The sequence below is a fragment of the Pseudopodoces humilis genome, chromosome 3, assembly GCF_049639895.1.
Source record: "Pseudopodoces humilis isolate 2021_Gansu_Grassland_sample_001 chromosome 3, ASM4963989v1, whole genome shotgun sequence".
Lineage (NCBI taxonomy): Eukaryota > Metazoa > Chordata > Aves > Passeriformes > Paridae > Pseudopodoces > Pseudopodoces humilis.
In genome coordinates, this window is record NC_142202.1 from 100,063,899 (window position 1) to 100,194,749 (window position 130,851).

At 38.3% G+C, this 130,851-nt stretch overlaps 2 protein-coding genes across 6 annotated transcripts; one reads left to right on the forward strand and one right to left on the reverse strand.

Moving 5' to 3' along the window:
• The first annotated feature begins 4,577 nt into the window (after positions 1–4,577).
• Positions 4,578–13,748, forward strand: SLC66A3 (solute carrier family 66 member 3). Its single transcript, XM_005521929.3, has 7 exons — positions 4,578–5,679; positions 7,840–7,922; positions 8,369–8,438; positions 9,108–9,165; positions 10,328–10,448; positions 11,577–11,618; positions 13,503–13,748. The coding sequence occupies exons 1-7, from the start codon at positions 5,537–5,539 to the stop codon at positions 13,589–13,591; spliced, it is 606 nt and encodes a 201-aa protein (XP_005521986.1). The 5' UTR covers positions 4,578–5,536; the 3' UTR covers positions 13,592–13,748.
• Positions 13,749–23,858: 10,110 nt separating this feature from the next.
• Positions 23,859–117,922, reverse strand: ROCK2 (Rho associated coiled-coil containing protein kinase 2). Of its 5 annotated transcripts, XM_014251441.2 has the most exons (35): positions 117,751–117,922; positions 77,331–77,412; positions 66,902–67,002; positions 60,542–60,679; positions 57,773–58,033; positions 52,195–52,339; positions 49,658–49,796; positions 47,886–47,977; positions 46,907–47,066; positions 46,263–46,326; positions 44,810–44,875; positions 44,434–44,513; positions 43,993–44,041; positions 43,114–43,249; positions 42,894–42,985; positions 42,398–42,644; positions 41,985–42,091; positions 41,163–41,322; positions 40,334–40,494; positions 39,714–39,898; positions 38,467–38,536; positions 37,088–37,191; positions 36,780–36,966; positions 36,360–36,453; positions 36,125–36,219; positions 35,284–35,463; positions 34,897–35,065; positions 34,341–34,517; positions 31,798–31,868; positions 30,720–30,808; positions 29,884–29,962; positions 29,421–29,682; positions 28,582–28,795; positions 25,180–25,295; positions 23,859–23,967 (listed from the first exon to the last, which is right to left on the reverse strand). In XM_014251441.2, exons 1-34 carry the CDS (start codon positions 117,898–117,900, stop codon positions 25,193–25,195), a joined length of 4,509 nt encoding a protein of 1,502 aa, XP_014106916.1. In that variant the 5' UTR covers positions 117,901–117,922; the 3' UTR covers positions 23,859–23,967; positions 25,180–25,192. The 5 variants fall into 5 exon arrangements, with proteins under 5 accessions (XP_014106916.1, XP_014106917.1, XP_014106919.1 ...); XM_014251442.2 differs by lacking the exon at positions 44,810–44,875; XM_014251444.2 differs by lacking the exon at positions 34,341–34,517.
• Positions 117,923–130,851: the final 12,929 nt, after the last annotated feature.

Below are 130,851 nucleotides of genomic sequence, written 5' to 3' on the forward strand. Positions count from 1 at the left end.
GCAAATTTCTATTACCAGTCTCTTAACCCAGAGGAAAGTCTCAGCTGGCATATAATGATTGATAAATTGCATTAAGAGGTAATGTGCAAATATACTGGCACAATAAATATAAAAATGCTGACATTTGGGTTCACTCTATGACCTGATCTCTTAAAACTGTGGGTTCACTTTTCCCAGTTACTGATAACCAAATATCATCACTGGACATATTTTATATGATCTGTGAATTAACAAATTTATTCATGCAGTAACTCTTACGTTAACTGCAGGTGCTGCTGAGAACAAGAAACAAACCAAAGATGTAGTCTAGAACCACCTGCAGCTATCACAGTGCTTATTTAGCAGTTACACTGTTATCTTTAAAGCCAAATACACTGAAAACACAATGTTTACATCAACTCTCCACCACAAAACTTAATGGAATGCCAACACATCTTTAGCATTGTATTACCATGGAGATACATAAAAAACCCTATAGAGGCCAGAGTGAAACCCACACCTGGCTGTTTCAGACCTTAGCAAGGACTGCTTCCCTTATGTACTCACACTCTTAACTCTTGCTGGAGCCTCCTCTTTGGGTAAGTTACATCTAAGTATGGATCTAGAACAACACCAGTTCCAGATGCAAAAGCTGCAGCTTAATCTCCTCTCTGGTCTACAAGCTCAACACAGATTTTCTAAAAGGGACACAAATTAGTATATTTTCCTTCTCTTCTGCTCCTCCCAGATCATAACTTTGTTAGGCTTTTGGAATAGGTTTTAAAATCCGTGTTTGGCATTCTAGGCTCTTTCAGTACTACTTTTTTAGATAGCAATATTATTTAAGATAAATGTCATTACCCAGAATGGCCTAAAGGCCTTCTGTTAACTCAAAAAACCATTCCACAGACCAAACACTGAGTTAAGAGGGTTTGGATCTTTGTTTTGCTTATAGTACTTTCATTCAATTTGTTATGCTTCTGTTCAGCCTAACACCAAGTAAACCTTATTTATGTAAAGTCATGTTTTCAGTTGCCACAAATATATACAACACACTGCAGACAGAACCAACTATACACAACCTCCACTGTTTCTTTTATACTTGTGTCATGCACATATGTACAACCTAATTTCAAACATGAAGCACACAGGGATCCACTGGACTTCTTTAGTAAGATTTAGTAAGGATATTCAGAGTTGAAGCAGTGTCATTGTGCCATCGAGGAGCCTCAGCACAGAGATAACCTCCTCCTCAAGGTGAGCTTTTGTGACAACTCTGCATTGGTCTGCTACTCAACAGTAAAGCTCACAGCCCTTGAGCACTACAAGTGCTCAGCAAAGACAACTAAATGCAAAGAGTACCTAAAATCATAGCCATCTTTTTTCAATTTTGTTTTAAAATCTTGATAATTTTTACCTTGTCTTAATCTTGATGTCTCTGGTGGCAGAATGGAGCCTCAAATACGCAGCTTACATAAGGGCTGAAGTACAAATCACAGTCATGTGGCCAGAAGGGACCTCTGGAGGCCTCTAGACCAAGCCCCTGCCCAAAGCAAGACCAACGCTGATGTTACACCAGATTACTCAGGACCTGGTCCTGCTCAGTTGCGAAAATCTCCACAGATGGGAGATGCCAGAGCCTCTCTGGGTCACTGCTCCAGTGGTCAACTCCATTCCCTCATGCCTGGGTAGCTCATACCTGGGAAGCTCATTTTCCCAACCCTCCCTTTTTATTAGTGTTTGAGTTCAGAGAAGCACTGCTGGATCAGCCAAGCTCTGCCTACTCAAGTTCCAGCTCACCAGATGAGACAGTTTTTGTTCTGTGAGCATGTTCTCTTCAAGTTTCAATGCACCCTCCTGATTTCCATTGTCCCCATCGCATGTTCCTGAGACATCCTGACAAACCAATTTCCCAAACAAGAAAAATTCTCTTCTTTTGAAGCCCAGAATCTTTATTCAACAATTTGTCTTACTTCTCCTGGAGTCTGAATTCCAAGTGCCTGGAGTCACTGATGCCAAGGCTGCCCTTTACCTGCACATTACCTATTTTTGATTCCTTCTTTCTTTGTTTTTGAGCAACAAATCCAGCATCTGGGTCAAAAAAGAATGTTCTTGATGACCCACAAAAATTGTTTGGACTGCTTTTACCCAACTGGGTGCTCCTCCAGATAGCAGAGCAATTTTGTATTCCATACATATGCATACATTCCCGTGCCTACAATTGTGAGCTCCTTGTAGTTATTTAGGGCTTCATCTCCTTCTTCTTCCTGATCAGACAATTTATAAAAGGTGCCTGTACAATGCTCCCCATGCCAGTGTCCCCACCAATTTTGACCCCTCAGCTCTCAGCTAGCTCAGTACTTATTCCAACAAGCAGGGGATAGCCCCAGGCAACACTCCAGGCAACTTCCACTCATCTCCCTGTCTGATTTTCCAAAAAAACCTTGAACCCTCCCACTCGTAATGTGCTGTGCCATCCTGTCCCTGTGATCCCTAAGAGGTCACAGCCCTGCTGCTGTGCAGGTATGTTTAATTCCTCCGGCTTCTCTCCTGAGCTCTATGGGTTGACACACTGTGCTCACATTCCCTTCCTCAGGCAAACAATGGAGCCTCCTGTAACCTGTTGTCCCAGGCAACTCTGTCCACTCCCAGCCTTCCTTCACATGTCTCTCAGGGATTGTCACCATCCACACAGGTTCCTCAATGGTGCAATCTCCTTTACTGTAACCTAGAGCTTAAAACATCAATTATCTATAAAATGAACTTCTCCCTGTTAGCACAGCAGGTTGTGGAAATAACCAGCAAGAATGCACTCTCCACATTCCTTGCAAACCCACAAAATTTCAGGCATCATTCTGTTCAAAAACTCAACTGTGATAATCCAACATCATTTTGGGGAAAAAAAATGTTTTGGCTTTTTGTCTTTGGTTACTATAGGAAGATTATTTTCCTTCTCTGCGTTATTTTCAATAGGAATCAACATGTGCATTCCCATTTGAGGTGCAGCAGTGTAAAACCACTGCCCATCTGCTGTAGAACTAGCAAGCTGTACTGGAGACTCAGATGTTTTGAATTCATTTCCTGAACTGTAATTTGAAGGAGTCTTGCATTCTGCTGCAACTTGCCAAAACTGAAACTTGATGTAGAACTAAATAATTTAAACAGACTAGGAAGAACTCATACTGCTCACAGATTAATTTTTTTTCATGACCTTGGATGGGACTGCCCAGCCCTGTGATGTCTGTTTCTTCCCTAAGCTGCTGCTCACGTGGGCAGTGAACAGATGCAGAGAGACAGGGCAGGGGATGGAAATCATCCTGTTTATCTGACTGCTTGCAATGCAAAGCAGGACTTATTTTTAAACAGGTAAAATGCTGACTAAAGCTAAATACTAAATGTCTTTTTAAATGTAAAAACAATTGAATAAAATGGGATCACAGACCTGCTTAACAGTTTCTAGTTAGTTCAGCTTCTTGATTACTCTAGAAAGGTACAAGGCAGTACACATTACTGACAATTTTATAGTTTTTTTGGATCAGCATCCACACAGTAGTACAGATATACAACTCCTACCTTAGATCTTTCTCTGTTATTCTCAGATTATCTGAAATGACTGACACATCTACACCTCAGACCTAATTTTAAATAACTTCATCTTGAATAATGATTTCTCAACTTTTTTCAAGCACATAATGCTGCCACAAAGTCAACAACTCAGTTTATTAAGAAAATCTTGGAACAGTTATTATTTAATTATTTATTATTATTACCTGCATTTTCTTTTCTTCTTTTAACTTATTGTCTTTGAAAAACTTATTTTGAGTTGTATTAACAGAAATACAGTTTCTACATCAGAATTTTGTATTGAGGGCTATTTATTTCTGAGTTTTGAGATTTTATGTACTTCTTCTACATAACAGCTTCATGTTATGACTGAATTACCAAAGGGCAACATGATTTACAAATTAAGAATGAGTAACACTGTTTTAAAATACCCCCAAGGGTATGTGGAGTTAATGCAATACACCTGTTTCAAGCCATTTTAAGAACTATTAATCATAGCAAAATACAATTTTCATTAAAAATTAAAATGAAGAAATGCTATGCCTGCAAATAACCCCTCGTGTTAAAGCAATTATGTTCTAGGTAAAACTCTGAATTCATGGTGTGGATTTGACAGTCTGAGCTGTCTTGGCCATATGCAGGCACAAAGGAGCCAAGATTCTGTCCATGTGTAATCAGTACACTTGTATTCCTTGGGTAACATTATTTAGTTCTCACAAGATGAGAAGTACAAAAGTTTCCCTGTTTTTGTATATAACTGCGTATGGTGGGTAGATATACGTTCTGGAGAAGCTCCATCTCCAATAATCTGTGACAAGTAACTTAAAGAATAAAAATTTTCAGCTCCCCTGAAGTTGCTGAAAGGCTAACTGGAATATAAGATAAAAGAATGTAAAGGTATGCACGCAGGATGATAAACACAGCTGGAACCAGTGAAGAAACGGATAAGAAGGCCTACAGTGGGTTTTTAGCATATTTTATATAACAAGAAACAACAGCACATACACAAAGAAAAACTTCAAGGAAATGTCACCTTTAATATTGAAGCATTCAGTGAATACAATCACCAGACAGCCCTCTTAATAAACCTCCGGAACCATAAACTTCCAGTAGGCAGTGAATGCATGTAAACTAGTTCCAGGAAAATGATGTTTATATATTAAATAAGAAACATGTTTTAATGAATGCGTATAGTTATAACGAATAAAAACTCTGTTGTAAAGTCCCACTCCAGACACAGAATAAATAAAGATCTGCTGTGTCCTGCACAAGTAAAGAATGCCTGCTTTCTAATACTTCAAATTGTGTTAGAAAGTTTATTCGAGCCAATTTCGGTATCATCTGACAAGTCCAGCATTTATCAACTTTAAATTTTGCTGCACATTTTTCTTGTAAACATTACGTGCTGCTGTCAGACCCGTGCGATCCCTACTGCAGAATTAGATGCACAGCAATCCAGAGAGAGTGACCTGAAAACCACGGGCGCTGAAGCACTCGGGACTCCACTTTGGGGCAGAAAACCGAGCTCCAGCCTACAGCTCCAAAGCCGGAGCTGACCTGCTCTGCTCTGGGTGAACAAGGCCCCCGGCCGGCACAGCGTCACATCATCCCTGATCTGGGGACGCTGTTTATGGTAACGGAGTCATTCCAGAACCAACACTCCGAACCTGGAGCGGAGCGGTTCTCGGCCCGGTCACCGAGAGAGTCAGAGGTCCTCTGTCAGAGACTGGTTGGGAGGCCTCAACCAGCGGCCCGGGGCCGGTGCGGGTGTCCTCTCAGTCACCGGTGTGTCGGGCACCACGGCTCGGGGGTGACCGTGGTACTGCCCCTCCCGACGGGGCCGCGGATGCTCCGCCGGGCCCGGCTCTCCCCACCTCGTGCCCCGGGCAGTGCGGGCGCCCCAAGCGCTCCGTGAGGGCCGAGCCGGCGCCATCGTCCCACCACACCCCAACCGCCGCTCCGCGGACTCCCCGTCCCGGGCCGCCGCAGTGGGATGGCGTCGGTGCTGCTGGACCTGGTGCACTTGACAACCTGGGCCGTGTGTGCCGTGATCAAGCTGCCGCAGCTGGTGGCGGTGCTGAGGGCCGGCTCGGCGTCGGGACTCAGCCTGAGCAGCCTCCTCATGGAGCTGGCCGGGTAAGGCGGGGGCACACGGGGACAGCGACGGGGACAGCGACGGGGACAGCGACGGGGACAGCGACGGGGACAGCGACGGGGACAGCGGCGGGAGCAGCGGCTGGAGCCGCGGATCCCCTCAGCCGGGGGTGCGGGGCTCGGGGCTGCTGCGGCAGCCAGGGATTAATTCCTTCCTCCGCGGCTCAGGTCAGGCGTGAGGGTGCGCTGAGGGGCGGCCTGGGGGGCGGCGAGCACACCCCGCGCCCTCGGATTCTCACCACCCCCTTCGGAGCTCAGGACCAGCCCCGCCAGCTGAGCCCACAGAGCCTTTCGGCAAGGAACTTCCTGTTTTAGTGATTCCGCGCTGTCATTTAAAGGGAAACTCGGCTTTTTTAATTTAGCCCAAACCATCCCGGACCGCGCATGTCCCAGGCATACAGCAGCCGCAGAGGGTGTACGCCTGTGTTTAGGTTATTCAGTGGCCCGTGTGCCCTGTCGGGTAGGAGCTGTACTCGTCAGGCAGGCTTCCCTCACCGGAATCAGTAAGACTTAAGTAATTCCTTAAGAAAATTACAAGCCGTGTCAAACTCCAAAGACTTGTGAGCCTGTAATGAGCTTACATGGTCTAGGCTTATTAAATCTTGCCTAAAGAGGATTGTATGAAACGACAAATAAATAAACGCGGTGTGGGTACAAGTAAGAGAAGATACCTTGAGGAGCCCTGCGTTGTCCGAACCGAGGCGTGGAGGTGGGCAGAACATCCAGCCGGATGGCTGCCAACTCCCCGCGCCGAGCTAGGAAAGGGGGTTTTATTCAGAAAAATCCCTTCACAAAAACGGCGTGGTGTTTCTGAAGGCGCCTGTGCCGTGTCTCTCGGCAGGGCCACAGCTCAGGTTCACAGAAATCTCTCCGAGCAGAATCTGTGCAGAGCTGTGCAGAATCCCTCAGGTTGCACTGTGGCCGCTCCCCGCCCGCCTCTTCAACACTGAGCCTGTTTTTGTGCTGTTCATCCTTAACACACCTCAGAGTAAATGAAGCAAATTGGAGTTCCAGCAGAGATTACTGACCCCACAGCCTCAGCCAAAAAGCGGTGACAGCATTTTAATCATTCGTGTGCGTTGGTGAGCATTAAAAATGCCTTGTAAGTAACGTTTGAGATGAGCATAGAGAAGCTGGAAATGTCTCTTCAGCACTTGTGTGAAAACCACGATACCCACACAACTACAGGTTCTGGTTGTCTTTGAAACATTTATTGTGACTGTATATTCTGTAGACTATTTATCCTTCTACCTTTAAATTTTGAATTTGGTTGCAGGAAGCTGTGTGACTACCAGTACAAGCTGGGCTGGTTCTGTGAAATCAACATAGAGTGATCAGGCAGAGGAGTGACACAGAAACATGGTGCTGGTGGCTAGGAGTCTCATTTGACTCTCTATCAAATAGTCCTTCTAGGAAGTTTGGATATTTTAATTCTGAATACTGTAAAAGACAATTTCTTACAAGTCAGGCTGTTCCTTCTGCCATTTTTTACACCAGCAACCGTATTTTTTTTCTTAGGTAAAACTTCCCTGAGTCCTTTCTCTTTTCTATACAGCTTTGAATTTTCTGTCCAACCCTGTGGACTTGCAGGAGAGTTGGAAGTACAGAATACGTTATAAAAGTTCAGTTCCTTTTAGGTACTGTATTCTGGAATGGCAGGATGGAAAATTGCCGTTGTTTGGTGAACTTAGACTCTTAGTCTGACCAGTATAGCTACACTGGGCCATCTCATAACAGTATAGTCTAGACAGCTTGGAAGACATTTCGAACCCCTATAAAACTTGCTTAATGTATAGATTGAACTACAGACATAAATAAAGAAATCAGAGTTATCCTAGAGATGCCAGGGCTCTTGCAGAGAGAAGGTATCTCCTAGGTCTGGAGGCCTTTCTTTCTCACCAATTGTAATTAATAAAATTATGCCTTATATGAAGACCTCAATGAGAAGTGTGGGCAGCGAGGGTAACAGATTACAGAATGATCAGGCTTGCTCTGTGTGCGTGCCTGTGTTTGTTTGATCAGGTTGACAGCAAGGGCTACATTTACCTGGAGCCTTTTGGCATGACCAAAACAGTATAAAAGTTGTGAAGGCATTTTCATGTCCTTTTGTGCAGTCATGTTGTTTTGTATCTCTCTGTTCAGCCACATTGTGTTTCTGAGGTACCAGATCTACTATGGTTACCCTCTGAAGACATACCTGGAGTATCCCATCATCATTACACAAGGTAATTTTTTTAAGCCATGTTGTGGAAATGAAATGGGGCTCATTCAGCACTCCAAGTCTCTGCATGTAAGTACAGTGCTCCACTGCAGTGATGCTGGAGTTGGGGGGGAAGAGGGAATAAACATCTCATCTAAAACTGAATTCTTTTAAATGTCATTGAAAGAGATGGTCAGGTAGAGGAGAAAAACCTAATTATTACACAGAGTCACAGTGTAAACTCATCCTTTTGTCCAGTGCCTCCACATGGGAGAGAAACATACAAAACACTTCAAACTCTAAGAAAAGCTTAGTTTTGGAGGTCGCAATGTTTTGGTTATCAATCACATTTGAGAGACAAAAGCTGTAAGAAAGGAGTTTCCATAGATCTCATGCCCAATGAAACTGTCTAGGATCGTGTTTGGACCCCTTCAGTCCTTTCTGTGATGAGCCATCTTTTGTTTATTGCAGATGTCATTCTCATTTACTGTATTATGCATTTCAGTGGAAATGCGAAACGCGCTTTGGTCTATGCACTCATGTATCCTTTGAAATAGGAGGTTTGGAGGTTTGGTTTGTGTGGCTTGTTTGGTAGTTCTTGGCATAGCAGCAATGTCATCATTTCTTGTGTGCTACTACTGTAAATCCTTCTCAGGCACCCCTCAATATGTATTCCACATTCACCTTCTGACTTCTGGGTTCGCAGTAAAACCTCTACAAGGAGTAAGCATTATATGTTTGCTCTGCTTTAAAAGACTCCCAACTCAAAAAGAGTAAACAAAATTCTTAATTTACATCTTTGCTACAGGGATCCAGAGAAGAATCGACAGATTATATATATATAAATATATATAATATGTATTTTTTTTATTTTTATTTTTTTATTCCTACACATGCAGGTTGTACTTACTACAATGAAGACAGCAGTGTCTGGGTTTTTTCTGAATAGGACTTGGGTTTAAATCTCAAATCTTGTGCTTTGGAACAGAGTTTGAGAAACTCCAGACACTATTTGACCAAAGACAATGTGAAAAATAGGAACACTTAGTGTTTCAACTAGTTCTTAATATGTTTTATCTGGATTGTACAGTCTGTTAAAAAGTTTCAATAAGATTATTTCCAGATGTTTAAAAAAATCCTATTCTTCAAGCAGTTTTGAGAATTTGGTATCCTATAATTTTTAGTGCTATGACACTTAACATAGTATAAGATATTGGGGGGGCTGGTACATTCTAACACTGGAGAAGTGGATAATAGACCTGGCTATGGTAAGTGCTACATGATTATCTGAAATTAGATCTTCAAATGAAATTACTTTTTTTGTGGAAGTATTTATTAGTGGACTCTCTCCTACATTTATGTCCTTGGAAGAATTTGTCGTTTAGGTTAGCTGCCAGAATAACCAACCAGTTTGCAGATACAGGTTCTTCTGTGAGTAGCTGGAAAACAGCACTGAAAATAGAGACTCTATGGGGGGGGAAAAGGGTTCTGAGATAAATTGTTACTTGGTGCCTTAAATAAAACCAGCAAATACTTAAAATGTTGAAATTCTACTGCCACTTTAGTCCTAATGTTGTAATCCCAACCAATAAACCTTTAACACAAGAGGAAGAGAATAGAGCATCAAATCATCTGAAACAGGGATTGTGACGTATTTATTTTTTTCCCCTTTAATCAAACAATTTTGCAAGGAAAAAGCCATCTGATAATGCCTGCGAAAGTTAAAGATGGTCTTTATTTAGCAGGAAGGAGAAAGTAAAAACGTAGTTGAGATGAACTGCTAATGCAAAAGATGCTACAAATGGGGAGAAAAGCTCCCAAGCCCTACCCTGATCATCCTTACTTGCAGCAGAAATCCAGGCATGGCACAAAGGCCTCTGTGGAATCCTCTCTACCTGCTGCCTTTGCAAAATCCCCTTTAAAAGGGGGACTGAGTGAATAGTGCATTCCTGTTACTATTTTTTCCCTCCAACTGGGCTAATTTTCCACACATTGTTGTCAGTTTTCTCATTCCTTTATGGTTTGGTTTGCCAGACATAATGGTAACAGATGGTCTGAATCAACCTTGCTGTTTAGACTGTGTCAGTCTCATTTTAGCTGACTTTCATAAACAGCTTTATGGAACAGATTGCGAAGCTTTTTTTTGTTTCTTTGCTTCTTATTATATTTTCCTCTTTCAAGCATTTGTCAACAACAGTAGCAACTGTGGTCTTTGAGCCTCTTGCTGTGAAGTACCTCAGAAAGGAGTGCCTTGTTTCTGGCAACTTCCAGATTTTGCTTCAGTGTTCCTTACTTAAAAGCCAAAGTGCTTGGGTTGCCAAATACTGGAAAAGTGTCAATTTTTTTTTATTCTAAATGAAAAAGCTACCTCTATTCAGATAATTCCATGGCAGAGGCAGAGGTTCTCTCTCTTTTTCACCTGCTTTTCAGAATGTGTGCACGTTCATCAGTGCAGCTAGTAAGCTGGTTCAGCTGCAGCATCTCTGGCAGACCAAAGATTCCGGACAAATGAGCACCCTGACCTGGGGAATGTCTGTATACACTTCTTCAGGTAAGCTAGAGACAACTTGGTGTGAAGTACTGAGTTCTCCTAATGCTTCTTTTCATAGGTCTTTACTCAATCATAGTAGGTAAAGATCTCTTGCCTTAGTTTCCCTCAGTGCTGATGCCTGAGACTCAGATACCACACAGACTCTTGAAAACAAGTTTTATCTTTGACACCTGTGATAAAAACCAATGACTTAAAGTGTGAATATGGCCAAGGAAACCTGAATTGAAATAACTGAAAGGCTGTCTTTATGAGGAAAATTTTTCCATATTACACAATTTAATAAAGTTGATAGTGATCCAGCATGAAAGGTGCTAAAATTTCAGGTATACAGTCAGATAATGCTAATTTTGAAAAGCTGTCTACAAATAAATACACACTTAATGCTAAATACTTTTAATTCTATGGCTACTTGTATTTACATTTCTTGACAGAATTTATTAACAGTCATTTGTGGAGTTCCTGTGGTCTGCATGAACTATTCTACAGTTGTTTGTCAGAAGTGCCTTTCTCATCTTCACAAAACTTAAAATATTCTTAAAATATTCTCACTATGAAACTCACCATCCAGTGATGCTGGATCTATTTCTACATGAAAAAAAGTCAGTAATTAGAAGTTGTGATGTGTTTGGTGAACAATGACAGTAAACTTCATAAATGCTTTTACTCTGCTGCAAGTGTGAAATAATTAACATTTAGGTTCCTTGTGGGAACGGAAGCTGAATTCCTTGTATTTGCAAAGCCTGAAGGCACACAGGAGAACATTCCCAATGGTTAAGTCATTCTAGCCCATCTGTGGGTGTAGCTCACTGTCAGCTACTGAAGGAGGGGCTGAACAGGAAGAAAAGCAGTAAACACACCACATCCAATCTAGCATGACAGATATAAAAATTCTAATTATATCTGTGACATTCTCATTACAAAAGACCCTTAATACATTGTCAGTCAGCTTTGAGAGCTTGATCTCTGAAGCTAAAATAGTGAAGGATGGACACACTAAAAGTGGGAATGTGTACAGAATGTATTTTCATACAAGATTATCTTCTGTTGAAAAATAGATATTTCATACTTTTTTTATAAGTATAAATGTGTCCTATGTGTTCCACTAATCAGAATTCATTCAATTTACAGCAAGAATTATTACAACTGTAATGACTACAAATGATCTTGCAGGTGAGTGAAGTGTGGAATTCTCTGTCTTTCCAAGGGAACAGCTGCCACAGTAGTTTTTAGTTTTTCTGTAAAACACCTAGAAGGTCTCACAAGAACAAACCATGAACGTGATAGGTTAGCATGGTGAGGGCAGGAGTTACACAGGATTACAAATCAGACAAAGACATCAAGAAAAGAAAAAGCCAGAAAACTGCTTACACTTGTCATGTGGTGAAACTGGTCCAAAAGAGTTTTGTTTTTTTAAAAAAGGCAAAAACACTACAAAATTAATCCTTGAAATAGAATAGTAATGTATTAAAAATAATTGCTATTTTAATAAATAAAAAACCATACGAAAATACAACTAAAAAGAACTGCAGTAATTGAATGAGATTTTAAGTAATAAGTATTTCACTTTCTTACTGAAAAAATTTTAATTTGTGAATTAAAAAATTCTTCTAGAAAAGTAAAATTCAGCTTAGTATGTGAACAGTTTCAGGTCCAACATGCAGAAAGTTTATGGCAGGCTGAAAATTAAATGGTAGGCTGATAAGAAACTCAAAAAACTGACTTAAAATACATAATTTGCAGCAAATTATAAAGCAGATTTATTTAACAGCTTCTTACCATTCTGAGAAAACTGCAAGAGCTAGCGAGTGTCACAGATTTTTCAGTAAATTGTTCAAAATCAAGACTTGGTAGATGCAAGAACATTAACAATCCCTTTGTACTTCGTCTGGTGGTTCCTTGTTCTTGTTCAAAACTATTTCATCAGAAACATCATTTGAATGGATTTTGTAATTTTCAAGCAGCCTTTGCAGCTCAATAAAGCTGTAGCTTTGCAAGCATTTCAAGTGGGTATTCACTGGGAAAGGAAGTCCCATTTTTGGTCCACATTTCCACCCCCATGCTTGCTGCTTTTTCTTTGCCATAGTAAGGAGTTTGTGGGGCTGTGCAGTTAACTGGATCACGAAGGATTTGGCAAAATGCTTATGAAGGGATTTAGTCAAGGTCAGGTACTGAGTCCACGTCAGTCACAGCTACACATTTACACTGAGGGCGAGGGAGAGGTTCACTGTGGGGAAAGAGGAAACGCCAAGAAAGCAAAGCTGGTGCTGGGTAAAGCTGCTGTTTAAAATACAGCACCATCTACTTTGGAACATGGAAGGGTCAGCAGCAAACATTGATGCTGTGCTGCTCTAATAGAAAATGTGTCCAGTTAAGTTGCAACACTGAATGCATCCACTGGTATGAAATAGTCAGATATCACATAGTTCTGAAACAAAGTTTTGTGTATGTTTCTGTGAATATTCTGCCTACCAAATGGACATCAAACATACCTATACTTTAAATACCTTTTCATAGGTAGAGGTACTATGCTGTTACGGTTTTTAAAGCTGAGTTAACCCAGGTACTGAGAAACTGATTTTTTTGTCAGCTGTTAGATTTTCTGTCACTAAAATCTGACAGATACAAGTATTTCCTGTCTTCTCAAAGTCTAAACTTAAGAGATGGCAGTAGAGAGTAGTTCCTTTATTATAAATAACACATGTAACTATAAAGGACATCTGAGCTGTGACTCTGAAGTTAACTTTTGGTGTACATATAGATTTATATAAGGCCTCTCATGTTTGTACTATTCTCCTGGTTACAAAAGAATTAAAAGTACTGTAGTGTGTAATTTTGAGCTATCTCTGTAAGTGATCCAAGTACTAAATGCCTTTTTCTCTTGGATTCCTGCTCAGAATGTGTGGGTTCCTGAACATGGTAATTGAAACTAATTGGCTGGAAACAGTTTCAGAATGTGAACCAGCCTGTCTGAACACCAGCAAAAGTTTACAAACCAGTGTTGTAACAGCAGTTGATTTTTTTTATTTATGCTTACAATATTTTTTTCCCTTTTAGTTCTCATCCGTTTCATAATCATGCTCATTCTCAATATTTGGGTCACAGCTACAATCCTGCACTACAGGAAGACTAAAAAGACTGGTTAGAAGACACTCATCAGTACATATATCATTACCATGAAAAAAATATATAATTAAGCCTAAAGAATTTAAGAATTCCTCAAAGACTGAGGAAGCTGTCTTTCTCTAATATTTGCCCTTTAGCATATTTCTAAGTATTTACAGTACTTACAGACTTACAATGTAGTACATTCATGATTATTTTCTCTTAGAAATAATTCTGATAAGATATTTAATTTAAGCAGCATATTTTTATTGGTCATTTCAGACAAGTTTCACTGATACCACATTTTCTCTGGATTCTTTTTACTACAAGGTATTTCATAATTAGATGTATATATACTCTGGTTTCACTTCATTACTTTCTGGTTACATATAAGCAATTTTCTTCATATACATGATCAATTTTGCACCAACATACTGACTCGTCCTTCTGCTGCAAGACTGAAAAACCACAACAGATGTTTGTCTTCTTCTTGCAAGCAACTCAAGTTAGTTCAGCATTAACTGTCTGTATTTTAGGATGAAGAAAATCTGAGTCAAGGCCCAATCCAGAACAAGATTCTAAATGTCTTTTACTATGTCACAAATCCAGTTGGGATTGTAGCACTTACATGCAACACTTAAATAGTACAATTTATACAGCTGATACAGGATACCCACAGTCACTTTCCTCAGTATACCCAGTATATATCGGCTAAGAGCAAAAACTCAACTATGAATTCTTTTTCAACCTGAGCTCACATTCACTGAACATACTGTTTTGGGAACAGTAGGGACTAGAATGTATGGGAATTAATGAAACTGTAACCAACAGTTAAAAATGCTGTTCAAGCAGAAGTTCCTGGAACCATATCCAGAATTCCCAAACACCATCCTTACTGACAGTGATGTGCACCTTCATGCATCTCAGCAGACTGATCTCCCATCTTGTCAGGTTTTGGTGATACTGCTCTGTGGTTCATGAGGTTTTGGCCTGTCAGTGCTAAGTGTGTTGAAGAACACAGACTTAAACTTTTACTTCAGAAATTCTAATCAATTTGTTGTACTTGAGTAAAAAGGGGGAAAGGATATTCTTGACAACAGGGGATTTTGGAAGTACTGCCTTCACAACCAAAAGTTACATTAGTATTCATATCGCTTGCCTTCATTTCTCATTACATTCCCCAAAATTAAAAGATACATTTCAAAAGAGTTCTTACAGTATTCTGTTGATTCCATGTAAAAAACCAAGGCACCCTTGATCCCAACACCCTTGAAAAATATGGGAAGACTGCATTGACTACATTTGAGGCAGGTTTTCTTCAGAACATTCTAAATTGTGTGACTGCTGTGGAGCAAAGGGATCTGCAAAAGCAGATGGTTCTTCCAGTGTGCACGCAGCAGTTGGAGCAGGGCCTTCTCCATCAGAAAACAGCTGCTTCATACTCTGAATTTTAGTGGGAAGGGCTGGGAAGAGACGTGTCTGTGGTCATTGCTTTCATGTATCCCACATTATTGAGAGCAAGTCAAAGATAAGCTTTTTTTTTTACTGCTCCAATAAAATACATCAATCCTTCTGTGTTGGTTAAAAGATTAATTGTAAACATTCTGATTTTATTAAAGCTGTGTAAAGTATCTGAAGTGGTGTAAATGGTGGCAAGTGTCATATGTTACATTTTCAGGTGATATTAATAAATGCTATTCTTAAAAATTGATAGTGTCATTCTTACAGTTAATTTTCATTGCATTTGAGTTTTTATTGTTGCCATATATGAAGAGAAAATGAAATATTCATTACAAGTCATAAATGGGCAGCTTTCACCTTAACATTTGAAGCATCAGGCTGAATATTGACCTGCCAAATGCTAACAAGCTCCAGCATCTTAAAATGAAAAAAACACACCTGCTTTTTAATTAAAGCCTTTTCTTGATAGAGAAGGATTTGTGTGGAATCCAAACCCTCTCTGTTATTGACATATTTCATTTTCCTGAGGGATGCTGTAGCAAAACGAAGCTGCTCCATTTTTGGTTTGAGAATCAGCACCTCAAGTTGTTTTTTTATCATAAAATACAGAAAATGCATTTAGGAACAGTTCTTAATAGGTTACTTAATGCATTTTGAATAAATCACCTTAGAAACCTGTGGGAAAAAAAGACCGAGGAAAACAAACAAAGCTGGGTACTTAATGAACTTAAGGTAAAGTAATTTTGTGGACTTGGAAAGCTGGACCATGAGTTCTCATTCAAACTGCAAGAGATATGGAACAAATCATAAAGTAGCAGTAAATAATTTTAAACACTTTTCCCCTTCTCAGTAACTTCTTTCACTTTCATAAACAGAGGCACATTCAAGTTCCAGGCAAGCCCCACAAAAGTGCAGACCCTGTGTTTTTCAGGAGGTAAAGAATAATCTTCTCAGTGGCTGGATTAAAGGCAACAGCTTTAGACAAATACATAGACAGGATAAACCTTGTTAAACTCATCATTCACCAGTACCAGGGTGGACACAAGGAGCTTGTTTGATGTGTAATGCAGCAGCGGGGCAAAAGCAAGAGGGGAAAGCATCTTGGATTTATGGCAGAAGGTATAAGCAAATAAGCAGCTCTTACCCACAGGGCTGGAGGTAATCCAACTCCATTCACAGATGCTGTACAAGTGTGGAATTAGACACTCGGTGTCTAATTGTACCAGTTCACAACATGCTCACAAGGTAACGCAGTCTGGCTGACAAAGTGTGGGTCTTGTTGGGGCTTTCAAAAACTGTGAGTGTCCTTGTCTGTGAAAAGACAAGATCTGAATTCGAGTAGAGTCCACTGAATAACCCCAAATACACCTCCAGCAGTGGATATGATGAACTGTGACTGGATTTGGCAACAGGTAAGCTAGAAGCTCACTACAGCTATATGAGAGAAAAAAATATTTACCATGAGATTTACTATTGAAAGAATGAGGATGTGAGTCCAGAGACAGCAGACTGCAGGACAGTGAAGATGTGGACACTGGAAGATGTGTATAGTTTATTTTTTCTGGCCTGTCCTCAGTGAACAGAATATTGATCACAAATGCAAAACCATCCTCTCCCCACGCTATGGGTCTCCCTAACACTGGGCTTTCTGTGCAAAGTGGACTCAGATGTCTTTCCTCATGCTGCTCCAATCCAGCAAGGGATGCTATTGCTTGGACTACTCAGGAGTCCCTGTCCCTGCCTGACTCCTGAGCCTCTGTCAGCCTTACACTGTGCACATGGCTGCTGTGGATGCTAGCTCTGCTCTGATCTACTGCAACAGGAGAGAAAGGAGTGGGGTGGGGAGGCAGCGACACCCCCCAACCGCTCCAGATCTAGAGCTGGATTTTAGTACAGTTTGACCCTGGAGAAAGTAATTCAGGATTAGCTGAATGGCCCCAGTTTTATAGAACACCTTCACTCACTTCTTTAAATGAGGTAAAATTACTCTTCCTCCACCAATCATTATCCATTTAGTCACATATGTAATAGGGGGAAAATAAAAAAAAAAGGAAGTAACAGCTGAGTTCACTCAAGGAACTATTATAAATTAAAAGCTCCACAGATGTGGAGATAACTAAAATGAGGTAGTTTCCCAGTCATGCATTTTTCCTGATGATGAATAATGACTTCCCTACAAATTCTCTTCAGGCTGTTTTTTTCACTCTCTTCCAAATTCTTCCATACTTGAAATTCATATTTATGTATGAAGCAGAACATCAAATGTCACCTTCATCACTAATAATGGTTCAAGGATGTCTCATTTTTTCAAGGTGAAGAAGATGAAAAAAATCTTAAAATAGGATGTTATAAAATTCTTGGTTTGTACTGAATTTAACTGCTTAATTTTGAGCCAGTGTTCTCCAGGACACTTCAGAGTTCTCCATGATGACAGCTGTTGAAGTCAAACAGATGCCTGGGAGCTACAGTGATCATCACTGTAAGAATCTGATAGATCATCACTTGTGATGGATCCAATTGCAAGACCTTGCCAGCCCCGCAGACCTGAGTCCCAATGGACCTCAGGTGTTTCCTGCCTAATGGCAAGACAGATATACAGACATTTTAAATTTAAAGGTGTCAGCTATTCCATTTTACATTGGCAGTAGTTTGGGGCAAACATCTCTGTCTTGGAAAAAAATCCAATCTTTGGGCCGGGGTAAAATAAGAGACTTTTTACATCATAGTTTTGATGAAATTTAATTTGGGATACCTGAAGGACAGTTTAAGTAATTGTCACAATTTTGTTCACACCCTGTTTTGTTTCCTTATTTCATCTTAGCACTGTCTTAAATTGTCAGAAGCCTAAACAGGTACTTCAGTGCATTATATGGTATCGCTGACTCACATGGAGGGAGCTTTAAGAGGCCAGACACTTTGTTTTATCTGTCAAGTATTCTGGAAAATGATGTAAAGGACAGAACCTGCACCAGCCTAAAATGTGACAAGTTAAATTGGCTAATGATGATTCTGATTCAAACTGAGTAGTAACATGGCTCTATGCTGAAAATCAATTCTATTTACCACTTTATGATAATTACAAGTTATTTGTGCACACACCTGCTCTGGAATGTACAAGATTTCTGCTTTGGAATGTGCAGGCTTTGGCCAGCAGTACCAAGATTCATACTATATGAAAATCATAAATGGAAGAACACACATCCTATGCCTCAGTGTTGCCTCTGTTATGTAAATCATGACTCTTTAACGAAGCACTGAGTTTCTGTAAAGCATATTTTAAATAATTACTGGTGAGAAATTATTTCACATTCAAACAGCTGACTATATACAGATTATGTATACAGAGTAGTCTGACTTTCAAGAGTCTGATTTGTGAGATTTTAATTTATTTTTCCATGAAATGCACTGTCAGAACAACTCATGGACTCTCTGAGCTCAAAGGTATTTTCCTCTCTCAGCATTGCTAGTTTAAGTTAGCACAAATGCCCACCTTCCAGCAATACAAGTTGCCTTGCTGTAGCTCAGAGCAGGCAGGGGAGCCTCCCCGCCATGGCTCCTGACTGGACTAAAGGCTACACAGGTCCTACTGAATCTCAGTGGTCCCCAGGACACAGGGATTGTAATATGCTGGAAAACATCACACAGACACGAGACCATGGAATCCAGCAAGCAGATTCAAGTCCTGAAGTTGCAGCCTGACCTGCACCCAGCTGCAAGACCTGCTCCAAGAGCCCACTGGGAAATGGAACAGTTGAGGTCAGAGACAGCGCAAAGTGAGCTAATATAAAACAGGGCTCAGATGGTGGGGTACCCAGCTCCTTCAGTCTTACAAAGATTAAGGGATTTCGTATTTCAGGTAACTCCAAAAAAAGTTTCTACCAGTTCACTTATTAATAAAAAGTCACACATATTGAAGGCAATTCAGTGGCCAAAGTCTAAGCAGTTGGCGATCCAAAGGAAAAGAGGACTGGCCATGATCTCACAAGCCTGGTGTACTTCTCCCTGGATAGCCATGCTTACTAAGTGGTGCAAGAGCGTCCTGGGCAAAAAACACCCCAAACAGCAATGCCAAATTCCCAGAACTACATGACATGAGGCCCACATCTCTGAACAAACACTGAAAGCCTAGACCTTAAAATAGGGTGGTAGGACCGAAGCATTCCATGCAGTTGTCTTGGCTGTGAAAGCATTTCTGTGCAGCTCCTCCAACAACTAAAGGTTGCAGGGACATGACATTACTGGACTCTGCCCTTTCTTTTCAGGGTGATGATGTGTCTTTCCAGAGTTCTTTTAAGAGATCAGGACTACATACACTTATAACTGAAATTTTGTGACCTTTCATCATGACTTTCATCTTGAAAGATCACTTTAATCTTGCAGCTTCTACAAGATCATTGGAGCAAAAGCAGCTGCAGTCAAATGCTTCACCTTTGCAATACCAAGTAGAAGAGTGGCTTCCTTACCTTCATAAAGCACTGCTTCCTGCCTACAAAGTGGCAAATATTCTGAACACAAATTTTCATTTATAAGAACTGGTAATTAGAATAATTATTTTCTCTACATCCCCACTTTGTGGAGCTATGTTTCTACAGTTACAGCTTTTCCATTCATTGCAGTAGTTTCTGGGGAGAACTGGGCTGGATGTATTTTGAGTGTTCTCTGCCACACACATTTCAGTAGACTTGTCTAATTTTTCAGATGAGAATGTCTGAGTATGTACATACACCTGTCCACTTTTTAGGCAACTACAACATGGAACACAAATTGTAGTTTCAGAACCACTCCATCAACATTCTTTATTGAGATTGAAAAGAAGACTCCTCCCCACCCTCATGAGGGGTACTTCAAAGCAGCAGGCAAACCCTATGATCCTTGGGATTCTGATAGAACCTTAAATGATTCAGAAGATAATCTTAAAAAATAAGAAATAATGTTTTCAATGTAAAGTATATTATGTGCAGAGATAATAATTTGTAAAAAACTGTAATGCACTGAAAAAAGCACCAAGCCTGTCAGAGGTCAAGGAGTGTCAAGATCACACTTTCAGTCATATGGTTTAGTTTTAGGTAGTTCTGTGAGGAGCAGACAGTTGGACTTGATCCTTAAAAGTACCTTCCAACTTGATATATTCTATTACATGAAAAAATAAATTAATCATTATTTTAACATGAATGTCAAAGCAAACTATCCAGGAATGTGGAAGAGACTGAAATACTCCACTGAACTGGACCTTGTACAGTTTGTTCTTCTGCCTCAAAAACAGAGTAAGGAGGTGATTAAGGGTTTGTAAGAGCAATGCAGGTAAGAAGTTTGCTTTCATGTAAGTTCTCCCTTTTCACAGCAGCATCCCAAATATAACCTCACAAGCACAGGATGGGTAAAGGCACTTGGGACCAAAACATATAGACCTCTTCCAAGGATGAATTTCTCAAAGCTAGATGGGAAAATAATACATTGTAAGATTACAAACAGAAATGCTCAAATTCCTAATGACCATTAGAAACCAAAAAGAAACTAAAGAGAAAAAGCACTTAATTTCAATGGCAGCTTCCGTGGCCTTGATGCCTTCAGAGAGCCACTGAATGCCTGGCAAAATTTAGGAGGTTCAGTGTTTTCAAGAGGCACTAAGAGATTTAGACACTTGCAGTGAAATTTCAGTGTTTTTTTAAATTTAGCCCCTGTCACTAATAAGATCCTTGAGCCTCTTGCATGTTTCCAAGTCCTACATCATGCTGTGAGTCTATGTCATGTGTTTGGTTACAGCATCGGCTGTGCTCAGAAGCACAAGAACCACCATAGCTTTCCTCTAGTTAAAAGCAGACGTGGTGCTGGATTGCTGGCAGTGCTGGGAGGGGCTGCACTTCCGCAGGGACCACAAGAGGTCCCTCGGGAATTGCAGCACACAGCTAGGACAGAAGTGGATGTCTCACTGCAGAAAGGTGCAGAAAGGTCTGGCACCTGACAAGATAATTCCAATGGGGTCTGCCTTTCCTGTTCAGGTGAGCTCTTGGATTTGAAACTTATGAGGAAGTTGCCTTGAGCTTCTGGCTCCAAGTTTGTCCCCTGGTTTTTCCAGATTAATCTGCTGGCTATGCCATTTGTTTACTCTTGGTAAGACAAAAGGACTTGCAATAAGAGAATTTTCTATAGGTAAGTCGTTCAGGCCATAAAAATGTCCTGTTTGCTTAGGACAAGCCTGTACAAAAAGTGTTAAAAGGTCACCACTAGACAATAAGGAAACAACACAATCTCCAGGAACTAACATTAAAGAGGTGTTTGCATTTCACAGCTGGATAAGGGAGAAGAAGAGAACAGCAGTTTTGCCTTTTGTGTCCTGGGTATAAAGTGAGGTTTGTGCACCTCAGACCACTGGCCTTGAGGCACCTGTGCTAAGTTTGCTCTGCTCTGAGGCAGAGGGCAGAGCACAGGACCCCCTGTGCTCCCCCTCAGCCCGTGTTGCTCCACGACACCATCTCAGTACAGCCTGCTGTATGTACAGCTAATGACCATTTGTACAAGCACGGAATTTATAAACTGTGGCTAGCAAATACTCTAACATAGTACATTTCCTAAAATGTCAGGCTTAGCAGGGCCCTGTGGATTCACAGAAAATGAGGGCAAGCCAGGGAGAGAAAGTGCAAAGGATCCAGCCCCAGCAGTGGAGGAGCTGCAAAACGGCTCCCTTGGAGTCTGCGCTTCCTCTGCACACAGGCTTTGCTGGGCTGCCTTTGGAGCAGCCCTTGCCTTTCCCATATCTGCTGCAGTAGTTATCTTTTTATTTAAATATTTCCATTTAAAACCAGCTTCTCAAGTTCAGGAACTATTTTACCTTACTCAAATAGTTTATTTAAAAATATATATATATATATATAATATTCTCCAATTCAGAAAAGGATAGAACTTCCCGCAATGTAACATTTTTTTTTATATATATATAAAATATTTATGCATTCAGTGAATGGAAACAGTTTTACTGTATACATTTTTAATGTTGTACTCTATGCAAATCTGCATTATCTAAAAATATACCGTACTTCTGTAAATCAAAACAAGCAAGGAAAAACCACTGTAGCTGTGCTCTGGGTTATAATACCTAAGAGAAATTATATGAAAGTTTTAGTTTTGAATTTAAGAACTCACAAACAACATTTTACTTTGTGAGTGCATAAATAGAAGACTGAATACATTCTTGCTTTGTTAAGCTGAACTGTAGCAGAGGTTACAAAATGTAAATATATTTATTAATTTTCAGTATTTCAGTGTTTCCAAGTCCACCTTTCATGATAGTGTTAAATAAAACATGGTCCTATCCTTCCAAACATTTCAACACTCTTTAAAAAACAAAAACAAACAAACAAAATTTTAAAGTGAAATGTCCTCCTTCATTGAAGTGTTAGATCATATTTTAAATTACTGCACTCCCACACAATATTTTATATATATATATATTCTAAATATATATATATATTTATATATATATAAAGAGACCAAATAGGAGACTACATTTTTTACTGTCAATATGTTTAACAACACATACTGTAGTTGTATAAAACATGCATTTTCTGGGATAATTATGAACACATCATGAATGAGCCCACATAAATTATATTTTTTGTACAACTCCAAGTTAAAAAAAAGGTCAGATTAAGTGCCTCTGAGGCCCTTTCTTCCCAGCTATCAGTTCTCAAAACACACTACTGAAATATTTATCTATGCCTACAGATATGTGCTAGAGAACCCAATTAAAACTTTAAAATACATCTACAGTATATTTTACTTTTCTTAAAGTTTGTGACAGTCCTCGGATATTGTGTTGTGAAATGTAAAAATAGTCACAGATTCTTTTATTTTCCAGAAATAAAATTAAAAAAAAATCAAAAACACATCTAAGAGAGTATGCAAAAACAAGGCAAAATGAAGTTTCATAGCACTTAATGAGGGTTAATATAAGTCAATAACTAGTATTGAGGTTTGTAAAAAGGGCTGGATGAGCAGTTACATGTACAAGCAAATGGTCTGGTAAATCTCATGCTCTCAGACATTGTTCCTGTAACCAGCACTTCTCCACCCTTAGAACCAGTCAATATACATTCAAAATAGGTTGACACTGATATACTTACGAGGTGTAAAAATAGTGCACTATTTTTTCTGCCACAAAGCAAAACTGCATCCTAAGAGCTGGTAAACTTTCCTTAAATAGAAAGAATGGGCAAAAAAAAGAAACTTGGAAAAAATTTAAATTAAGGCAATTAGACAGGTAAAAGTGGACTGCCCTTGATGACGTAGCTGAAACTAGTATATACTTCAAACCTATACTAGCTGCTGAACACTGACATGCAGCTTCTGATAGATGTGTATGAATGATATAAACTTCAACATTATGGCTTTATACAAGTGCATAGTTGCAACTGCAATAAGTAACGGTATCTGATTAATAAGCATAAAAAAATAAAGTGGAAAGATTTTTAAAACCCTCTTGCAGTATTACAGTACAATATATATACACAGTATAATGGTCACTTCTTACAGATGCAGTCTATATCACTATGGTGGATCTTCCTCCAGTTCACTTGCAGACGTGCTGGTGGCATCTTTACGAAAGCTGAAAAGTCAGTTTCTTCCATTTCAATACTCATTCCTCTCGATCCTTTCATGAAATGTAGTGTATGTGTCTTGCCAAGAAAACTTTTGTGGAACAGAGTTTAAAAGGTTACCTAACACATCATTTGACTATTTACCAACCATTCCTCAACTCATCAGTCACTCGGGAGAATACAGAAAAACCCTCAGAGATTAGTAATTTATATTGCAGCAAAAATGTAAACCTCTGATATATATAGCACAATCTCTCAGGAAAATATATATTTTTAATATATTTTGGGATATGTTTCAGTCTTGCTGTAATGGGAAGAAAATTATCACCTTGACTGTGTCTGCATTCACGGAAAGCAGTTAGCTGAAAAAGAAGCAGGAAGTTTGGTCAGTAAATGCAACAAATGTAAATCTGACAGAAATATGCTTCTTCAAAGTCTTCATTTAATATGGGTTCATCATTGTACTTGTGAGAAGCACCTTTCCCCTGCATCCAACAGCAACATTACTTTGGTATAGCACATCCTTACACACTGTAATCCCAAATCAAAGCCCCTTGCAATACATGAGGGTAAAGTACAATATGCACTGTGTAATAGTTACTTCTAAAGGATTAGTGATCAGTAAGCTTTTAATACACAAAGATGCAATATATTTAATTAACATAATGCTCATTACTGTGAACACTAAGCCAGTTAAGTTCTGCAGGAGCTGGTTCCTCAGTTCCCTGAGCACAGAGCTGAGGAGCAGCCCCAGCACCACCCAGCTGTTATACAGCTGAGACACATCTCACACACTGTTTAAAACAATTATTGGGCATTTAACATTTAGGAGTTTTTTTTCTGTATAAATGTAAGATTGCATCAATGTGTGAAATGATCAGATACTGAGGTCTATAAACTAGGTAAAGCTATTTGCAGTATATCCAGAATTAAGCCACAGGACAAATCAGATCACTGCAATGGCTGGATCTTTCTAAAGCGGTCAAGGAAACCACATCACAGAAGCTGCAGACCCGTTTGTTTACAGTTTTCAAACGCGTGGTTAGGTACCCAGAAAGCACAGCACTGCAAAGGAATGCCAAGTCAAATTCACTTCAGAACAGAGGCAAAAAAGCAAAGTGCGGAACTCCAGTGATTTCATGTCTGCTAGCCATAATGTCCAAAGCTTAAAAATGAAAAGTGTTTGTAAATACCAAGTCTATTTAATCTAAACATCCAACTGCTGCCATCTCCCTTTTATTCTTCAAATATTCTCTGCTGAGGTTAGCAGTATTAGCATTAGAGAGGAGCAACAACCCTGGAAAAAGCAGTTTTGGGTTTTTTTTTCAGGCAGGCAGACATGAATTTTGAAAAAGAAATCTAAAATTAGAAAAATAAAAACACTGACAAAGGCAACAACTTTGTTTTAATGAAAATGACTCCTCTAAAAGTTCAATATGAGGAACAGAATCTCATTTTTCTGTTTAAAATATTAAAATGAGATCTTTATATTTTCTCTGCTTTGAGAAGCAAAATCCAACATAGCATGCTGTATTCAAAGGCAAACAAATCCATTCCTCTCTATTTAGATTTACCCCTTATACTTCTTCAGAAATCAAAAACATCGTCATCATCATCATCATCATCACCATCAATATCATCAACATCATCAAAGGACCAATCCCAATCCTTAAATGCCAGATCAAGTAATCTGCAACAGGAGGGTTTGATGTTTAATGAGTGTCACTCTTATATAAAAGACTTGAAAATTCCTTTTGGTATCACTAAACCTTTTTAACTGAAAGACTGTTTAAGGCAGGTGGGTTTGTCCCTTTGCCTGTCATGGGTATGAAGATTCACTTAGTGTTCATGTAACTTAAGAATATTGCATTCATTGCAAATTTGTCTCAAAAATCACTCCATTCAATATAGAACACGTACCACATTGATTTTTTTCGCCTAGAATTTCAGTAGGAAAGACCAAAATGAAGTGGTTTTATGCTCTCCTGCTATCTCCTTCCAGACAACAATGCAAGCTTAACAATTTTTCCAATAAAATCAAGATTTTGAGTGCTGAAAAGAACATTGAATAAGATAGCTTCATCTGAATGTACAAACAAATAAAGCAGGATTTTACTTTATCCCAAACACAGGGTAGTTACACCATACAGCTATTCTGTAGCTCATTATTTAAAGTTAAGCAATGCCAAAAAAGAGGATATATCAAATTGTTGTCTAGGCCTCCCTGTCTGTGCTCCTTGTATGGTCACTATAGAACAAAGAAGGCAAGCAAGGCAAACCCTGTCAGCAAATGAGTCATTTTACTTATCTGAGGCATTTATTTTGGGATGGGGTGAATCATTGTCTAGAAGCACTCATCTCTGTCTGTTGTAATACCTTAAGTACTGACTTTTCAACTGCTATAGCTACAATAAATGAAAGCCAGCCTAGTCTTCTGTCCAGTGAGCTGGAAGGATCCTAATTAGCACTGTATGCCCAAGCATAGGATGCAGGCATGGAAACCTTACCCTAAGAGACCATCAATATAAACATGTTACATTGTTTAGTAAAGTCAATCACATGTTTTAAATAAAATGTGTTTCAGGGGAATTTGGATTTTCAGGCTTTAAACTATTTAAACCTTTAAATGTGACAGAGCCCTGAAAAGGCTCAATATTCATTTGTTAATGAACTATGGCTATTACACTTTAAACAATTTATCAGGAAGTAAAATACATTAAAGTTGGCTTTTTTCCAACTTGGAATTATCCATCTGGCATGATCCAGCCAAATGGCTAAGCAGAAATTATATGGTCTGTATGAAAAACTGGTTTGCCCTTAAATCCTCATGAAGAAAAACAGCCATGAAAGCATTGAAGAAACCATCATTGTGTGAAATTCCTAGCAGGGACAGCATTTTTAGGAGCAGGCAGCTTGGAAGAGACCTCAGGAGGTTTCTAGCCCAACCTCCTGCTCAAAGCAGGGGCAGATGCAAAGCCACTGAAGGAAGCTCAAGGCTTTGTCAGGTGTTGAGAGCCTCCAGGGATGAAGACTGTCCAGCCTCTTTGGCCTCCCTCTCTGCACTGACTTTACCCTGCATCCAGACCAGGAGCGTCTCCTGGTTCAAGGGAGCCCCTTGTTTCTCACCCTGCCACCATGCAGCACTGCCGAACCTGGCTCTGTCTCCTGGCCACCCTCCCCACAGGCTGGGGCAGGCTGCTGTGGGAGCCCCTGGACATGTCCATCGTCTGGGCTCAACAAGCCCAGCTCCCTCAGGCGTCTGCTCTGACCATCCTGGTGGCCTCTGCTTGGTCCTTCCCCAGGGTGTTCATGTCTGGCTGGAACTTGGGGGCTCAAAGGTGGAGGCAGTATGGTGCTGCAGACTATGGAGTGAACAGAGGGGTATAATCTCTTCCCTGCCATCCAGCTCCGCTCCTCTTGGTGCAGTCCCAGAGCCTACCTGGCTGCCAGGGCCCACTGCTCAGTCCCTAGATTGAACTGGCAATTACATCTTCATTCTTAATAAAGTTCGTAAAAGAAAATTATTTCATATGGTAAGCTCTTGCACAAAAGCCTCATAGAATCAACACTGACCTATAAATTTACCGTAGCAATTACAGCTATTTATGAGTATGTGGCTTCTAATTAAAGGTGTTTAAATCCATACAAATTTCCAGGTCAGTTTGACCGACCTGCATTAATCTGGTAATAAGCGACATGACCTCACAGAAGTACACTTTTCATCTGTTAGGTACATTTGCAAGGCTAACTTGGAAGCTTAAACTGAAGAATTACATGCTTTACACACAAAAATATTTCTCCTCGTTTTTCCACCAGTGTAGAATGGCAAATACTGTACTATGAAAGCATTTTGTACAAAAGCTCAAGACTGAAAAAAGGGCACTGGAAGGAGAAGAATTATTTCCAGAACACCTAAGAATAGCCATTGAAAAAAAATCAGAATTTATAATATGCGTTTACATGTTAACAGCAAGAAACAGAGTACCACCACTAAGACTGCAAACAGTATGCAGAAGAAAAGTAATCTACCTGTCCCCCAAATTGTCACGAATGTTTTCTTGATTCATGTTTTCATTCCTATCACTGATGTTTTGGTTATTTTTGCACTAAGAAACTCTTCAATAGTTGTTCCCTAAAAAGTGATTTTAAAGCTTTTTTCCTTCATGATTATAATAAATCTATTAATTTAAATTCCAGATTATGATTTGGATCAAATCTGATTCTCTTTTAAATATGTAAATTAAATCACCAAAAATTAGACTGTTTGAAGGCTGAGAGGGAAGTGCAATTAAATTACTCTAGGTCCTTCCACTATGCATTTCCACCATTAAAATCCCAGCATCTGTTGGATATTTAACTCTTCATAGCATAAGGATGTTTCGTGGTAATAGCAACATCAGAGCAAGAGTGTGCTTCCCTGCATTCCCCACTGTAACTCTGGACACTCACCCAGCCCAGGTCTCACCAAGCCAGCTGAGATACTGGTGCCAATCTGGTCACAGAAAAAAGGACAGCAATCCTGTCTAGGCACTGCCTAATTACCTCTCTGGGGAAAAATGTTAAGCCTTTGCTAAACTGGAATACTGCAAGGAACAAAGTAAGTCAGACAAACCTTTTCACAGGCTGCCAGCACTGGGAACTGACAGAAGCAAACATAACCTAGTACTGCAGGTAATGAAAAAAGCAAATGGGAAAAAAAGCAGAAACTCTGCACTGCACAATCATATAAATGCTACCCGCAGAATGCTATCAACTTCCACAGCACAACACATAGGATTCTGCTCCTTAGAAGTGATCCAGTCATAAATGAACAATTTTTGTATGGACAATTTTTAGCAAATCAGAAGAATCTGGTATGACTATTCTTTCAGGAATCCTGAGACATTAGCATGAGTCCTTCTACCCCAAATAAGGAACTGAAACCAATTGTAGTAAAACATGTAAAACAATAAATTAAACAGCAGCTCTTGTGTCACCTTGGTTTGTTTGGAGGAAGCTGTCGACTTGGTCGTCTGATGGACTGGTTTGGCTGTACCTTCATGGAAGTTCTAGGAGAAGATCGAGCAAAGGGGTCTGGTGCTGGAGGCTTCTTGGGTATTTTTTTCACCAGTCGGCTCACCCATTTTTGCTGTTCTTCTGTAGAATTAGCTAACAGTAGCAGATTCTTCGCAGTAGAAATATCATAGTACACTGTAATAAGATTTAAAAAATAAAAATTATTATTCTTATTATTCTAAACATGGCCTCACATCAAAAATTAGCTGCCAGATTAGCATATTCTCGTAGTTGGTGCAGAGAAATCAGCAGGGAGGTCAAAAGCAAAAGGAACCAGTAGGTTTCCTGGCTGCTCACAGTACCTCCTCCTTATATTTAGAGAGTAACAGCTTAGTACTGTGGAAGATACACATTCACATGGGAGAAAACACGGGTAATACAAAGAGGTGTGACTGAGACTAAGAAATGATATACCACTGTGTCACAAGGAGCAACCTTCACCAAATGTAACCCCTTCCACAGCACTGTTGTTTCCCACAGCAAAGCAAAGCACACAGTGTGAGCACTTTACAGCCACCACGCTCCGCTGCAGGTGGATGACTACACAAAAGGTACACGCACATCACAGCCCCGCGCCATGAGCTCAAAGCAGAGTGACCCGCATGGAGACACCCTCGGGTCTGATGGGGCTGATGGCCATGTAATAAAAGACAAACCAACCTTTATATTTAGTTGGGGTTAGATCATTACTAGAATCCTCTGATATTAGGATGCCACTTGACTCCAGCACTATCTGCATATTCAAATACTTGCTATTTACCTTTGCAAGGCGCTATAATCTCTTCTTTTTTATCCATGTGATCTTTGTGACATTTGATATGGCAGCGGCGACATTCCAGAGCAGGAGGAGGTTTAAACATGTGCCACAAGGGCTTCATACAAGCTTCACAATTGGTTGGAAAGTGGTAAAGAGTAGGTATAAACTCATGTCCTTTGTGACAAATGTAATTTGACTTCTCTCCCATGGGCTCCACAGGAAATTCCTGTTCCTTTTTGCTCTCTCCTTCATTAGCATATAGGATCTAGAATGAATGCAAAATAATCTCAGTACTCCTAGATGACAAATAAAAATTCAGAGTCATTATCTTAGTACAAAGACTGAAGTAGTACACTAGGAACGATTTTTCAATGATCTTTAGTAAATATTTCATTAGACAATATTTTTGACAATGTCTGAAATGCCATGTCTGTTATACTAGAAACATTAATTTAATAATGAATACCTGGAATATCCTAGGAATTTCCTTGGAATCTGCTCTGTACACATCAGTCTGAGTGACTGGTCGGACATGGAAGAGTTTGCTATAGGAAATTGTTTCAATAAGGACAAAAATTATTGTTACCACAATGATAAATGTGACAGGTCAAGTTAGGATACAACATACCACATTAAGACTTAGAGTCATTAAAGATTTGTCAAATTTGTACAGATTTCTAATCACTTGATAAAGCCCTGTCTTTCAACCCTGCACATGAACTCCCAAAAACCTTTAATAAAAAGAAATACATATATATATATATATACAGATACATTTGCAGAAGCACTGAGAAACCATCATTATCATGTGACTTTAATGGCTGCTGGCACCTTTCTAACACAATCCTGTCCCCATGCTCTGAATAGCCACATTCTGCTATTTATTAAGAAAATAAATTAACTATATAACCCATCTGTAAGGCCACGTTGTAAGAGAAAATATATGAACACTGAAAATGATATCTGCTGTTACAGTTTTCTTTGCGTGCTTTGCTCCCAAGTGTGTGTGAGGAAGGTCTGTCTGAGCTAGTGGGTGCAGTTCAGTTAGACCAGGGCTCAGTGCAGCTCCCTAGATCAGTCTGAGCACCACACTGCTCCTCCGGCACCAGTGCCTACAGCAAACCCCACTCATCACCACAGTGGGTACCCAAGGGTCCAACTCTATAGTTGAGATTAAAAGAAGTCACGTCCCATGTGATGTTGTGCACCCAGACTGGACCTCAAAAGGCCCTTTGGTCAGAGATCTTTCCAACAGAGTTCACCTACAAATCAGAAGAAGGAAACACACGTGGCAATACTTACTCTATATCCAATACCATATGGGGATTAGACTGTTCTTTATCTTGTTCGCTGTCATAGAACAGGATCTTCTTGCTGCTTACAATAACATACTGTTAGGAGACAAAAGGATAAAGCATGTTTTAATCCAGCTTATCAGAGATGTCAAATATGTCACAGCAATTATCTATCACATTATCTATCATATGTTGTAGCAATATTTTTCTACAATTTGATTAAATGGTACCTAAGTGGACAATGGTAGTACTGTATACTAAGTCCATGCCAAGGAATTAATTGCATAACAAATAAAATTCTGATTACTGACAAATCAAGTTATATTATCAGATTACTGATTTTTAAACATACATTAGTATCTATGAAGAAACAAAAATAAAAGTCAGGAAGAAAATAGGATATAAGCTTTTCCTTCCTATTTTATTGATTTAATTTTCACTTTTGAAAGTGAAAGGACTGGTAGAGAGAGTAACAGTCATCCTCTGCCTATTTCATGTGTGCAGGTCATACCTAATAGGGATCATACTTAAAGAGATCACTATTATACTTACCAGAATAGCTATCAATGTTCACTAAAAAGCTAATTACCTAAAAGATGTCCTACTTCAAGAATTTTGCCTAGAATTAACTGTATGACAGCAGTAAGGAAATTTGCATGTAAATATGTATTGTTACATTTTGGACAAATACTCATGAAAGAGGTTACTGAGAAGCAGTAAACGAAGGCTGCACAAGGCAGGAGGAGTAGGTTTTAGTCTTATCTCGTAAATAAAGAAATTGTCAAGAGCACCTGTTTCCAGACTCTGCCTAATTCCAGCTATGTCAAACTGCTGGGAATGCTTATAGCATGTATAAACATTTGTAGATCATGAATGAATGTTCTCACTTCTGGCTATACAAAGAGGTGTCTTAAGCTACTGTAGTTGTCTTAAGCTGCTTCTCTCAGATGTAGCTATACTAGCTAACATATTTTATGTGTTTAAGTAATGAGAATCATGTATCAAAGAAAAACTGAAGTGCTGAAAACTTACATTAAGCTTAAAGTTGAACCTATGCATCAAAAACATAAATCTGGTTTTCTTACCTTTTTAACCCATCCAAATTTTTTTGTGTTATTTCTAACAGGCATTGATAGCCAGCCTTCCAATCTTGATTCTGAAAAAAGAGATAAGTATTAAAGAACAGACAAAACATTATTTTTGGGACTACTGTGCATTTCAAAAGTTATTGAACATCAATAATAAAGCAGGAGAGCAAACATGGGAAGATGAACTATTTACCAGTATGAGATCTTGCCAAGTTTACCATGGTAAATGCTCAGGAATACATTAAATAATGTACCCCTGAGTATAGCCAATAACCAGCAATGCAATCACAAAAAAGTAGTAGACAGAAGGAGGAAGGGGAAGAACAAACTTGCAAATATAGCACACGCATTCCCTTTAGTATTTTTTTCAAGTCTTGAAAGCCTTATATCTATTAACCTTTACCTTTTACAACAGCACCTGAAGATATTAGTACAAACCACACATCCAATCCAAGACCAAAAAAAAGACAAATTACCACCACAAATAACCTATATACCCTATATGCTGGGGAAAATGTCAGTTTAGTATACCAATTCATACTTTTTGGTCTGTATATTTTTCTTTTCTCTAATTCTGCCTGCATCTCCAAGGCTTTCCAATCCAAAATAAGTAATTTCTGGTTAACCCTTAGGCCTTGCCTGAATACATCTGCCCTTTCACACACTTGCAGTATTTTATATAACACTGGCACATTTGTCAGATTTGATTTATCAAGAGTATTTAGAGCTCAGCTGTTGTTTGGCACACACATTTCAGTAGTCACCAGGAGGATCACACTTTCCCAGTGCTTGGTAATACATGGGATCGCATACCCTTTGACCCTATTTTTGTAGCTGCACTTAACACAAGTGTTTCTTCCCCCCATGTGTTATTAAGGGGAACTATTTAATTGCAGTAATATTTTCCTAATAAATTTCCTACACTAGCAGATAACCTCTACTGCTGCTGAGGGACCTCCAACTCAGAAATAGTGAAGTGTTAAGCATTAACAAACACAAAACCATGGAAAAAGCAGAAACATACTCCAAAATTACAAAAACTATTTTCCTTCTCATCAGAGGGCATTTGCAGGTTCCTGCCTATGTTTAACACAGTGTAACAAATAATTACTAGATATTCATAGAATTCTTTTAGGGTCTAGAGAGACTTAAAGCAAGATACACAGATACACAGTGTCTTCAACATTTATGGCCCTACCAGCAATGCTGTTGGTGACCTACTTTAATATACACATCAAGTACATTATGTACTTTTTGTACACATTTGTACATTTTGTAATGTGTTTTGCCTCATAGCTGCCACCTTATATTGTTCCTCTCAACTACACCTCATGGAAAGTGTAGGAAGCACAATGTTACTGCAAAAAAATAGTCTATGCCATATCCAGGAAGCACATGTAAGGCACAAAATATGCATGTTTCTCCTATTTCCTAATATATGATTTTCCTATTTTTCTCTGTAACCTGTAATAGAGATTAAATTGGACAAAATGAGAGCTTCTGATTATACTTTTTCACTTCTGGTGTCCATTCAATACTAACAGATCAGAAAAAGGACAGAATATTCCAAACTTCTCACAATACATGTTTATAAACACTAGGAGGGGAAAAACAATGGAAGACACTATCCTACCTCAAATCTTTTAAAATTATGTCAGAAAAAAATCCCAGCTTAGCTATGATTTTTACTTTAGAACAAAGCAAATCCATGCACATACCAGAACAGCAGCTAGCAAGGAAAAAAATATGTATGTATGTATGTATGTATGTATGTATGTATGTAGACTTTATTTCACTGGAAGCTTCAGAACAAAAACCAGAGGATGAGGAAAATAGAGGAAATGCATTATTCTTTACTCTAGAGTTTGATGAAATAATGTCAAAATGCCAAAAGAGGTTGTACATTCAGAGGAAAGGTATTTACACTTGAAAGGAACCTCGTGAAATAGAGTAAGTGGAATGCAATAAAAAAACCCACCTCTAACATTAACATGAAACAGAAACTTTGTTAAAAGGGTGTATGTATAGTCATATCAAATGAACACAGAATTAGTAAAACAGGGCCTTATCACTCATAATATACTTTTAAGGCAAAACATTGTAATTCTCAGGACTGTAGAATGAATTTCTACAAGAAAATCACATATGTTTAGATGTGAGGAGTAAGATGTTTCCACACTTCACTTAAACACAAAGATTTGATTTCTTGCTATCCAGCACCTTAGGGTCATACAGAGAGCTGCAGATACTGTGTAGGGGCTATCTTGAAAACAAGCCATAAGGCTCATTTATTCAATGTCTCAATAAAAATGGTGGGTTTATAACTGTCAGCAAGCATTTGCAAGCATTTAGAGAAAACAGGCCAGTTACTTGTTCATGCAAACTTTCTCATGTATTTGACAGTAATATTTACTGCTGCTGCAGTGTGTAATCTGCCAGATTTGGTTTATGCTTCTTTAATTATGCATTAATAGTGTTAGTTTTGAAACAGAGAAAACGACACAAGAAGAACAAAACCAAATGGTTCTTAGGGATGTCACCTGCGCTATCAACTTCTGTAGGGCTGTGGGAACAAGACAAAGGTTCTTCCTCTGAGTCAGAATCGGAATCAAGAAGCATGCGAGAACTGGAAGGCTTAGTGGCAATACTGACAGAGGTAGAAGAGTGCTGATAGGTAAAGGACATGGATTCCATAGTGTGAGACTGAGTGATACGGACTAAACATAAAGCATAAAGGAGGAAAAGTAGAAAAGAAGTCAAAACAGAATCTCTAAGAGATTATTAGTTTTACATTTCATCAGATACACACAGTAATTGTAAAGTAGCCTCTAAAATATAGTGAAAAATATTTAGTTCTAATGGAGCAAAATAGAATTAAAAAAAAATCTTTAAATAAATGTAAGGTGAAGTATTACAACAGACAGATCTAACTAGCATGTAAACAAGTGATCACTATCAATGGATCGATAAGATGGTAGAAATAGATGAAGATGTAAATCACAGAATCATCAGACCATCAATTTAATACTCCAGTTTCTATGGAAAAACACTGGTATAAACCCAGTTAATGAAGAAATACTGATAAAATTTACATACCAGGGAATCCATCATCTGCCTCAGCTTCTCCAGGTCCACTGCCTATGCTACTGCTGTCCAGCCCAATGTGCAGTGACTGCAGCTGGGAACGAAGCTGTTCAATGTCACTGTCTTTGCTGTCCAGAGTCATCTGCAGTTCAATCCGTATCTGACTCTCTTCTGCTATTTGCTGCAGGGATAAATTGCAAGATTTCCTATTATCACAATATTTGGTTACTCAGAGAAAATTATGCAGAATTCATAGCCAATCTCATTATACATTCTGTGTATTTCTTTTGGTTGGGGAAAATTCAGAAATGGAGACTGGATACTCTACCTTAAAGTTTGCATCAATAGTGTGATTTTACAGGAAATACTGCAATGTTTATATTTACAAAAGGATCTTACTGCCTGCATTTCATTTATTTCCTTCTGATATTTGATCATCATCTGGGTTAACTTTTCTCGTTCAGACTTCAGTTCCATATGCAGCTTCCTATTTTCCTTTTCCTTCCGCCGTACATCAGTGTCAGCTCCACGTTTGACTGGACCCTTGCGATTCATGATTTCAGCCAATTTATTCACAGCCTTCCCATAGGAAGAAAGAAGTGACAAGACCAACACTAATAAATACACAGTTATGTTGTGAAGAAATAAAGTCTTCTCTCTGTCTATAACCAGGCACTTCTAACTATAAACTAAGACCTCTGCAATCCAGTACTAGAAGCTTGCTTTAATCCAACGTATTACACAAAATATAAAAGAAGGTAATGATGCCATTTTTACTTGAAGCAAGCATTAGCTGTGTGAGCACTTTCACTCATTTAAATAATCCCTTCAATTTTCATTAGCTAGACCCAAAATATGTCTTTGTTTTAAAATGACACTTGTTCTAAAAAACAATCTAGATTAAAATCAGAAATTTACTTCTTTATACAGAGGAAAAGACTGAGTAGAGGAAAGCCTGAAACCAGTAATATATCAAATAATTTGACAGAAATGAAGGCTTTTGCTAGTGGAATACATCTGGATTAGAAGTTCCTCTATTACAAATCATAAGGATCCATTTTCACTACACTGTAAGCCTACTTAGAAGAAGGAAGAAAAAAACCCATATATTTTCTTTCAGAGCAAAAAGAAATAAAGCCTTACTAGTACATATCTATAGTTTATAATGGAAAGTATTATATTAAAAAATTATTTGATTCATGAACACTGTGTCTACATGTATTTGAATATATTTGCTTACCTGGGTTTTTAATGTTCTTTCATTCAACAGCTGTTTCTCAAATTGTGCTTTAATATTTCCTACATTTGCTTCTTCTTCTTTCAGCTTTGTAATTTCTGTAGCAAGGTAATTGAAAGAAAATCTATGAAAACTCATTACAAACAAATATAGTACTATAAAAGAACAATTAAGGGTTCTAAGGTTTCAATTTAAGGGTTCTAGTTTCAATTTAAATCACATTTCAGAGATTACGTACGTTCTTGTGCTTCCTTCAGTTTATTGTTTAGCTCCTCTTTCTCATTAGCAAGATTAGCCACATCACTAGTTAGTGTCCTATTTGCTTCCTCCAACTAAAAAAAAAAGACATGTGACCATGTAACAAAACTCACGTGGCAAATGAAAAAGCATTAAAGGACAGAAGGAAGTGCTGCAGAGTGAGACCAGGATAAGAGGACTTGCTGTAAGAGGGGTAGGGGCACAGAAGAAAGAATGGTCAGAGAAACGCATGGAAGAAACACAATAAGAGATTCTTGAATTTCAATCATAAGAAATAAATATTTTTAAAACATTAGATATACTCATCTATCTTTAAAGCTGCTAAAGATCAATGGATAACTCAAACTGCAAATAAAGCTCATGTACAACTACTACCAAAATTACAGGTCATGTAACTCACCGAGGCTATGGTGGCATCTTTCTCAGTAAGTTCCTGTTTATGCCTCGCCATCATCTCTTTAATCTCCAACTCTTTCATAATCTTCTCTTTTTCCAAATCAGAGTACTGCTCCTCAGCAATGGAACGGGCAAGTTGTTCTGAATCTGCTTTTGTCAAAGTGATCTCTAGCTGAGCAGCCAAGGAATCTCTGCAAATTATTGATATATACTTTTAACTTCAAAATGGGTAGGTTAGGGAGGGGAGGAAAGAAAACAGCAAAAAACCATCCTGATCTTTTATGTATTAGTAGCCCAACTAGCAAAACCTACCTCTCATCCTGTAACTCTTGTATCTTTTGCTGCATTTCTTTACAAATTTTGGTCTTTTCCTCACATTCTTCTTTAAGTTCTCGAACTTGTGTCTTATAGAGAGTCTAGAATTTAAAGTTGGAAAGAAAATTATGTGATTTCTATACTATTGAAGGTCCACAAAAATTATACAAGTTGACATGGTATGCAGTTCCTTAATCACATTAATTGGAGTATAATTGTGCAATGCCTTCTCTATATTTATCTAAATGTCATCATCCTCACTCACAAATGTGCTTTGGTTATTTTACTTTGTTGTTGTTCCTTTTTTAACTTGTATATTTGTGGATGGTAGATGTACGATATACATTTTCTATGTTGGTATACATACTGTTGAAGATACTCCAAATGTGAAAATCACTATTTCATACAAAATCAGAAGTATCAGAAGCAGAGAAAATAATTTCTTTATCTATTGTAAATGCATGTGGAGTTTAGATTCTAGTAATATAAATCCATGAAACCAACATGACAGTTAACTAAAAGAAATACAGGAATAAGAGAAAAACCAATTAGAAAATAATTTGAAATTCAAAATTTCATGGAATCAATATAAATCTAAAACTCTGAAGGAAATTAAAATGACTGACTACAAGTCAAGTGACAGACAACTCTAAGTGTACTTACAGCAGGGATTTCAGGACAGATTGTCTCTCTCTGGCCCATCTACAGCAGTAAACTGACCTCAATTCTCCCTTTCTTTCCTATAATGTGTATAACATTTTCATCTATAAAACTTTAGGTAGGCCTTCTCCTCACAGACCTAAATCCACAAGGAAATCTTAATTTTCCATTAATACTGAAACAAACCTTTTGGCATCTCCTGCAGTGCAACTGGCTGTGCACTGTTAATAAAAATTAACCTCCACATGCCAGTGATTATTTTTAAGTATTTATTCTGGTTCACCATACAACAATAAATGAAAAGCTCCCAACAGACACTACCAAGTTTGGTCGTAATGCAAAATTTCCTTCTGAGCTGTAGATGCACATGTTTTGTCACATCATGTGAGAATACAGCTCTTCTCTACCAGACAGCATGGAAGAGATGCTGAATGCCAAAGGCTTGAAACATGCAGAGATTATTCACAGGGTGGGAAAATGAGCTGCCTGACTCCTCCCTCTGAACTTCCCTACAAAGCTGGGACATTTCTCAACATGAGCTTTTTGTGCTGCCCAGTGATCAAGATCAAGGCAGCAGACAACACTGGAGACAGCCACAAGAAAAACAAGTAGCTTTGGGTTAGACATGTGAAACATCTGATGGCTCAGGGGGAAGAAGAAAAGCTAACATACTCAGTAAACAGATTAATATTAAAATAAAGCAGCATAAAACATACTGAAAAATATTGTTCAGCTTCGAGCTGGTCTTGAAGCTCTTTCATTTGTCCATCTGCATCTTGACGTTCCCTAGAAAGGAAAAAAATGATTTAGAGATATGAAGATATTCCAAAGCAGTAAACAGAAAAGACAGCATTCACACCCTTGACATTTCCAGCAATTTATTGACCTAAGTATCATCAGCTATTAAACCTGAAGCTTCCTCTGGGTATCAGCTCTCTTTTTCACTTGTACAGCTGAGAATACTGCAGTAATAAGTCAGTTTAATACTGCTAACACACTAACTACAACAGTGTCACAAAGTTTAACCAGTAAGAAACACTGATAAAGTAAACAGCACCAACAGAATCTTATTTCCATGTAAAATGTCACTGATCTGACTGGTTGTTTTGGGTCTCTTGTTTGCTAGTTCACAGTCTGTGAATGGCTGTATTCCTTGACATGCATATTTTCTTGAATTCACCTGTTATTTAAACAACAGTCAGCTCCTTAACAACAGAAATGTAGCAGAAAGTACTTCTGTCAGTGTTCCACATTATGGCTACCTTCTACATGACTAAATACATCTTGCTGACAGAAAAGCAAAGCACAGGGAGACAAAGTCATAAAGGAGCTAGGATTGAGATTCATCTGATACTAATGGTAATCTGGTCTTTTTATTCACAAGGAAGTTCTTTATGTAAAAAAAAAAAAAAGTTTCTTTCCTTACTTACTATCAGGTGCAAATACTGTTTCTGCTTGTAAGACCTTGAAGAGCTCCTATCTAGCTAGACTCCTACCTAAAGGTCCTACAGAAGTGTTTAAAGATCTGTACTACTAGATATTTCCAAATGGTTATGCTTCGTAGCTCTGTAGCAGTATTAATTTCCAACTCTGATAAACTCCCATAGACTAATAATTCCAGTAACTTTCCTCTTCATTGAAGTCCTACATCATTAAAAAAAGTACCTAGACCTTCAGTTAAATAAGTGTTTCTTTGAAGTTTTCAGACTTATATTCAAGCTGTGTTTTCTAAGATTTTCAGAATAACAAACATCTTTTAATACAAACCTATACATTGCTGAATTACTAGGGCAAGTCTCAATTAGAGTCACTGTAAATTATTTTAAAGAACAATTAAGTTTTGCACTGTAGAATAGCATATTCTTTGCAGCAATTATTTAAAATTAATTTTACTCCCAACTTTTGTTCCAAAAATATTTCAAAATCAGTAACATGACTAAAACACATAGAACAACTTGCATACTTGCGGAGTTCATTGTTTTGTTTTTCCAGACTTAATTTGATTTCCTGAAGGTGGTTATTCTCCTGTTTTAACTGCTTCTCTGACATTTTCAAAGTGTTGACCTGCTGTGTTTGCATCTTGAGGTCATTTTGAGTGAGACAGCGTTTTTGTGTTTCTTGCTCTATTTTTAATGTCAAGTTTTTTACCTGAAAAAGAAGCAGAAACCTGTGAATTTTACAGATCTACATAGGAAAACAACATTTAAACAGTCTCTAATTGACTTCCTTTACATCTTTTGGTAACTCAAAGCTGCTTCCTGAATAAAGGCATTAGCACACATTAAATTACCTAGCTTTTCCATGTCAATCTCACAGCATTTTCCACTGTAGAGGACAAACCTTTTAACACGAATAATGCTGAAATATTTCAGACAAACGAATATTTGTCTGAAATATTTCAGACAAATTTTCAGACAATACCACATTCGATGAAGTAGACTTTTTAAGGTTTCAAAGGCAGAGAAGAAAAACTTTGTTGCAATTTTCATTCACTAATATTTCTAAATACAGCTATAACAGGAAAACTACTAGGACATTGGAAACGAAGTTTGACTCAAGACTCCTTCTGTCAGTGTTCCTTACATCTTCACTCAGTATATCCTTTTGCCGAAGGAGCTCATTTATTTTCTGTTGCGATTGTTTGAGATCACAGTCCAACATGGAGCGCTGCTTCTCAGCTTCCAACAGCCGATTTTCTACTTTCTGCTTTAGAGCTCTCTCTTCCAAAAGTTTCTTTTCCATTTCTGTGAAGTAAAAGATGTAAGACATCAGTGAAGTGTAAAACAGGAGATTTTGAAGGCCAAAGGGAAGAGGATGTCTACCCTGTACTAACGATAAGCCACATGTTTCTCCTTTTAAAACTGAAGAGAAAGACTACTTAAAAGTGATTAATTAAAATTTTCACAGTAGATACACAGAGGATGCTTTTTCAAGCATTTCTGACAGAGCTATTTCCTACTTTTGAGCTTCTAGATAACTTCCAGTTTATCTGCAACACCTCTGAGATTAAGAAAACAGGTGGAATTTAAAAAATAAAACATTTAAATCTACTGTCCTCTGTGATAATATAAAATCAAAGAGTTGAAGCTATTTGGGAACCTGATATGCCAAGTGACTCAGCCATTATTACTGAGTCATTTTTGCTTCTTTTGAAGATCTGCAATCTCAAAATTTTTGTGAATGCTCTGCAATTGGAAGGACAGGATCTGTAGGTAGCTTTTTAATTAACTGAAATAAACATAAGCCATTTAATTGAAAAGTAAGAGCCATCTTCTGGATTTTTTTGGTAATTATCCCTCTCTTCAAGATATTTCAGTTGTAATGAGATGTACCAGAATATGCACAGTGAGAGATTCTATTATCTACTTTGCATAATTCACACCTAAGTCCAACTGTGATGCCAAATATATACCTTTCATGGCTTCAGATTTTGCTTCCTCTATAGACTCATAGATTTTATTTTTGTCTGCTAATCGTGCTTTTGTGGCTTTATGTTCAGCTTCTTCTTGTTCAAGGTTCTGCTGCATAACTTTGAATTTATATGTCATATCTATTTCCATGTTGCTCTTTTCCTATTAAATAAAAAATAACATTGAAATAAAACATTAAATACATCAGGTTAGTGGCAGAATTTTGAACAACAGTAACATGCTGCTTGAAAGGATGCTTGGAGCAGAAGAGAGAGCTCATGCTAAGGAACTAACTGAGAACTCATTTCCATGTTTTTTTTGTGAATGCCAAAGCGCTCTAAAAATGTACAGTGACATCCCCAGTTGCAAACAATTACAGAATTACTGCGTTATCAACCAACACTCTGCAGTAAGAGCAGCTCAAAGATTAAGTTTATTGAAGAAATTTTTCAAGCCTTTTGTTTCAATAACATATTTGTTAAAAAAATCCTATTAGCAGAGGCTCTTTTATTTTTGTCAATAATGAGAGTGTAAAAATACTCCCCACATGAAATGAAACGTAACTACTCTACTGTTAAGGTACACACCGGAGTACATAATTAGGTACACTTAAGTACTTCAGAAGTAAAATGTATCATGATTTTTTGGGAAATTATGTCTTTTTTGTCCCATTTATCAAATTGGAAAAAAATTATTTAAAAAAAAAATCTGAAAACAAGGCTTATTTTTTGTATAGGTTTGGTTGCAATGTCTCAAGTAATAAAAGTACAAATCAAAAATTCCTTAAGAATGTAACACTGATGTTCATTTAGCAGTGCTGTTACCTTTTCTAAATCTGTGAGCTTTTCCTGCAGTTGTCTCTTCTCCATTTCCAGTTTAGCTAATGCGCTCTTTCCATTTTTTACTTCTTCTTCGAGGCTAGATATTCGACCTAAAAATTACCAAAATATCAATGAGGTTGGTCAATGTGTGAAAATAAGACTGTATTTTATCTATTTTGAGATTTTTGAAATATAACAGTTTCTAATTCTGACTATTAAGAATGCCTCCTTTGGGGTGATTCCACAAGTTATCAATAATGTTTTATAAATGTTACCACACATTTTTTCTAAAATGCTATTCACAATTATGTAACATATTATAAAACAGCACACTTATCTAGTCACAGTCTGAAACTCAACACCACCCAAACTAGAAACAAGAAGCAATCTTAACTTCAGAAGATTTGCAGAAATACCTTGTAAATCACTGATAATCTCTGATCCATGACTTCGATCTCTCCTTTCTGATTCTAGAGCTGACTGAAGATTGAGATACTCCTTCTCCAGTTTGAGTTTTGCATTCTCTAGCAGGCAGTTCTTATCTTGTAGCTCTCTGTTATTAATTTCCAGCTGCTGGATTTGCTTTGTGCTTTCTGTCTGGTTCTTCCTTAACCTGGCTGCAGTATCAGACTCTGACCGCAGCAAAGAATTGGCTTCATCCAACTAAGAGTGATAAAAACATACTTCAGAAATAATTAAAATATAAACCCCACTATTTCTACTACAGAATACTAAATTTTACGGATTAAAGAAGCAAGGAGTATATTTTAAGATTACTTTTGAACACCAAAACCTAAAGAGAAAGAACAGCTTTTAAAATCCAATTACACATTTCAAATTCCCCCACTGTTACCAAAATATGTACTGTAATCAGTCATTATTTTAAAATATGTGTATATAAAGTTGGCATACTTGTCTTTGTAGTTGATTGATTTTTTCATTGGATATTTGAGAGTTTTGATTCCTCTTTTTTAAATCTTCAAGTTGGTCTTTCAAACTGTTAACTGCAACAAAAACAATTCAACATTGTTAATCACTGCCATGAAAATGCTTCAGTTGGAACTATAATTAATTTATTTTAAGTATTAAAAACCCACATCAAAATGGAACCTTTAAGCATGGTTCAACATACCCTCATTTTCCAAATTGCGTTTCTTATCTGCTTCATGTTCTGCTTTCCTCTGGTATTCTGTATTCTTATGCTGAAGAAGAGCTTTCTCTCTCTCTAACTGTCTGACTGCAGACTCTACATTCTTCCTTGAAGTTATCTGGATATGTTTAAAAAAATACACTGCTAATTACACACACAGGAGTAGTATTCTTATACGATAAAAACACAGCTCATGCACTCAGTTTCGTCTGTAATGGAGGAAGCCAGTCCTGCTGCAAATACAACGTACCAGAACACGTGGTCAAACCCAGCCCAGGATGTCTGTGGCCAGGAGCTTTGCAATTTAAATACTGTTTGATCATTTGGGTTTGACAAACCTGGTGGACCTGCCTAAGCAGTCACTCGGGGAGCAGAGAAACATACATGTAAAGGTACAGTCTTGACGTGCACCTGCATGAACTACACATTAAGTTGTACACAGCCACATCCAGATTTGTAGAAGCAGTAAGGTGCAAAGCTGGGCAAGAAACAGGGTCCCATTACTAACAAAACATGTTACAAAATCATTTAACAAAAGCATGGCCTTTCTCCTCTGGAAATACTACTCTCATACCTTCAGTTTTTAAAATCTGTATGGGATATTTGTGTCATGCTGTCTGCCAACTTAAAAATATGGTAAAAAACTAGTTCTGGAAAGAAATGTGCAGTTATGGTACAGAAATCATAATGAGAATATTTTAGCAATGACAACAATTTTATGCTTGTGAATACCAAGAAATCAGATGGTGTTATTTGTTATAAAATATACAGCTACTCAAAAGCAATTTTCTGTTATTGAGGGAAGAAAATCCATGCACAAATGTTAAAGCTCTAATTCCAGTGAGAAATCTATGGCCTTACCTCTTCTTCGAGCTCTTTCGTTATCTTCTCTAAACGAACACTTGTAGACCTGAACAAAATTGAAAAACCATTTAAAACCCTGCTGATAATACAGAAATAAGAATGTTTGGATGTGTTTCAGTAATTTTATGTAAGGTGTTTTTGTCTCATTAATTTTATGCAAGATATTCTATTTTAAGCAACAATATGAAACCTCAAGGACTGGTGAAATCACTAAACAGTGAGATTCTTATAAGTAGTTAAAGCAAAAAAAAACCTCAACAAATCCCAAAAAAAACACTAGTCACAGGAGTAGAAAGAATTAAGCCAGCAACTTACAGTAAAGTCTGCTTGCAGGGTTGGGAATCCCCAAAGTGGATTAAAATGCTTTTAAGCATTCAAAAACAAAAGGTCTAATAAAACATCCTTATAAACATACCAAATATGTTGAAACATTCTCACCTGTACTTCTGTTCTAGTTCATCTTTGGCTTGTAATTCATTACTGAGCTGTTCCTCTAGCTTGCTTAATTTTTTCTGAAACTGTGTAAAATGTCAAAAAAAGCATGGCCCACATATTAAAATGCTTTCACAGAAAACAAATGCAATTCAATTAAATAACAAAATAAGGGAAAGCGAGGAAAATTAATTCAATCTTCCAGTATATTATTTTAAAACCATCACTAAAATGTTAAATCTTTACAAGGTATTAATTCTGATAATTTTAAATATATGAATTTATAGCAACAAAATTTGCTGCATGCTGAATTGAACTGTTGCAGAATTATGTGCCACAGATTGTGAGTCATTAAATTTATATGGGCAAAAAGCATTGTTACCGGCCCTTTGCTGTGCTCTGTAGCCAGAGACTTTCCACTGGAGCAGATGTTTTTGGATAGCATTTTCTAAATGAAATGAAAAAATAGAAAAGGGGTGTACATGACCAAATTGGACAATATTCAGATAATATGGCTACACATGTTCAGTGACCTCACATAAAGAAGAATTTCTTAAGTCTTACACCTTGGGAGCTAATGAACACTTTGAAAATGCTTTGATTTGCTTACTCAAATATTTTAAAAAAATAATTGTGACTCCAGTACCCAAATAGTCATGAAATAAATTTTAAATAATAAATTTTGGATTTATCTCATTACTTCAGGCTTTCAAATGCATTTATTTTCCTCCCTTCCTCTTCCTCCTCTACCCTCCAAACACAAAATGTAAAATGTGGTTTTCCAAAACATTTATGATTGTTACAATTAGAAAATTTCCACAACTGGAACACTGAAAAGGACATCAAAACCAGAGATTTGTTGCTTGAGAAAATACAAATAAAATAAGTTGTCAGAAGTGAAATGCAAAATTTTACCATCTACACTTACTAACACAACATAAAGCAAACATCATGAATGTGACCATATGTATTTCAAACAGCAGTACATTTCTATTTAAAAGCTGAAGTTTAAACTATTCATCAATTCATCAATGACAGGAAGGAAGTCTAATAAACATCTGCATTTAAATTTATCTGATCAATACATAATGCATTTCCTTAATGTATTTTTTAAAGTTTGAAAAAGAATTGTAAGTTTTAAGAAATGTTAACAATATATTATATACACTCAGATAATACAAATGTTTAAGTAATATAATGAGTAAGTAAGTATATGAAAATACCATCACTTTTCCTGTCATGCAAATTTAAATTCTTTTGTCAGTCTTCAAAAGCTGGATAAACATGCTCCATATACTCCAACTGAGTATGATTTAAACATTCCCTTATCCCTGCAGGTGACAATTTACTTTTTCAAATCCTGAATAAACCAGTCATGAATCATTAATGCAAGTGTGAGACCTTCACAGGAGTATTGCTGTCTGTAGGAAACAGAGCTTCACACATTGGCTTTCCAAACAAATTCTGGATGCAAAAAGAATTTGAGAAAAATCTGTATTCATTTATCTTTATACTATAGCACCTTAACACTTGAGTACAACTGTTTCAAAATACAACTGATTTACTGCTAACAATTTGGTGAATAAACATTTAAGATACTTCACACCCACATAAAATTATGTAGGAATTTTTCTATTCCTTTCCTAATTCAGATACTATACTTACCTCCTTGTTGTCCTGCAAATAGAAAATACCATTTTTTTTACTCAGGATCATTAAAAGACAAAAAGCCCCCACAAAACTTTTTTAACACTTATTTTAGACTGTTTCTTTTCTTAACAGACTTAACAAAATTAGTTAATCATCCCATTATTACTAACAAAAAAGGCACTAACCTCATTTTTACTAGATTGCACAGATTCGTTCTCTCTACAAGACTGAGAGGAGTCACTTAGCAACCTGTCAAAAACAAAAACAAATCCCTCCAGCTCTTACTCAAGTTTTTAACAACTCTGGCAGCCTTGCCATTTTAATAAGTTCTCTCAAGTCTCAAGTTGTCCTACGCTGCTCTCAGAATGACGCTTATTTTATTTTGGTGCTAGTGCATCTTTCTGATTTGAACCTTTCCTTAACAGAATGTTTTCAAAACTACAGCAGCTTGTAATTTTTTAATTAATACAATTATTTCCTGATTATTAGGATAAATTCTAAAAAGTTATTATGCGGTGTAAGCTTTCTTCTAAAATAACTAGTAAAAAGCCATTTTAGAAAAATAATTAGAAATCTATCAGAACTTTAACTGATTTTTTAAGATATTGTATACTTTTGTGCATATAAAGATACACTGTATAATCAGAGTTATTGAAATAATTGAAAGAGTAACAAATTATTTTACTCAAACTTTGCATTTTGGATCTTCACAAGTGGACATAAATTAATATAATGCAAGGAATAAATTATGTATTTAGACTGAAAAAAAAAGAATATAAGAAAAATGTGCAGGCATGCTTTTAAAAATGCATATTCAAGTATCACATACAAATTGTCTCTGTAGTAGGTGAATCCTATGAAAGGCAGCTGGTTTCCCACAAAGGCTTTGGGGATTGGAAAGGTTTCCACGTCTCCCTTGTCGTCCTCAATGTCATCAAAATTACTGCTATCTATATCACTGCTAAGCTCAGGAACAACAGGAGCAGCAGCTATAAAAAGAGGAAAAAAGATGCATTTCACTCCAAGATTCAGTCACTTGCTAGATACTGGTAATCTCTCTAGTGTTAAAAGACTTTCTAGTGTTAAAAGACTGTATTATAAGTTGTTCTTAAATAACTTGGAGTTAAATATGTATCAACCAGACAGCAGATCTGGAAATATTACTGTGAACAATTTTTTCTAGAGTAATCTTATTTTTGTATTGTTGCCTAATGCATAGACCATCTAGTATGCAAGACATATTTTCTCAGGTAATCACATTTCAGAATAGAACTTTAAATACAATCATCATTTAAAAAATTCTTAGTAAATATATAACTTTAGAAGTAATGACAAGCTTATAAGAACTGACATACTTTGATTTTTTTACCTAAAGCTATCAGGTTCTCAATACCTTACATGAAAAGCACTAAAACTGAGAAGACCATTGTCAAACTACTGTCTTAACTACCAGAAGATTAAAAGAAAAATAAAACAAGAAACCCACCTCAAAAGAACAAAAAAACCCCAGAGAAACAGAACCTAACATGCATTCCTTTTAGTTAAAATTTCTGAAACATCCAATACCATTGTTTAAAATGGAAATGTCTACATTAGAAATAGGATAAAGATGTGATAATTCCAGTAGGAAAAATGCATATTTATTAACCCTTCCTCATATAAGGTTTTATAATACAAGTTATAAATATGAATGTTTGGGCAAGATTCTTCATAGATAGGAAGTACTTAATTTATACAACTGAAAGATTTTTTCATTTCTGCTACTGCAAGTAATGAATAAAATAGAACTTTTAACCTAATTTACTTACTCTCTCGAATGTTGTCCCAGTTCCACTGATCACTTCTGAAGAAAGGGTGATGTTTTATTTCTTCTACCCCATTTCTCCCAAGTCGCACATCCCTAAACAGCAATTAATCCAGAGTTACGTTAGGAAAAATAGCTGCTTTTTATTTTTATTTATTTAAATTCTAACTTGATCATAAGCAGCAATGAAATTTTTAGTAAAGATTGTCTGTGTTAACCACACTAATAGTCAAGCAAAAACAAAATTTAAAAACCACCAACCACTAATCTGTAGATTCTTATATAAAATATACTGATTCTTATTATGTACTCTCCCTGTGACTGCTAAAATGTCCAGAATCTGGAGTCTGCCACGTGGGGAGTAAAGCAAGAAAGAGAGCACTGAGTCAAAAACTAAGAAAAAACTAAAAACACAAACAAAAACTCAACACCCTTGGGGGAAATAAAACCACAGAACATTCATGTCTGCCAAACCACATGACAGACCATAAGACGCAAGTGAAGGAAGGTCTAACTTGCTGCACAGAACAGTTATTCAAAGCTGGACTAAAATAAATATTCTAAGAATTCCATCCTCTGCCCCACAACTAACCCTGACACGTCTCTTGCTGATATTTGCCGCGAAGTAAATCTTAAGTGCAACAAGAAACTTTTAGTTTGAACAGAAGAATCTCTCTCGAAACTACGTACAAGAACAGGACATAAAAACAATGCATGGAAAAGAAGCAATAAATCACAGGGTAGATGTTTAGTCCTTCTTTAAGTGCTTCAGCAGGATCACGCAGCATCTGTTTCAAATAAATTGCTCAAGCCCTGTGTTAAATATAAACAGGAAGAGGGACACACGTAGTGGAAGTCCACCTTACTACATTTACACTATTAAATTCTAACCATATTTTCTCTCTACCCTTCAGCTACTAAGGGTGAAAAATGCTGTTAAATAAAGCACATCCTTCCTGACCAACCACAGGCTTGCTCAGCAGAGCAAACAATCTCTCTTTGAATGCAAAACCCATTATAAGGCATTTTGTTTTCCTAACTCCTCCTTCTATAGTGGCCGGATGCCCTACTCCAGCCAAGTTCAGGTGAACACAGGAAAGCATAAAAAGGCATCACCTATCCAGAGTTAACTGTGGACCTACACTGTTCTTCAAAATCAGTTAAATTGAAGATTATCTCTGCTTTCTGAAACTAAACAAAATATAAGTGTTCAGGTCAAGAACAAGCTTACACAGCTTAATTTCAATAAGCGGCTTAGTTCCAGTAAGGGAAACTTCTAGGAATAACCTTGCAGGTTTGTTAGCTATATTTACCAATTAATGCAACAAAGCAAATTAAAAAAAAAAAAAAAAATCAAACACTTTAAGAGACCTTAAACAAATTCAGTAAATACATGCTCACTTTCAGGAAAGTATTTGCTTCCACTTTTTTTAAGTAACACCCACACAGACATTGGGCAAATCAATTTTTTCCCTGCCTTGGAGGTTATGAATTACTTTCAGCCTTACAGATTTGTCACTGCTATTGGAAGGATTTGTCCAGCACAAACTGTGTTGTTAACAAGAGCTGTCAGAACTGCTCATAAAAATAAAATACAATACCTGGAAAAAACACCTCAAAAGAAAAACTAGAGAACAGGAGGTTTGACAGAATAGATTTGAACAGAGATCAGGAGAAGTACGAGAAGGAATTAAATTTTACAATGTATCATCCAAAATAAATACAGCCAATACCATCTAAAATAAAGAACAGTGCCAGAACAATATGTGCACTTACCTATCAGTTAAAAAGGCACAGATAAGGTTCTTTGCATGCTTTGAGATTTCCACATCATCTGGGAAATGCAATGAGTTCTTATGATCCATAATTTTACTATATGTTCCTACTAGTGAGTCTGCATAAAAAGGAGTATCACCTGAAAATAAGATATTAAATTTGCTGTGACTTTATATCATGTTTAAGTTACGTGAGTTGAATAAAAGAGATAATGCAAAGTCTACAAGCAGTTTACCTAGAAGAGTATTTTATTAAGAAAAAGAAAAAAATTGGACATACAGTGTACAAATAATGTATACTACTAAAAATATTCCTTCCCTAAAATGTCTGTGTTACAAACTGCACAATTTTACATCCTGTCTGTCACTACCAAAATTTTGCCTGGTGAATTATATCTTTTATTCTGCCTTAAGACTCTCAATATATTTTCTAAGTTATATAATGGCTGACACCCATATGAATCAATCTTTAAACACTCCAAGGATAAAATGGACCAAAACTCATTAAAGACTTGCTAATGCACATTTGTTGGAAGGAGTCCAGCAAAGCTCTCTGAAGACCATTTCAGAGGCACACAGGTCTATCCTCCTTAAGGCATGTCAGCTCAGAGCAGTAGCCTTCCCAGTGTGTTACCACACTGTTAAACCCATATTAATAAATCTTGCTGACTGACAAATTACATCAGCTTGAATGCCCATATTAACATGACAAGTGGCTTTTATAATAGACTTTTCTCACCCAGAGGTTTCCAGCCCAGGCTGTAGTTAAAGATATTTGCAAAGGAACTAGACTTTTAAAAGGTAAAACTAGGGCAAGAGAAAAGAATAGGCTGTGATAAAGACAATTGACAAATTAACTGGCAACATTCTCAAGAAACAAATGGTTTGAGTCTGTAATCAAGACACTGCAACTATTACAGGAGTCCTTTCTCCCAGCTAATCCACAGGTTTAATAGAGAAAGTGAACAATCACGTGAGCTAGGCTCTTCCCTTGGTTCTGGTGTGCTGTGCACAGGCAGGAATCATCTGGCATCGCAGGCTGCGGCCTTCCAACAAGGAACTGAGCATTTCAAAAGCCACGAACATGAAAAAATGTACAAACAGACCAATGGACAACCACCATTCTGCTTTCAAAAGAACAATCCTAACTTTTGTCTCTTTCTATCATTTTAGAGCAAAATAAAAAATTAACACACACCAGCTTGAACGTAACTTCTAGTTTTCTAGTAAATTTTTTAGGTTGCCACACCAGTGCACTGCAGGTGGGAATCACTGATATTTGCTCCTGCCTCCCTCTTTCCCAACCTTCCTCTTCTCAATCGTCTTCTATCTTGGAAATAGCTTTGATTTTGGCCACACCTCATACTATCTTAAGTCACTGAACTAACGTTAGGATTCATCCTGTGACCAACATTTTATGGTTTGGTTAAGTATACAATAAAATTTTCATTTTCATAATAAAATTACCATTTTCATTAGTTCTGCGGCTTTTTCAAAACCAGAATTACAAAACCATTTCTGTGCTTTCTTTGAAGTGCAAAGTTTTAGAAGACCATAGCCAGAATCTGATACATAAGCACAGACAAAAATAGATACTTTCTACTGATATGTGGGATATGGAGAAATTAAGTAATATTTTCCTCCTAGATACAACGGGGAAAAAAAGAGACTCTGAAAGGCTGAGAAAACATTCTGGACAGCTTTGCCTAATATTTTAAGAACTGAATAATTTTATTTACTGCTAAAATGGTTCACGAGATACTATTAACTGTAAACCACATATTCTTAAAGTCAAAACGTTGTAATTCTGAAAGAGTTGGAAATAGTAATAGCATCATATGTTTAACTGTCTTTCCTGTCTCAGAATACCAGAAACATCAAATCTGCAATATTCCCAGAAAATGCTGATTTGTATTTTTAATAATTGTATGCTCAATTACATCCTTTCATAGTCAGTATTTTGCTACCAGACTATCATACTGATCCTCACTATATTTTAAGATGCAGATGACTCATCTCCTTAACAGATTATATTCTATGTTCGTTGCCATAGCAGTCCAGTATATTTTACTGGATTTTTAGAAAATCCTGATTCAAGCACAAAAGAAGGAATTGAGCCATTCCTTTGGCTCCTTCCACACTTTGACCTAACAGAAGACACTGATGTGCTGTGGAAAAGGAGGAAAAAAGAAAAAGACAGTCCTGCCCTTGCCATTTGTCTCATCTCTTGTGTCCCTGCAAACTCAATCCTGCCTGAGTTGGCACAAATGTGGTGAGGTAGCTGACCCCAGTTAAAACTATTCTAAGAATTAATTTTAAGCTGAACCAAGTCAGGAAACTCATCACTGAGCAAGCATGCAAACAGCTGTTGCCGTGTGAGAGTGACAGAGAGCAAAGAGAACAACAATGAAGCCACAGCATCAGCCAAAAGTCAGAAGCTGTTAGCGAGGTACGAGCAGCCTCCACACAGCAATACGTAGCTAAAGGCAAAGGGAAGATTGAGTGATAATCTTATTAGTAGAAGAAATCATTACTTACCAACTAACATCTCAAAAAGGAAAACCCCTACAGACCACCAGTCACATTCCCGTCCATAATAACCATCACCCCCCTGCGATTTCAGGACTTCAGGCGAGATGTAGTCAGGAGTCCCCACGGCTGTGTCGCAGCGCACCATTCCTGTCTGTGCAACAGTAACAACACAAACAGCTCAGTTCAAGGGGCTTCTGAGCACCTCTAACCAATTCCTCTGTTAGTAGGACAGAAAACCATAAAAATGCAGCCTAAAATACTTGGTTCGAGGAGTGTGTTTTAAAGACTATTTATAATTCAAGAAGCAATATGGATTGAAATGACATTTCTTGCTAATGTGCTTACCCCTGCCTACTCCATAGTGATTTCTCTTGACTTCATCTTCTCAAAATTCACCAATTTTATTATTTTTACCATTGGTTTTAATTTGAAGGTACACACCGTATCAGACTGCTCCTTTTCTCATTTAATTCAGGGACAAACTTTAGAAAAATTTTGACAAGTTATGAACTCTAGGCCCTACAAGCAGATACAGAATTTTGTCTAATTCAGCAAATAAATCAAGTAATAGGCAAATTTTTATAGATATGCCTTGTTTTTGTTTAAAGATAGGAAGAAGAATAAAAGGAGAAGCTGTTTTTAAAGAATAGCAAAGCCTTTGTTTTTTAAAAAAATATTTTTTATTAACATATTACCACAGTTCTATCAATTAAATGATTCCTCATCCTCTGCTCCACATTGAGAAACTAAAAATGTAGGGACCAAATGACGCAGAAGCATCAATCAGCTCTGCCATCATTCTGATTCAGAGTTACAGGTTTTGTTTCCTTTAATGAAGATCACTGAATTCACTCCTGAGAGACCAGATGGATGAAAGAAATTAAATTCTCGATGAAGTTAGAGAAGTACCAAAAATACACTCATCTTTTATTCTGTTTCCCAGTCTGAAGTTTTATCTAAATCCTTTTACAAAAGTTCTTCATGCATTTTGCCATCAGCATGAAAATATGCATTAATTCTGATTACTAATACAGAATATTAGTAGTAACATCTGTTCAAAATACATATTTAAAGAAAAAAGTGAAACATTTCATTTTGGGAATTGTACTGATACACAAAATCTAGACACCACAGTAAAATATTCCTTCTCATACACAATATGAACTGTGAACTTTTATTTCTGTACTAAAACAGAATCCATCAAGTCATGAACCAGCAGGCAAAAACTAAAGGGATGACTGTAGAGACCTGTGGAGTACTTCAAATGTCCTCCTGGCAAATGCCTATCTTCTATCACTCCATGCTAAAACTGAAACCTAAAGAAATTTTAACTTCTCAGATCCAGAATAAAGAGCAGGTAAACTTTTGCATTCTATACTGGATGAGATAGCACATAGCTTATTCATACTGGGATAAGACAATGAAGTTAACTCTTTCCAGAAAACCTATAGCATTCATTTGACGAAGAAAAATACACGCAAACACATTTTAATGCTGCAAAATAAACTAGAGCTCAAAGACTCCAGAAATCTAAAGTTGAGAGCATTTGAAAATGGATCTAGCACATGGCAAGGAACTACTATTTGAATACCTTACTTGTCACAGTACTCTGTGCACTAACCTGTGTGTGTCTTCTCTGAAGCCTAAGCCTCTCCTTGCTTGAGCACAGGAGGAATTGCTCTAGGGTTATGTGGTTTTGCTAATCCAGTAGAACTGTGGCAACTTAGTAAGGCTCCAACTGGTGTCTATCTCTTCCTTATCCAAACACAAAATTATAACAAAGGAAAGTCTGAATTTTTGCTCAGTCAAGTCTGGTTGAAGTCACCTGAATCCCACCCTGGGTAAGGAGATAGCTTAAAAACAAAGTCACCAAAACAGTTCTTGAAAGAGCTCTCTGAAGTCTGCAGCTTCAGTCACAAGCCTCTCCACCTTGACACTTAAGCACTTAATAACACCCTATTTCCCATTCCTCTATAATTAATACACCAAAGCAAGAATACCTTTTAATATATTATACATGTTGATATTTTCTGAAGTCTTAAACAAAGCAAAGGCTTTTTCTACAATAAAAGAAGCCCTTGCATGCTAACACCAGGTTCAATGGGCTATAGCTCTCTGAAGCACATGGAGCTGGTTGTACTTTTTCCCCATAAAACTCTACTTTCTGTCTCAGGAACTAATCTAGAAATGCATTTGCAGATCACAGAACAGCCTGGCTTGGAAGGGACCTGACAGATCATCTGACTCAACTGGTCATAGTAAAAGGAGCTGATATATGATTATCTAGCACCCTGTGGGACTGCATCACAAAATGGGGATTCTACCATGTCCCTGAGGAGACTGGCCCATTATCACTTGAATATAAAACTCCCAGATTTCTGTTCCACTCATTCACACACTTCTTTCAAAGAACTTGGGTGTTGTTCTGTATGTATTTTTAAGTACTGGGTACCTTTAATACTACATTCAGACTGTGATCTCTAGCTAAAAAGCTGAGTAAACAGGGACATGCTGTCTGCCCAGCACAGAACACCTTGGCAGTCCCTACATTCTGACGAGACTTGAATGATGCTATTTTGTCTGGGCCATGTGTTACTCCTGAGTCTGAAAGACTAAGCCTCTATTTATGCCTGAGTAGCACACTTATTGTAACAGTTACCACACAAAGCTTTGAGTTGAGAGTCTCAGGCCAGTGTTTAAGCTGAAACTTTTCTCATCACCACAAAAGATCAAGGTGGACCTTGGAACTCATCTCCTGCAGCTATGTGGTAGATGTAGAGTGAACAATTTTTAAAAAATGGGCTGTCCAGCAATGTTCTCGCAGCTCCTGACAACTTGGAGATGAGGTTCCCTGTAGTGTTTCCCAGCATAATTCAGCAATATTATAGTGCTGAAGACAAAGCAATTCAGGTTTCATCTTCAGGAGGATCTCCATCAAGCCTGAATGACTTGCTGTCTTGAACCAAGGCTTGAATCAGGCTTTCACTCCCTCGAGAAACTCCTTCCACTAAACAAGAGCTGGAGGGTGTTTGCGTGGAAACATGAGGACGGCACACATCAGGTGTTAACAGCAGACAACGCACTGAGGCAGGAAGGATCCAGCAGAGTCCTCTTCACTGGAAAAGCTTCAATGAGAAACAATCGGAGTTCCAAAAAAAGGAACACGCTGCTTCTTTCACCTGATCTGCCTGGGCTGAGGCAATGGTCCCAAGTGGCAAACATCCCTTCTTTTGGTCACATCTCTTTCAACAGATACTCTCTGAATCTGTGCTCTGCTGAAAGCTGAGTTAGCACGGGACAGTGCTGTGCATGATGACACTGGCAGCTCCTGGCCCTAGGATACCTGCCAAAGCCAACTGCTGTTTGGTTTCTTACACAACACCTGAAGATTTGACAGAGACTGGTGAACCCTGCCCTGGTCTACCTTATCATACCTAAATACCAAAAAAAGATACCACTATTCCTACTAAATTTTTGAGTCTAACTCCATTCTTTATTCAACAACAGAAATACCTTGTTGCAGATTTTAAAAAAAGATGACTAATTAAAAAAAAAAAAACCACAAAAACTTAGCAGCTCTTTTTAGAAAATTTTAAGGAGAAACTCTGCTGCAAGTGTCTGTTCTGGCCTGGCCTGGCTGACTTAAGCAAACACTGAACAGCAAAGGTCAGAAAAATCTCTCAACAAATTGTAGCAAAATTTTCCTGGGCTCTCAACAGCATAAGGAAGAGGCTAATGCTCACAACTGCTAAAAGAGATCCAAATAAAAAAAACAAGTAAGTACTGGGTATGCATATATTTTCTACAAATCAGTCTGCCAGCACCAATATTATATTTACACAGCTGGAATGTGTTCATATTTTGTAAAAAGTAGCATGAGATTTGGAGACAATCCAGAACCTCTCAACTTCTAGCTTCCTGTAGAAAAAATTTTTGCCATTCCACTGAGTCTGAGAAACACAAAAAACTTAAAATTTAATCCTTTAAAGAATTAACTTCTCTAGGAGATCACTGGTCCACTGATGATACCCAGTCTAAAGAGAAGCTCACTGTAACTTTTTATGAGAAACACGGATTCATTTCTCACATCTACAGTACCATCATACGCATTTTAGTATTCCATTCTTTTAAAAATAGCAGTGAAAAAGAAAAAAAGTAGAAAGCATAGGTCCACCATTTCTGGAGTCCCTAAAACAGCACAGAGGATCACCTTTTTTATTGGCAGATTTATACTGTGAGCTTTTTTGATGCTTTTTTGTTGTCACTTCCAACAAACAACAGATTACCTTAAGACATTACAACCTACTGACTTAAAAGAAATATTAATAATTTTAAGGACTTAATTAAGAGACCAAGTACTACTTTTGATTTTTTCAATTAAAGTAAATGCTGTCCTCTAAAAGCAAGTAAATCAACAAAATGGAGGTAAATATTATCTCTCCCTTTAGACTAATAACTACAACATCAACAAAACTGAATAGAGTGAACTTCAATAAACAGCTGCAGATGGACAATGGTGAAGTTAATATATTATCATGTAGAAAAAAAATCTATCCTAAACAGACACAGTACTTGTGGATACTGCTGAAGAGACATTAACCTAATGATGCAAATGCAAATTAAGTAGATAGCAGAAATTATATCAAGCACTGTCTAAACAATACAGAAAGAAACCCAAAACATAAAAGCAAGTAAGCTTAAAAGGATCACCCTTGCCAACACTACTAAAGAAAACTTTCAAAGACCGGGTAAATCATAACACACATTCACATGCAGTTTTTTTGTATATATTATAATCTGGTATAGATTTTCGTAGGAAGAATAGTTATAGTTTTTCATAGGAAGAGTATATTCCGTAAATTACAGCATAACCCTTGTCTGTCAGACAAGATTCTAGGAGTGCAAACTACAAAATGGTAGTTTTATTTTCAAGGTTTTTTTAATAATATAAAGTATCCTGTTAAAAAAATTCTTATACAAACTCATTAGAAAACTGTATTTGGCTGTACATGGCGAAATCTGGACAAGTAAATAATTTTAATTGACATCTTGGCATCCTGACAAATAACTAAAAGATTTCGATCAATATATCACATATCACCGCTGCTGTACTGTGACCTCATTTGAATGACCACTAGAGGATGCTATGAGAACAATTAGATACAGGAAAAAAACACATGGAATGAATCTTGGCTATAAAATAATTTCATTTACAAAAATAATGTCAGCTCATCAACTGTTCCAAGGTTATTAGTGTTGAAACTAAGAGTTATCTTGCAAGCTTTTCAAACATTTGGCAAAAAAAACGTACCTCAGAAATTCATAAACACACATGCTTTCATAAATAGCAGAGTAAGTTTACATCCTTCTTCCGTGTGATAGAACAGTTTATAACAGAAAAGGTTAAACTATTTAAAATACTCTTATATTTAAAAGTAGGAAACAAGAAACAGCTTTCTACTCAAGTAGATAATTTGATGAATATTCCTTTGGGTATTATACTTCATAAGAAAATAATGTTAGATATAGATGTAATTAAGAATTACAGTTTAACAGATGGTAAATTATTCAGTTGCATACTTACTTCATCCATTTTCATGCAAGTGCCAAAATCTGCCAGCTTCAGATGCCCATACTTATCTAAAAGCATATTGTCAGGCTTCACATCTCTGTGTATCAAGCCCATGGAGTGAATTGCATCAAGAGCAAGAACAACTTCAGCTGTGTAGAACTTGGCCCATTTCTCAGGCACATCATAATTGCTCATAAGGTTTACAAGATCTCCACCTGGCATGTATTCCATTACCATGTACAAATATTTGTCATCTTGAAAGGCACAAAATAGCTGCAACATTAAAAAAAGGAAAGGAAAAAAATGCAATTACTTTTCAGACAGCTAGGGAAATTAAAAAAGCCCTTTATCTTGAAGTTTCATTAAACCTGAGAATATGTTTCCAAGATTACTTTTAATATGCATGAAAGATACATTTTTCTATTAATTATGGGAGTACCTTGGAATTTACTGAACTTCAGAACCCCTCATTATAATTTTTGAGAAAGTAAAAAGTATTTCCTGATTATAGGCATCTATCTGTCTGTCTATCTATCATCCATCTCTATGTTTCTTGGCATTAAGAGGTATCACTGAGTCAAAACGCAAAGTATCAAATCTGTGACAGGGGGCAACATGTTCTGATTTGAAAATAGCTCGAGAGAGCAGCATCTTAGACTGTTTCCAAATTTTCTATATTATAAATTTCTTATCTCTGTACATTTTTGTGCTGGCTTTGTCTAAAACAACACATATTGAAATAAGAAATAAAAACAAAATGTTTCTGAAGACAACTATAACACAATACAAAGAAACTGTCCTTAACAATAAAATACTGGTCTGGTATAAGTTGCGGTGGGTGTTTCCTACTGGCATGATAGTGAAAGTAAGTTCAGTCTCTTTAAAATGTATTTCAGACCTGGAGTGCTAAAGTTTTGAAGATTCCACTTGGTGATCACCAGTCTGGCAAAAGTATTATCATCAAATGTTCAATGACTGATCTGAAAAAGTCTCTGAAATTTTCACCTTATTTTTCAGGGAATACTGACTTACCTTAAGAACTAAAATCGTTCACATCTTTAAATTACATACACAAAATTAAAAGGCAATTGAAAAATAGGATGTGTGGAAAGGACCAAGTCAGAATCAGGGAGACTGTGGAGGATAAGGAACCATGATAGGCAGGTATGTTACTATGGTGATTTGACTTTCAGATTAAAATTATTTGTATAACTAGTGTCAGAAGCCCTTGATTACAAATATTTATTTGAATACATATATGTTGCACTGTACTTGTTTGCACAAATGGATAATACATGCAATATATAGTACGATAATGCATTGGGTCAATAAAATCCAAATGAAGATTCAAAATAATCTCTATTTTGTCACATGTAGAGATATTAATAGAATAATAAATAAAAGCACTATGTCTTTATATAGCACTTTGTTATTGCCCTCAAGCGACTTCATAAAAAAAATAAAAAATAAATAAAACTATCCAGGGATCTTGTTGCATTTGTTTTTCACATAAATACTAGACAGAGAGAAGCAGTGTGATCTGTCTCAGTTTCTAGATCAGAACAGGACCTACATTTTCTTCAAACCAGCTCAATGTCCTACCCCATTGGAAATATCACCTAAATATATCACACTAATACACTTAATCATAGAAGGCACAATTGCAACTACACTTTAGTTCATTTGCTATTTACAAATGCAGACACACATTTATATCCTGCTTGTGACAGTTTCCTTTGAAAATCCATGTCATGAATTTCTCATCACTTTCATGTGAAAAATAGTTCCTGACAATTGTTACTAGAACAAAGAACTAAATAAAAAAATCATCTATTTGTTTAAGTATTTCTGCTGAATATAGGCAAGAGCACAGAACACGCTCAAGGAGCAAAACATCTTTGTATACCTGAGGTAAAGCATTATGAAAAATATATGGAAAGCTTAAATCCAGTCTTATTAAATATACAGAAGCATGGCAATATATATGAGAGAATTTAAATTAAGTATTTAAAATTTAAGGATTTCTCCAAGCACATGCTTTCAATACTCCTTTTGTTAATTGGTGCAATTTACCAGTTACAACAAATGGCAATAATCAGTACTGATTGTTCCCAAAGACATAATTCACATTACAGTATCTTGATGACACATGTCAAGAGACAGCTGTGAGTGATGGTGTTCAACACCAGATGAAGAAGTCAACTCCCTGCTACTTGGATATGTTGAGTGCTGATGCTCAGAACTGACCACTACGAGAAGATGATTTCAAGGAAACCACTGCTACAGCTCCTTGTCTTGTAGGAGACCAGCACTGAACACTCATCCATATATCAAACTGTAGCTGAAAAGACAGCCACTATTTAAAAGCACTCTTACTACCAATTGCCTGTGATCAACTAACTGTATCACGAGGAAAGACAATGAATACCAATCACATTTGTTTCTATATTCCTATAGAGAATGTTTCACAGTTGGATAACTTCCCTATTATTCCAAATAATTATGTAGGCATTTAAAAAATCTACTTAATTTTATGTTATGATGCATTTGTAGTGACTAAAATGCAAATTAATCTACTTTTTAACACAGCCAAATATACAAAACTTAGTGAAATTGCTGTAAAAATGTATTTTTAGAAGTAAAAATCTGAACCTAAACCTGGATTTTAGTTTCAAAGTAAAGTCAAAACCAGCTCAAGCCTGCGAAGTATTTATGGCATCAGCATCATTACTATTGCTGTTGCTTTTATTATTTACATGTTATTGTACACATCTTCCTTACCTGAACCACCCACGGGCTGTTGGCAAAGGCCATGATATCTCTTTCTTCCCAGAAAAAGGCCGAATCTGATCTCTTGATCATTTCAAATTTACTAAGTAGCTTCATTGCATAAACCTTCTGTGTCATTTTATGGCGAACCTGTTGGTAGAGAAAGAAGGGAATCAACCATTTTAAAATGCCTTGTTAAAAACCAGAGTACCATCATAGTATGTTTCTGCTATGTGCAAACTGCTTTCTGGAATGCGATACCTCCAGGTATTCATACACCCAATTTCTACACAGTAAGGATTTGAGTACTAACCTAAATAGAAAAGTTTAACAGTTGCTCAAAAAAACTCACTGTAGCAGGAAATAAACTATAACTCTGCTTTTATTTTCTTATTCTGAACATTGTGCCATTGAATTCATTCAAGTTAGAAACTGGGCAAGCAGTCTGCTTCAGCCTCTGCCAATTTTTATTTTACACCAAAACATGATTGCTCCTACTTCTTTTCCAAAACAGTTCTTAAATTCACTTTAAATGTTGCAAAATTAATACAATGTATCTTGTTGGAAAACTGTAATTAAAGCTTCTTTTACAAAATATGAAAACTTCATCTGAATTCAGACATAAAGCCAAATCCTTAAATTGCACACTGCAGTCATTACTCAGCTAATTAGTCATGAGACATTCTATTTTATGAAAAAGCTATTAAAGGAACAGTTTTTTAACATTCTTGAGTGTTTCTTAAAGAAATCAAGGTGAGAAGTATTTAGCTGTAAGAAGTCTGAGTCATTAGGACCTTAAGTTTCTGTGTATTTTTTTCCTGTTAAAATAAAAAATTCAGTGGACTAGTTTGTGAAATTGATTCATGAAAATTATGAAATGCACCAGAAACTGAAGTTATAATTTTCTGGTGCATTTAAAACCTCTCACATCTAGTAAATAAAGCAGATCTCCTAACTTCTTCGTTTTGCATAAAATCTGACTTTAATTATGTTACTTGAAAGAATGTTTAATAGGCTTTTCTGAACAGCTGTAGTTGCAGGTCCATGACATCTGCAGAACAAAGCTTCTGAGAGGCACCTATTTTGGTCTATAGATTTGGGAGCATCAGTCTCCTGCTCCTGAGGAGCTGTAAAAATTAATACAGCTGAAGGGATAGAAGAAGCATCAGGTGGAAGGGGTAGTCTGGGATAAAGCAAGAAGATGAACAGAAAGAGGATTATTTAAGGAGTTGCTGTTCTTGAAATTGGGGCTTTTTGCCTCAGTTATAGATGCAAAGGTTTTATTAGCAGTATCTTGCATAGTTTAACAAACAACCTTCTCTACAATTCAAAAATTGATAAATCAATAGATCAAAAAACCTCCAACCTAACACCAGAACAGAAGCATGGTATCTATATGCATTAACAACTCTATAAGAATATTTTAGGACATTAATTAGTCAGCTACTGAAGGTGTCCTAAAACAGTATTTTGAAAATGCACTTCTTCCCATTTACTAATCCCACATGGGATTATTTACAAAGACTTGGTGGTACACCACAAACTACACTCCCCTAAGTAGAGCTTTTGTAATCCTGCCCAAATCCAGAAGAAACACAAAGACCAGAAACCTCAAAAAGATTTTGTTTAACTGAAGATGCATTTTCTGTGAAATTTCACACTGAAGCTCTGCAATGTAATTAGTAGTTTACAGTTCCTTAAATTGCTGTGTACTTTTGTCTAGGTGCAGTTAGAGTAGTTGCCTGCATTTAGAAAAACAACTGTCTCCCATGACTAGGGGAAAAATTTCTTCAAAGTCAGCACAGCCTGAAGGAAGCTCATGTACAGGAGATGCAAAGTAAAGAGGGGTGGAGGGCCCAAAATCAGTTTGTAAACCTCTTTAAATAGTGCCAATAGGTTATTGGCTAAATGATTTATTGAGAAAACCTCAAGATAGGCTCTTTCTCTGTACAAAATCAAAGCAATAACAAGAGCACTGGCACACCCAGAGACTAGGTGTGTCTTGGCACACCTTGCAGGTGAGCAGACCTACCGTTGACATTCCTTCTTCTATCAGCACCATGGCCCCTGGAGACAGCCTTTTGAGCTGCTAGTCACTGTGCTCTTTACTCAGAGCTATATTTGTACATACAGATATTGGCTCATACAGCAGATTATTCATGTATTAAACTGTCATGATGTTTCAATTTCTTCCAGCTGTTAAAATGAACTGCCAAATTTAAACTGCAGCTCACCAGAGTAATACTCAAAATAGGTAGGAAAATCCCTTCATGCCATTAGCACTGAGTAACATGGCCTTGTTTAACTCATGAAAATACACTAAGAAAAAAGAATTTCACTCTACTCTGTTTCAACCATCTAACACTTTCAATAAACAAAATGTATCCATAATTTCCCCATGGGAATTTACATGGGAAGACAATCTGTAGGCAAAGAAAATAACACATCCATTTGAAGTTATCAGATTTAGTACACAGTATTGATAATAGTACTGTCCTTTTTATGATTTTGGAAAAAATTACCATCTTAGAGTGGAGTTTTGTAATGAACTATAAGGCTTGAAGTAATTACAGGTATCCTAAAATAATTAATAAAGCCATAAGATATGACTACAATAAAAAATGACTACAGATAGGGTATCAAAGTTCATAACCTGACAAATTTTCAGTTAATAAAATATTTATCCTTATATAAAAGCTTTATCTACTTTATAACAGAACTGTACATCAGCAGTGGATGGGGAATTAAACCTAATAAACAAAGCACTTAATGAAGAAAAATAAACCAGCATCTGTTTATGCAGGCCATGACAATCACTGCTTTGCAACACTAAGAAATCAGACAGTAAAGACTGTCACCCAGACCATCCTCTAGCACCCAAACACAAGGAAGTGTTAACTTTGCTTTAGTTTTCTCTCCCAATACATGTCAGTCTGCTGTGCCACTGCAACATTACAGTCCCTCATGGCTAGACCTGGGAGAAGGAACTAAAGTTAAGTTTCAATTTCAAACCAAGATGATTTTCCACAGGTGCAAATAAACAAGAACAACTCAGGATGTGTGTTCATAAATAACTGTTTCTGCATAAACCAGAAGTAACATATTAAGCACCATAATTCAATTTTTCTGTCTGCCCTAGACACCAGTCACTTTTATTCACAGCACTGTGTAAGAGAAGAAGTGATCTGGCAGCTGGCAATCATTTTCTTTGCTTTCCCCATCACCACAGATCGAGCAAAACCGGAGACCAGAGCACAAATGTAGAGTTTAATACTTCTGGATTTATAAGGAAATTGTTCCTCCACCACAGTCAGATGCTCAGACCAGAGTCATCTGATCTCTCCTTACTGGACTATTTTTTAAATTTTTTGGAGGGGAGAAGAAGAGGAAAGATCAAGTCTTTTAAAAAAAAAATATAGCTGTAAGACACAATGGTAGAGAATATGTTTCACTGTCTTGACAGAATCTGGAAAGCTGATTGCTTCACATCACTTTAGCAAGAAAATGCTATACTGGAGCAGAAGACTAAGGGAAAACAAAATTAAATGAAAGAGGTCATAGCTGACTAATTTATGCTGCAAATATTACAAGCCAAAAAAATGAGCATACTAACATAATCATTAGAAACATATATTAAATATTTGTGCTACAATTCCTATGCACAATAACACATACTGATAACACAATATTCATTAATTTATGTACTTAATCATGTTTTATTTATGGTTCTTTCTTTATTTAATCCCTACTGAAGCAAATTTCTATTTTGATCACAGAAAGTGTTGCAAAATATTTTCATTACCACAAATCCATCATCTGCAACAGTGGTGTTAACATTTTGAATGGAGTAGGAATAGATAGAGCTTAGCTCAATAGTTTAAACTTATACCATACCTTGTGAGGCAAAAAACTGAGGTATGTATGTTCACATCACCAGCTAATATTAGTTCAGATCTGCAGATGCATTTACTAGCTCACTGCTTTTCAGCTGTATGACAGCATAACATTATGACTTCTATCTGTACTTTTGCTCTTCAGAAAAAGTGTTTGTTTAAATTGACATGAAGTACAGAAGACCTCTATATGAACACACAGGAGTTTCTTTCCAATACCAAGGATTCTTGCATTTTTGGAAGGGCTTATTAAAGATTAAAAAAAAGCCAAACCTATGACAACAATGCAACCCAAACCCCATCATTGAATGACCAAGTTACTAGACATTTTGTCATTACATTTTAATGTTGGACAAATGAAAAATAAAGTTTGTCTTCAGATCCCTCAAAGTACCCAATGGCAGTATGTACACTATGAAAAATTACCTCTTCTTAAAAATTTATATTGTGTATGACACGGTGAGTTAAGAAAAAGAGTTTCCAGAACAAATCAGGACCTTCTATTTGAAATGAAATGTTAAAAAGAAAATAAAAATAATTTAGAAAAACCCTTCTGTTCTTAAGAAATACACATATGAAAACAATGTATTTTCATTTTTGAAGCACCTCAAAAATACAATTCTCTTGTGTGCTTCCAGGAAATATATGAGTTTGACTTCTAAAAATGGCATATAACTTCTGTTATTGGTTATAAAACTTGCTTTTTTTCATCTTCTACCCCTTCAACAAGTGGACAAGGAACTCTGATCCTTACAACTTGATTTTTCATTGACCTCACATGCCAGTGTGTAAGGAGTGTCTCTATTCACTGCTCCATGTAGATTAATGTAAAGATACAAATGTCTAATAGAAGACTTTAAAATAAACCATTTGATGTGACTGTCATTGAAAAGACATGGAGTAGACTGCTTTCCTACAAACACACTGCAGCAGCCCATTCATAAGAAAGTACAGTTCTGCTGAAGATTCTGGGTTTGTTTTTGTTTCTTGCCTACAAGGCTATAAAATCATGTAAGTATACATAGTAATTCTTTAAAATCCTGCTAGAAAATGAGGATTTTTGGAAATGCTCTACTCCATATTTCATTCAATCTTCTAGACAAAACAAAGTGTAAATGACCCTGATAGAAATAGGGAAGAGGGTGATACATTCTCAAATTACTAGACTTGGATGAAGCTGTCTTAAAAAATTACGTAGATGAATAAAAACTGCTTATTAGATGTTGCTGTCTGACATACTAATCACATCTAAACTTGTAAATTGCCCATGAGTCATGCAAATAATATTAGGCTAGTCAGAGGGGTTTCTTTCCAGTTCCAACGAATTTCAGCAACACTAATATGGAAAATACAATGAATTTCATAAATTGATCACAAATTTACTGCCATTATACATTGTGTACCTCCTATAAGCCCTTCACAGCCTAGATCTTACCACATTCCTCAACAAAACTCCAGCATATCTTTGTATTTTCCAAAATCGTTATACATTACAAGACACTATGATTTCCCCAGCTTCCTAGTGCAAAATTACCACAGAGCAGTAAAATACCAGTTCCAGGTCAACAAATATGAGCAAAAGTACTTGTAAAAAGGGTAATTTTTGTTACCTCATGGTAACAAGATAACAAGCTTTAATTGCAGAAAATTAGTTGCTTCCCTTCTATTGACTTGCTTCACACCTCTCTTCCTCTAAAAATACTCACACAGAACATCACCATGGAGCAGCTGGTACAGAGTTATCTGTTAGCTCATGATAACTTGTCCCTAATGTTTGCATTCTATATTCTATCTGGCATTTACATCCAATGCTTATTTCAAAACTGACATATCAATCCATCTTATACATATGTTCACATTTTTATGCCATGTGTCAGAGAGTAGGACTTGGAAGTCCCGGAAAAATCAAAATTAAAATAAAATCAGACTACATGTGATACACCAAGTTACCTTTTGTAGCTTGATTACCTTTTTTTAATAACAGAATTTCTCAGCAATAGAAATTTTAAAAATAAACCCATTCATACTTTAGGTATTATATTGCATACAATGTCAAGGAGACAATGTTAAGAAAGAATCTTTTAAAAATCCTGTGTCACGTCACTTAAAATACAACGCAAGCATCACAATTATAAGAACAAAACAAAAATCTTTTGTTGCAGTGTTTGCCTGCTCTTTTTAGAAGGTTTCAGATATTATTATACAGTGACACTTGTGGTCAAAAAGATTTAGAATTGCCAGGAATTGCCTTTTTGATTTTGATCAAAGGATAGAAAACATTCCTGAGTTTTTCCCTTTCTATCCATCATATTTTAAACTCAGATTTTCTGTTTACTATGCACAGAAACAATCTCTCTATACAATGAAAATTACACTTGTTCTTTTTAAGAATGAATTTTTACATATAAAACATGAAGATTGAGGAAGGTTTTGGCTAAAGCTGTTAATCTGTCTAAATATTAAATCATTACATTCTTACCAGCTGCACTTCTCCAAAAGCCCCTCTTCCAATCACCTTAACAACATCGTAGTCTTCAGCTTTCATTTGTAAAGCTCGGATTTTCTCCACAATCTTCTCATCTAAAACAAATCAAACAGAAGTCGTGATAATGCATATATTAGCAGAATACAAGGATTTTAGCTATTAATTTAGTGGAAAAATAAGCTATTTTATTCAAATGTTTAGAAACTTCTTTCTAATTCTTGAAATCTGTACTCACTATTAATATCCCCTTTCATCATTCTTTGGAAACCATTAACCCTCTACCTTTAGCTGTAACTACTGAAATATCTTTCATCTTTTGCTGACTCTCAATTCACACCTCTAATAATCACTCACAGGCTTATGGGAAGACTCTGATAATGAAGAGAGCCAGAGATGCTTATCAGGAATTTTCAATCATTCCTTGCTACCCGCTGCACTCCCAGGGTCCACTGACACTCCACTGTTAGTGCTGAGGTGGAGCACGTGATGTGCAAGAAGCACTGCAGGTGCAACCTGCTCCTACACACCTGGAGGGTTCAACAGCACTCACAAGGCGAGGAATGTGACTGGGTGACCTTCATGTACTGGAGATTACACAAACATCTGGCACATCCACTCATCCATTCCATACGAAACATTGATTAAGTTTATATGTCTGTAACTGCTGGCCATCTCAAAGTGCTTTTTTTGGTATTCACCACATGTGTAGCTCTACACTTCTTAAAATGATGTCTATAATGCTCTGTTCAGCATTCTGCAGATAAGCACTGCCTGTCAGTATGTGTCTTACTGGCAGTTGTAAGAATCTGTAAAAGGGAAAACAGTGAAATTCTCATTTCTGACAAGTTCTAAAAACACACAAGGTCCTAGACTCTTTAATTTTGTAAATGAAACATGCTATGAATGTGTTCCTAGCTAAACACATTTTTAAAATCTATTCTTATTACAAGAACAAAAGATAATGGAATTGGTGAATGGAATCCATAATACTAGAGGTAATCTGAGGCATGACAAGCCCCTACACATGCTTAGAGGAAGAACAAAAAGCAAAACAGGTGGCTGAAGCAAGAACTCTACCAGGAAAGAGCATGAAATTGTATGAAAGGCTGTGGATGCTTATATTCAGAGAGGGGTAGAGGTTTATATTGTGAGAGCCCTGTTTAGGGACAAATACCATGGAATTTTAACCCTAGAAAGGCATTAAAGAGGATGTCAGATCTGAATACAGGGAAAAAAAGAATCAGAAATACAGTTAATCCAGTATGACATTAAAGATGACATGGTCTAAGGGAGTTAATGATAAGAACATCTAGTAAATAGCTTAACCATTCCTACATAGTCATGAAGAGCAGCTTGGCAGGCTACAAGCAATCCAGGAGATGCCTGACCATCACTTCTTTTCTTCCGAACAAGCAATAAGCCAAAACAGGGAGGCACTCTGATTTATTATTCACAAACAAGAATGAACTGGCTCAAGAAGACAAAGTCTGTGGCAGACTTGGCAAAAGAAACTGTGAGATGGTGGAATTTAAAACTCGAACAGACCTGAAGTAGGAAAATAGCAGACTTTGGACTTCAGGAGAACAGACTGTGGCTTGTTTAGAAAACTTGGTGGCAGGATCCTGTGAAAAGCTGCTGTGAAGGGCAGAGGAGTGGGCTGATCTTCAGAGATGACATGTTCATAGCACAAGAACAGTCTGTTCTGGCTAGCTAGAAATTGAGCAGGAATGTCAAGGAGCCAGTCCACCTAAATGGACAACCTCTGCCTCAACTCAAGCACAAAAGGTAAAGGTTTGGAACATGGACACTGAGTTGGGTTACCCAGCAGGAACCTCTCAAACAAGAAAAGATGGAATTGGGAAAGCCAGGATCAGCTGGAACTGAAACTAGCCAGGATTATATTAAGAGAAAAAAGAGACACTATAAATACAGTGGCAGAAAGAACGAGGCAAATATGGTCCCACTGCTCTCAGTGAGGGAGGTGATCTAGTACCAGGGACCTGGAGAAGATCAAGGTGGTCAATGCCTTTTTTGCTTCACTTCACCCTCAAGCCCTGCTCAGAGGCCTCCCAGCTCCTTGAAGCCAATAGCAGTGTGGGGCAGCACAATATCATAGTAGAGGAAGTTATGAGGTAAAGACCAGCAAAGCAGACTTGGCATATACCAGGTCTTGAGACAATACAGGATGGATCCAAGTGGCCTGAAAAATCCAATCAAAACCATTACCAGGCTGTTCTCTATCACCTTTGAAAGGTCATGGCAACTTGGAAATGTGATAAAGTGCAAATGTCATGTCCATGTTCTAAAAAGGCAGCAAGGAGGCTACAGGGTGGAACAGCAGCCTGACCACACTGCCCAAGATGATCACGGAATAAAATCCTTCAGGTATCCACTTCCAAGCACATGATGCCCATGGAAGGATAGGAACAGCCAGAATAGATCTAAAAAAGACAAATTGTGCTTGACTAACCTGATTTCCTTCAATGACAATATGTCTGTCTTGGTGGACAAGAGGAAAGCAGTATATTTCCTTGGCTGTTGCATGACTTCCAACACAGCATCTCAAATTATCTTTGTAGCCAAACCAGGCTGACATGGATTGCACAGATGAATTACCAGGCAAGTGGAAAACTTGCTGGAGTCACAGCCAGTGGTTTTAAGTTCAAAGCTGATACACTGGAGGGCAGGGTGGCTTCTATGGGTTACCCAGACAGGATGAGTAATGAACTGACAGGAAGTTCACAGTTCAACAACAGCAAGTACAGAGTCCTGTAGCTGGGATGGAACAGCACCACACAATAGAATAGGATGCACACACCAGCTAGAAAGCACCATGAGAAAGAGGGCCTGACAGCCCTGATGGATAACAAGCCAAGCAGAGAGGAATGAGTCTTTGCAGTGACTCTGCAAGTATGTGTTGGTAAATGTACAGCCAGTAGGTTGAGGGAAGTAGACTTCCTCCTGTAATTTGTCAAACCATATATGGAATATTATGACTAACTTTGGGGTCCTCAGTGCACCAAAAGTACTAGATATTCCCTAGCTTCATGGAAGACCACCAAGATGCTCACATGATGCTCAAGAGAAGCTGAGAGAACTGGAATTGTTCACGTTAGGGATGGATAAATGGTAGGCCTCAACAGAAGTTGAAATAAGGTTTAACTTCTAAAGGGTACAAAGTGAAAGGACAAGAGTCACCAGACAAAATGAAATACCAGAAATCCTATTTTGTAAGAAAAAAATAATAAGAACTGGACAAAGGTGCAGACTGTCGAGAGGAATTGAAAAACCTCCATATTTGGAAATTCTCAAAATTCAACTGCACAAGAACCTGAACAATCTGATATAACATCAAAACTGGTTTGACTTTGAGCAGAGAGTTGGACCAGCTGCCCTCCAGAGATCCTTCCTAACCTGTAGAACACAAAAACATAACTGTAAGTTTCTTCTTCTGAGGAAAAGACAGGGAAGGGGAGAGATTATTGTTACAATGAGGGAATGGTCTGCTAGTAAAGTTGTAAGGACAGAAGCAATTAAAATCTTCAAAAGTAAACAAATCTGCTACATTCAGTGAGTGTACTAATATGACTGAAGTAATTCCTGTGTCAACAAGAAGAGGAGTTGAGAGAATTGTGATGTTGTTTCTATACTGAATCATGAAAGCCTAGATCAAAAGCATAGGAAAGAAACAATGTTTCACCCACACCAAGTTTATAATTTTTGTTAATAATATGAATTAATTTTGCAGATTGTGAAGAGAATGCTGTGTTTGGAAGTTAACTGCAGATCACAAGCCCTGGCAGTAGACAAGGAGGATAAATACAAATTCACAGGAAGCAGCAGTAGAGAAAGAATATCAGCAAACTTCAAGTTACAGAGAATGAGCAGTTACACGTTTGAATACAATGTTACACATCTCATGAGACATAGGAATGACATGAGTTTATTTTAAATGTTTCTGACATGTTTCAATGTTTGCAAATATGTGAAATGAGCAGGGATCTATACACATTGAAAAAGTAGTGCCTAGTTGTACGCAACTCAATTTCTGAGAAGAAATTCACAGGAATACTTCTGTAGAAGGTAGAAACTATAAACGAAGTTACTACAGCTCCAGTGAAACTCATCAAGTATTAAATAATGCAAACAAGCAAGGAAAACCCCAAAAATATATGAAACAACCAACTGAGGAGTTACTAGTTTTATCATCCCTGCAAAATGCTGAGAATGGAGAAATCCTACTTGCTTTATGAAAAGAATAGAATAGAATAGAACAGAACAGAATAGAATAGAACAGAACAGACTATAGACTTTTCAGTTCAAAGGGACCCACAGTGACCATCACTGCAATTGTCTGACTATTTCAGGGTTGACCAACAGGTAAACATTGTCAAATGCCTCTTAAACACTGACAGGCTCAGGGCATTGACTGTCTCTCAAGGAAGCCTGTTCCAGTGTTTGACCACCCTCACATGATGTCTTGTCTGAATCTCCCCTGGTGCAGCTTTGGACCATTCCCATATGTCTTGTCACTGCATCCCAGAAAGAAGAGCTCAGGACCTCCCTCTCCACTTTCCCCCTCTTTAGAGAACAATGAGGTCACTCCTCCTAACTCCTTTAACTAAAATTTAATAATCTCAGTTAATAATAATACCACATAGGAATGCAAGTGTTGCAAAGGTATCAGTTACACAGATGGATTGTCTATTTTGGCATAAAATCTTACAGTTATGGACCAGATAATCAATGCATGAAACAAAAAACTGGGGTGCAAGAAGGCAAGCTTAGATTAACCCTGAAACCACATCATCATTGCAACATACTGGATCGTAAGATTTAGCTCACGTATCACATAACATGATCTAATACAGGGTGCAGGAGACCCTTCCAAGAGCAGTCTTCTTATAATGGTCTGAATTTTCAGATTTCACACACATGAGTTTGAAAATTTTGATATCTGTATGCACATGTCTCATGAATTTGCAACAACATAAAGCCCAGCAGAAGAAAAATGTCATATTTAAAGGAAGGTATTAGATGGACTCCCCAGCCCTAGGACACAATGGAATCTTATAGGAATATTGTGACATTTGAAAGAAAGTCCTAAAACATGAGAATACCATTACCTATGACTCAGTTTTCTTCTTTAGGAAGGACCAGGAATGCTAGATACAAAGAATCCTTAAAGACAGCTTTTGATTTACTATTTGAAAATGGCACTATAATTTTTAAGCAAATGAAGTTTCACTTTCTGAAAGGACAGAGTGTTTGGATCAGTCACTGACAGCTGGAAGCAAGAATGTGGCCAAAGGTTGCAAATGCTTGTGGAAATGGAAAAAATACCTGTCTAAGACAGAAAAGGGAGATGGGGAAGAAGGAAAAACCCAAACTCTTCTGCCTTTTAAGGTAAAAAAAAAGTCCATATGCAGGTTATTTTCTTTAAAAAAAAGAAGTGCGTCAAGCAGTTCTGGGGACTGTATATGTGACAAATAAAATTGCAAGGGAGTGCAATTTTACCCCACAGATCAGACACAGTTAGTCAATGAGTGCTGCTATGGAGTACATTAAGTCAAAAGTTGCTGTCCTAGGCAGAAGTCCAGCCAGAAGGTAAACTGAAATACAGCCAGGAAGTGCTGCAATACCACAGCTGAACAAAACCAAAGAGGAAGCACAACAGAAAGATTGAAGTAATTAGGGGTGCATCCATAGTGTCTGGTCAGAGGTGTGTGAAGAAGAAGCTGCTGGAGACCTTGCAGAACCAGGAGGAACTAGAAGGCACAGCTCCAGACATGGTAATGCTTCCTCCCTCAAAGAAATAAAAGGAGAACATGAGAAGTATGCTCTCTTGCACAGAAAAGAGCAGAACATGGGAACAGAAAGCAGCAGCCCTCTGGCTTACAGAGAACACATCCCTAATGTAATGAAAATAAGCCTGATGGCAGGGCTGAATTGCTTTGTATCTACCAAGTACCCAAATGGGAATGTGGTTAATGACACTGACATATAATTTGTTTATACATCTAAGACATTCTGTGTTACACACTGTGGCTTCCACGCTCTGTTTGGGAAAGTTGGTTATTTGATACTTCTCCCATCACTACTCCTACCAGAACAATATCATTAAGAACGGAACTGGAGTCCAATGTGCTGAGGCGACTGCGAAGACCTGGCAAGGGAGCTGCCTTAGAGAAGCCAAGAGAAAACCAGAGGAGCAATTAGCTCCTTAACTCAGTGGAAGTTCTACAGTGCACTAAATTTCTAAGATTCTTTTTGGCATCTGACATTTCATGAGTGCTGCTGACAGGAAGCCGAGAACACACAGAGCTGCGGCCCTGGGAGGCACTCACACCACACCGGATAACGCGTTACTGTTGGTAACCACATGGCTGGGCAGGATTCAGCAACTTCAAATTACATAACAAAATGCAAGGGAGGGAACCAGAATTGTTGATTTTGCAAGAAATTAATCTTAACAGATACATCCTCTAAGTAAGCAGTGTCTGCTTGGAGAGGAAAATGGCCAAAGGAACTTTTCAGGGAGTCTAGAAAAACTGGTGCACAGGTACCACATCTCTACTAGAAGTCACTTCCACTTAAACACATCCACTGTCACTACACTCTACAAGTCTGCCAACCTAGATAATATCAGCAAATAATTTTAACAACACAAATTTCCAACTCTTGAATGATGCTGAATAATGCATAGAAAACCACTGATTCATTTAGGGAGTCAAGACTTCTGGGTTGTACCAGGCCTGTTGATGGCACCATTCTCTGTGCTGCTGTTTGCGCTTACTCAAAATCCATTTTTCATGCCCTTCTATTCATGAGAAATGATATATGATATATGATATTAATGATTTAAATGTTTTAAACTATTGCTTAAACTCATTATTTAACTATTTAAGACTAAGTTGTATCTGCATGGGAGACCACCAAAAAAGGCACAAGCCTCTAAGACATTATTCAACACTTGGCAAATCTTAGATGGCAGAAAAATTGACTTGGAAGAATTTACTCAACCTATTGTCTTTGCCTGGATGACAGAAGAGGACAAGACCAAGAAAGACACCAAGCCTACGCTGAAAAACTCAGCTTTCTTTTCTAAAATAAGCAAATTTGTTTTTGCTCTCATAGGACTATGAGATGCCTCTCACTGTTTTGGGAATTAAATAATGCATTACGCTCTTCTGTTCCATGAATACTCTAAAAAGCACAGCAATTTAAATCAGAATCCCAACAGCTGATTAAAGCAATAGAAAAGGAATGAGAAGACTGAAAAACAACGCTTGTATTATGTGAGATATTTAATGTGCTTCTTTTCTTATAACAAACAGGCTCCACCTTGGTTCAATACCTTAGAGAAAATGCTAAGAAATCAGAATAGTAAGGCAAAGCAGGCAATTAAAGAATTTCTTTCATATTAAACAAGTGAAGAGGCTGCTTCTGCAAAGTGGTCACAGAAACAGAATGCATCAAACTCCTATGGTATGGACAATTAATAAATTGCCATTGTGAAACAGCTGAAACATTTGAGTTTCATCTTGCAATTATGAGTTGAACGGAACAAATTAATGTCTCAGCTGAAGTGCAAGCTATTTCATTTTTAAATTAAAATAAGCTATCAATAAAACATTAACCTGAATAGTAATGACTTGATGTAGGTTGGAAGTAGGGTGTATGCAAACCCATGAGAATGTGGTGGGGGGAAAAAAATTCCTTTCTCCAAGTGTTATTGTGGAAGAAGTGATTAAAATGACTGAAAGTGTGATGATTATTTAGTGTTCTCCACAATTTCTGCAGACTTTTGTAGTATGGATGAAAACACAGGCAGTGACTCTGCTTTAGCTGCCTCACTGTGCAGCACAGGGTAACTCACAGGAAGCCCTGCCACCTCTCTGTGCTTGCCTTGGGGAGGGTTGCAGGCTCCAGGCCCCAGGCACAGACTGTTCATCAGTTTGTCACAACCTTTTGACAGCCGTTCTCAGCTGGGCATTGCCAACAGTTCTTCAGATACTGAGAAAAATCACAAGAGACAAGAACTCACTGTTCCTTACCCTAAGAAAGCAACAACTTACAGTTCCATAAATGCTCAACACAGTTCCCAACTTTTCTTCCAAGCCCAAGGTGGCAAGAGGCTTCAGCAAGCACGTGCCACACTCTTTCCAGTGATACTTGCTACCCTCAGAACAGTTTCCAAGAAGACCTGAGTTATGGGTTTAGCAATTTAAAACTGCATAAGATGGCAATGTCAATAAGAAACCAGTCATCCTGTTTCTTCCTGTACCTAAGTGCTATCACAAGTATCAGTGAAGTGAAATGAAAATCAGAAACTAGTCTTTGCTTTTCTTTTGCCTGACTAGTTTTAATAAAAAGAAAAAACAAACCACGCGACTCTCTTCATTAATTCTGCTCAGTTCCCCTGTGTGGCACATAACAAACCATACAACCACCTGGGTCAGAAAAGACTTTGAAATTAATCACTGTGGCAGGATTGATTCTTTCTTCTGCAATATTAAAATATTACCAGCCTCAAATGTTTACAAAATTCTCATTTTGCAATTTATTTTTTCCCCAAAGTTTAAGTCACAGAAGATATGCAGCAATATTTTTATTCTCTCCCAGTCAGTACAGAAACAGGAGAGAAGTTACATGCATGATTCATATGAAAGATGAACTGTCACACAGAATGCTGGTCAAAATAGTCAGATGTTGCATGCTTTTTTAAAGTTCAATAGGTAAGGATGAAGTGCACCCTTGAAAACTCTTTATTAACTACTGTGAATTTTTTTGTAACACATCTCAAAATTCTTTTAACTAGTATCTGGCTATTTCAACTGTATACTGTCAGCTGATTTAAAAATAAAAAGGAAGTAACAAAATTGTGAATAAAAGTATATTTTCATGTTTCTGACATTTCTGGCAGCCTCCAGGTCACCTAAGATACTTAAAAATATTTACTAGAACAATGAGAGAGAACCTAGAGGAGGAGAAGGAGCAACAGCCTTCAGAAAAAGGGAGGCAGTCAGTTAGAATATTCAGGGGCTGCAGAAAACAAACAAGCAAACAAACAAAAACCAGCCAATCAAATAACAAACAAATCTCCAACCTGTTCCTGAGGTTAAATTGTTTTCCCACAGTTACTATTTCTAATAGTCAAAAGACACTGGTCTTCTGCTCACAGAGAAGCTTCTAATTTTGTTTTAGTGCAAAAATAGTAATGTCATAGCAAATATGACCAACTTATAGAAGATGCTGATAAATGTTATTTATATAATTTTCAGAGGGCTGTCCCCTCACTTTACACATGAAATGCTCAGTTGCAAATAAGAGAAGTATTTCAGATGCTATTACGGACCCTTTCTTTTATAAGTATCTGCTTGAATTCCTTTGAACTCAAACTGAATATAATCCCAAGGTATGCCTCTATATCCTAATTGGCTCTTTCTTATTTACTATATTTTAAATGATTTCTCCAAATGAGACTTTATTGGCAACTGTAAAAGTTGTTTGTCCATCTATGGGTTCTGCTAAACCTCATGGAGAAGCACTGAATTCCAAACAAAGAACTCACCACAAATTACTACACCAGCCACTATTTAAGTGAAGAGTGAGTGCATATTCCAAGGAGTCCCAGGGCAACAGAAGGCAGACACATACATCTCTTACCAGTAAAGAATCTAAAAGGAGCTGCTGATAAGACTGTATCTGGAGTAATCTAACCTCAACATATGCAAGAGAAAAGGTTTCATTAAAAAAATATATATCTTGAAATAAGCTCACTACAAAGCATAATTATTCCAAGAAGACTTACTGCAAATTACATTTTAAAACAAAGGATTTGCTATTTTTAGAAGAAAAAAAATTCTGCTTATATACATGAATAGAAAACACTTCAAAACCACAAAACACAGCTACTCTGATGTAGACTCATATGCTTAATAAACTCCAAGATCCCATCTACAATTAATTTGGGGAGAATCACAAACATTTATGCAAAGGTTAAAAAATTAACCAACAGATTTTAAGGTACAACTATTTAGATTTAACAACTCACAGAAGGCTTCTCTGTTAGATTAAATACGACTATATAAACAATGTTGATATTCAGTGTAATGAATTCCTGAAGAATAAGTAGGATATACTTACCAAGTTATGTAGCTACACATACGTAAAATAATAACATAAAAGGATTTTTCCAAGTGTATTTAGGAAAATAAAAATATTTTTCCAACATATTTTCACAATATAACGACTCCCTAAAATGAAATTTCTCTCTGTAATAAATGACCCTCTAAAGCCACCTGAAGCTCAGAGTTACAAAAATTAGTAGAATAACCATGGGCAATGTATTTCTGACCACTCAACTTCTTATGATTGAGATCACAACAATGTCATTGTTTAAGGGCCACTTGCAACTTACATCTGTTTAAAAAATTATCAATGTTCTTGTTCTTCCTCAGTGCTGGATAATCCAGATCAAGGACCAAAGAATTCAAGCCATCCTGAAAAACAAAAAAAAAAAAAAGTTAATTCAGTTTGAAAATCTTAATAAACATATTTCCAAAAATTACTGCACTGAGATTGATTATATATTATTCAAGCATGCATTACATTCCTAGCAAGCAAATCAAACAAGCTCTCAAGTATGTTTATAAACCAGCAGAGGAGCCAATGCACACTGACTGGCTCCAAGTTCTATAAACAGGACAGCTATATTACGACTGATTAGTGGCACTGGGACTTAAACTGGAGTAGTAGTTTTAATCTTAATCAGTAAGTAATCTTACTCATTAAACACTGATTTAAGATACTGCATTTAGTCAATCCATTTTTCTTACTTCTGTTACACTTTTCCTGCAAAGCCTTTGTTTGTATAGTCATATTATTGCTTTGATCAAAGTCTCTGCCTCCTCATTCTGGACCTTCAAAAACCAACCACACATTTTTCTTGGAAGCAAGATGTGACCTAAACTTAAGACAATTCACCATGTAATTCAGGCTCACAAGACAAGAATACCTTTTCTAAGTGACTCAACAGAAGAGGAGCCAGAACTCTACATGCTGTTCTGCTACCCATTATCAGTGCCTCAGCAGAAAACAATAGAGACTCTTAAAATGGCAAGGGATGAGATCACCAAATCTAAACCAAAAATAGTATTTTAAATGCCTGTTACAAGACTTTATTCAATTCCACCTTTCTGCAACCTGGAAAAACTTCAGAAAATTACTCTTCAAACACTGAGACCTTTTCAGTTACACAGGGACAAATAAAACTAAAAATTAGTTTCAGATACTAAGAGGAGTCTGAGACACTATTCACTGTCAGCAGCTGCAGTGTTCAGCCTCCACTGGAAGCTTTATTCATTGCCCTAAGAACAAAATCCTGAGACTGCTTTTTCAGGTTTTTGGGACTTGACAGGGCATCACAGAGACTTAAGTCAGAGACCACATCATGTATTATTAATAGGAGCCAACAGAATTAGATAGCTTTTCAGTCTTCTTAATAACTAAGGCTAACAACCTGCTGATTTTTTATTTTTTATTAATATGTCTGGGAAGGTATAATTTATTGCAAATATTACTAAAATTATTATATTCATTTTACTAATATGTCTGGAGAGACTCAGAGGCAAAACCTAAGATTATTAAATACATTTTGAATGCCGCTTTGTCCTAAATAAGCTTATACAAATATAAGACCAACTCATCTGTGGCAGTATCAGTTTACACCATGAACCACAGTAACAGTTAAGACCATTTTAAAAATTAAGGTATTTTATTTATTTATTACTTCCTAACAAATGAAAGTGTCTTGGAAAGTGTCACAGACACGCTGATGGAGTACGGGTTAAACAAAGGATTAAAAGCTGGTTGAAAGACTTGACCCAGAAGACTGATCAGTGGCACAAAGTCCAGTTGGAGCCAGTCACCAGCACTGCACCCCTGCACTGGCATTTCTCTGGGCAGAGAAGGTTTCCACAAAGAGAGGAAAAGCCAAGTCCTGCTGCTGGAGAGGAAAATCCCCAGGTACCAGGTACAGGCTGTGGCCTGAGAAGCAGAAGAGCAGCTTTGCAAAGAAGCACCTGAGGGTCCTGGTGAACAACAGGTTCCTCTCTACTCAGCACTGATGAGATCCCACCTGGAGTGCAGTGTTCACTCCTGGTCTCCCAAAGCATCAAGGGCAGGGATCTACTGGAGTGAGTCCTGCAAAGGGCCAGTAAGATTAAGGCACTAATGCATTTCTCCAAGGAGAAAAGGCTCAAAGACCTGTGACTCTGCAGCCTGAGAAGAAAAGACTCGGGTCAGGCAGGGGAGCTCATCAATGTCTCTAAGTAACTGCTGGGAAGAACTGAAGAAAAGGCACCGATCACTGACAGAACAGAAGACAATGGACATAAGGTAAAACACACAAAATTCTATTTGAACACCACATTTTTATCCTGTGAAAGTGGTCAAGTACTGGAACAAAATGCCCACAGAGCCTGTAGAGTCTCCACCAAATAGTGTGTGTCAATCTTCAAATGAGTGAGGAGATACTCAAAATCTGATGGGACATGGTCCTGGACAACCTACTTTGGTTGACCCTGCAGTGCCCAGGGTGTTGGACTAGACAATATCAAGAGGTCATTGCCAACCTCAAACATTCTGTAACACCTGTAAGATTTCCACAGCTGCACAGAAAAAAGGTGGAATTTTACTCCTGACTCTATGTAACCTTAACTGTTATGATGGTCTTACACATCAAGTTTTAGAACTTCCTACCAGAAGGAAGTGTAAGACAGTGTAAATAAGCAGACAGAAAGTCAGTCAAGAAGGCACAGTAGTTGCTTTACTAACAGTAAATATAGGGATTATTTTAGTCTTTCTCCTAAGGTGGAGAGAGAAATTAAGGAGAAAGGAGCGATGCACCAGGACATCATACTCATCTTTCAGAGGGACAGAAGACTTACTACCTCTTCCTAATTTATGCTACAATTTTACAGATGATACAATCAAACCAAACCAAAGTAACAAAATTGTTATATACTTATGGATTAGTCACTACAGAATTCCACAGGTAATGGTCAATAATCTGGACAAATACAACAGAAACTACTAATTTGAGATGAGTTCCTGCAAAATAGCATTATAGAATCCATACTACTCTAGATTTGGCAAACACCACCTTCAAAAAGGGATCTCATTCCGCTGCACAGCGCATCTGCAGAAATATGGATCCTCACCCTGCGACATGTAGAGAAGGACCATACTGAATGCCCTGATAGGAAGAGCTGGGCCACCTTTTAGGATTTTACCTAGCTCAATGAAGTATTAATTTCAATTAGATGGCAGTCTACACTGAACGCCAACATTCTTCTTTCACTGCTACTGAGAAAATACTCTCATGATCACCAACAACTGGGTAGACATTTTAAGGGAGATGTAAAAGCAGTCTGTGCTAATAAAAATAAGCAAGGCATATTTTTGTTCTTCCTATTTTGGAGGGGAAGAGGTGAGGTCACCTGATGTCTTAATGCTTTTCATGTGAAGATATTTTTGTGGTTGACCAAGAAACATATATATATAGTGTGCTTTACTTCTATCTTATGCAAAACATCAAGGGAAAAAATAGTCACCCAAACAAAAATTTCAGTGAAGTTGGATTTCAAGGTCCAAAACAATCATAAATTCCAATTTAAACTGAACTGTATATTATAATTTCAGATGTCACCTTTTTCCCCTGATTCTGATTCCATGGCTGTTTTGTGGGCTATATAAATGGAGAATCATATTTGCAGCTAATTTTTAAGTAGCTCTTTTTTTCTCTTTTTCATGGACTCCAGGTAACAATTTTCACAAGTAGTTACTAATGAAAAGAAATTTGAGAACTGCACATCTGACTATTTTAGCTCTTTGCTAGTGTCGTAACTCTAGAACACAGCCAGATACAGCTGGTGTCAGAGACACGATCAGTATCATCATCACAAGGAACAGAAAGTGTGTCAAATTTTTTTTAGCCCTGTGAACAAATCTTATTATCATACTCTTTCAAAGACAAGATTTTAAGCTTTTAAACAAAATTTTAATGTAAGAGATTTCAAGTTCATATCAATATGTAATTTGTGAAAAACTTGTCCTACACACTAGTATTTTGTCAAAAGTTTTTTCCTTAAAGCTTTACATTTTCATTGAAAGACCTGGTTTATATCACTTAACAGAAAAATTCACTACAATGAAGAAGCTGGGTAGAAAGATCATGCAGTAAAACAGACAGTTGGGATTGAAGAGAAGTAATCCAGGAAATGACGTCTCCTCTGTCTAGGCCTCACAGATAAGTCACTTCAACCAGGAAATATGCTATTAAAGGGATTTCACTGTTCACTTCCGCTTTCTGCTATTACAAAAGGCTCAGAGCTAAATGGCCAAAAATAGCAACTTCCAAGTAAACACATCACTGGCAAAGACAGATCTGCCCCTATCAAAAGCATTTTGCTGATGGCAAACATGCTGAAATGTTTTCCAAGAGAAAAGACCAAACTTGATAAGTTTTGTAACACCCTCCTACTACATGAGGAGCAGACTCCATGGCCACTCTGACAGCAGTCACCCTCTGTGGTCAACATGGAGCTTGGCTTTCCCAGCAAGCAGTTTGTACTGTTTACCAACCCAAATGAACCAAAGGAAAAATAGGCAAGAAAAGTTCATGAAATACAGGAACTAAATGTTTATATTCTTCTCTAACAGAAGGGTCAGTAATAGGGAAAAATACTAGTAGCTTCTCAACAATGAGCTTAATATTAATTCCAGGCAATCTCACAGAAGCCCTCACTAAATTAAACCATTCTGTGTTAATAAGAATTTCTGATGTTAAAGTAGCTGTCTGAACCTGTCTAACATTGATATGTGCATGTAAACTCCACTGGCTGTCAAAAGCAGCTTTGGCTATTTTAATTTACTACTCACTTTCATGATGATGTGAAAAAAAATAAAACATAAGGCCAAACAGTGGATGATTGAATAAAAAATATATCAGTGACTTCAGGAAACAATTCATAATTCTGCAATACCTGGAAAACATAAAAAACCTGATCTACTGAAAGATGTCCCTGCCCACAGAGAAGGGGTTGAAATAGATTATCTTTCAAGTTTCCCTTCCAACCTACACCCACAAGATCCTATGAAAATTCCACTAAATCATTATTTATAAGAAAACCAAAAACAATATTCCCTTCCTCTTCCAAATCATCAAATAAAATTTAATATAATATGCTGCAGCAAAAAGGACAGAAAAGTCTTGTAACATCACATTGCATTTTTCTAACTGGGCCTAAATGCTTTTAAAGGCAGAACTTCTCAAATCTACAAACACAGGAAGTGAGCATCTAATGACTCTTCCCCAGGACTAAACTTCACTGTGTTCTTCCATATGCCAGTGGGACCCTTAAATAATTCTGGTCTTTCCTGAGCAATTACTTCTCTCCACAACACAGAAGCTATGCTTGGATGCAAGGTGAACAGCTCAGTAACAGCATACAATAAAAAAAACAACTGAAAGGTCATATGCAAGGCAAATACAGACTTTTCCCAAGCCTGTCCTGCTTAGTGATCTCTAGGATAAGTTGCAATTCACTTTTCTCTTATTTAAGCATTAGAAATCAGTATGTGAAGGAATAATCTGAGCCATGATAATGCAGTTGAGATCTACTGCTGGAAGGTCTTGCTATTCTAGTTCTTTAACAGTTTTACATTAATTAACAGTTTTTTTTAACAGTATTGACTATGTATAGTTTAGAAACCTAAAAGCAGCTACTGTCCACAAATGAGTATGTAAATACTTAACAACAGGCTTTACTTACAGTCTGATTTCTGTACATGATGGTAAACAAATACTGAAATGGTTTTAATGTTGTCTACTATTGAATACAGGCAAATTTTTCTTCATTGTACAAGCAATACTCCTCAAGATATATCCTCTAATGTGCTGCATCTTATGTGCATATTTTATACATGGTTTTATACATTTTCCCCTGCTATTTGAAAGGCACAGTGTGAAAGTGTAATAACGACAGGATGGTAATAGTCCAAAAACAGCTTCTTCCTAAATACTTACAAAAGTATAATCACAAAATTGTTCAAGATGCAACAAAAAGGACATAAGGAACACCACTATGGAAGGGTAAAGCATGTAAATAATGACTACAAAGGCAATGGGGTGTAATGAGTTGTAGTTTACAAGAGACAATAACGGAATATACTTTACATTAAGAATGATAAAAAAAATCCTTTAAGAGTTACAAAATAAATGTACAGAAGGTTTAAGTTTTGCGTGCTTTCTGGGATAAGAATGAAAACAAATCCTAAAGAAAATCATGATATACGTGAAGAAATGTGCCGAGGACAGCCAGATCCACTGAAATTCACTCAGAGTACTTAAGGAGACTGTCCTAATCAATTTATACTGAAAACAGGAAAACAGGAGAGGTTAGCAGCACTGAAAAGGGTAAATCAAAGCACTCCCATTAAAAAGCATAGGGTTTTCCAAACTACAAATAAGAATATTTAGCAATGGGGAGTTAGAAAAAGACATTACTCATCTTTCAGACACCATTAACATGTGAGATCCAGGGTTTAAAGATAAAATAATGCCATATGAAAGATTATAGGGAGTAATCAATAAGGCAAAGCATCTTAACATAGGAATAAAATGCAAGACTCACCAGTCACATTGGCAAAGTAAAAAAATATGGTATAGGGAATCATGGAGAAAAGGTCCAAAAGATAATTATTAGGAGTTTGGTAATCATCAGGACTTGGAAAAGTGTGTCAGAAAGAAATTCCATTGGGTTTGTCCTGTTTCAGTTCTACAGAATATTTTCATTGCCACAATAAAGCAACAGAATTAGAAAGACATCTATTAAGAACTAAAAGTAAAATAAATAAATTCATCAAATGATACCAAGCTTGGAGTTTTGAGCACGGGCTTTTTACTGCACTTGAAATTACCTCAAAAACAAGGGAAAAAAAATCCCTGAAAAAAATATAGTAAGATGCAACTCAAAGTACAAAAAGGAGGGTGAAATTTCCACTAATATATGCTTTTGAAAGAACTTAAATGGACAGAACATAAAAATTGAAATAATAACCACGCAAGAAGATAATGGAAAATTACGTGGAATATATAGCAGACTAGAAGTACAGTCTAAGATGCATAAACAGAAGGTGAATTGGGTAAGACCTCACAGAGAACTAAGATTCTTTTGTAAATAATGATCAGAAATCATTTGCTGATATTGGCACAGCCTAAGCCAGAATATTGTGTCCAGTTCTGTGAATCCCTATACAGAGGACTACAAAAGACAAGCTGGAAAAGAACTCAAGGGAATTTAACAAGAGCAGGAAAACTATAAGCAATTTGTTCTAAAATAGGCTGTCAGGACCAGAGATTTAGTCTTTATAAAGGTTAGCCTAAGTAGACAGGACAAGTTCTCTCAGAACATAAAAAGCTTTTATGAATGATGCTGATGACAGACAATTCCTCACATTCACCAAAACAGCATAAAAAATTAGAATTAGGCACAAAAGCTAGGTCGCAGATTAGGAAAGTAAGTTCTAAGTAGCAGTAGTGATAAACTGACAGACTGCAGCTCCTCAAGGGAGTTGAGAAATCAACTCCACAAGAGATTCACAAGCTAGAGAAATATTTCTTACAGTAGGTCCAGCTGTGGATCCTTTAGCAGCGATCTCTAAAATTACTTCCAAGCCTATCTAAAATCTCTTCACAAATTACTTAATAAATACACAAAGGCAATAAATCTAGCCAAAGAAAAAGGACTGAAAACAGGAGTAAACTAGAAGCTCTGAAGATACAGCTTAACATTATTCACTAAAAAAAACCCATAAACTTAACCATTAAAAAATGCTTATTTTTCCCTCTAAATTGGTTGTTGCTGTTTTCTCTTTAAGCTTTAATAAAATAAAACTGGTCTTGCATATGTTGCTGATTATCATGGTAGCCATGGGAAATTCAGTAGTTCAGCAAAATCTGCTTTCATCTGAAGTCACTGTACATTTCCAGGTTCTTTAGCTACTTTTGATTTTCCAATTCACCCTGCTTTCAAAACATTAATGTGCACCAAAGCTCAGAACTACAAACCTGTTAAAATGATGCTAGAGATAATTTCCTATTCACTGGAAATCTCCAAGGCCTTTATTAGCTATCTTTGCTCCTTAATGAGAGCAAGAGTGGACTGGTAATTTTGATTGTCACTTTCCCACAGTCATTTATGCACCAGCTCAGATGGAGTTTACTCAAGCCATCAAGCAAAACAGTACAAGTACTAGAACTGCAAAAAGACTATCTACAAATGCACAAAAAATAAACCCATGCCTGGAATTGTTTCTCTGACATCCTGAAAAAAATATAATTACTTACTGTTTCAAGAAAATCAAATGCAACACATAACCTTTTATTCATTCCTCTTTTTCCAAAAAAGCTTCCAAAGGCAACAGCTGCTAGACTAAGGGGTGATACCAGAACACAGATAAAAGGTCAGGAGGCTCATCTGTGTTGTGAGGATGGAGACAAACGTACAGCCTATTCTTAAAATCATGTTTTGATCACAAGGTCATCCTTGTTCCATATAAACTAAGAATCCCACTTCTCCATCATGAAAATTATTCTATTTATCTTTTTGTAACCTCAGACAGTTCAGTCTGTGAAGCTACGGTCAGAAACTTTCCATTGCATGCTATACCAGCAGTTTCACTCACCCTTCAATTCCACCATTAACTTCTTTTTGGATAAATGTATTTCCTACATATTCCTTCATGTAATGCTGATGGTTATATTATATGATGTGTTTTTACAAACCTATTTAGCAGTCATGGATAAATAAGACACAAGTACACAATCCACTAATTAAAAAGGATGCTTATTAGGGTAAATAACAAAAATTGTAACTACCTCTGTTACAGTAACTGGAACTGCAAACAACATGGCTTGAAAAAAAGATAAAAACGTAGCACCCTCCTCCCTTAAAAGCATGATTAATTAGAAGTTATAGAAGGACTTTTTTTTTTTTTTTTGTAGTCACTGATTCATAACAAATTATTATAAAATTTCCTGGTACTAAAAATACCACCAACTGTTTAAAATCACTCTTTAAAACACTTCAAACCAAATAAATACTGGCCTGCCCATCATGTTATCTCCTACCTAACTTCAAATTTGATGTCAGCAGCATATTCTAATCAGCTGCACCACATATTTCTTGAAATGTAAGTGCTGTACTCCACCATAATTCCATGAGCCCAGATTTCCAGTTAAAGTGATGAATAAAACCAAGGTAATCAAAATCACATCTAATTTTGGAGTACAGAACTTGGATACAGTATGGAAAAAACCTACTTGTCAATATGTTAAAATACACAAATATTTAAAATGTTTAAATATATAAAATAACAGAAATAACACTTTAATTCCAATTTCTGTGTCAGTACCCCTAATGGAACATTCTAGATTTTAAAGCAGGAACAGGATTTTTTCCGGATGTTTTCTGCTGGAACTCCATATACGCTCTTCTAGGGACTGACTAAAGTAATAGTTCCATCATTTGTAAAATCCATGAAAATGAGGTATTATAAAAAACTGAAGTTTTCTCATCAACTTCAATAACAAAAAAATAGTTAAGCAGTCAATAGTGCCAGCCTCTAGGACCGTAACAGGGTTTGTCTCTTTATCTGGGACAGCCCAACTAAAAGTATTTGAAAACTCCCCCCACCCCAAACAGGGAGAAGAACAAACCCTGTCCTGCCACATAGCTGGCTGTCCTGTATAAAAGATGCTGGGTTCACACTCAGGACAGACATTAAGCAGTCACTTTGAGCAGGAGTTGAACCTAGATGACCTCCAGAGGTCTTCAAAGCTGAGTTATTCTGTGGTGCTACTATTACTTTTGACCTGAGCATATGGCAGGTCAGCAACATTAAAATCAGTTTTTGTATCAATGAGTCCAAAAACTTCTGTTCTTGCAAAGATAAAGACAGTCCTTGAATAAGGATTTTCTTTACTGTAAAAAAGTATGAAGTAAAGCAGTAGAAAAGAAGTATTGACGGGAACTTGCTATCTACAGATTTTGAAAGGCCTACTTCAGCAAGCCTAGGGAAGTGAATGCCTATTGGAATCTATTGCTATAACCACTCACTTTCCAAGTTTCTGAGCAAGAAGTTTGTACTGTGCACAAATCCATATTAATTAGCTATTTCTCCCACAAGATTAGTTAGGACCTTCACATTGCCAACAACTGCTCCCCAAAGCTGTGGGAAGTCTTTACCAAGGTCTGTGGGCTTCTTTCATTGCAGGAGGAGGTGACACAAAGGGCCACACAAGAGAGCAAAACATTTCTTCTGAAGGATTTTTTCAACTACTTCATCAATAAATTAGTTTAGCAATGGAAGAACTTTTATTTCTTTAGTCACTAAAATCTAGTTAATGTAAAGTTTAAAAGATATCAAGGCAACTGCAGAACCTTGTTTTAGAAGCTGCTAGTATGTGAATTCATTACAAAATTTTAAATTTCTATGACAGTTGACCACCAACTTGGGAAAATAACAGCTCTTGATTTCTGATCTGTTTATCTAGCCATAAATTCTTCTCAGTGGGTGTTGTTATATCCTCTGCCTTATGAATCAGTTTTCAGAAGCTTTTAATGCTAATTGCAAGTTATATCAGAAGGAACTGTATTTAAAAATAAACATTACATAATATTAAGACACTCAAGAAAAAATTTCAAACTACTGCAGCTTGAAGAGACAAATATAAGCAATAAACACTTGTGTTTATACACAACACCTTAGTTTTGCCTCAGTGAGGAGAACATCACCTTATCAGTGTCTGTGAGATACTCAAATGTCATGTATGACCATAATAAAATATTATGTCACTTTGGATAGTGTAAAAAATCCTGTGCCATGCATAAAAGAGAATGACTTGGAGCATGACACAGAATGACTGTGATTAAACCTGTTTCTCTTAAACTGGGAAGTATTTAGTATTTCTGTCCCTAGAAAACCAAAATACGTACACATACATGCACACTCTCTCACACAATGATAGGCTCAGGTCCTGGCACTGAAAGGGTATGAAGGACAAGAACAAAAGCTTCTATCAGTAATTCAAATCTGCAACTAAAGAAAGTAAATAGGGACACACTGTCTTGGTAGAGCAGGAGATCTGGGGACAGAAGATGGGCACTTCATGCCTCTTCTGCTATTGTCCCTTGGGACATACAGAGCTCCACCTCAGGCATCCTCATGGGACCCATCTGAGTGGCGTGAAGGAGCCAGTCAGAACCATTACCAGGCTGTTCTCTACCTCCTCTGAGAGGTCACTACACTGGGGGAGTCTCCTGTTAAGTGGAAAAGGACAAGTTTTCTGCTTATATTAAACAAGGTGAACCTTCAGAAAAACAGGCCAAAATGCCAGTGAAGTTCAGGCCCCTTGACACCACTACCAATTAAATGGAGAATAAGGTAACTGAATAAATTGATCAGAAGTAAATTGTAAATCATAATCAACTTGTCTTCTCTAATGAGATGACTGTTTCGGTGCCCAAGGAGTGAGCCATGTTGTTTATCTAGACTTCAGCAAGGTATTCAACACAGATTCCTGCAGTAATTGTATGGGCCACTTGGGTACGCAAACAATCAGCTGGGTGGAAACCTGGCTGGACCATCTGGCTCAAAGTATCATTATGATCAGCAGAATCAAGTCCAACTTGGCACCCACTAGCATTCCCCAGGGTCTAATAATGGGAATCAATGGGATACTGGGACCAATACTGTTTGTTTTTACTAATGACCCAAAAGCTAGGACACAGTGTACCTTCAGCAACCTCATGGATAACACAACCGGGGGAGGGGCTGATACACTGGAGGGCAGAGCTGCTATTCAGAGGGACCTGGAAAGGCTGGGGAAGATGGGCTGAGAGGAGCCTCATGCAGTTCAGAGACACACAGAGATTCCCACACGTCGGATGGAACACCACCACACACCAGGAGAGGCTGGCACTTCCCGGCTAGACAGTGGTTTTGAGGAAAAGGATCCGAGAGTCCTCGTGAACAAAAAGCTGGTCATAGGTCAACAGTGGGCCCTGTAGCAGAGGAGTATGACAAGAGGCAATAGACACAAGCTACCATATGGGAAACTGAAATTGGCTATGTGGAAACATTTTCTCCACCATTGTCAAATGTTGGAACAGGTTGCCCAGAGAGGATATAGCATCTCCATGTTGATATTTTCCAAATGAAATTCTTAAACATCATCTAATTGAAGCTGATAATGAGTACATCAGCAGTTTAGACCAGAAGACCTCCACAGGTCCCTTGTATCCTAAATTATCCTATGATGGGTATTTGTATTCAATTCTGGAAATAGCTTCAACCAGAGCTCAATTACTGACAGGGTGCCACGCACATCACCAGAAATACCACAAATTATTTGGCTAGACATTACTGTTAGAAGAGCTGATGGGATATTTTGTGAAACAATATTTCATCATGAATTGTATTATCACAGTGTCATCGATCATGGGCTGGGGCTTGTCTGTGGAAGATCATGACTGTTTTGTTTTGTATTGCAGTCAAATCTAAGATAAGAGACGCCTGATGGATAAGCACAAATTGAAATAAGCAGAGACATCAGACAGTATCACAGGCATTCAGCTGGAACCTGGTCTCCCATGTATGTGGTGACTCAGACTTCCTGGCTAGCTGGATCCCCATTAATAGGAAGATAGAAGGCAAATGAAGCCAGCATGCAAGACACTTAAAATGAAATTAAGGGTTTATTCCCATCATAGAACTTATTGCCACGGGATGTTTCTGCTGCCAAGGAGTTTACATTGGGCAGAAGGCTATTTAATTCAAGGGAGATAAAGCTGCCAAGGGCTGTGAGACATAAGACAACCACATCTACCTTGCAGATTCCCTGAGTTGCCCTGTCTCCCTAAGCTGGGAGAGTAGAAGTGAACAGGCAGAAAGTCCTTCTGCACTCTGTCCCAGGCACTTCTGAGCTATTGACAACTGCTGGGAACAGCATAGTTAGGCTAGAAAAACTCCTAATTCAATCTAGTGATCCACTTTCATGTTATTACTTTGGGAAACTGTCTTTTCATGCTCACATAAACTGCTTTAATCCCTACAAATGGAAGTAAGGCAAGTTTCTTTCAGCCTAAGTATTACATGCTCTGGACAAAAGAGAGCATCATGCCAAACTCAAAAGTATACATGGGAAAAAGAGAATAGCTTCAACAACAGAGACGAAGATAAATCATTTTGAAACCAGCAGTACATTGTATCTTGCCTGTTGTCTTCCCAAACTGCAAGAGAAACCTTGAAATTTGGGGCTGGAGGAGTAATTTGTTGATGAGGTGGTGATTGGTCAAAGGTTGAACTCTGATGATCTTGGAGGTCTTTTCCCATCTAAATAGCTCTGTGAGAAAACAGGCCGGATTCAAATGCCAGCTCTGGCAACAGCCAAATCAAGTGCCACTTCCACAAAGCAGGCTGTGAGCTTGCAGAAAACATTTGAAAGGACTTAGTATCAGCCCTATGCAATAAAACCATTTTTCTAATCTTTGAAATATACAAGAAAAAAACTACTTACCATTTAGTAATGTTTTAAAGTCATACTGCATCTATTTTAAGCCACCTTTGGCTCAGGAGTGGCAGTACAACTGCATTAACATACAGACATATTAGAAGGAAAAAAAAAATCAAAACTCAGAGGATAAAATAGAATAAAGGTTGACTGCCCAACTGTGTTTTACTTTCCCTTCGACATGGTAATCCAGCATGTGTGCACTCTTTCCTGGCTGCAACTTCACCTCTTGCTCGGTGAAAAAAAACCCATCAGAATTAATTGTTTAAAATTTCTCTTGGGTAGTTTAAAAATTACTTTCAGGTACATTCAATGTTCTAGGAACTTGACTTTCATTACTGCACAGACAATGTAAAAACCACTCACACTGCAGTTTCTGAAATACCATGAGTGATTATCAATTTTACAGCTGGTTAAACCTCATTCTAGTTAAAAAAGGCCATTTGTTGTGGTAATACTCTAGATGGTAACTCCAAAATAGAGTGGGACACTTGGTCTGGCATTTGCATAATGAGTTCCCAGAACATTCCTCTTCCCAATGTTCCAGCTGTAGGTGCAAATCAAACAATTGGGTGTGCTTATGTATACAAGATCTTTTTGTTTGCATTTGTGAAAAGGAATCACATCAAATTGGCAAAGGAAACTGTAGTCCTTTTAGAAGAGACTTAAAATCACAATGAAGTTAATTAGACTTTTACTGCTAAGAGCAAAAATAATTTCAAGTTATAGCCATACTTTAAATATAAGATTTATCCTTAAGAGAATTCTAGTGTCTTTTCTTCCCAGACACCTTAGTTCTCAATATTTGTATTTTGAATATAATATTATTTGCATAATTTCACTAACCTAGGAAATTATTATTTCCAAATCAAATTCAAAAAAAACACTTATCTCTACTAACACAAGCACTACTGCAAAACTCCAAAATTAGAGCAAATATACTTTTTTCACAACAAAGATGTTACTTCTGAGGTATTGCAAACTCACTCTTCTGTTCATTATGGATGAAGTAAAATCTAAGGTTTTGCTCTACATATGCACACTTGTCCTTTTATCCATGAGTAATGTGATTTTCAGATGGACATACATGTCTCTGAGCTCTCAAGAAAAAAATCTCATCCAAACCCACCACATTTTCAAGCTGGTATGTACCTTTACTGTCTTTTACTTTTCAAGGGAATTTGTGGTTCCTAACTTCCTGTACACAAATCAAGAAGATTGAGGTACACAGGTGAGAGATAAGAAGATCCCATTTTAATTTTCATCACTTAGAGGTGCAATGACCCCACCATGCAGCTTACCTTCTAATACTTATTTCTGAATTTTGATATCGCCCTATACTACACAGTATGCAATTCTATATTTAACCCATCTCTTCACTCAGAATGCCATCACTCTCAATGGAAATACTTTAGTTATATACTAAAATAGAACTCCTAGAAGCAGTAATCCTTTATCCTGACTCATTGACCTGAAAATATAATTTCAGTTCTTCGAAAGCATATACCTAACTTCATGATGTGCTCAAATCACCCATGTAAACATGTACTTTTCAGAAACAATGAATTACAGTTACCACAAGAACTATTTGTGAAAATTCATTAATGTGCAGCTAATCCCTACTATTCTGTTTGAGCCCACAGTGACTTCAATACTTCTGAATAGCAAACCTCTCATGGAAACCTGTTTGAAAAGTACCTATGATTGTATTTGCCTAATAGCAGCAACATAAAACTTCTTCTAAAAAGGACAGGCAAAGAAGTGACAGGCTAAGAAATTCTTGGTCATTGAATTAGAAGATATTTAAGACCTATTACTAATCATCAAATATTGATGAAAGTTTGGCATGAAAACAAGATCACATTTGCTCATGCAAAGGATTTGGAAGAATGAAAATCTACAGACAGATTTCTACAGTAAATCATGATACTGAAAATCCAAGTTAGTATTAAAAAGACCAGAAAAAACAGGCCAGAGTTTTAGCAATCATAATGCAGACAAGAAAGGTGGTCAATAGTTAAATAGATGAAAGAATAGAAAAGGATTACAGAGGAAAATGTCAAAGATCATTACAAACACATTTTGAAAGGAATTCTAAATATTATCACTTATATTTGGGCAAAAAGAAGAAAGGAGTAGTTAAAATTATTATGGCTTTTTCAATCTGAACAGCTTAATTCCAATTATACACCAACATTTCTGCACTGGCTTTAATTCCCATTACTACTAAAATATATGATAAATTAAGTAATAAATTCTTTTAAAATAAAGCAAATTAATTAAATGGAAATTTAACTCCCTAGCTACACCATTGACTGATAATGTTGGAGAAATTGAAGCAAATTATTTTAAAAATTATCTTTCCTGTAAAATTTTAAAATCCTACTAACACAAACTAGTGCTAGAATTCTAGAACTAGTGTCAAAATTCCAGAACTAGTTCTAGACTTTATGAACAATCTTTGTTCATAAATTTCTTTCAAAGGACCATGTTGGTTTTTTTGGAAGTACTCCTACATGCATATGTGAAAAAACAGCCCACAAAACTTCATCAGTTGAATCAGATTTGATGACTTCTTATCTGAGTCCTTCCCAATATAACAACTGAAAGAATCATTTGCCTTGAAGTCGCTTGTTGAGCCAGCAAAATAGATGACTTTCAGGTCATTCACCAGTACCTGTATATCAACACAGAATATGATTCATGATTTGTCAATTATTTCCAGAATTCCCCACACTACATCCATGTGAATAATATGGGGGGAAATAATCAGAAAATGGAAGTTTATTGTTTTTTTAATGTTAGGTTAGTGGTTGGGCTTGATGATTTTAAGGGTCTTTTACAACCTTAATGATTCTATGAAAAGCAATCCAGTAGGCTTACAAAGCAAGAGTGGGGGATGCCAGCACCTCTGATGTGACAACACAGGCAAATGGGAAGCCTTTCAGGTAGACAGCACAGGCTGAGTAGGGTACAGGTCAAACAACAACAACAAAAAAAATAGGTACAGGTGAAAGAAAATAAACTCAACTCTAAGAGTACAGTCATCTTCCAAGAGGACAGCCCTGATTTCAGAATCACAAGTGCCCTGAGTTCCCAGGGAAAGATACTCTTCAACAAGCCAATGAAGCCTTCCCTGTGCAGACACCCAACGCAGTGGCTAGCCTCATGCAGACTATAGAGCTGTGTTTTATGGCTATAGCTGTGTCTGAACAATACCAGCAGTGAAGACCATGCCCAGAGTCCAGCTCAAACTTAACCCTGCACTGCAAACCAAAAGGTGGATGATCTCAACAACCGTTACTTGCACTTCCCATTGCAACTTGAACGGCAGACACACTTCTAGGCGGAGACTTCTGGTGCACAACACCACCAAATTAGATGCAATTCCTTCCTCCTCCCTCTTAGAAATTTTCACTCTATACCAATATCACAGCTCATATCTTACCCATTCCACAAACAACACTCAGCTAAGCAACTAACATGCTTTATTGGGAAATAGGATCAGTTTAACAAAAATGCTTCCTTACCATCCCTTTGCTAGGCACCCTGTCCCCTGCAGCCATGCAGCCCACAGTGCACTGCTGAGCAGAGCAGCATTGGTGGCCAGGGCAGGACACAGCCACTCTGGTCCTGTTCTCCACACTTACAGCTGTGGTCAGGAGCAGGGGCTTCACGTCCCGTTACACATTCAGGAATAAGAACCAGAATTCCCCCCCTACGCCAAGAACCCTTTAGAGCTGCTTCCCCCACCAGTACTTGCTGGCTCTCCCCTGTTACATCATGGCAACTTCTCTTTGCCTCAAAATTATTAAGAGCAAGAAAAAAACCCCATAACCCCAAGACAGCACCACAGACATTTTCCAAACTAGGAGACTGTTCTTCAGCTCCATATGAAAGCCAATGCTGCCCTCAAAGCAACAGCCTTATCCTTATCTCAGACATGGAATTCCATTCTAGCTGTACAAAGATTACCCTTCTTTACCAAAATTACATTTACCAGAAATCAGGGTTATTTTCTAGGATGTACTGTTTTGCAGATCAATTTTACATTTACAGTTCTGACATTCAATTAATAAGAATGCTAATGAAAATATTAACTCACTTCCTTTGTCAAGAAGAAATATCTTAAATGTAAAACCTCTTACTAGCACAATTTTAGATTTTCTGCATTTAAATAAAGTGTTAAGAAAAAAACAACTATGGGAAAATTAGTAAAAAGTATGCATAAATCATTCTGAACTGACATTTCCAAGTCTCCCAGGTTCTATAGCCACCTATAAATTTGCAACCATGCTTTGCTATATATTGATTACAACCCCCTCAGTTACCTCAATTAAGATTGTACGCAAAGTTTACAGTATGACATTTTAATCTTCTAAAATGTCTAAGAAATTATCATCATACTTTACTTAATTTTAAAAATCTTCCCTTCACCACAGGAAGTAGCCAAACAAAAGCAGAATAGGGCACCTGCCCACCACTAGGAACAGCTACTCAAATACTATCCTGTAGTAAGTACATGATTAGATGGGAAATTATTTAATTTCCTGATCAGCCTCAAATTTAAGGTGGTACATAACACAGAACCGTCTGCAAGAGCTACATGTGAATGCTTCTGTGAAAAGCATGAATTTTTAACATTAAGACTTGCAATTTATCCAAACAATGGGTATGTCAAATTTAAAACTCCAAATATGATGGCATACTTTGCTAAACTGACACTTACAATAGAAAACAGTAAAGCAACACTCAATGTAGCTGTGACAAAGTAAATCATGATGCTATATGAAAACTCAGTTTCTGACTGCATAACTATGGCATGCTGTAATTATGCATAGTATTTCAACCAGTCATGATCTTAGTAAACCAACTCTCTCCTTTTAAATTTTCTCACCAAGTCAGAAAGGATGATGCATTTAGTGACCTTCATCAACCCTTCCAAAAGCCCTATGACACAGCGGCCTTCCAGCTGCACAACCTTCCCGCTGAAGGCATGACATCCTGTCATGTTTCACTAAATTATCTAGGTCCTACCCTGTACAGAAATGGAGTGAATGCACATTTTAAAGCATGACAGAAGACCTGAGATCAATGGAAAATTATGCTGTGATTTTTTTGGGCAGCTCAGAGGAACATGAAGTACTGTCCCTGTAAATGCATGTAATATAAATGTAAGCCATTTTGCACAGAAGGCAGGAAAACAAGGTGAGTGGTTTCACAAGTTCCACTTGCAAACTAAGCTGCACCAACTCTTTATGCTATGGGAATAAGGAGGAAAGCTAAAAGCTTCTTACTTCCTTGTGCTGCAATATGGCCCTTCAGTCAAGGTCCATTTTGCTTCTGCTGAAGTCAGAACTGTCTTATTTTCATTTTAAAGCTTTTTAAAAAGTGGTGCTTTAGCTGAGCCAGTAATACAATATCAGAAGCACATTTTTAGCAAGGCCATGCTCCTGTGTTCCTCTTATCTCCTGATCTTTTCTTCTTTGTGTTTCTTTCCTTGCTATAGCTCCATATCAGCTGGATTCCCAGGCAAAATTTCATTTTCTCCAAACTGATCTTGCATTATTCTCATGATTTGTCATTAACTGCTCTCAATATGAGATGTTTGACCACAGTCATAGCTCTTCTTCAGAGTTGCAATGTCAGCCAGCACATTTGCAGCTCTTTAAACTCATCTTATCTACACAGTCCAGGTTGCCATGTAATTTTTTTCATATAATTAATAGATTTTTCTTCATTACATGTGAAGAGATTTGCAACAATGCTTGCCATTCTTCTCATCAGATCACACGGTAAAAACCTTTTCAAACCTTCAGATTGAAAAGACCACAAACTTTTCAATATTATGGACCTTTTTCCAGTGAAGTCAAGCTTTTAAATAATATTTTTCAGAATCCTTCTCTTTAGATTACAACAGTTCAGCTGTTCATTTTTCCTCTAGATGCACCTACAGGCCTTGGGAGGACATCAGGAGTTTTCCTCTGACCTTAGTGCCTTCTTCACATTGCTTTCTGAAGGTTTGTTGGCTTTCAGTCTACTCAATGGCAAAAAAGAATACTCCAGTTCTACTTCACAGCTAAACAACAATCCACCAACTTCACAAAAACAGAGAAATTCCAAATAACTACTATCAATAACCATTTAGAAAGAAGGTCTGTACATTTGTTGTACGAAATGATAATGTGCCAGCATTTTCTGTGAAAGTTTTACATTTACTGAACAGTTAAAGTTGTAACTCTGTTACAAACATTCAACTTCCATATGCTGCAAAGAGAGTTTTTTAGTGAGCATGACTGCATAGTGGAATTTGACAGAAGCAGACAAGATAACTGAAAAATGCTGTCAGGAAATTATCAAATGTTTGATAGAAATATTATTTAACAGCACTTCAAAAACTTGGCTGGGGAGCAGAAGATGATCTAGCCTGGCACCATCTCCTAAGGAGGCACACACCACTGCATAAACCACTGGAGTTTCATCAACAGAGTGCCTGGGTGGCCCTATGAAGTTACAGCTTTGCATTCAGAGTATTTTATTTAGTTCCTTGGAATGCAGTTTATATCTTGACACAGAAATCTGTCCAATCTTTTAGTTTTAGCTCTGTGATGTCATTTCATCTCTTTAAAAAGATAAGAACTTTCAGAAAATTAAGCCCTTCATTACAAAGATTATGTAAATGAGCATTAATACATTCCTTCCATGGCATTAACAATAATGCACTTACTAGATTTATAAATAAATTCTATGCATTCTATGTCTCCTACATCACCTACCTTCATGTCTCAACATCTCAAAATATTTGGCTTACACAAAACAAATTGTCACAGGTATTGCAAGCACTAACTATACGGAATGTATAAAAGTATTTTATAAAGACACTTTAAAAAAAATAAAGTTAGTAAGTCTGAAACTCATGCCTAAACATATTAGAGTCAACTAAAATCGTTTAAAGAGGATTGTCTTTAAGGTAAAATGAGAAAAAGCCTAGTTGTAGTGAACGACCCTTGGATTACACGATGTAGTTATTTGCTGCATTTGCTAACAAAGCCTGAATGACTTCCACAAATAACAAGTGTTGAAATGTTGAAACTGTAAAACACATTGGCAATTGCTCTGTTTTAATTCACTGAAGAAAAGTGATGGCTCTATGGGAGGGATTTTGAGATGGAATTACTGAACAGCGTGTAATTTTCATTAAGAGTGACCAATACTGATATTTTTTATATAAAATAATTACCATTACAGAGCATTTGAATACATATGCTGTATCAAAGACATGTGAATTCTTTTCATTTGCCCCAGACTGCAAAACACAGCCACTACATTATTGACCCTATTAAGAAGCAGTTGAATAAAAAGCCACAGAGAAATTGGAAGCTTGAACCTATGTGATATGTGATATCCACAGCAGTCACGACAGACGTCTCAAGAACTTACTCCACCCAATTCTTCTCAAAACAAACTTCGAAAGCAGGTTAACACTAACATTTGCTTCCAAAGCTGTGTTGCATGCACCTAACAATGAGCAAATAAATTACAGCAACCCACAGTAATTTTCAGAGCTGCAGATTAACCAGTCAAGCAGCATATGTTTGCATGAAGAAGTGATCTATTCAGGGTCTGAGGATGAAGTTCCAGGACAGTCTAAACCAGTCTCCCTGTCCCCTAAACAAAAATCCCCATGCCTCCTTTGCCTCAGTGGTTATGTCCTTCTCTCCCTGAGCAAGACAGTTTAGGGAGCTAAACTGGACAGAGCTTCTGCTGTTTTCATTTTTGGACATTTAGCTCCTTAAACCCGCTAACTGCAGGATCAGAGAAGTAACATAATCAGTGAAAAGGCAGCAGAAAGAATATAGCAACAAAGACAGATCAGTCCCATGCAAAGAGAATTACTCCTGAGAAAATATCATTTCATTCAAACCTGAAAAACAGAGAGGGGGAAAAACACAAACAAAACAACAAAAAGCTGTAAAGAACCTGCTTTTTTTATTCTACCAATGCAAATTAATTTGAAAAGGAGCTGTATAGAATCATTAGAATTGTTTACTGGCCTACTAATGAGTCTAATCAGAATAGAAAATACTTTCACAATTCTGTAAGAAAAATATGCTAAGCATACTATCAACAGCAATTACTTTATCCACAGAAAATGTTTTCTGTTTCACTAAGTTATGGTTCACATCCAAATGGGCAGATAGATGTCTCAAGAACAAAACACTCCCTACATATTTTAGAGTAACCCAGTAAGTTCATTTTTCACTTCCTGCCAAACATAAAAAGAAAGTCAAAATGTCAAAACAGTGAATATTTATATAACTATATAAAAAGCTCTTCACACATGCAAATAGTACCTTCTTTTGCTTAGGAAATAGAGCCATAGAGAGAGTGAAAAGGTGGAAGATCATTTTTAAGAAAATCATATTGACATAGAGCACAAGGGTCCCTCCCCTTTAGCTGTAAACACACAGAGCTATATCAGTAAGGACATATTTTGGGAAAAGATTGATTGCTAACTATTGTCCTCTACAGAGAAACAGTAACATCACCTCTTCAAGTAATTTTCCTTTCTCGTTCTATTTAAGACAATGGTCATGACCTTGCTCATAAAACTGTTGTTTGGATTTATATCAAGCAGTTTGAAAGAATGTTTATCCTGAATTTCATGTATCCGCACTGTCAACTTGAAAATCTCTTTCCTCCCTACCCTTAAAAAAAAAAACCCACCCTGCAAAAATCTGAAAAATGTTTTTCCTCCTCAACTTCCTATCCCATACTGGAGATAAGCCTTACTTATTCTACTTATCTTAAATCTTGCTGGAGTGCTGCCATACAATTTTATGGACATGAAGATTTCTGGAGCCTAGTCCTGCTATACCAAACACTGCAGTGTTACTCCACAGCCAGACCAGCAGTCTCAAAACATTTGCCTTTGGCTCCTGTAGTAGATTCAGACTTTACAAATCCATCTCAGCATTCACTGAGGAATACAGAGTTCATCAGCTGGGCCTTACAGTGCCACCACACCAATGAAATCTCTCACCTGAAGACTGTGGTGTATAATTACATTCCTCTTGAGCAAAGAAGATTTGCAAAACAGAGATGAGTTTTATCATCTCTGTTTGGAAGCCTAAGATTTTGTGACACTGATCCAAAATTAGGCAATAAAATTCCACAGAATTAAGGACCACAGAAAAGCTCACCATCTTTTCCAGCACAAGCTGCCTCTTTCCTAGTTAAATGCTACAGGATTTGTCTCCAAATATTACAGCAGAGGAAACTGGCACAATAATCTAGGGGGAAGTGAATGTAACTCCCCAAATTCAAACACAAAGAGAGCTTGCAGCTCTGGGGGCAGCCAGTGCTGCAGGTCTGAGACAGACTGTAGTTTTCTTCATTTTATCAAACTCATTTTTTAAATGCATTTCATGACACTGAAGTGTGTTCTTTCAATAACATCTGAAGTTTGTTGTAGAAAGTTTCTTCTACAAACAGTAAAGAAGTTACCATAATCACTTACAAAATTAGTGCTTAGGAAATGCTGCCATTTATCACAAAATTTTGATATATATTTATTCTTTTTAAGATGACCTGTGTGCATTTGGACAAAAAGGGGAGAAAAATATGATAGCCAGTTATTTTTTGACAGTTTGGATCAAGACTGCTTTTCAAAGACTAGCCTAGTAAAGGTAGTGCAGCTTGTACCAAGATGAGCAGAGTGTATATAAAATCAAAGTAAATTTCATTAAACACTTGGGAAAATGAGATAAATATGAGAAAACATCTGTCAGCCAATATCGCCTGATTAAACTTACTGGAACATTAAGGGGAAAGAAAAGACAGGTAGTATATATATTTCCTCACTAAAAATATTGAAAAATACTTACTATTATTTCCAGTGTTACATATACATGTTTGTCAAAACAGTTGAAAACTCAGAAGATAAACACTTAGATAATCACAGCAGAAATGAAGAGTAACACATTTTTGCAACTACTCAAGTAAGGCACCTGAAACAAATCCCTGGCTAAAACTCACTTTCAGGAAAGAAATACTGTCTTACAATTACAGACACACACACACAGATATACATATACATAGATATAGATATAGATATATATGCAACAGAAAACATTGTAGATTCCAACCAATGATCTCAAAGAAAAGCTGCCAGCATGATCCTCCTTTGGACACTCTCCCATAGTTTAATGTCCTTCTTACAGTGTGACACCAAAACATTCAGTGTTTTTCAGACATTGTCTTTTAGAATAATAATAAAAAGGTTCTATCTACCTGTTCATACTTAAAGATGCGATAAATCAGTAATTTTAATTCTGTGATTTTCATTACAGTGGCAAATATTCCAGTTATGCTTCAAGTTTCACCTGGATATTCTAGTAACAGAAAAAAACATCTGGAGTCTGAAAAAAATAAAATCATCACTGGAACTGGGACATCTGCTCTTTCCTCTTCCTCCAATTATTTCTCCATAAAGCATGAAAAACTCACTCCAACAACACAATGAAATACCTGAGAAAGGGGCAGAATTCCACAGAAATGAGTTGAATGTATTACTGAATGCATTACTAAGTTTCACATAAAGTAAAAAGCTTGGCTTCAAAGCAGTAATGACTAAGCTCACAGAACTACACACTAACAGAACACACATTCAAACATTAGCTCTTAGATGTCAGGAATCCACTTAAACAGAGCATATTTTTATTAGGAAATAGACTTCGTTTGTTAGCCTCAGCTGAAATGGCTCCATGTTGCTCTAAGATGAGAAGAGAGATTAGAATGAAGTGGGTACAACAAGTATCTTACATATCAAAGAGATGACAAGGAAAAATTATACAGTCCTGGCAACAACCACCCAATCCACAGCCCTGTGGACTGAAACAACCTTATGTCTAATTCTGGGCCTATAAGTAGTCCTACCCACTTAATTGTATTTACTAAAATGTTTTACACTAAACACGCAAGTAAGGGCTTGCAAAACCGCACTCCTAAAAATATTTCTGAAAAACACTCCCCCTACCCCAAAGTGTCTTTCAAAAGACTTCCAGAAATCCATCTCTCTAGGATCCATTTCGCTTTCATGATTTCTTAAGTAATAATTTTAAAAATCCATGTCTGGTTATCTAATCTGTTTATCTAGGGGGAAAGAATTCAAACAGCCAAAGAAGCTTCCCACTACGACAGAGAAATTTCTATCTTTTTTTTCTCTGAAGGGATGATATATTCGTGTTTTGACAACATCTGAACAAGTATAACAATACAGATTTTGATGAGCTGCATTTGATTTTTGACATTAGTGCTGTCAAAAAAAGGAAATTATATGAAAATATTTGGCCAATGCTATTCCCTGGGATTCCCACCTCTCTGGAAGAAAACTGCCTTTAGCTTATCTGACCAGGAGATTCAGTATCTACAGAAACTCATCCTGTCGTGGTTCCTGCACTCTAATGGTGAAAAAAAAAATTATTTTACAACCCTCAATCTGTTTTGTTACCAAAACAGAGCTCTGAATTGTTTAATATCAAGCTACAAATCGGAAACAAATTGAATGTAAAACTGATTGTGGTGACACTGCAAGTGGTTGTTCTCTCCATAAATTGCATTTGACACAGTTTTCTAACATTTTCAGGCAAAAAATCAAGAATACCAATTCCAGGTACTGCAGTACAACTACTGGCCTGCTTCTTCATGCAAACCTTATGAAGTTAAACAAGGCCAAGTGCCAAGTCAAGGACATGGGCTGGGGCAATCCAGGCAGACCTGGGGCTGAAGGAATTGAGAACAGAAGAACTTCGGGGTGCTGTGGGTGAGAGGCTGGACATGACCCAGCCATGTGCCCTTGCAGGTGAGAAAGCCAAATGTGCCCTGGGCTGCACCCAAAGCAGCGTGGGCAGCAGGTGAGGGAGGGGATTCTGCCCCTCTGCTCTGCCCTGGTGAGACCCCACCTGCAGTGCTGCATCCAGCCCTGGGGTCCCAGCACAGGAAGGACATGGTTGGAGTGAGTCCAGAGGAGGCCACCGAGATCATCAGAGGGATGGAACACCTCAGCTATGAGGAAAGACTTAGAGAATTGGTTTTGTTCAGCCTGGAGAAGAGGCTTCAAGGAGACCTTACTGTGACCTTTTAATACTTAAAGGGGGATAACTGGAAAGACTGAGATCTTTTAGCAGCACCTGTAGTGACAGGACAAAGACCTGTAGACAGGACAAAGGGTAACATTTTTAAATTCAGAGATGGTAGATTTATAATTGACATAAGGAGAAATTCTTTACCGTGAGAAAGTTGAGACATTGGTTGTCCAGAGAGGTTGTGGATGCCTCATCTCTGGAAAAGTTCCAGGTCAGTTTGGATGGGGCTTTTATCAATCTGGTTTAGCGGAAAATGTCCCTGCCCATGGCAGTGGGGTTGAAACTACGTGATTTTAAGTCCCTTACAAGTCAAACTGCTCTGTAATTCTGGAAGAATTTTGTAATCGGTACTGAAAATGATACATCAATAATCAGCTATTTCCTTAATTTGTAAATGGTACCCATCATTAAAAATACTTCTTTCTTTTACCAACTGTAAATTAAATATGTATTTTCTGAACCTTCAGAATAATTTTGTCTATTACAAATATACCCACCTCTCCATCAAAAACCTTTTTTCTTTAAACAACCTTGTCTCAATACTAACACTACTGATGCAGCTGATGATGTTGCCCTGATGAAAGAGTATAAAATCAGAAAGCTGTGTAAGTGTAAGGTCAAATAACTATTTATATCATTTATTTCAGCCAGGTATCAAAGCAGGCTGCAGTGGTATCAGTCTGCTTTGTGCCGGTGTAACAGAACTTACACATTGAAGATGGAGCAATAATAACATGGCACTAAAAACAACTTTTAGCTAATCACTGGCAGCTAACGACTGAAATGAGTGATTTTGGCATTTCTTACGTTGATGGATTCCACTGTTTCCAGACGAAAACATGAGCCAGTATTTATCTTTAAAACAACCATGTTTACTCACAGATTCCTGCTTTTTCCTAAAAGAACAGATTAAAGCAATAGACTAAAGGATAAAAAATCTGTTCAAATTACTTGAATTCAAACACAGGCAAGTACTAATAGGAATTGACTTTTCACTAGTTTTTTTGGAAAAGAAAACCTTTCCAGTTTCTACAATTTTCTCTGTACACAGACTAGTAAGACATTGTGATATTACCCCTGAATGTGATAGCAGAATTTATTTCATTCTTTTATTCTCATTCTCTTTTCTCCTAAATTTATATTAGCATATTCTAGCTGAAGTTCTCTGCAATCTGAAAGAAGCTACAGTATTTGCAGAGCAGTATACAAAATTTCTTTCTTGGCCCCACACTCTTTGAAGTTTCATTACCAACACTGTGGTAGGACATGCAGATGATGGCCTGCGTTAAGAAAAAGTAGGCTGCATATTTTAATCAATAAACGCACCACCCACTTGGAAAATAGCTCTCTGAAGAAAGGAGATATGCTGTAGATTTTTTTATTTCCTTTGGAGAGATTCAGGACTGTGAGTTGTTTGGAGATTTTTATGTTATTGTTATAGTTTGTAGACTCATAGAGCATGCTGAGTTGGAAGAGACCCACAAGGATCACTGAGTCCAACTCCTGGCCCTGCAAAGGACACCTCAAAAAATCCACCATGTGCCTGAGAGGATTGTTCAAATTCTCCTTGACCTCTGTCAGGCAGGTGCTGTGACCACTTCCCTGGCAAGCCTGTTCCAGTGCCCAGCCACTCTCTGGGGGAAGAACCTTTTCCTTAACCTCCCCTGACTCAGCTTCATGCTGCTTCCTTAAATCTTTCACTGGCCTTGAGTGAAAAGATTGGTGTCTGCTCCTCTTCCCCTCAGGAGGAAGCTGTAACTGCAGTGAGGTCTCCCCTCAGTCTCCTCCAGGCTGAACAGACCAAGTGACCTCAGCCACTCCTCACACGGCTTCCCCTCAGGACCCTTCACCACCTTTGTTATCCTCCTTTGGACACTCTCCCATGGTTTAATGTCCTTCTTACACTGTGACACCCAAACTGCCCCAGCACTGGAGGTGAGGCTGCCCCAGCCCAGAGCAGAGCAGGACAATCCCCTCCCTGGCCTGGCTGGTGATGCTGGGCCTGATGCCCCCAGGACAGGGTTGGCCCTCCTGGCTGCCAGGGCACTGCTGGCTCCTGTTCAACTTGCCACTGACCAGGACCCCCAGGTACCTTTCCATGGCACTGCTCTCTAGCACCTCATTCCCCTGTCTATACATGGAACTGGGGTTGCATCATCCAAGTACAGAATCCAGCACTTGTCCTTGTTAAATTTGTTAATCACTTGTTGGTGATCATTCGGCAAATCTGCCAGGATTAGCTGAGAAAATGATTCAGGCTAATTTTAATCCAGGTTAGGTACTCAAGGCAATTCACAACACACCAGCACAAATATTCTGCCACCACCAAGGTGGTGCCTCAGGGAACTGGGTGGAGCTACTGCTTCTGATAGTGAAACTATTTGTCTTAGCCATGTGTTTTTAAATTGATTCATATAGTTACTAAAGGAGAAAAACAGGGGTTTCTGAGATCACTAAGGCTTAGTTTCTCATACTGGAAAACATCTCTGTTCTTCAGATTTCTGAACATTTCTTGTTCTAACATTAAAAGCTGGTTGGTATCTTCATCTAACACTACAATTTTATTGGTTCATTTACAAATTCTTCCAAGACAGATGTATTTTTTTAAATATATAAAGATTTGGTTGGTACTACCCTTAATGATGGAATCCCTTAAACAAATACAAAAAAATATACAAAACTTTAAAAAAAAAATCTAGACCATAAAGAAAAACCCAGAAAACCTTATTCCAATTATCAAGATGACCAAAAGAATAGCCCATGTCTATTCCTCTTCTAAATGTTCTAGTCCTAAGGCAAAAAAAGTAAGTTGCTGCCATTAATAACAATTATTTCATATATATATCTGAGAACACATCCGTCTTCTGTTGTGCCCACCTTTTCCGAAATAACAGGGCCATCCTCTCTGTTGTATCTTCCTTCAGAGTATTACAGACTACCTGAGAATATTAGCTTGGCTTAATTACTGCTGCATTTACTTCCACATTACAGACCAGAGTTATCTGACCCAAGCATGGAACTCACATATTTTTACTAAGTTTATGTCTGCAAAATCTCATCTCTTTCTGCTTCTTAGAAGTAGTTCAGAAACAGATACAGCATCCTAAAGCATTTTTAGGCTTCCCTCATCCCCCACAGACATTCTAACATCTTTGTCTATGGCTCATAGAGATAGTCACAAAGGAACCCACATCCTCAGGAAGTTTGGTCTCAATGTGACAATGCAGTATGCTGTATCTTCAAAATGGTAGGACTATTTCACAGCCCTTTCAAAGTAAAGTTATTACAAGCAAAGGCTCCTGGGCACTGTAAAACTTGAACCAGATACAAAATATTCTTTCTAATTGATAATAGCTCTACAAGGTAGTGGTATCTTCATATATGCAGGCAATGAAATCCCGCCTTTTCACCTTGTTATTTAACAGAAGATACGCAGGACTTCCTTCACTGAGACAGCTAAACTAAAACTCTATCAGAATTTGTTTACAAACTGTTATTAAAAATATCAGATGAGATTATGGTAGCAAAAAGAGATTTTTAAAATAGAACATTATTTTTCAGTTTATTTAACTTGTGTTTATTCCACCATAATAATTTTCCCTTTCTTTGGACAAGTATATCGTTGAAATACAAAGAATTAAAAAACCCCACAACTTTTAAATAAAAATATGACAAGAAATTCAGGGCTAAGCAAATACCCTAAATTACTTGGGAAAGCAAAGCAAAATAGAAAATAGATTTCTATTTCCTCATGGTTTTGTAAGTGGAAAACAGTTTTCCCACAGACAATAACGAGATGTTTCCAAAATTTTCCTTCAGCTTTGGCAATAAATGATTCTTATATGGAAAGGCAAGAAAATATTTGCCTAAGACCTGATCAGATTAATCCCCACAAGAGCCATCTGCATCAGCTGCTTCCTCAGGGAATCACATTTTTTACATTTGAAAGAAAAACTCGTGCATCAAGACCATTAAGGTCAGAAGAAGTGTATGCACTTGGCTAAAGATTGTGGGGAAGAAAACATATTAACACAGGTCTCTTGTAAGAGTATTTCGGAACATATCCTATATGAATATAGGCAGGTGAACAGCACGCAACCATGACCTAACCAGAAACAGGACAGCCACAACAGCGTGGCACTACCCAACAGCAAGCAGAGATCACTACTAACTCTCTACTAAAGCAGAATTTAAATCCGGGGATCCAAAGTCCTTGTATCAACAAAAAACAATTTAACAGCTTTACTGCACATTGAGTAGGTAAGAGCATGACCCTGGTGTTTCACACCATTCTAGACAAAACTGGGTCCCTAAATTATCTGAGTTCCTTGTCATTCCTTATTACCCTACTCAGAAAATGTGCATGCAACTAGCTACATATACCTCACCATCAAAGGGAGTTCAGACATACAAAAACATTGATTGAGTAGGGATATGTTCATTTACTCAAAGACCAGCATTTTCAGAAATAATTCTGGAATAACACGAGATAATCAGTGCTGCTCTTGCTTCACCTGCTGCTACAGATGTGGCCTTGGAAACCATCATTCACTCTGAGCACTGGCAAGGTTCATTTTAAGCCTAAATCGCTGATTATTCTGCTGGTTTTGACTTAAATCACAGATTCACAGAAGGATACACAGAATATTCTGTGTTGAAAGAGTATTCTGTGAATCCTTTTGTGAAACAACAGCAGCAACTGAACCTCTGTTTGAGGCCTCCAGTCCCATTGCTGTAACCACGGTGATGCTTTTGGACAACCTTGGGCCAGGAACTTCTCACTAGGGACAGAGCTATACCAACACCAGTTACAGGGGAGAGCCCTAACACCTTCTGAGTTACTTTTAGTAGATACAAAATGACAGGTGACAGAGATATTTTGCCACAATAATGACTGTTTCATTATTTTTTTTTTTTACATGCAATCAAACACAAAGAAGATAAAATGTTATGCTTCTTTCACAATCCATATGTGCTTTCAGCATCAGTGACCCTATGGCATAAATACTTCAAGCACATTTGTTTCTCCTCCACTTCCATTTTAGAGGACAACTGATGCAACAGTGCTAAGATTTCACACATGAGAAAAAAAATCAAGGCACAATGGCAGTAAAACCAATACAGATTCCACAATTCAGAAATTTAGTCTGTGTATAAACCCAAGAACAATTCCTGTGTGCCAAGAAAGGAGTCAAATTACTTGGCAGCCTCTTCTGATAAACTCTAGAAAATAAGCTTGAAATCAAAATAGAACTAAAAAGTTCTGCCTTGGAATAAAATGTGCCTAAGACTTTTCTTTAGTCTGCCTCCTGCATACTCCAAAAAGGCAAAACAGCCATTCCTCTCCCCTGTGACATTCAGCATCCATTTGATGTAAAACACTGATAAAATAGAAATAACTTCAGTGTACATTCACTTGGTTTTGATTTAACAAAGAAGAATTTGTATTGCAAGTATACTGCAATTTTATTAATTCCCATTTGTCTGTAAGACACAGTGTACATCTTCCCTCATAAATTTAGACAGTGTGATTTCAAAACATGAATACCATATCACCATATGTACTTTTACCCAACCTATACCAAACATTCTTTCAGCAATATGGCATAACCAAAACAGTCCATTCTATGTAGAAAACATAAAAATAAGCTCCACAGTTAGGCTCAGTGCTGTCTCTGATTTTCTGGTTCAGTGAAGTTCTGCAGTAGAGTCATATAAAATAAAGCCAAGAGCTTTTTAAATAGTGAACAACGTCATACCTTACAGCATTTTTAAGGTACATTTTCCACTTTATATCTGTCAAAATTTGCCAAAGATGTTTTCACAGGTAGAGAGGGGACATTTGGGACTTCTGGCACTTGAGAAACACTGCAAGGCACACGTAGGAACAAATACTGTTATTTCTTCTAAAAAAATGAGAGCACTGAAATAGTTTATTTTGACACTTAAATTGCCTTTCTTCAGAGGCAGCCAACCATTAAAATAGATGAAATGATTCACACCTCATGGTGCTACTGTTTCAGGCTTCTACGCACATGAACCATTCTTCATCATAGTGTCCATATTTAGAGGTTTTCTTCATAATCCCAGCAGAAATAATTTCTAAAACAGAGAACTAGCTAGATATCTATGATTAAAAGGAATTGACAACATAATATTTTTTCAGGAGATGTAGCTTACATTATTGTATTTACTATTTATCGTTTAATACAAGCTTAAAATATTCCTGACACAGAACACTACATGCATACAAAACAATGTTCAGGCTGCCTCATTTTCTGTTACATTCAGGTTTTACCAGCAGAATTCTGACAGTGGAGTTCTGCTGCTTCCCACCCTCACTGGCAATAATGCCACATTTGCAAAGTCAAGACAAATCCTTCAGGTCTGGAAAGATAATGAGTGGGGAATAAGGAAAATAACTTAAAAATACAATAAAAAAAGAAGCATGTTCCAGGTAATTAAACTAATACTGAAAAATTAACTTGAAAGCAATTTTTAAAAATGGCTTTACAAAACTTAACAATTTAGTAATAGGATTTTTTTTTTTTGAAAGTACACCTATTTTCAGCTTTCCCTATCAGATCTATAGCTCAGTTCAGGTACTTGCAATACCAGCATGGATACAAGTCTTAAGTTTAACAGAATTATTATTTTGTACTCACAGAGAAATAAAATTAACAGAGAATAATGTTTAAATTAATAGCAGCAGCTGCAATACAGTAATAAATTGTCTGTACCTCCTTGCCAGATGAGTAATTCAAGCAGTTCCCAGTCACTTTTTGTATAAAAGAACATAAAATAAAAGGGGGGAGGGGGCGTATTTTATAATCCAGGTTTATACACCCTAAAAAGGTCATTAAATTGAACAGGCCAAGAAAAAAAACTATAGTTTAATAATTGGGCTAACTTTTACTGTTGGAGAAGGAGGTCCTGAGATGTTCCCTAACGGAAACAGAACATGTATGCATACCCCTGGCATCGGAAAGGTTTTCATTACTCCCTAAACCAACTCCCAACTCCCTTCCAACATGGTATCATTTCCCACTCTTTGCCATTTTCCTTAACTGTTAGAAGGAATAATTCTACTCCTAATTTGAGAGACTTCATGGTTATTTTATCACAAAAGTTTAAAATCCCACAAAAACCCCCTAATTCAGAAGCCAAGCACAGTTATAAAATTGTGCAAGAAGGGGTGCAACCAATATTAAGTAACCCCGTAAGATCTTTTATCTATTTACTGCAGCTTGCTTCCAATGACTTTAGCTGCACATTTTATAAGACTATTATAATATAGCCTTCCCTATATAACAGATGGTTCTAAAAGTCATTTACAAATAAAAATCTGTGTCCTAAACATGCAACAAATGACAAGGCTTGTCTCCTTAATCTTGCACTTAATATAATCAGCACTAAACTGAAAACAGCCTAGAATAAACTAGTTTCAGAAACCACAAGGAAAACCAGTTTAAAACTATTTTCTGTATGAAATAGAACATTTTCATAGCATAGGCAGGCCAAACGTTTGTGTACCCCTCAACCAACACCTGTGCTATTACTGTTTCTAGAGCATAATATCTTTAAAAATATTCACATACACAGTACTGTGAATTAATGAATGCAGCACTCTTCATTTCAAACAAAAAAACAAAGAGGGTCAATCAAGTTGTACAGTAGCAACAAATGCAATCAGATTTCCAAATTCAGGGCTCATTCAATAAAAACAAATTCCCAAAGAACACCTGAAGATCCTCCTATGTATTCTATACTAGGGCAAATTTATACTGTTGAGAGAACTATGTTTGATATTTAATCAACAATTAAGCTATAGACTTTGGACGACTACCTATAATAGCAGAGATGTGGACAAAGAACAATGATGCGTTACAGCCTTTAAATAGTAATCAAGATTTTAGTTAAACTTTAAATAGCAATTGGAAGAAAGTGTGGAACTCACGCATTTTTTCTTCTAGTTGTTTATTTATTTGGTGACAGTAACAGTCAACATTATGTGTTTTGAAATTAAAAAAAAAATAGCAGTATTTGCTAAAGCTTAACTTTTCTTCTTTCATAGATGTTCAAGCCTACTTTCATGCCTGAATGTGACCTCCTCTTCATTTTCTCCTGAAGAAAAGTATGAGAAAATTCTTGTGTTTGGATGAGTCATCCAAGCTTTATCTTGCTCCATGTAGGATCCTGTAATTCTGTACTTTAAATACAGACTAATAAAGTCAGTACCCATGATTTAGAACAGTCAAAAGGCAATAGAGCAATCACCTGATTAGGTGAATCCTTAAGGATTGGAACTAAACACTTGGGCATAGCTTTTTTGTGATCATATTTTTTAATCACATAAGTCTATTCTAAATATTAAATTATTCTTCAGTACATCTTAAAAATAAAACTTCATCATCGCCATTTCATATAGCTGGAAATGAAGAAAGATTTGTCTGAAGCCATACAGTGATAGCAGTACATTAGGGTTCGACCCTCCTGCATACCATTTTTTTTTATTCTCTGTACCATCTGAACAACACTATCTTAAAAAAAAAACAGAATGATGAAATGACTATGGAATTAAAGTAACAATGCTGAACACTAATAACACATCATTAGTCTCCATCTGGGCACACAGAAAACACAAAGTATGTGACTGGCTACTTTTTGCAAAAGATATGACTTAGGTAAGTCGTTCTACATGAACTGTAAACTAAAATTAAAGACAAACATAATCAAAACCCCACTGTATGTGGCATCCAGACTGTTTTTCTTCTCATGTCTACCAACTTCTGCACCCTAGAACAAATGAAGGAGAGACTGAAAAGGAGGCATGTGTCACATGACACTGAAGAAATACATGTCCATCCAACAACAAAACTCCATACCTCACAGACAAATAAGGCCCCTCTCTCAATAGCTGTAACAGTAGCAGACAAACACAGAAAAAAAGCTAAGTCCATACCACATAAAGCACCTGCTACAGACTGAGACTATCCAACATAATGAAATCTGAACAAAATTCACAAAATCACAATCTTCCAAATATTCCAACTCCTTTGCACAGTAGGGGCCCAATCACTGACTTAAGCACAAAGTCTTAAAACTCTGTTAGTAGGTAATGAACATAATGTTGCCAGTGAAGGATGCAGGTGATGCTCCACCTGCACTCAGGCAGCTGTGGTGCAGGGCCAGGCACAGGGGTGCTCTCCGGGCAACATGGGGCTGCTTGGACACTGCACTGCTGCAGGAGCGTCACACACAGTAGGTGTGGCTGGGGAACTGAGCACTACATTCAACCTTGTGTTTACATTGCTAACAGCTCATTAAAATAAGTTTATTACTAGCCAAGTCTGCCAATATAAACATCATATTCTTGTTCTTAATCAATGGGATATACCAAGAAAAAAAGTATTTTTAATAAATTTGTTACCAGAAACATTCACTGCTTTTCAGAGTAACAGTTTAGAAGAAACCTTGGAAACAATATAGCATTCTTCCCCCCAACAGCCCCCCTTATGCTTATGAGTTATAAAAATACACAGATTTAATTTTTTATATCTTTCATTGTGAAAAATTTTATTATGAAATTTCAATCATTTTCATCTTTAAATCCAAAGTCAACTCCTCTGTGACACTGATACAATTCCAGTCATATTCTGTAGATCAAATACTGGCAAGAAATCATCAACTGATTGCTGTGGGGATTGGCTACTGAGGTAGCATTTTTCCTTCTTTTTAAATTAGGCAGCTTTTGTTATGGATTGCATTACAAGACAACGAGTCAAATGCTTTGGCACTGCTCTGCCATTAGTTAGAATTGAAAATGTACTTTAAAAAACAGCTTCTAATGAACATTTGCACACATTCCAACTGAAACTGAGACTACTAATATTTGGAAAAGTGAACAGTTCCTGAATTTTTATTCCTGCACATATAAAGCAGGAAAAAAAATCCTCTGCTGATTTGACAGTGTAGGTGCATTTATGTTTCTCTTAAATTGTTACAAAGATTGAACAATTGAAGTATACTAATGACACATTCTGCAATCTGATCAACAGAGATGAAATATCGGGAGTGAACATGCCTCTTGTGAATACACACGCACAAAATCTCCATGCATCTCGTGCAGCAGTAAAAAGGCCTGAAGCTGAGCAAAATGTCCTTTTTGCTTTCTCAAACCAGAAGTGAAACACTTTAATCCTAGTGTAGAAAAAAACAGAATATAAAAACACATAAAACTGTCAGAAAAATAGAACTATCTTTTTCCAGCTAACTATACTGCTATATATAAATCCATCAGAGGGGAACAATGAACAAAAGACAATTCTGTTTCCTTAAGGATCATAATTTTTAACTCTGCAGTAGATGCTCTAAAATTACAGATCAAAAATAGAACATTTATAGAAATATTTAGAAACTAAGAGAGAAATAACAGCACAGGAAATACAACAAATAAGAAAAGGTTATTTCTCCAAGAACAGAGAATCATCTGGTCTTCCAATTACTTAGAAGGCAATGAATTTTAGATCAGATCCTGCTAACTGCTACATTTGTATCTCTTCCCAGTACTTGCTGGCTCAAATTAACACAACAGACTGTTCTTACTGATTCAAAATTATGTGTGGCAATAAATTCAGGAAAGTGAAACAAGTTTCATATTAAATATGAAATACTTGGAAAGTTCCTAAGGCTAAAATCCTGCTAAGCGATACCTTGTATCAGCCATAATGACCTGTAGACCCTGAATTAACAGAGCTCAGCCTTGTGATCTGCTCAATTAACACTCTTGGTACAAGGTTAGCATCTACTCAGTTGATGAGATCTTTATGGACAGATGCCCCTATTAAAAGCATAGGAGTCACAGCTGTATCTCCAATCCACTTTTCATTAAGAGTAAAATTCCAGGGTCTTGATGGCAATGATCCATGTAGATGAACTTCTATTCATGTTCAAACTAGTGTTTGAATAAATATATATATATTTAATACACAGTTTAAATATGTGAAAATATATATATATATATTCAAATATACAGTTTACCTCTCAGCTTTATTCAAAGAAAAGAAAGAAATGGCAAATTAGTTCCGTTTTGGTTGTGGGTTTGGGTTTCTTCGGTTCTACGGCATGTGTATTCTGAGACACTTGAGCACTCTCCTGCTAATCATCTCTCCATTTCTCAGCCCACCATGCTTCCATTCCAGCATAGCCCAGCACTGCGCTCACAGTTTCACTGCTGCACTGCCTAATTAACAGTTTTAAGAGCTCCTTCTTTCAAAAGCTGACACAACCATAGCAGAACAAGCAGAATACACTCAACATTTTACACCTCCAGTGTAATGTCAAACTTCAAGCTTAACACTAAAATCCTGAGGCTTGCACTGATCAAGTGAGTCAAAAGGCAAACACCAGTGCCTTTCTCCGGACAACTGCACTAAAGCAGCTTCAGCCCAGACAAAGCACTGCAGGAAGAGGATGGTAAAATTTACCAGAGCTGCTCACCACCAGCACACAACTCAAAAGTTGAGTTCAGCATGTGCTGAAGTGATACAATTACACATGGCAAGGAAGCGGAGGTCTGGATTAGTTTTACACAGCCTACAGTGACCTATCTGCTCTTGTTTTAGACCAGATGCCATTCGCCAACGCACCCCTAGATAATATGTATTAAATACTATCAAAGATAACTCAGTTCATACTGTAGATAGGGCTTCTATGCAAAATCATAAATGCCCAAATGTATTTGAGCACTGTTAAGCTCTCCTTAAATTCAGCTGTCAACTCGGAACTATTCGGTAGGAATGTATTTATAGAAGGGTTTCTTATAGATCACCAAAGGTCAAATGCCATTAAGTGCTATCATCCATGTGTACATGCAGTACACATAAAAATGTCACTTCATTAAATTAGTGGATGACACAACTGGCAGAAAAGCAAATAATAAATATATGTTAGCTTTACAAAGTAATCTGCATGATCTAAATGTGTCACAGAAATGCAACACAAAAACAGGTTTCTATAACCACTAATGCACTGTTACATGCCCAAAAAGTAACACTGTACCATATAAAGCTGTGACAATATCAAAATTTTTTTATCTTACCATAGGCAACTTAACAACAGGCTTTCAACAAGGTACAATGAGAGAAGGAGCACTCGGTCAATGCCTCAATGAGGTTGCAATAACCACTTCCCTTTGTGGATGTCTTTGCTGACACCTACCATGGCACCGAGTACACAGTTCTATCATTCCTCTTTTCATCTCTTCATCAGACCAAAACCAGAAGAACCCCACCAAGTGCTGGCTGTGCATCTGATCTATGCTAATGAGTAGGAAGTCCTTCATGATTTTTTTTTAATTCAGCAAAAAAAGAGTGTTATTAACCATGCCAAATATTTTGGTCGGTTGATTGCTTTCTGGGATTTTTTTTTTTGCCTTCATAACTGTCTGTGACAACAAACTAAATGCAGAGGTCTCCATCTTGTAATGTCTCTGAACTAAGAATGCATAGGTCTTTTTTTAAGATATGCTTTAATCAAACACAAACAATTATGCTCAACACAGACATTAATAACAAGTGTTAAGGCACACAAGATAGCAAAAATTACTGATAGAAAATATATCAGTCTCTCTTGAGACCAGAAGGGGGATGGGAGAAACATAATCAATCAATGTATTTGGCTTCATAGATTCTCTTGCTGAAGAAACAGATGGATGTGGTCAGCCATCCTGTGGTCAGGAAGGTACACAAAGAAAGTCTTTTCATTTAGAGCCACTGAATAAAATATCTCTTGATGACACTGGAATTGCTATCTAGAGAAAGACAGCTTATTACCTCAGCTTCTCACGTCTTTCAAATTTACACCATGTGTTATAGATTAACAGCTACTTTTTCGCTTTTTACGGCTTCCCTAAAATAAAGCATGCACACAAAATACAGAATAGCAGCTGTTTATGACTTTTTACACTGTAAGGAAATGAATTCCATTTTGAATTCCATTCCACATTTTTAGTTTTGGTTATGTTATTTTTGGAGGATGAAATAGTGGCATTCCAGCTAGTCTTTTTAAGATGCTTTCCCTAACTCTCAGTTCATGTTGCTGTATTTCTACTTTTAACTGAAAACACATTTCCACCTTTGATAATTTACACTGAAAGTGAACTGTTCAGTAAACAAGTGTATTTTTCAATATGAATATGATGTTTTCATACTCAGACTATTTAGCAGCACACCAATGCAAAATTAATGTCAAGCTGTGTAAAGCAACAATACCAGAGACCAAAATAAAATGCTTTTACAGGAAATCTGTAGCAAATTTCCTAAATAAGAATAATAAATAGATCGTTATTTCATACATCGATATGTAGACTGCACAAGCTAGGAAATTTGATTGATTAGCATTATATTTTACTTGCTGCTAGCTTTTTAAACAATACTTACAGAGTGCAGAGAACAGTGATGACCTTTACTATAAAAACTATGCATTTACAACCCAGCTAACACTCTCCCATGGTTTGTTTTCTCAATGTATTACACGAAGCAGTCTACATTGCTAGCATATAAAACAAACAAACAAACAAATCAAGTTCTAAGCAGCCCAGTCTCAATTTTGTAGCTAGGATTTCTCTTCAGAAACATAAACATATTTTAGTGCATTCAATCTATGTCCAAGGCACGGGAGGTGAGAGAATAAAAGAATCATGCTGTTGAGTATAAAAGCAGAGTGTGAAAAAGTCTACTGGGGTTAAGTATTAACCCGATGCATTTTTCAGAACGACTGTACTATTTTTAACTGTTCATTTTTGGCCACAGGTCAAAGTTTTCCTAGCAAAATACCAAAGTGAAAATGCTGGGAGCGAAGCCCAGAGGCAGCTCTCTTTGCTATGGCCTAAGCAAAAACTTATCTGAATCCAGTCAGATATGTAACACTATTTCCCACTCCCCTCCATTGACTATGGGTGTCATTATGCCTCTGAACATCTGAGGAGTAACACAGCACCACAGCCTCAGGAAGAACATTTTTCAGATGTTATAGGAAATTCCTATATTCTCCACACAGCACAGGCATACATTCTGTTCAGTCAGTTCCCGTAGTTTTGGCCAAACAGAACTGAGTCATTTGAAAGCACAAAAAAAGACACAGTGTAAGTGCAGCTCTTGGAAGGACTAGGATGTACTCCCCCTTTTTCTGCTCCTCATAACTGGGACACATTGGAAATCTTGTGGTAGACTGGAAATATAAGTTTTGGGGACCCTAAAGTTCAGTTAAAATACTAATAAATATAATATTTATAATTATAACAACATTGATAGCAATAACGATAATAATCTCCCTTTCAGATCGTTAAATGGAGAAATCTAACCTCTTCCACACTTCTTCCCGAGGGCACAGATTACTCACTGAAGTGAACGGTATTTCATACACTCACATGGAAAAATAATATTTGAAAGAGGACACAGACGAATCAATTTGACCCAGTGAAAAAAAAATGTGACCCTACTGGACCCCTCAGCTACATTTCTCCCTTAGGCGTGTCCCCTTTTCCTGAATTATTTCCACATCACACAGCAACCTCAGCTTCACCAGGGCACGTTTCACAGGGGATGAGCGATGGGTGCCCGGCACCGCACACAAAGGCAGGTACTTCGGGGACGGACACACTGTGATTACGAGGCGCAAAAGCGAACGGTGTGAACGATGCTGGGAGGGAAAACAAGGCACCTTCCTCGCCCTGGATCGAATCGCGCCAGGGACGTTTCTCACTTTCCCCCAAATAAGATGTAGCTAATCGGTGAGCGCTTGCTCTCCTCTCACAGCGCCGTGCCCGTCTCCTCGCTCAATACAGCCCTGGGGGCGAGGGCCGCTCCCGCCACCTCCCTGCTGCCGGTGGCCCGGCCGGGGGCGTGGAGACGATCCTTCGTCCTCCCCCAGGAAAGCACTTTCAGGACGCGGGAGCCCTTTCCTTCCTTCCCGTTCCCTCCCGCTCGCCCGAGGCGAGGGCAGCGCTCCCTTTGTTCCCCCGCCGAGCGCTCCCCCCGGGCGCGGCCGCCCCTCACCAGCAGGCTCTCCACGTTGACCGGGGAGCGCGGGTCGCGGATCATGGACTCCAGCTTCCTCTGGCGGCCCTCGAGCATCCCCGCCGCCGGCTCCAGCGCCTCGGCCGCCAGGGGAGCCGCCGACATCTTCCCCGCCGGCTGCTGGCTCATCCTCCGGCCCGCCTAGTGCCGGCCCGCGGAGGGCACTGCGCGGGGCCGCCCGGCGGGCCTAGCGCGGCAGCGAGCCCGGGAAGGGCGGGGGCGGCGAGGCGGGAGCGGAGGGCAGCGCCGCCGGTGGCCGCCGCCCGGGCATGAAGGGCGAGGGAAAACGGCCGCTGCTCCGCCCGGGCGCGGGGAGAGGGAGGGGAGATTGCTGGAAGGGAGGGACGGAGCGCTTCCCGCCGTGCCCCCGCCTCTCCCCGCTCAGGGCGTCCCTCAGCGGCCGCCGCCTCACTGCCCGCTCCGCTGGGACATCGCTCCGAGGGCGGGGGGAGGCGGAGAGCGAAGGGGGAGCGGCTGCGGCGGGGTCGGGCTCAGAGTGCGGCTCCTTCTGCAGCGCTCGCCGGCTGCTGGGGCGGGAGCCGCGATCCCCGCCGGCTTGGCTTTCCCTCGCCGCTCTCTCCGCGTTCCGCCCACCCCCGGCCCGGCCCGATCCGGCCTCCCGCTCCCCGGCCCCGCGCAGGCCGCCTCCCCTACCCACAAGGCCCCGCTGCGAGCGGGGCATTGTTCGGCGCTCGCTCAGCGCCCGGCTGCAGCCCTGCGCTCGGCGGGGCCGTGCCGGGCCTGGGCAAGGCAGCCGCTCAGAGATAGGGCTGTGTGCGTTTTGGCACATGAGGCCTCACCCTGCCCCCATGGCGTCAAGCACACAGGAAAAAAAATGAAAAACATTCGAGAAGGTGGGCGAGCAGCGTTTCAGATAGAGCAGCAGTTCTCACGGCATGAATCAGGGATTTATGGAATGGTTGTAGTTCAAAAGGACCTTAAATATCATGTAATTCCAAGCCCCCTGCCATGGGCAGTGACACCTTTCACTCAGCCAAGACTGATCAGAGCTCCATCCAGCCTGGCCGTCCCACGTCGGGGATGGAGCATCCACAATTTCCGTGGGCAATGTGTTCCAGTGCCTCACCACCCCCGTGGTAAAGACTCCCACCCCCACCCCCCTGTATCTAATCTAAACCTACACTCTTTGAATTTGAAACTATTTCCCCTTGTTTTGTCTCTACGTGCTCCTGTCAACAGTCTTACCCTACCTTTTCTATAAATTCTCTTCAGGTATTTAAAGGCCCCACAATAAGGTCACCCCAAAGCCTTCTCCTTTCCAGGCCAAACGATTCAAATTCTCTCATAGGAGAGGTATTCCAACCCTCTCCTCTGTGTATATCCTACATGTATGAGAGGGGGGATGGAGAACTAGGCAGTGAGGAGCTGTACTGGGGAAGGCGCAGGCCAGCCTCATGGCCCCTGAGGAAGGTGAGCTTCCACACTGTGCTGGAGATGGATACAGCCACCTTGCCACACTCGCTGGCCCTTTGAGGAGACAGGATGCTGTTTATCACACCCAGGCAAGAGATGCTACAGCAGGGAGGGTGTCCCTGATGACTGAGCTGTGGCTGCAGGGATGGAGCTGGGGAGCTGGATGGTGGGGATGCCCCATGGAATGGCATGTGAGGTTGTGGCCAAACTATGGTTCCAGCAGACCTGAGATGTGGCTGCTGGGCAGAACAACAGAGACTGTGGAAGTGTCATTTGCTGAGGTGGCGGGACCTCAGGGAGGAAAGGTTAACATTTTACTGTGTTGACTTTCAGCTGATAGCTGGATGGCAGTGAACTGATGTCAGAAAAGTGGCCCAATATTTTAACTTTAAAGGAAGACGAATCAGAGAAGTAAATATGTGAGTCACTTGCATGGCTTTGAACGAGATCACTCTCAGTGACATTCTGAGTCAGGGCCCTGATGCTGAACAACTCCCAACTTGAGGGAAGGTCTGCTCTGAATATCCACCCAAACCCCATAACTGGATTATGCTTTTACAGTCTACTGAGTAAAAATCCTCGAACCTGAGAGAAACACGCACACACATGAATATTTTGAAAAGTCAAATTGGGCATTATCACTCATGCTTTACAGTGAACCACATTGAGCTTGTGAGTTTCCTGAAGGAATTGGTGAAATCTGTTTGGGAGAGGCACTGATTATTTATATCTTAGGACTACTTCATCTTCAAAATAGATTAGGATCTGCTTAACTGCAGCACCACCATCAAAAAAAAAAATATCACATCATCTCCTTGAGCAGTTTACTTTGCTAGAAGATAAAAGAAGTAAGTGTGACAATGAGTTTGGTTGCTACTGGGATTATATGTGGGTACGAGCTGGATCATGAAGTTACAAAGCCTTGCAAAACAACAGTTCAAAACTCTAAATTACCTAAAATAAATATGATTTCTTCATTTATAGATTATTCATTGCCTACTTTTTATAAGTGGCACAACAAAGATGTTTTGGCTTTTTTACGGGATTTAAAATAGGTTTGGACAACAGACCAAACATGAGAAGTGTGTTTCTAGTGATCCATAAGGAGCTTGTGCTAAGTTCTGTTACTGTAAACAGCAATTTTGTAAACAGTGATTTCAATAAGCTCGGAACTGGGCACCAGGTAATGTGATGATCTAAGCTTTTAGTTTCCTCTTGGCTATAGGCAAGGTGCTTCTCTTCAGTTTTTTTAATCTATAAGCTTTATAAAAACTGATCTTTAGCTTATGTGATTTAATGACGTTTAGGGTGGTCTCTAAACAAAGGTAACAAAGAAAATCTTAAATAAGCATAACAGCCCTTTTTACATAGGAAAAAAAGTGTGATTGTGACTTCAAAAGCAAGTGTGTGGAAACAGTGCCTTCTTGAAATTCTTGCCCAATAGATCTAGTCTTCCACCCTTTGGGACATATCTGTTTACTGACTAAACAAGTTTTACTCTATTATAGGGACAAATTGACAATGGTAGTCAGCTGAATTCCTTTGTATGACACCAATCCTCAACAAAATCAGCAGCGTAAGATTTATTGCTGGTTATAAGTGGCTAAGTGACAAAAATAGTACTCAGAAAGTCAGATCCCTATCTCAGTGTTTGCAAAAAAAAATGTTTTAACATGCCCTAGAGGAAAAATAACACCACCTTCTGTGGTCTTTTTACAGTTCTACCTTTTCTGTCTTTAGTGGTGTAAATCTCTCAGGGTGTCACCTATTCCTTCAATGACCATCTAAGGAAGAACTGTTCCTACTCACTCTGTGTATGCTAGTTTTGAAGTCCCATGCAGTGAAATGTCAAATGCTATTTACCATGTTTTGTAAGGCAAAGTCCAAGCCTTCCAGCATACCTGCTGTAGCTTTAAGCCTGAGTCCACAGTTGGATGGTTCATCTGTCTGTCTGCTCCCTAAAATGCTGCTGAACTCTTTAGTTATCGGCAGTCCAAATATGCTTTAGGTGTCCCAAGGCAGTAGGGAACTTGCTGTTGACCATTTTGAGAACTGGCTACATTTATAGGAGCAGATTTGTAAGAAGTTGGTAAATGTGGCCTATTAGTTAAAAGTCATCAGCTTCAGGTTGTTCTGTTAGGATATTCCATAGGGCTTAAGCCTGTTCAGGGAAAAGAGGGATTTAGCTTTGAACCTCTAGCATACTTTCACTACTATTGCAAAAGAAGCAAAAGGAGACAAACTACCCATATGCACATTTGTTTTAGGAGAAGGGGCTGTGCTTTTAGGACTTGCTGCTTGCTAAGTAAGGCTTTTGCAAATCCTCTTTTCAGGCTCCCACTCTGCAAATGTTTGAAGAACGTAAGAGCATTGCTGACAGGGGAGTTGATTCTCCTAATAGCTAGGGTCTCTAAAATTTAGGTTTAGCATCTAGTGGATCTAGTCCATTTTAGTGTTTTGCATATGGGAGAACAGATAGAAGAGCTAAATGAGTTGCCAGTGATACCATGGAGTATCTCTGTCCAGTGACATGAATTGACTCTATCCCAAATAAGAATCAAATTGTGACAACAGAGTAAGAAAGACAAAACACCTGTTAATAGTCCAAGCAAATACAGTCTTTGAAAGCTGCCAAAATTAAACCATGTCAGACTGCTACAGGCAAAGGCGCATAACTATCGTCACTCAGGATGCTGCACTGATGTGGATCAGAGTTGTTGTGATGGAAATAGGACAGAAATAATTTTTTAGATAATGAGGTCTTGAGACTTTGGAGGGCGTAGCTAAAGATCATCATTCTACCTCCAGAAAATAATGTAGATTTTGCCATTGGTACAGGGGTTTTACTTTTAGATTCATAAATACAAAATAGGGGTGAAAAGGAATATAAGTTTATTGTGGGTTTTGTTTGTTTTATTTTCCTTTCTCACATGCTAGTGTTCAATCAGCCTAAGGGTTAATAAATTATTTTTTCTGGATTAAAAATAAACTTCTTCATTTTGGGTAAATGAAGAGACAGAAAGAAACAATACAATTTGTGTGTATAAGAGTTATGTTTTTGAAGGACTTGCAGTCAGCCACAATCTTTATCACTGATATACTGATTCCAGTGTTGTCTTGGGACAAATAGTACAGTTATGTAAAGTCCACAAAAAAAACAACCAACCTTGTTTAACATTGTTTCATTTAATTCATCTCTTGCATTGTACCTAGAGGCTTTAAATACAAGCAGCTTTTCAAACACCATGCATTTTCAAACCAGCCTCAGTAAGACTGACACTACCACATCAATTGCTAGCACAGGCCAGCTATAAAATTACAAAACCACTCAGCCATCTGTATAATTAAATGCAAACCAAAGTAATCAAGCAAATGTTAAAGAAAATGTCTTCATCTGGTAAGCTTTGTAGGTAAAGGCCTATATCTACTATTCTGCTTGGGAAGGGATGTACCTTTGTCTCTGAAGGTGTGCCAGGTAGCTGCTTCCCATTTTTTCAAACAGCATATATAGCTGATAAATACAGAACTTTTAGTTGGTACTGTCTGTTGCTGTCTTAAAGTCAGTATCTTAAGCACAAATACCAGAGAACCAAGAAAAGGAGGTGTGAATCAAAAGTGGCTGCATAATGCCTGGGTGTGTCTGATAATGCAGGACTTGGTCTCTGCCTGACTCTTAATTGCTTACATAATTCTCCCCAGCTAAATAACATTGCTTGTGTTAATAAGGTAGTTTCATAGTTTCTTGGATGCATTGGGAAGACAGAAGTGAAGCTGTGAATCTAGGTTAATTGAAATGCTTATGTGATGGTGATGTGCCAGATTCTCTGCTCTAAGTCTCAGGAGAAAACCTGAAGTAAGTGTAGCTTGAAGAGTAAGGACAAAGTGACCTCGAGTTTTCCTTTGCTGCTTTGTGCGTTTAGGTGAAGCTTAGAGCTCTGTGGCCCATAGGTGTAAGCCACAGCAGTTTGAAAGATTGCTGTGATTTATGAAATCCTTGCTGTTATGCTGTCAGTAGGCTTACAGTATACCTCACAGTACCTTGGAGCAGAGGAGGGTTTCTACTACACTTCTTTCTGCTGTGAGCATAATCTCCAGCACTTCCCTCACATGACACATCGTAAAGGTTAAAATTCTGGAAATATGCAGGAGTAAAATGCTGCTGGTCCTTTGGAAGCGCTGGCCAGAACTTCTCAAAGCTGTCTCTGCCTCCTTTTAATTCGACAAGGGGACTAGGGATTGATTCAGACCTGTCGCTTGCATGCTTCTAACAATCTCTTCCAGTGAACACATACCTGTAAGAACAAAAGCATTTCTGGTAATTTATTCTGTATTTAAGATCAAACATTTAAACATTAGCTTCTCCAAATGGAACCCAAAGTCCAGAATTGGGGAAATAGGCTCCTTATAGAAAATCTGAGGAGAATCAGACATGTTTGAAAGAGGGCCCAACTGGATACCGAATGGGAATTATGAGAAATGTGGCCAAAGCCCCATATTTTCCTAGATGAGACATAATCTGAATCAGCATGTTCATCTTGATCTGATTCAGAATTCTTTAGCAGAACAAGAACCCGCGTATATGTTCTCCTTTCTCCATCCTGTGGCAATTCATGTTGCACATCCAAATAAAGTTCCGAGACACAATCTTGCAGGCTGCTGTATGGTTTTGCAGAAAATTGCATTAATAAGAAATGGGATGCCAGGAAGAAAAGGCTCTGTAGCCTTTCAGTGAGAACACTCAGCAGGATGGAGGCAGAGAGGTAGGTAGCAAACGTAGTGACCTTCACAGTTAGACAGCTATTGAGTATTTTTTAGTCATCTTGGATTTTGGTTTAAGAACCACTGTAGGGACCTGATCAGTCCTTTTGATCTGGTCTTTTGCTATAAGTATGCAAGAACTGGCTTGGAAAATGACAGTAAAACCCCAGGCACTGAATGCTCCCTTAAATTAGGGGGAAATGCCAGTAGAAGATGACTTGGATAGAACAAGCTAAAAAAAGATGATTAGTGCAGAAGTTCTGTGTGTGTCTCTGAATACTCACATTATGTGTGTCTGCATTAGCACTGTCATTCCTGTGGTCTGCTTTTCATCAAGACTTAGCTACTGTTAATTGTAGAGAAACCAAGTCAGTCCAGCTGATACCAGGGTGTAAACAACTACAGCTGCTGCTATGCCTGCTCCTCTCTGGGAACTTGCAGGGGCTGTTAGATACAAATGAGAACGTGAGTGCATGAGTGAAGACATAGCTTTACATATAATGGTTTACAGTCTTTGAGAAATGACATAATTTTGTATTTAAACAACATCAGAATCAAGGAGGGAGAGGAAGGAGGGAGAGGAAGGAGGGAGAGGAAGGAGGGAGGGAGGGAGGGAGGGAGGGAGGGAGGAAGGAAGGAAGGAAGGAAGTGGCGGAAGGAAGTGGCGGAAGGAAGTGGCGGAAGGAAGTGGCGGAAGGAAGGAAGGAAGTGGCGGAAGGAAGGAAGTGGCGGAAGGAAGTGGCGGAAGGAAGTGGCGGAAGGAAGGAAGGAAGGAAGGAAGGAAGGAAGGAAGGAAGGAAGGAAGGAAGGAAGGAAGGAAGGAAGGAAGGAAGGAAGGAAGGAAGGAAGTGGCGGAAGGAAGGAAGTGGCGGAAGGAAGGAAGGAAGGAAGGAAGTGGCGGAAGGAAGTGGCGGAAGGAAGTGGCGGAAGGAAGGAAGGAAGGAAGGAAGGAAGTGGCGGAAGGAAGTGGCGGAAGGAAGGAAGGAAGGAAGGAAGGAAGTGGCGGAAGGAAGGAAGGAAGTGGCGGAAGGAAGTGGCGGAAGGAAGGAAGTGGCGGAAGGAAGGAAGGAAGGAAGGAAGGAAGGAAGGAAGGAAGGAAGGAAGGAAGGAAGGAAGGAAGGAAGGAAGGAAGGAAGGAAGGAAGTGGCGGAAGGAAGTGGCGGAAGGAAGTGGCGGAAGGAAGGAAGGAAAGGAAGGAAGGAAGGAAGGAAGTGGCAGAAGGAAGGAAGTGGCGGAAGGAAGGAAGTGGTGGAAGGAAGGAAGTGGCGGAAGGAAGTGGCGGAAGGAAGGAAGGAAGTGGCGGAAGGAAGTGGCGGAAGGAAGTGGCGGAAGGAAGTGGCGGAAGGAAGTGGCGGAAGGAAGGAAGGAAGTGGCGGAAGGAAGTGGCGGAAGTGGCGGAAGGAAGTGGCGGAAGGAAGTGGCGGAAGGAAGGAAGGAAGTGGCGGAAGGAAGTGGCGGAAGGAAGTGGCGGAAGGAAGTGGCGGAAGGAAGTGGCGGAAGGAAGGAAGTGGCGGAAGGAAGGAAGGAAGTGGCGGAAGGAAGGAAGGAAGTGGCGGAAGGAAGGAAGGAAGTGGCGGAAGGAAGTGGCGGAAGGAAGTGGCGGAAGGAAGTGGCGGAAGGAAGGAAGGAAGTGGCGGAAGGAAGTGGCGGAAGGAAGGAAGGAAGGAAGGAAGGAAGGAAGGAAGGAAGGAAGGAAGGAAGGAAGGAAGGAAGGAAGGAAGGAAGGAAGGAAGGAAGGAAGGAAGGAAGTGGCGGAAGGAAGTGGCGGAAGGAAGTGGCGGAAGGAAGGAAGTGGCGGAAGGAAGTGGCGGAAGTGGCGGAAGGAAGGAAGTGGCGGAAGGAAGGAAGTGGCGGAAGGAAGGAAGGAAGGAAGGAAGGAAGGAAGGAAGTGGCGGAAGGAAGGAAGGAAGGAAGGAAGGAAGTGGCGGAAGGAAGGAAGGAAGGAAGGAAGTGGCGGAAGGAAGGAAGTGGCGGAAGGAAGGAAGGAAGGAAGGAAGTGGCGGAAGGAAGGAAGGAAGTGGCGGAAGGAAGGAAGGAAGTGGCGGAAGGAAGGAAGTGGCGGAAGGAAGGAAGTGGCGGAAGGAAGGAAGTGGCGGAAGGAAGGAAGTGGCGGAAGGAAGGAAGGAAGGAAGGAAGGAAGGAAGGAAGGAAGGAAGGAAGGAAGGAAGGAAGGAAGGAAGGAAGGAAGGAAGGAAGGAAGGAAGGAAGGAAGGAAGGAAGGAAGGAAGGAAGGAAGGAAGGAAGTGGCGGAAGGAAGGAAGGAAGGAAGGAAGGAAGGAAGGAAGGAAGGAAGTGGCGGAAGGAAGGAAGGAAGGAAGGAAGGAAGGAAGGAAGGAAGGAAGGAAGGAAGGAAGGAAGGAAGGAAGGAAGTGGCGGAAGGAAGGAAGTGGCGGAAGGAAGGAAGGAAGGAAGGAAGTGGCGGAAGGAAGGAAGGAAGTGGCGGAAGGAAGGAAGGAAGGAAGGAAGGAAGGAAGGAAGTGGCGGAAGGAAGGAAGTGGCGGAAGGAAGGAAGGAAGGAAGGAAGGAAGGAAGGAAGGAAGGAAGGAAGGAAGGAAGGAAGGAAGGAAGGAAGGAAGGAAGGAAGGAAGGAAGGAAGTGGCGGAAGGAAGGAAGGAAGGAAGGAAGGAAGGAAGGAAGGAAGGAAGGAAGGAAGGAAGGAAGTGGCGGAAGGAAGTGGCGGAAGGAAGGAAGGAAGGAAGGAAGGAAGGAAGGAAGTGGCGGAAGGAAGGAAGTGGCGGAAGGAAGGAAGTGGCGGAAGGAAGGAAGTGGCGGAAGGAAGGAAGTGGCGGAAGGAAGGAAGTGGCGGAAGGAAGTGGCGGAAGGAAGTGGCGGAAGGAAGTGGTGGAAGGAAGGAAGGAAGTGGCGGAAGGAAGGAAGTGGCGGAAGGAAGTGGCGGAAGGAAGTGGCGGAAGGAAGGAAGGAAGTGGCGGAAGGAAGGAAGTGGCGGAAGGAAGGAAGGAAGGAAGGAAGGAAGGAAGGAAGGAAGTGGCGGAAGGAAGGAAGGAAGTGGCGGAAGGAAGGAAGGAAGTGGCGGAAGGAAGGAAGGAAGGAAGGAAGGAAGGAAGGAAGGAAGGAAGGAAGGAAGGAAGGAAGGAAGGAAGGAAGGAAGGAAGGAAGGAAGGAAGGAAGGAAGGAAGGAAGGAAGGAAGGAAGGAAGGAAGGAAGGAAGTGGCGGAAGGAAGGAAGGAAGGAAGGAAGGAAGGAAGGAAGGAAGGAAGTGGCGGAAGGAAGTGGCGGAAGGAAGGAAGGAAGGAAGGAAGTGGCGGAAGGAAGGAAGTGGCGGAAGGAAGTGGCGGAAGTGGCGGAAGGAAGGAAGTGGCGGAAGGAAGGAAGTGGCGGAAGGAAGGAAGGAAGTGGCGGAAGGAAGGAAGTGGCGGAAGGAAGGAAGTGGCGGAAGGAAGGAAGGAAGGAAGGAAGGAAGGAAGGAAGTGGCGGAAGGAAGGAAGGAAGGAAGGAAGTGGCGGAAGGAAGGAAGTGGCGGAAGGAAGGAAGGAAGGAAGTGGCGGAAGGAAGGAAGGAAGTGGCGGAAGGAAGGAAGGAAGTGGCGGAAGGAAGTGGCGGAAGGAAGTGGCGGAAGGAAGGAAGGAAGGAAGGAAGGAAGGAAGGAAGGAAGGAAGGAAGGAAGGAAGGAAGGAAGGAAGGAAGGAAGGAAGGAAGGAAGGAAGGAAGGAAGTGGCGGAAGGAAGGAAGTGGCGGAAGGAAGGAAGTGGCGGAAGTGGCGGAAGGAAGGAAGTGGCGGAAGGAAGTGGCGGAAGGAAGTGGCGGAAGGAAGTGGCGGAAGGAAGGAAGGAAGTGGCGGAAGGAAGTGGCGGAAGGAAGGAAGTGGTGGAAGGAAGGAAGTGGCGGAAGGAAGGGAGGAAGGAAGGAAGGAAGTAAGGAAGAAAGGAAGGAAGGGAAGGAAGGAAGGCAGGAAGGAAGGAAGGAAGAAAGGAAGGAAGGAAGGAAGAAAGGAAGGAAGGAAGGAAGGAAGGAAGGAAGGAAGGAAGGAAGGAAGGAAGGAAGGAAGGAAGGAAGTGGCGGAAGGAAGGAAGTGGCGGAAGGAAGGAAGGAAGGAAGGAAGGAAGGAAGGAAGGAATCTGTTACTGTATACAACTTTTCTATCCAACATGGATAATATGTTTAATTACTGTTATTTCTAGACTTGACTGTCAAATAGTAAATAGGATGACTGTGTGTAGTGGCTGGCATAGATATGATCTCGATTTTGCCCCAATCTTTGGTGATGCAAGTGCAATATTAAAATGAAACACTACATGGATATAAAAAAATAAGGTATTAGAAGAGGTAAATGCAAACAAATTGGAAGAAAACTGAAGATTTTGGTATGAGAAAGCTGAAGCTAGTGGGAATTATTAGGGGATGTTTTTATGTAGACTCTTTATAGGAGAATAAAACTTTCTGAAGGGTATCATGCTGTTCCCAAACTAAGAAGAACTCACTTCATGTAGGATAGCAATGCCTTATGGGGTGAAATGGGGAGGCAGGTATTAGTTGAATCCTTGAAGATTTGGATTGGTAGGAACTACAAGGACCAGTCCTGGTCCTTCTTGTTTAACTTTTTGAAATTGTAACCTTTTTGTTTACCAGCATGAAATCCAGGACTGTGCTCCTAATGCTGGCTGTTTGCAGAAGACAACATCAATAGAGTTGAGAGTTGGGATACTGCTCAGGATCAGCTCAATGATGGGAATGATAGAAACAGGACATTATTAAATAGTACAGTCTATATAGGTAGCGCCCTTGGGGACTAGTAGGAGATTCTGATGCAATGTGGAACTTACTACTTGGAAATTGCTGAGAAGTACATCAGGCTTATGTTAGCTAATGAAAATGTGGAATTAAAAAGTATAAATGGTACTGTAAAATTTAACAAAGATACTCAAGTGAGATAGGATAGTGCAAGATCAAGTGAAAACACTGGGACTTAAATAGTTCTATTCATCTGATTGAAGAAGAGGAACTGAAAATGGAAATTTGGCAGAGATAAAGGAACAAAACAGCCTGTTTTATGTGAGATGGCTTGAATAACCCAGTTTTCTAGATCCAGCAGAGAAGTGAATGAGAATATGGTGCCTGAAGATACACCAAAGGCAGCAACCAAGGAGTTTAAGAGCTGTACATTACAGAACAATTCTGGCAGAAGAGCATATGCGAGTAAACTGGCCACGAATAAGCTTGGATGGGTAATAAGACTGTTTCTAGACATTCACAATGCAGGGTTAGTACAACCTTCATCCAAGTAAAGACAACCAGATAATACCTACCTGCAGTGTATCAGTGCACTTTGAAAAGGCTGTAAGATATGGTGTCTGGCACCACAGGGACTGGAGTCAGGAGCTCTCAATGTCATTTTCAGTTCTTATGTGGCTGTTTTGTAAGAAGCGTAGGGTAGTCTGGATGAAAGTTATCAAACTATTCCATGATCAGTTAAAGACTTGGTGGAAGTTGCATTTTGTTCAAGAACTGCAGTGAATGTAAGAAAAATCATCACAGTTTGGACATAACCAAACTGGCTGCTTTTCCTTGCTGAAGGAAAATAACCTGAAGGTTATTTCTTTGCGTGAACCATTAAATGTTATGTTTTAATCTGATGCAGAGTATTTGTTTTGGACGCTTGAAAGAATGTCATAGCATGGATATACTTAAGATGAGGAAATCCTACTTTTGTCCAAGGAACTTGAAACAGAATTCTACTTCTTAGAAAGCTGTCCAAGGACTTGGTATTCATGAAGCAGGACAAAGGGGAAATTCTTCCTCACATTGAAGCTGCTGTCCTGTACAAAGGCACCAAGTTTGTTGGGTCAGCAAGGGGGAGCATGAGATTCACAGCTTCCTCCTCTGGGAACCAGCCTGCTCCTTTGGGAGGTGTGTCCCCATCTCTTGCAACTGGGACAAAATCAAAGTAGTCACAGGAAGGATTGAGCATAGTCCACCTCAAGAGCCTCTGTTTAAGGGGTCTCTACTACCTAAGTAAATGATCTGATCATTGAGCTGTTGGCTAATTGTGGACTTTCCTCCAACACAGTTTATCCCCTTCATTTTTTTTCCCCAGCCAAAACTATTCAGCAAATTTGAAGCAAATAGTTTAGACATGACTGAAACCAAATTTTTTAGGGAATTAACTATTTAAATAAGTGAATAAATAATCCATCTCTAACTATTATCTCTTTTAAAATCCATGATGCTTTTTTCCGCATAAATCATAACTTTTTTTTTTTTAATTAGTAAATGTAATTAAATGTAAGAGTTTGATCCATCTGCCCATCCAGGGTAGTAAATTAGAGCTCCTTACTTACGCTGTTCTGAAGTGCACAAGCTGTTTTATAGCACTTACAACTAATGTTTATTTCTTCAGTTTACTCATATTTTCCTTTTTTTTGTAGCCCCTTTCGTCCTATCAGTTCCAACAGCTGATCCCTGTAGGACAGGGAACTCCTCTCTATTACTTTTTCATGCTTTTCTAGTCAACTAATTTAAACTAATAAAAAAACCACTTTTTGCAGTGAGCCTACTGCTAACTTTTTGATAATTTAAATAGATTATGCCATTCCACTAGATACAAACTAAACTACTGGAAACAAATGAAGCAAAAAAGGATATAACTAGATGTAGTTTTTAATACTGTTAAAACTATTCAACCAGAACAAGGAGGGGTGGAACTAGATAATTGTCAAGGTCCTTTGTAACCTAAACCATTCTGTGAATCCACGACTGTATAACTTCTGGTCAGTTCTCTTGGACCTTGTAGCTCTCCAGCATTAATCTCAACTTTCCAACTGGTAGTGTCCAAATACTCTCCCTAGGACACGGTAAGCAGCCCTCTGATGCATCCATTGCAGCATTTCTAAGGACTGTTTGATGCCCTGTGCGGTTTGCAGCTGGCCAGGA

Excerpts from the sequence above, each read along its gene's own strand:
- SLC66A3 (XM_005521929.3), top strand. The coding sequence starts at position 5,537 with ATGGCGTCGGTGCTGCTGGACCTGGTGCACTTGACAACCTGGGCCGTG. Across the intron at positions 7,923-8,368 it reads TCCCATCATCATTACACAAG|ATGTCATTCTCATTTACTGT; the intron begins GTAATTTTTTTA and ends TGTTTATTGCAG. Across the intron at positions 10,449-11,576 it reads GTCTGTATACACTTCTTCAG|CAAGAATTATTACAACTGTA; the intron begins GTAAGCTAGAGA and ends TTCAATTTACAG.
- ROCK2 (XM_014251441.2), bottom strand. The coding sequence starts at position 117,900 with ATGAGCCAGCAGCCGGCGGGGAAGATGTCGGCGGCTCCCCTGGCGGCC. Across the intron at positions 52,340-57,772 it reads CTTGCATGAAAATGGATGAA|ACAGGAATGGTGCGCTGCGA; the intron begins GTAAGTATGCAA and ends ACTGTTGCACAG. Across the intron at positions 44,876-46,262 it reads TGCAATCTAGTAAAAATGAG|AAAATGCTATCCAAAAACAT; the intron begins GTTAGTGCCTTT and ends CATTTCATTTAG.